We start from the raw sequence: 144,179 nt of genomic DNA, 5'->3' as shown, positions 1-144,179 counted from the left end.
GGGGTAAACCTATGATCTCCCATCCACTCATCAAGATTCCTCTTGAAGAGAGTCAATGAGGGACTCTGCCTAACCTGGACTGGGATTTTATTCCAGAGTGAAGGGAGCCTCTGGGTTATGAATCTGTCCCTCCAGCATGTCCTATTTATTTCAATGCTGAGGTTCAAGTCTCTCGAGTGTGTAGCTCGATGGGATTTGGATTTTGTGAGGCACAGCATGTCCCTTAATTCCGGGTTGGACATGGCTTTATACGTCAGGCACAGGTCGCCTCTGAGCAGGCGGTATGCCACTGAGTAGAGATGGAGTTTCTTTAACCGGGCAGCATATGACATCTGTTTGAGCCCTTTGATCCTCTTGGTGAGGTACTTTTGGGGTCTTTCCAGTTGCTGCAGGTGTTTGGTAAGGTACATCCCAAAAGGGGCATTGTACTCGATTATGGGCCTGATGAGGGATGAGTAAAGAGGCACGATGACCTCCCCTAATCTAGATGTGAATCCCTTCATGATTAGATGGGCTATATAAAATGTTTTTCTAACCACTTTGGCCACGTGGTTGTCAAATGAGAGATTGCTATCAACTTGGGTCCCCAGGTCCCTAATTACTTCTTCTGTACTTAATGGATTACCACCTATGTGGTAATTTGTGGGCACTTTGTTTTTGCCAAAGGGGATGACTATACACTTTTTGGCATTTAGCTTGAGGCCATGGCTCTGGCACCAGTTGTCTGTTTCTATGAGGCCCTTTTAGAGGATGCTTGTGTCAGCTGGAGAGTCGATTATGGCTCCCAGTTTGCAGTCATCTGCGAACTTGGTCAGCCACAGTCATTCCGTGTTGGCCTGTACCTCTGAGAAATATATACCGAACAAGAGAGGTCCCAAGACTGAGCCTTGTGGGACGCCACTTGTAACTGGTTTGGAGTCTGACATGGCTCCAGCAATTCTAACCAAGTGGGTTCTGTCCTTGAGCCGGTTTGCAACCCATCTAGTGACATAGGGGTTTATATTTAAGCTGGTGAGCTTATCTATAATGCCCGAGTGGGGTATTGTATCGAAGGCTTTTGCGAGGTCCAGGTAGGCTGTGTGGACCACCTTCCCTTCGTCAATGACCTTGGTGACTGTTTCAAAGAAGTCAACCAGGTTTAAGAGGCAGGATCTGCCCTTAACAAAGCCGAACTGGGTAGGATCCTTTGTCTGTAGGTCCCCAATATCTTTATTTATGAGGTCCATGATGATCCTTTCCATAGCTTTGCAGACCAAGCTAGTCAGGCTTATGAGGCGATAGTTTCCAGGGTCCGTTGAGGCACCACCTTTGTGGAGAGGGACCACTGTTGCTGTACGCCACTCTTTGGGTACATATCCTGTAGTAAGGCTGAGACTGAACAGTAGTTTTATGTTTGGGTTTAGCTCTTCTTGGAGTTCATGTAGGACGCAGCCCGGGACACCGTCTGGTCCCTTTGATGCTGTGTTTTTTGCTTTGGAGGGGGCGGCTCTTACCTGAGCATCTGAGATGTCAGGGGGGCAGCACTCTGCTGGAATAGATATTTGCCCTTTTGGTGGGGGAGTTTGCACTGAACCTGTCAGCTAGGATGTTGGCAATGTCTGTGGGTTCGGTATATTTTTTGACATTTTGGACTAATTCTGAGCATATCTGGGAATTCCCACCCAGGTTCCTAACATAACTAAAGAAAGCCTTGTGATTATCCTTAATGTCCTGTGCAATTTTTCTCTCGAAGCTGGCCTTAGACGATTTTATGAGTGCCCTTAGTTTTTTGCTAATACTGATCAGAGATGCCTTCCCTTTTTGGGATTTTGCTCTATCATGTAGTAGCTTCCTCCTTCTATTGTATAGTTTGTTAATGGCTGGGGTCCACCAGACAGTACGTCTGCCTTTGGAGGATTGGGTCTTGGTTTTATTTGGGATTGCATGATCCATGCATTCCTGAAGGAGTTCATATAATGCATTTATAAAGGATTCTGTGGTCTGGGCCGTATTTTCCACAGGCCCGGGTGCTTTGAAGGATTTCACTTCGGTTTTGAGGAGAGTGAAATTTGCTTTAGAGAAGTTTTTCATTGTGGTTTTCTGGGCAGGGGTTGGGGTCAGGATGTGAATATCCAGTGAAATCAGTTTATGGTCTGATCTTACCAGTGAGGGATACATTTCTGGTCTGGAGCATAGAGTCCCCATGTTGGTGATGATCAGGTCCAGTATGTTTTCCCCTCTTGTGGGAGTGGTAACAAGTTGTTCCATAGCATTTGAGTTTATGAATTCTAGGAACCTTTGGGCTAGGGTTTTGGAGCTAGAGTAATGCTCCCAGTCTATGTTTGGGTAGTTGAAGTCGCCCAATATAATGGTGTTTGGAGAAACCTTCATATTTTCCAGTGTTCTCAGGAAGGCCGAGTGGGGTTCCTGGGTTTGGGAGGGTGGTCGGTAGCAGGCTATAAACTGGAGGGCAGTTTTACCCACTGTTAGTTGCACATGGATAGTCTCTGATGCTTCGTGCTTTGCCACCAACCTGGAGGTGTAGGTATCTTTGATGAATATCGATACTCCCCCTCCTTTTGTGGTTCGGTCCAAGTTTTGGGGCCGAATAGCATGGTATGAGGTATAACCTGGTAGTGCTGGGGTGCTCTCGGGAGCCCTAAACCAGGTTTCTGTTACTGCACAGATATCGATGTTCTCCATGCTAAGGAGAGTTTCAAGTGCATGCATCTTGAGGTTTAGACTTCTGGCATTGAGTAGCATTACTCTTAGTTTGTTATCCCTTGTGATACCTATGGAGGTGGGTTTGTCTTTTGAGCCTTGCCTAAAAAATGCACTATGGGGGTAGTAAGAGCCTTTGCCAATATCCGAAAGCCCAGGGGTGACAGGTGCAAGCCGTCCCTAGCGAAGCATCGTGGCTTGTCGAGCATATCATCCCAGGCTGACAGGCATTGGATCCCCTTTGAATGACACCAGTACTTAAGCCAATTGCTGAACTTGATCATCTTGTCTTCATATTGTGGCATCATTCTTGGTGAGGGTAAGATGCTACTCAAGGTCAGGGTCATGCCGACCTGGGCTACATGCTCAGAGAGCTCCTCTATGTCTCTTTTCATGTAGTCCAGAGAGGTATGTCTCAGGTCATTCACACCAGCATGGACAATGACTGAGTCATATTTGTACTTGCCTTGGAGTGACCTGAGTGCTTGTGTTATGTGGCGGATCCTAGCGCCCGGCAGGCTGCTCACCGTGACCTTCTCCTTGCTCAGCCTGGTGAGCGGGACGTCAGTGTGCCTGACGATAGAGTCACCTATTACAAGTGTATCAGGTGTGTTGTTTAGCCTTAAGGGCTGTGACTGTTCGGCACACTGGCTTTGTGAGATATGTGTTGCACGTGTTTTGTTTTGGGGTAGCGGTTGCTTGGGTGTCTGCTTTGGAGGTCTCTACTACTTAGGCAGATCTTTATTTAGAGCCTCTGAGTATGTTTTTGTGTGATTATGTGTTTGGTTTGCTGTCGTGGTAGGTCTATGTGAGACTGGAATTGTAGTGAGTGTGGTTTCCTTCTCCTCCTGACTGGTTATGCCAGTACTGAGTTGAGAGAGCTTAGCCTCCAGTTTGGCTATATGGTTGCATCTCTCACATGTGTTGGAATTTGTTGGGAGGAGGAGAGGGTTATCTGTGTACATGAGGCAGTTGTAACATTGCCTCAAGATTCCCAGATTCACCAGCTGGACTGGAGAGGAGATTGACAACTGAACTTTGGACATGCTAGAATAATATTGGGAATTCCTTTATAATTGAAAACAAGGGCCAATGGGGAGTGAGGGTGTAGTGCTTTTAATTTTTAGTGCTGACTTATATAATTGCTTTAGTGAGCAAGTGCCAGGTAACTTAAGTGCAATGTGTTACAGGTAACTTAAATGCAAAAATGACAAACAGTAACTTTCTTTCAAGTGAAACAAGGAAATAAGTACAGTAAGCAATGCAGATATCACTAGGGATCCACAGAAGTGCTGAGAAGCCGCTTTAGGTGGAATTAGCGTTCAGGAAATAACAAGCAAACAAACAACAAGCATACAAACAAAGCTAGATTCAGCAGGCCTGGATCTAGTCTATGCTACAGCAAACAAGGTGTACTAATTTCAGTAAGAAACAGTTCAAATATGCAGGCACTATAAACCTTTAACCAGAAATTCCCAGCTCAGAAGGGCAGAGTCCAGCCTCTCCTCCCACAACAGTGCAGACCACGATCCTTCTTAATGTAAAATAACTGGCCTGAAGCCCAAGTGCATAAACCAGAACTAATACACTTTAGGAATAACAGACACTGAGCTCTCAATCAGCAGGTCCCAACTTAGAAGGATGAAAGCTACCTGTCCTGCCACCACAGTGCATGCCACAAACCTTCCTAATGTAAAACAACTGGTCTGAAGCCCAAGTGCTTAATCCAAAAGACTTAGAATGATAGCTACACTTTAATCAAGTTACTACCAAGCAGTAATAAATACAACTGAATACTTTAAAGAATGCCTGGATTAGTGCTCAAGTTATACAAACAAAGCTAGATTCAGCAGGCCTGGATCTAGTCTATGCTACAGCAAACAAGGTGTACCAATTTCAGTAAGAAGCAGTTCAGATATGCATGCACTATAAGCCTTCAACCAGAAATTCCCAGCTCAGAAGGGCAGAGTCCAGCCTCTCCTCCCACAAGAGTGCAGACCAAGAACCCTCTTAATGTAAAATAACTGGCCTGAAAGCCCAAGTGCTTAAACCAGAATTAATACACTTTTAGAATAACAGACACTGAGCCCTCAATCAGCAGTTCCCAGCTTAGGAGGATGTAAGCTACCTGTTCTGCCACTACAGTGCAGACCACAAACCATCTCAATGTAAAACAACTGGTCTGAAGCCCAAGTGTTGAAACTAAAAGGCTTAGAATGAGTTACACCAAGCAGTAATAAATACAATTGAGTACTTTTAAGATGACGCAAAAGCAAAATAAAGTAGGAAGAAACACAAGTACAGTAAAAGCAGATTAATTTTTTTTTTCAGAAAAGTAGCAAAAGCAGTAGTAAATACAATTCTCATGCAGTGCAAGCTGGCACACTTGAATATGTAGCAATATTAGTCCACACACAGTTTGAAAAAATGTAACTAAATTAAAAAGGACTAAAAGCAAGTGCAGAAATGGTTAATTAGGTAGAATGTGGTAAAGAGATGGGCCTGGGGGAGTGTCTTAGATCAAATCTACAGTGGGGCAGGCACTGCAAAAGCCACCAAATTTAAAATATGACCAAGAACTGGGAGGGGGGGGGTGGGGAAAAACAGTTTCAACACAGATGTGAGGAATGTGCAAATTATAAAGCCAAAAAATATATACTGCTCTCTCTCTCTCTCTCTCTCTCTATATATATATATATATATATATATATATACACAACAGATATCTAAGCAAACAATTTAGCTCTATAATACAGAATAATACAGAAAAATATACTCAGCTCTATATATTTGCAGATAGTTCTGTAAGGCTGTCTCTCAAACTAAGGTTCCAGTTTGAATGCAGATTGTTAATTAACAGGACACACAACACTAGCTCAATTATATAGCTGAAGATAAGGCAGGAAATGAGGGGGGGAACAGTTTCAACACAGATGTGAGGAATGTGCAAATTATAAAGCCAAAAAATATATACTGCTCTCTCTCTCTCTCTCTCTATATATATATATATATATATATATATACAACAGATATCTAAGCAAACAATTTAGCTCTATAATACAGAATAATACAGAAAAATATACTCAGCTCTATACAATTACAGATAGTTCTGTAAGGCTGTCTCTCAAACTAAGGTTCCAGTTTGAATGCAGATTGTTAATTAACAGGACACACAACACTAGCTCAATTATATAGCTGAAGACAAGGCAGGAAATGAGTGTGGGGTGGGGAAAAACAGTTTCAACACAGATGTGAGGAATGTGCAAATTATAAAGCCAAAAAATATATACTGTTCTCTCTCTCTCTCTCTATATATATATATATATATATATACACAACAGATATCTAAGCAAACAATTTAGCTCTATAATACAGAATAATACAGAAAAATATACTCAGCTCTATATATTTGCAAATAGTTCTGTAAGGCTGTCTCTCAAACTAAGGTTCCAGTTTGAATGCAGATTGTTAATTAATAGGACACACAACACTAGCTCAATTATATAGCTGAATACAAGGCAGGAAATGAGGGGGTGGGGAAAAACAGTTTCAACACAGATGTGAGGAATGTGCAAATTATAAAGCCAAAAATATATACTGTTCTCTCTCTCTCTCTATATATATATATATATATATATATATATATATATATATATATATATATATATATATATACAACAGATATCTAAGCAAACACTTTAGCTCTATAATACAGAATAATACAGAAAAATATACTCAGCTCTATATATTTGCAGATAGTTCTGTAAGGCTGTCTCTCAAACTAAGGTTCCAGTTTGAATGCAGATTGTTATTTAACAGGACACACAACACTAGCTCAATTATATAGCTGAAGATAAGGCAGGAAATGAGGGGGGGGGCAGTTTCAACACAGATGTGAGGAATGTGCAAATGATAAAGCCAAAAAATATATACTGCGCTCTCTCTCTCTCTATATATATATATATATACAACAGATATCTAAGCAAACAATTTAGCTCTATAATACAGAATAGTACAGAAAAATATACTCAGCTCTATACATTTACAGATAGTTCTGTAAGGCTGTCTCTCAAACTAAGGTTCCAATTTGAATGCAGATTGTTAATTAACAGGACACACAACACTAGCTCAATTATATAGCTGAAGACAAGGTAGGAAATGAGGGAGGGTGGGGAAAAACAGCTTCAACACAGATGTGAGGAATGTCTCTCTCTCTCTCTCTCTATATATATATATATATATATATATATATACACAACAGATATCTAAGCAAACAATTTAGCTCTATAATATAGAATAATACAGGAAAATATACTCAGCTCTATATATTTGCAGATAGTTCTGTAAGGCTGTCTCTCAACCTAAGGTTCCAGTTTGAATGCAGATTGTTAATTCCTCCATGAGTTCTCCAGACACTGTTGTAAATCTAACTGGTATGAACTTCACTGGAAGATTTGAGCTCCCCTTACAAGGGTGCCACCATTGCTGTTGTCTCCTCTTTTTTGTACTTCTCCATTACTAGTGATCTGTTGAAGATCTCCACCAGAGGCATGCCAATGCACTGGCTAGCTTTATGGGAACTCTAGTAGGCAGCTCATCAGTGATAAGTTACTGCAGCATATTTATATCTGCCCTTTTATATTCGATTGCTGCTGTTGGTACTTCACTAACCCCATAGATCCCCATAAGGACTACCCAGCCATTACAGTAAATATTTTTGGCTGATGTGAACTTTAAAATATCCTTCCATCTTTCTTAACTTCAACTGAAGGATTATAGAACTGTATCCTTGGAAAACATAGTAATGTGGCACACCAACTGAGCCTTAGTCAGAAGATCAAAACTATTTGACAGACTACATATTAGACAGGACACTGCTTTTATGAACAGTAAGATCAAACGTTTACTTTGGTGCTCCTCCTAACCCACTGTTAGGTTGTGTTATCAAAATGTAGCATAACAATGCAAGTAAAATAATTTGGAAGTTAGCACTGTGAGGCAGGCAGAAATTCATGACAGCAACAATTAATATTAACTACTGTGACAAGTACTTTAACAGTGACATTTCATTATCTCAGAGAATTTTCTTTATTCTGTGATACAGTAATCCTGGAATTAGCATATATAAGTAGCTGCATATTACAGTAAGTTTTCTTTTTCCCAGCTTCATTTGCAGTTCATTGTTTTGTAATCATACTTCAGTGTGTCAAATATTTGTGTCTCGCGTTTATGTAACAATGCCCTTTGTATTCCTTAATGCAACTTCCAGGAGCAGTAATTTAAAATTGACATGCAGAGCTGGGCATACCATCTACCTAAATGAAGACACTCAGGACTCAAAAGGCCAGGAATGAAGAATGATCATTTTGAAAATGACTGAAACTTTGATTTGGAAATCTAGGCAGTTAAAAATTAATTATTTTACTGGCCACATATCTTATTTCCATGGTTCAGTTCTTGTACAAGCCAGCATTTGACATTGACATATGCTTATTCCTATTGCTGTTACAGTCTAGGTAATACGATTCACAAAGCATGTAGTGCCTTTACCTAGTTTGTAATAGGAAATGACTACATCATTGGTTCTTAGCAATGATGAAACACAAACACCATAATACCTAATTAATCCCTGGAACTACAGTGCTTATATAATCTGATCATAATGCATCTTTCTATCTAAAAAAGGAAAAAGTATGAATAGCAGGGATAAGGTTTTATGGAGTACTGATCAGTTTTGGCTTTACGTTAGACTAAATAACCTACAAAATAGTTAAATGCAAATTAATTATATATATATATATATATATATATATATATATATATATATGGTTCTAGGTTATAACATCGACAGCTACTTTCACCGACAACAGAAACATCGACACCACATAATCGACAAACCATAACCACGACACCTCACATGCCCGACAAACAAGTAACCGACAGTCCACAAACACGAAACCCCATACACTGCACACACCACAATAACAACAATCAACTAACAAAACACATCCCTATCCAAAACCACACACAGAACACAAGCACACCAAAATCCTCACAAACCCACACTAAACCTCACACACACAACTATGTACAACCCTAACCCAAACCCTTACCCTAAGGTCCGTCACTATCGCACACTCAGCTAACCCACGCTAACCCTAACTCACTTAACCCACCCCTAACCCAAAAATACTACTACCGCACACTTACCTAACCGCCTAACCCTAACTCACTTAACCCACCCCTAACCCAAAAAATACCACTACCGCACACTTACCTAACCCGCGCCCTAACCCTAACTCACTTAACCCACCCCTATCCCCACAGACTGTCACTATCCACACTTACCTTACTCGCACCCTAACGTCCGTCACCACCGCATACTCACACAGCCTTCTTTCCAAGTCACTATCCCTGGCGTCGGCGTTTTCATCCGTAGAGTCGGTCTTCCGAATGTCGATCATCTGGCTCCCGCTAATCCGTTGTCGGTGATGTCGGCTGTCGATCTTCTAACCTAGACCCATATATATATATATATATATATATATATATATATATATATATATATATATATATATATATATATATAAAGGCTGCATTGATTAGAAGTAAAATAAGCTGACTTTTGATAATAATAGTAATAATAATAATAATAATAATAATAATAATCACGAGGTTTCTGTCTCGTAACATTTTGCGTTTAAAATACCTTATTACTAGATTTCAAATGTAACAAATGTCACAATCTAACTTCATTAGTTTAATGAAAGTATGTTTAACATATCTAACGCAGTATTACAAACAATGATATCACTTTTTTAACTGGATTTTATTTATTTTACATAAAAAGACAAACAAAACGATAACTTGTAATATAGTGAAACTATTAGCTCAGTAATCAGCAAAGCTATGGAGTTTTTAGCTGGTAGTTTTCATCTAGCAATAGTAGGTGAATGCCTGGTCTATCTGATTTGGGAAACAAATTGAAGGGCTCCGAGTGTAGTCATTTTATAGGTCAGAGGGCTTATTAGTCAGTTTAGTCAGTTTACTCTGTTTTCAGTGCCAGTATACATTTGGCACATTTCTGTGGAGCTGCTCATCGCTTAGTGTTGGTTAGCAATATCCTCTATAAACACAAACATCTAGAAATCAAATTTTCCGTACAAAACTACCCATAAAACTGTAGGCAGCACATTGACAAGCACAAAGCAGCTACCTTGCAAACTGAGCAGTATGGCTGTTAAAATTAAAAGCAGTCGTAGTAACCCTCTATTAACCCCTCATATGCCACACCCTCGCAGCTCATCGATTAATGGACCTGACAACATTGCTATGCAATTTGCAAATCTCTCCACAGCTATTATGGTGGGTATTGGTATCTTGAGACAATGTAGCATTTGTCTCTTTTTCACTCACAACCAAGTAATCAATAAATCAAGCCAAGGGAACCTCAAGGTGTTACTGCTCAATGTCAGGAGCTTAAACAAGGTCCACTTCCTCCAAGCTCTCCTCACCATGGAGAATGTATATATCTGTGCAGTTACTGAGACATGGTTTAAAGTGACAGAAAGTACCCCAAGACTTCAGTGTTTTCCACTCTTTTAGACCAATAACTACACAGACAGGGACTAAGGTAGAAGTGTCACGATCTCTATCATTAACAAGCGTACTTCCAGAAGATTGGTCAAACAGAATGACATACTGGAGTCTCTCCATGTGAAAATTACAATAGACAAAGCCCCATCCTGTATCCTAGCAAGCTGTAGGCCACCGTTTATGTCCCATGAAACCCATAGGTCATACTTAGACCCACTGGAGATGCTCACCATTATAAAAATTTTTTTTTGATGGGGGGTATTAATTACCCTTCAATAGACTGGAATCCTATACAGTTTTAAATCTGCAGGCACAGAGATTAATGGACTTTATAAATGCAACCACCCAACACCAGATAGTGCTAGAGATTCAAACATATTGGACCTGGTTCTCACAAATATGGGAGAATGCTGCACCCCCCCCCCAGTGTCATGTTCTCCATGGTATGGTCAGATCACACAGATGTTTCATTTAAAATAAAAAATCAATATGGTAACCCCAGTTAACCCTGTAACAGCTAGGAACTATTCCAAAAACAAACAACTTTTTACTAAAAGATAGCTTGTCAGAATTCCATGCCCCTACAAACTCAGAAAACACAGCAACCTATGTGGAATTGTTCACAGAAACTCTGCATATACATGTCAATGGTTGCATATCAGTTGTTGTACCTAACAGAAGTAGCCCAAAACAAACTCTAAATACAAACCACACCAGTGGAATCCTAAACTAAACAGGTTATACAAGAAAAGAAAAAAGTCTTAGGTACATTTAGAAAGTGTAACTCACAAAAGATAAGAACTCTCCAATCAAACTAAACAGACAACTAAAAGGACTAATTAAATCCATGAAAGCCAATTTTGTGGTCAAGATAGCTTCATAGGCTAAAGACAACCATAAGACCTCTTTCAGCTACGTCAGGAACTACAAAGACAGCATACAACAGTGTGCTGAACTGGTGGTTAATGGAGCCACATTCACTAAATTGGATGATATAACAAATCTGCAGACTGACAAATTAATGTCCAACTTCACCCCTTACTCAGTCTCAGCTCTCCCACAGGAAATATCTTCAATCATAATCCCTCCAACTATAAATAGGGAGCAGGTCCTGGCTATGCTCTGTAAGGCCGAAAATACAGCCTCTATGGACCCAGATAATATCCCAGAATACTTCCTAAATAGTCTGAAATATAACCTGTGAGGACCACAGAAGTCACTATTAAACTATAGTTGCAGACCAGGAGGACTGTAACAGTCATCCCTTTGCATAATGGCTCCAAGGAACTACAGGCCCATTAGTCTGACTAGTCTTACATGCAAAACCATGGAATGAATCATCATAGAAATTATCTAAAAAGACACAGGAAACCTTCAGACACTTGACCCAACAGAGTTTCGACAAAGGCAGGTCATGCCTTCTAAACCTGGTGAACTTTTTTGAGAAGGCCACCAAAGCAATGGATGTGGGTAAAATGATGCATACTGCCTACACCTATTCAAATCATAGCTAGCTACAGACCCCAATGATGCCTCAGTTCGCCCACTCCACCTATCTGTGCTTACTTGAATCCATCAAAATTCAATCCTCTACCCTGATCCTGGGTGACTTTAATTAAACAACCACAGAGTGGAAGACCTATTCTAGCCCAAACATGAATGCCCAGAGATTCCTCGACTTTGTCAATGCCAATGCATTGGATCACCTGGTCAATACCCCTACGAGAGGTGAAAATATCCTGGAGCTGGACCTAGCCAACATGAGTAGCCACTGTATCACCCCTACAGTGTCATCCTCCTTTGTAAGATCCGACCATAAAGTGATCACTTTTGAAGTCACCATCTCCCCATGCCACCCCCTCCTTGTCATGGTCAAACAAACTTTTCCAAAGCTGACTACAATCTCCTCAGAGCAGGTATAAGCAGCTTTACAGCCACTGTCCCTTCAGTTGGAACTAGCACTAATGTCCAAGCCTACACCAAAAGAACTATATGAGCACCTACATAACTGTATGGACTCAGCAATGCCTAACATGACCAAACCATCTCCCTCAAGGAAGAGTAAACCTATCTGGTGAACAGCAGAAATAAACAAACTCTATAATAAAAGGAAAAAAAATTGCTGTCCAGGACCAAGAAAGACCAGGCGCCAAATTGGAAGCAATCTCTCCTTTGTCTGAGCAAGCAAATAAGGTCATGGGTGAAATCCTCTAAAGATAACTTTGAGTACAAATTGGGCCCATCTACTAAGGGCAATCACATATGTCTGCAGTTTAAAAGGTAACACTCAAATCTGCTCTGAACTGGTGGTCAATAATACCACATACACAAACGCCATAGATATAGCCAACCTGCTGGCAGACAGGTTCAGTGAAAACTTCACCCCCCCGTCCCCCCCATCAGCAAACCAGGACATCCCCAGCACCTGCCCCCCTCCCCACATCACCAGGGAGCAGGTTTTTAATGCCCTCTCAAAGGCAAAAAAAAACTAGTCTCCATGTGACCCGAAAACATCCCTGGTTGTATCCTACATCAACTTGGGCATGAGCTCTCAGCTCCATTAGGCACCCTATTCAAACAAAGCCTCAGCACTGGCTTCTTACAAGCTGAATGGAAGACAGCCACTGTCACCCTCTACACAAAGGTGCAGTGTCCACTGACCCAGGCAATTATAGGCCCATCAGCCTAACTGCCCTGATCTGCAAGGGCATGGAATGCATTATCATGGACCTTATAAACAAGGACATTGGCAACCTCCAAACTCTTGACCCCACACAGTTTGGTTTAGTAAAGCAAAATCATGCCTATTAAACTTGGATGACTTCTTTAAAACAGTCACCAAAGCCATGGATGAGGGGAAGACAATGCACACCACCTACCTTGACCTAGCCAAAGCCTTCAACACTATTCCCTACCTGACTCGGGCATAATAGATAAACTCTCCCAGCTAGGCAACAACCTGTATGTTACCAGATGGATAGCTAACTGGCTCACTGATAGAACCCACTCAGTCAAAATAGGGGAAGCCACCTCTAGTAGTTGACCGTAATGAGTGGTATATCGCTAGGATCAGTCTTGTACCCTCTACTGTTTGGATTATACTTTTCTGAGGTGCAAGCCAAAACGAGTGGTCTGTGGCTGACCAAGTTTCCAGATGACTGCAAGCTGGGCGCTGTCTTAAATTCCCCTAGTGATGTGAACACCCTCCAAGAGGGCCTTACCCAAACAATTGACTGGTGCCAGAAGCATGGCCTCAAACTGAATGCCAAGAAATACATCAGTATCCCCTTTGGGGAAAATGGCATCCCCACTAATTATCACATTAATAACAATGTACTAAGCACACAATCAGTTGTGAGGGACTTGGGCTTTCTACATGGCTGACCTCATAAATAAGAGCATTTCATCCAGGAACAAGGAGGTCATAACATCTCTGTAATCCTCCCTTATCAGACCCATTATCCAGTACAATGCCCCCCTTTGGCATGTACCTTGCGAAGCACATGCAGCAGCTGGAGAGACCACAGAGATTCCTGACCAGGAAAATCCAGGGTCTCAAACACCTATCCTATGCAGATAGGCTAAAAGCCCTGTCCATCTACTCAGTCTCGTACAGACAACTCAGAGGTGACCTGTGTCTGGCATACAAGGCCATCTCAAACCCAGCCTTGATGGAGTTGCTGCATATCTGCCCACATGCAAGACCTTTACCTGGTCTGTGAAATTAATAGAACTTGTTGGCGAGATAGATTTGTGTCCCAAAGACTCCCCCATCTGTGGAATAGACTCCCTCTCCATGTTGAGCAGAGTAGCACTCTAATCTTCTTTAAGAGGAACCTGGATGACTGGATGGGAAACAGAAAATACACCCCTGGGATCCCACCTGTGCCCCTGTTGGATAGGGGAAACAGGTGCTGGACCAGTGGATAGGAAATTGGAAATTGAACCCTGGTTTTGCACCTGTATCTCTGATGGATAGAGCTGGTCATTAAATCATGGCCAAACTAACAGTGACCCCTGTAACAACATCTAAGATACAATAACTCGTAGGACAAATTTGTGGTTTACAGCTGGGCTTATAAAGGCCCTAGTGGTTGTTAGCCTAGCGTAAACCTATGAACTTGTTTACTTTATATTCATTGCTCAGCTTGTAAATCAGTATCTTCTCAACTTAGTAAGGTGGCTCTGCTCTCTGATATTCTACTTAAAACACACAGTTTAGAATAAATACCCATAATTAGCATGTAATAGTTTCCATTGCTGTGTAAGATAAGTTAATTGCCCAGTGCTTTTAAATACTTGCAAAATATAAACTAGATCCTTTTGAAGAAGATGGTCTAAGCCTCAATTGATGGTGACCCCTTCATTTAACATTGTTTAGTGCACAGAATTTAACAACATTCTCTGGTACCCAGTAGACCTCTATCATAGGAAGAAGGTGGGACTTAACTTTAGGCACAATACCAAAAATCCAAATCTTCCAATGTAATGGAATTGTCTCAGAGAATATATCTGACAACTTTTATCAGGAAGTCCTAGTTGGCTCTTACAATGCGTCATCTGCAGAACATGTGGACATTATTCACTGCGTCATGACCACACTTCTAGTATCGGCTACTCTGCCTCATCCCTAACCTCAGTCACCTGCATGGAGTTAGGTACCATTGAAAGAGGATCCTCATTTGTTGATTTTTGTATCACCTGCATTGCATAATTCTTTCCAGATATGGTATTACTTTTTTTTTTCAAATCAAGAACTTTGTTGCACAACAGAAGAAAAATAAACCATTGTGAATAACAAAAACTTCTGTAATAACAATAGCAACAATGTCAGCTTAGCAATAAAAGCAATGTCAGAGCATTATAAAAAAATCTAATATTATACTAATCTAATTAAGAAAGTAATTATTTAAGAAATAACAGAACCTGTTTCCATGATTTAGAGAGGGAATTAAGAATAGCTAAGACTGATACAGTTTCTTTAAAATATGAGTAGTCATACGGAGGCATTGAGAACAGCCCAGTACAGACAGTTGCCTTGCATTGTACGCCATAAATTTGCTCCACCCACTCTGGTTCAGGTGTGTCCCTGTCAATACAATATACAGTCTAAAGATCGGTGTTACCTGGATTGGCCATAATCTTAGAGCCCATAGCAAATTAGTAAAAGTGCTTGTGTGAAAACAAATCCATTCCTCTTCGGGCCCCACCAATCCTGCTGCACATTTTAGATACCTCTTTCCATATGAATTTAACTGTGAGTCAGTGTGACAGTTTATGTTAAATAAGGCATAATTTTTCTTTCCTCAAACATATTAGACTCCATTAAAAGAGGACCCTCAATTCTGGTTCAATTCTTAAAAAAATGCACATAATGAGACAAAGACTTCTAACCTTAAACTAGTACATATTTATGACAGCCTCCTTAACCCAGATAAAACTAAAACTCAGCTCTGTCTTCCGTCTAATCTAACAAATTTAGGATTTCTAATACACACCAAATCAAGCTGTTGAAACTGGTAAAGCCTTATCCTTCATTGCATGAACATCATTAGAGGACATTATACTGGAGATACTGGATGTATAAACATAGTCAGAACATAGGTTTGGATGGCTAGGCAAAATGTGAGAAATAGGATTACAATTATCTAACCTTGGCAAGAGAGCCTTAATTTATTTCACTAGTTCCTAAAGATTACCCTCCACAGTGGTACAGAGAGTCCCTGATAAACTTAGGCATAAGTATTTGGTGACCTTAACAACTGTAATAGACTGACTTTCAATAATATATTTTGCAATAACACTTCCACCTCCTCACATTTATCAAAAGCACAACAAGATACCAAATGCTGTTCTTATTACTTAAAAGTAAAAAGGAGAAACCATGTACTATAAAACAAGAATAATTTATTCTAGAGCCTTGGTGTTACCAACTTCATGGAATAAAAAAGTTAAAAAAACACGCTTTATATTCTACATTCCTAATTACATCTCATCAACCAATTAAGCAATCAACTTTTAAAGCAAACACTTCCAATTCAATTTATTATTTAAACCTTTAGGAATTAATGTATTATATTTTAAAATATAAATACTTTCTTTATTCAATAACTTTTGTTTTAATAATTCATCTGTGACATCTATGCATTCAATTTGTTCCAAAATAGTACATTGCAATAAATCAGTATTACTTTCATGGAACATTTTAAAGTGTGTAACAATCACTTTATCTTCCCTACAATTTTTTATGCCCCTTAAATGTTCCATGAACCTTATACGGAACTCTCTCTTTGTTTCACCTATATAATATAGGTGACTCGGGCACTTACGACATATATAACCCCCCAAAAGAAAGAGCCCCTAGGTTCAAATTTTATGTGATTCATGCTGTGAAAAGTAGTTACAATGTGGGTGCATATATTGCACCTACCACATTTTAATGTTCCCTTAACAGAAGGAGCTCTAATTAACTCTATGGTTGGCATGGTAAACATGCCATGAACAACAATATCCCTTAAATTTTTTCCCCTAGTATAAGAAAAAAAGGGCTTTCGTGGAAAAATACTGGCCAAAAATTTGTCCTGTATTAAATACTTCCAATAATGTTCTATTAATTCCTTTACTTCCTTACTTTTGATATTGTAACCCATTACAAAATATATAAGATCCACTATTTTTTTCTCTCCTTCACTAGCCCTAGTCACAAAAGTTGATCTTAAACTCCCCCTCCTATTACCTAACCTTTCTATTTCCTTCCAAACCCTACTACGGGCTTCCTGTATATCACAAATGTTGTCACCGCTTGCTATAAACATCTTTATAGTTTCATTCATCTCTTGTGCCAATAAAGCTTTATCACTACATAACGTAGACATACGTAACATTTCACCAGAAGGTAAAGCTTTAGTTTCAAGACATGTGGTGGATGGCAGCTGGTAGCCCAAAGGTACTGGCTACCATCGATAAATTTTCTATGAATATTTGTTACAATCCTTCCATTATTATTGCCTTCTAACACAAGATCTAAATATATGACTCTATTACCCTTCTGTAGGCCATCAAAAGCTAAACCAAGTGGATTTTTATGCAACTCTTTTATGAAATTTTCTACTTCTTCCCAGCCATTCTCACATATAAATATTAAATTGTCTATTTAATGAAAATAAAAATTAACATATGTTTGCATAAAAACTAACTTAAACAAAAAAGAAATCTCAAAAAAAGCATTAAAAGATTTGAGTACATGAGGGCAAAAGCTGCCCTCATTGCTGTACCTTGTTTTTGCCTACATAATTTATTATTAAAATAAAAATAATTATTTTTTAAACAAAAATCTACCAAATCTGAAATAAAATAGGAAAAAGGACTATCCCCTATAAAATATTTGATAGCCTTAATTCCATCTTCATGCTTAATACTTGTGTATAAGCTTTTAGCATCCAGGACCAGCCAATATTTCTCTTTATTCCAAATTATAGGAGAAACTTTGGCCAAAAAGTCAAAACTGTCCTGTATATATGCTGGCGATTTTTGTGCATAGGGCATCAAGATTTTATGTAACGCTAGACTGATGTTATGCAAGAAGTATATTATGGGCCTACCAGAGGGATTCTCTAAACTTTTGTGAACTTTCTGCAAGCAGAAAAAAACAACCTTCTCACTATTGTTCATATTCCTTTCTATCACACTTTATATAAACTCCAGTGTTCTCTAAGTGCTCCATACACATCTTGTAATACTGTAAGACATTCATGATTGCTATTTTATTGCCCTTATCCGAAGGTTTTATTACTAAGTCCTTCCTATTATATAATACTTTTAATGCTTGCCATTCTTTCAAAGTCAGATTATAATCTATATCACTTTTTCCTACTTTTTTACAAATATTGTCACCATCAAAATTTATCATGGAATTAAAATGAGATATATGTATATTGTCAAAAGGGGGAATATACTTGCTTACTGTTGGGATGCTAGATACATCTATTTTACAATATGTATTCAAAATTTGTACATCACTACTGCTATCATCATTTAAAAATTCCTCCTCATCTTCCCAGCATGAAAAAAAAACTTGTATCTGAATCACTATTGGATAATCATACATCTCTATCACATAAAATAGATTTGTTTAAATGCATAGAAAAATGCATAGAAAAATGATATCTCAAATACAGTTTAGGTACAAACCTAAATATTTTCTGTTTCAATACCTGGCTTCTTGGTATTACTGTAGGCACAAACTTCAAACCAAGGTTTAATACAGCTATTTGTTCTTCTGACAAATTACATTGGGAACAATTCAATACTAAATTCAATTCAGCACATACCTTAGCCTCTGAATCTCTTATTATGATATTATGATAGGATTACAATTATCTAACCTTGGCAAGAGAGCCTTAATTTCTTCCATTAGTTCCTAAAGATTATCCTCCACAGTGGTACAGAGAATCCCTGATAAACTTAGGCATAAGTACTTGGTGACCTTATCAACTGTAATAGACTGACTGGCTTTCTAGAATATAGTCTGATATGCCACACTGAATTACCAGACTTAGAAAGGTTGCAAACCAGACTTCTGATCTCCCAAAGAGAGGAAGAACATGCAAAACACTTTCCAATACATTTGGCAAGTTTTTATTCATTAACACACAATTGACTGCAAAATTAGGAAGGAACTGACTTATCCAGAGAAGAGCTGGCCTCAGGTTCTCTATGACTAATAAAATAATTAAATAGTCCTGGGAACTCCCATTTACCAGGACTATAAATGATAGGACAGTATACAGACTTTTCTTTGAATTCAGCAAGGAGGTCTCAAAGCTCTTATATCATAGATCGTTAAAAGTGACCCTATCAAATACTTTTTGGATGTCAAAAAAATGCTCTCACCTTCGACTGAAAGTGGTCCTTCCTTCCCTTTTATAACCCCATTTGACCATTCTGGATTAGCTGTTACAAGAGAGTATCAAGTCTGTTGGCCAATATCTCAGCAAGTATTTTCAAATCATGCTTGATGAGGGAGATGGGTATAAAATCACCAAAAGTGAGTGTTCCATTTTTGGGTTTAGGGATTACTAATAACAGCCTGGTTATGATAGGAAAAGAAGCCCTACATAAAGTTCACCTGGAAAGACATCCATGTCCAGGGATTTATTAGGTTTAAACTGAGACATTGTCTTAGCTACTTCATAGCAAGTGATACATTTGTTTGGATCCCTGCTGCTGTAGTTGCTTACATTGCTGGTCCTTGATGACACTACTGTCCAGGAGGGCTCATTTCTGTCAATAAATAATCTGTAGAGAAAGAGGTATAGAAACTGCAGAAGGCTGTCCTAAGATTGTCATCATCTATGATGTTACTTCCTGAGTGGGTGAAGTTACTTCTGAATGGGTAGTGACCAAAGGGTTTCATATGCTATTGACCCATTTCTTTAACAACCAAACTATGTGCTTCAGGTCACCTTATCTTCTTAATCACCAGGTTTAGCCCTTCCCGAGGAGCTTAGCTTCAGCTTTGGAGAGCTCAAGTATGTTAATTTCTTTGGATAAAGCCACTTCCATGTCCAGGACATGTTTTAGACCACCATAGCTCAATTTTACTTTTGTTGCACTGATCTCAGTTCCCTGTTTTTCAACTCAAGGATTACATCTTCATCCTTCCTTCAGGCACTTTCTGGCCCATTTCTGTTTTAGTAAATCACTTTGGATGGCTGTCTTACAAACCTCCTACTGAAGTCTGTTGAAGGATGTGTCCGGGCACATGTTTCTATTCAATACATCTGTGACAATAGACACTTTTGTTCTTGCCAGAATTCCATTTAAAATCAGCCCATCTCCAATTTCTGAAACCCCAAGGGCAAGGTGAGGGGGGCATGGTCAGAAAATCCTATTTATGTCTGAAGAGTTTTTGAATTAGAATGAAGTTAAATCTTCTTTCTTGCTGAGTTAAATCCATGGGGAATGTTGTGACTTTGTCCTCCAGATAAAATTTCCTGTGCACATCCATCTACTCCCTGCCTGGCATCCAGGATTTCAACACTGCCTGGCACTGCCTGACATCCAGGCCTTCACCGCTGCCTGGCATCCAGGCCTTCAACACTGCCTGGCACTGCCTGTGGTACTTTCTATCTTACAAAACACGTTTCTTGTATTCATTAATCACTTGTTTAAAATCCCCAGCTAACATGTTAAACTGGAACAACTTGGTAGTTTCCTGTCAGATCCTAAGAAATTAAACAAAGAAACGTTTATCGCCCTCTTTAGGAGCATAGATGTTTCCTTTTGTCCATTCCTCCCTGTCAAATTTTCCTTCCCAAATCAACTATCAACCCTTTCCCTTTCGCCTGACACTTGTAAGGAATTATGAAACATGAGGAACTCTGAGCTTATGATCTGGAATAATTGTGAGAAGAACTTTACACTTGAGCAAGGTCCTTTATTGACCAATCATGGGAGAATTTGAACTTTGTCGGCAGTTCTGGACTGCTGAGTCATCTCTCTCCTATGCAGAATATTGAAAGACATCCTGCTGAGTGAAAATAACTTCCCTGGGAGTTGAGCCAGCACCTCTGCTCAGATAGGGACCTTCCTGCTGGCTGTGGGAAAATTTTATAGCACCCTACAGGCTGGTACTAAACCCTGCAACTCAGGCAATAATACATTGTCATAAAATGGAGTGTTCCTTTTGGGCTACACAAATCACTTATCATCAGTCACACTTTTACCTTTCTAAAAAGTGTAAAACTGAAATACAACCTCTTAGTTAACTACCGTAACTAGTATATAAAATGTTCATAGAAAAATATTCAGTACTCAAGTGGTCATGTGCACCCCTATATTAAAAAGAAATTGCTATTAATTAAGTACAATTACAACCTGAACAATCACAATTAGAATCAAAAGTGTAGGTACATTTAATGGTAGTACTGCCAACAGGTAACAGTCACTGGAATGAGTGAGAGTAAGTACCGTCACCTTAGAGGACTCTGCTGTTTGCATTTCATTACATGTTGGAAGCCACAGAACACAAGTGAAAACTGTTGCGCTTACCTCTTAACTGTATCGATTTTCACAGAATGTCCATATTTTTACTGCATATTTTTGGTCTGTTTCTCATAAAATTGTGGTTTTCTGGCAAATCATTGAGGGTCAAATTCAGAAAAAAAGACATAGACATTTGAGTTTCCCAATTCATACTCTTCAGAAAATTCATGTTAATGCAAAAACTGCTATTCCATCAACATTCTGAGTTTGTAAGAGTAATATTTGAAAAGAGTCTCTATTTTTGGGCCTTTGTCCCCCCATTATTTATGGCTTTGTGCATATTTCTTAATCTAAGAGGTTGAGAGGTACGCTGTTAGACCATTAAACACTGACTCTCACCTGGTTTACATGTGGGAAGAATGACAGCACCACTATCAACCATACTCAAGAAACTGTTGTACAAGTATGTGAGAGAGCACACACACACACACACACACACACACACACACACACACACACACACACACACACACACACACACACACACACACACACGTGCACACTGTAGAGTCAAGCCAGTTGCTGGCTGCAAGAAAAGGAAACATTTGCAGGATAAAACATCTACTGCCAGAATACACCCCTCCCCCCAAAAAAGATAAATTGTATTACTATCACTGCATATAAAGATAAAGATATCTAACAGTTAAATAAGAAATATGGTCAGTAACTATCATAGTAGTAAACAAGAAACATTTCATGGCCAGTCAAATCATATATGCAGTTCATACCACTGGCAAGCAACTGGATTAGATAGCAATGACATGGATCTGGCTTAAGTCATTGCCAATTGTGAGTCCTGCTAAATAAACTATCTGCAATGATTATATCTAACCCGCTCAAACCCTCTGAGTTCCAGCAATGCCCATTCGTTGAGCTGGTGGATCATGAGAAGATCTAGGACCAAGGCTTTCCACTCGATGGGCTTGTTTTCTCCAGGGAAGTGTTGAACTCTAGGGATTTGCATGGTCTTCTTGGCCCCCCATTTATTCCAGTCCTGGAAGGCCACCTTCTCTTACTGGTCCAGTTTAGATTTCTTGTGCAATCCCTTAGGCTTAGCATGAGCTTCAGGTGTTCTTTGGTAATATACTTTGCTAATGAAAAATTGTATAATACTGGAATGAGATGAAACGACTGGAAACAGCTGAAAGAAACTGGAATGAATGTCTTATATGTTACTTACCCAGAACTGTTCTGAACAGGTGCCAGTCCCTCCTTTATGGGCCAAGTCTTGTTGCATTTTTTACAATGAATTCTACATACACTGTAGTTCTGTTAAGAATGCTTTATTATGTACAGTGAAGGCAGCAGTCAATAATATCCAAATACTGTTTCCAATAGCAGTGCTGATAAAGTGAAACAGTTATCTGCATTCATATTCATATTCCTTTGATAAACAAAACATCTGTAGAAATTCTGTAATATTCTGGAATGCTGGATAACAGTGCTAATATTCTGGAATGCTGGATATTTGACCTGACTTCTGCACCCACTCTCGAGTGCCTGTACTGCCTTCTGAGGACGGCACTGCAATGACTTTCTGTATATCAGTCCAAATGAACTAACTTAACTAACTGTATCTGAAGTATTTCCTAATAATATCAAAACCCTGTAATGTTCTACACTCCTGTTTCGCCTTGTCTAGCATACAAACCAGATGTGTTTGTATTCAAATATACAGCACATTCTGCTCTTATTAGTACTCTTGACTGATGGTTATTCTCACTGATTTATTGAAACTTTGTGCAAGCTGGGAAGCCTGCTTTAATACATCTGCATTTCTAGACGTATGCAAAGGGAATCCTATATATTTGTACAGTTAAGTGATACCTGATCTAACAGATACACAGGAAGAGGTAGATGAGGGGGAGGAAGCCCATTCCCTCACAGAGGAACAAGACATGGGCTGCATTTCTTTGCCATTTGGGATTATGGATCCATGGGGATGTCTTTATTGTGCAGGCTAGACACTCTGCTGGGAAGTGCTAGCCTTTGCCTCTTGGTATGGACGAGCTCCCATTCCATTTCTTTATCTATCCAGTGACCCTTGTCCTCCTCTTCAGCAATGTAGTTAAGCTGTGTCTTCAACCCTGTCACAAACTTTTCAGCCTCCTGTGCATCATGTACAATCATTCTGCTGCAAACCTCTGCAACTAACATTGCAGGATATATCAATATGGCTTTAAAGCCATAGTCATTTAAGCCTTCATGTAGGGCATCATAGACTGCCTTAGTCTATAAAGCCACTTGGAGAAATCTGCTAAGAAATTTAACAAATAATTCCTCCTTTGAACACCCTTATTTTTGTGACTATAAAGCAACAGCCTGTCCCTTGTCCTAACTGATTTGAAGACAATAAGAATACGTCTTCTGTTACCTTCTCCTTGGTGTGAGGAGCCAACTTGGTGGATTCTGTCAATTGTAGGGTTTAGAAAGGCCAGCAACTGAATATCTTTCTCTAACACCTTCCCAAAAAATTATCACAGGTCCTTTTCTGCAATGGTGTGGGGAACCCATTTCACTCATGAGTTCTGTTCTCCAGGTCATCTAAATTTGGGCAGCTAAATCTCCCACTAACCTTGTTACTCACCAAGTACTGGAAGTAAATGTATCTTGCAGCATTCTAACACTTTTTCTCAGGTTTTTGTTGTTCCACACAGAATTGCTGCCATGATGCTAATGTTTGGTAGGTCTGCACCTTGGAGACTACAACTGAGAGTCTCTCAGAAAATCAGGAGCTGCTGATCCAATGCAGATTTTTAAAGTAATCTATCAGTTTGCTTTGCTCCTTAGTCAATGAACTATTGCTAGTCACCTCAGAACTTTAATTAGGAGAATCAATATGAATGAAAAAAAATGAGATTTATGCCCAGGGCAAGTAGTGGATCAGGAATGAGTCTTTCTTTTTTATGTGAAATTTATTTAGACAGGGACCCTCTTAATTATTACAATGGGCTTACATATTGCAAGGTTATGTGATGGGATCAGAGAGGGAAAGTAAAGTCTGGGAGATGTCAGGATTATCCTGGTGTGTTACAAGGGCATAGCAGTGAGTCCATTGCATTTTGAATGAGGAAAGGTTGTCATTGAATTTACGATTAGAGAAAGATAATTCTATATTCTGGAGATTTGGTTGCCATATTAGATTTTGCCTTCTGAATTGGTAGCTTTGTGTATGACTAGGAAGGATTTATATGTTGATCACAGACTTCTTGTCAGTGTGTATGGTATAATGGCAGTCTTCAGACTGGGGCATTTACTTGGTTTATTGACTAGATCGTATGCCTTAAATAGGTGAGTGTAACAGTTTTTTGGAGGGCAACAGAATGATAAGACTAATAGAGATGGTTGCATGCAAATTTTGTGATATTTATGGTAGGATGACAGTAGTTTAATAAACATGTTGGAGTGAGATTAGTGGGTATGCATGATGCATAAAGTAATGTTGGAAGTAGAAAGGCAGAAGCAGTAATTTTTTTCTGTTGTCATCTGTGAGAAATTCATTTATGAGATAAATGGTCGCATGTTTCTGATATGTCTTTTTAAATACTTTTTGTATGTATAAGTCAAGTTTTAGGTTATCACCAATAGTGACCCCAAGTAGTTTTGTATGAGTAGCTTGATAAATCTGAGTGTTGTTTAGGGACGTAGTGGTTAAATATGCCTTTGTATCATTGTGAGATTTGGGAGAGAAGAGGAATAATTTGTTATTTTTGGAACCTAGCAGGAGATGGAAGTTATTAAGCCATTACCCAATGCAGGAAAATGAGTCTTGTGTTTTGTCTGCAGCGATTTAAGATTTTCTGTTATATGTTAGGCATAGAGGCATCTGCATATTGTCCCAGACTGGCATGATAAGTGGCTGGCAGAAGTAATTTATTAAAATGTTGAAATGTAAAGGTCCTAAAATTGAAACCTGGGGTACCCCTGCTGGAACTGGAGGAAAGGAAAATAATTTGGGAACCCACTTGACAGCTTGTTGTTTGTTTGAAAGATAGCTAGTGAACCTTTGTAAAGCTGAGTTGAGAATCCTATGACTTTTAATTTTTGAAGAGGTATGCTGTGCAACATAATGTAAAATGCTTCTTACAGATATTAGAATAGAAAGGAGACTATTGTATCATTTTTTTCTGTTGAGGTTAACAGAATTTTTGAAGCCCAGACGTGCTGATGCAGTGCTGTGACTGAGTCTGAAGCCATTTTGTAGAGGGGACATAATTTCATTGTTAAAAAGAAACTGCAGCACTTAGCGGGACAAAGGGTGTTCAGCAACAATTGGGTACGGACACATTTTTCAAGGATTTATGAGAGGGATGGAAGGATGACAGTCAGGTGATAGATAGCTCTACAGATTTACCCCACTTATTTAGTGGTAAGATGTACGGACTGTTCCAGATGGGTGGAGTGCACTCTTTCTGGACTAACCTGTAGAGCAGAATGGAAACTGGGTAGGCTATGGCTTCTGTGGACATTTTAAGATAATCTGCTAGAAGATTGTTTGTAGCCAGAGATGTGGGGTTTAATTTTGATGCAGTTTTTTATTGAGTCTGTGGGGACTGGTTTTAAGGTAAAACTGGCATTAAGAGAAATAGGGTACATGTTGATGGGCAGATAGGCATTGCTGTTATTGAAAAGGTTAGTAATGAGTTAGATAAAGTTAATATGAGGTTAGTGATGATAGTATCAGAGGGGAAGCTAGGGATGACATTGACTGTTTGGCCCTACATAGGCAAAGTGATTCATTCACTGATTTCCAGAGCAATTTGGGTTTTTCTGGGAGTTAGCTTTTTATAGCATAAAAACATCTTTTTCTTTTCTTCATTTACTTTTTTAGGGGGATTTCTAAGCTGTTTGAAGGTTTGGTGCATCTGCTGTGTTTATGTTTTAACCATGCTGACAATGATTTACCTAGATGTCTAATCAGTTGTATGGCTGAATGTCTAAGCTATTGGAAAGAATTTAGTTTCATTTTTTTTCTTCTTACAAGAGCCATTTCACTTAGAATGCTAAGAAACGTTTGGTTCATTTGGTTCATAGGTTCACAGGTTCATAGGTAGGTACTAGGCTATCGGCCCTGGGGCCTATACAAGCCCAGCCAAAAAGGTACCCTGGCTTTTCCACCCAAGAAAATAATTTTCCTGTGCCACTGTCGAGCAGAGCCACAGAGGTGATCCCCGGGGTGAATTTCCTATTTCCCATCCAATCATCAAGATTTTTCTTGAAGAGTGCTAATGAGGAGCTTTGTTTGATATAGATAGGTAGTTTATTCCAGAGTATGGGAAGTCTCTGGGACAGGAATCTATCCCTCCGGCATGTTCTGTTTATTGTGGTGGCAAGGTTTAGGTCCCTAGAGCGTGTAGCTTGGAGGGATTGGGATTTCTTTAAGTGGAGCATGTCCAACAGCTCTGGGTTTGACATAGCTTTGTATGTTAGGCAGAGATCACCTCTGAGTAGGCGATATGCACGGAGTAAAGCTGGATTTTTGAGACGGTCTCATGAGGGCATCTGTTTGAGGCCAGTAATCCTCTTTGTGAGGTATTTCTGCGGCCTTTCCAGTTGTTGTAGATGTCTTGTGAGGTACATACCAAAAGGGCCGTTGTACTCTATAATGGGTCTAATGAGTGATGAGTAGAGGGGAACAATGACCTCTTTTTTTCTGGATGAGAAACCTTTTGTGATGAGGTGTGCCATGTAGAAGGATTTCCTGACTACTGTGGCGATGTGATTATCAAAGGAGAGACTACTGTCCACCTGTGTCCCAAGGTCTCTTATCACACTTTCGGTGTTAAGTATACTACCGCCTATGTTGTAGTTCATGGGTACAGAGTTTTTACCAAAGGGGATGACAATGCACTTTTTGGCATTGAGCTTGAGGCCATGGCTTTGACACCAGGGATCTGCCTCAGTGAGGCCCTTTTGTAGGATGTCCACATCATTAGGAGTTTCGATTATGGCTCCTAGTTTGCAGTCATCTGTGAACTTCATTTGCCAAAGACCTTCTGTGTTAGCCTGTACTTCAGAGAAGTAGATACCAAACAGGAGAGGACCTAGGACTGAACCCTGTGGTACTCCACTTGTCACTGGTCTGAAGTCGGATTTGGAGTCTGCTACTTTCACAGTGTGGGTTCTGTCAGTGAGCCAGTTGTCAACCCATCTTGTGACATAGGGATTTATGCCTAGTTTAGTGAGTTTATCTATAATTCCAGAGTGGGGGATGGTGTTGAAAGCCTTGGCAAGATCTAGATAGACTGTGTGAACCACCTTACCCTTGTCTACGGCTTTGGTGACTGCTTCAAAGAAGTCTATCAGGTTTAGGAGACATGATCTGCCTTTTACAAACCTGAACTGAGTGGGAACAAGAGTTTGGAGATTACCAATGTCTTTGTTTATAAGTTCCATGATGATACGTTCCATGGCCTTGCAGACCAGGCTCGTCAGGCTAATGGGGCGGTAGTTCCCGGGGTCTATGGTGACTCCCCCCTTGTGGAGTGGGATAACTGTTGCTGTGCGCCATTCAGCAGGCACAAAGCCTGAGGTGAGGCTATGATTGAACATGGTACTTAGGTGGGGTGCCAGTTCGTTCTGTAGTTCATGTAGAATACAGTCAGGGATGTTGTCTGGTCCCATGGATACTGTGTTCTTGGCTTTGGAGAGTGTGGTTTTTACCTGTGCAGCCGTGATTACAGGAACTTTGTATTCTTCCAGTATAGAAGTGGGCTCTTTAGGGGGTGGGAAGGGGGTAAATTTAGCACAGAACCTATCTGCCAGGATGTTGGCAATATCAGTTGGGTCTGTATATTTAGTGCCATTGTGCTGTAACTCAGAGCAGATCTGAGTGTTGCCATTGAGATTCTTGACATAGCTATAGAATGCTTTGTGGTTGTCTTTAGAATCAGTGGCAATTTTGTTTTCGTAACTAGCTTTGGAGGATTTTATCAGGGAACACAGCTTCTTACTGTGGTTGACCAGGGAGCTCCTCCACTTGTGGGATTTTACTCTCTTTTGCAAGAGTTTCATCCTTCTGTTGTACAGTTTGTTTATGGCAGGGGACCACCAGATTGGCTTCCTTTTTTTGGAGGATAGCGTCTTGGTTCTGTTTGGGATAGCACGATCCATGCACTCATGTAAGTGCTTATAAAGTGAAATTGTGTAGGATTCAGTAGTCGTAACTGTATTGTCCATCTGCATGGGTGTCATGAAGTTCACCAATTCTGTCTTAAGAAGCATGAAGTTGGCTTTGGAGAAATTTTTTTACCATGGTTTCCTTAATGGGGGGTGGAGGCAGGATGTGGATATCTAGGGTAATTAGCTTATGGTCGGATCGGACCAATGAGGCGTTGACTTCAGGTGTGGAACACCAGTCACTCATATTGGTAATGACTAGATCTAGGATATTGTTGCCCCTGGTGGGGGTGTGGATAAGTTGATCCAGGGCATTGGAGTTTATAAATTCCAGAAAGCGTTGAGCAAAGGAGTTGGTACATGAGTAGTTTTCCCAGTTAATTTGCAGTGTTGTTTCATCAAGTGGAAGATTTTTAAAGGGATTCCAGTTACATGATTTTATGGCCAATGCAAATGTATTTTTCTTGAATTATGTTGTGTTGTGTACATTGTCAAAAATATGTTACTTTGGGCTGAGTAAGAGATGCCTGCTGCCATTGGTTAGTAGGTGATTATTCATGGTGTTCAGGGAGTTTTCCAGTGGATGTAATTCTAATGGGATCACATGTTGGTACCAAATCCAAACTAGTGGTTATAATATTATTTTTATGTCTGGTAGGATTGTTGATGCGTTGGTTGAAGAGATATAGGTTTGTGGATTGCTGAGGCATATCTCTGATAGCTGAGGTCCAGTTTATGTTGAAATCTCCCAGGATTATAGTTTTTTATGGGATATTGTTGGGTACCCATGAGAGTATATCTTCAATAGTGGAGATGTTGTTACTTGGGGAATGTATATAATAATAAGGCAGATACTTTTGTGGTATTTATTTTAAGCAAGGTGATAAGCAATTCAGTATTCATAAATTGGGGGACAGATTGTGAGTAAGTTGCAGTAAAGTGGAGAAAAGCAGGGCTACTTCTCCATCCTTTTCATCCTTCCTATCATTTAGTACGCTTTACTCAGGAGGAAGTATATCTTTAACTTTTATTGATCATTTTAACCTGGTCTAAGTTAAGAGAGGAGTTGATGTGTGTGATATGAAACCCATGCATGGAAGTTTGTTACTTTACTATATATGCTTCTCGCATTCATGTTGATAAGCTTTAGTTTGGCTGCTGTAGTATGGGACTGAGCCATTTTTTTCTACATTTGCATTAATATGTAAACAGGTAGTACCTTGGGTAGGACCTGGGTTAGAGTCCATGTTCCCACAGTGGAAGATTAGGCATATTGAGATGTGTTTGGACAGTTGTTTATATTTGGGTTTGTTAAGCAAAAGTGGTTTGGAGTGAGTGTGTGATTCACTGAGGCATTTGTCCAGCTACTTAAGTAAGGGGAAATTATTACTGATTTGTTGTTTGGATGTTAGAGTAATATGTAATAATGAGTGACTTTAGTAGGATTGGGGTCATGGTGCCTGCTGGAGTGATAAGATGTTACAAATTAAACTAATGGTAGGGTTATTATCAGTATTTGGGTTTGGAGCACTGCAATGTGATTTAGTTTAGTAATGCATATATAATTAATGGGGAATGGTTGCTGTGCTGGGGTAGGGGTATATTGCAATGGTTGCTGAGAGGAATGCATTTTGAAAAATAGTTTTAAATGTGTAGTGGTGGTATTTACTTGGAGTAGCTTCTATACAATCCATTTTATACAATTCTGCACAATATATGAAAGTGTCAATATCCTTTTGCCTTTTGTGTGACTGAGCAAGTAACTTAACCAGACAGTGCTCCTTGGATTTTCATACAGTTACCAAGGAAATGAAGGTAATTATGTCACGGAGAAAGTTTGTTCCATATATCTAACCTACCTGTTAGTTATGGTGAGATATTCTCATTAATGATATGCACCACCATTGCAAGACCCAGCTGCCCTACTTTACCAATGAGCCATTTTCCCACTCCTAAACATTCAGGCCACTTTAAGGTCTTGTGGTTTTCTTCTGATAGTTAAGCTTCGTGAACAAGTACTTACAGATACATCTGCAGTGCTGCCAGTACTGTGATTATCCTCAACAGCATTTTACAGCAGTCTCTTAACCTGCTAGATGTTTCTGTAGTACAAGTGGTGCCAGAGCCACGGCCTAAAGTTAAATGCCAAAAAATGCATAGTCATACCCTTCGGGAAAAACAAGGTTACCCCTAGCTACCAAATAGGTGGCAATCCACTGAGCACAGAAGAAGTTATCAGGGACCTGGGGACCCAGGTTGATAGTAGTCTGTCATTCGACACCCATGTAGCTAAAGTAGCTAGGAAGACCTTCTACATTGCCCACCTTATCATGAAGGGATTCTCATCTAGATCAAGGGAGGTCATAGTCTCCCTTTACTCATCACTCATCAGACCAATGATTGAGTACAATGCCCCATTCGGAATGTATCTGACCCGACACTTGCAGCAGCTGGAGAGGCCACAAAAGTTCCTCACCAAAAGGATAAAGGGTCTCAAAATCTGTCCTATGCTGCCCGACTGAAAGAACTCCAGCTCTATTCAGTCGCCACCGCTTGCTCAGAGGTGACCTTTGCCTAACATACAAGGCCATGTCAAACCCAGATTTGATGAATATGCTTCACCTCAAAAATCTAGATCCATCAGAGCCACAAGGGCGGAGACTTAAACCTTGACACGGCTATTAATAGGACGTGCTGGAGGGATAGATTCATCACCCAAAGACTCCCTATGCTGTGGAACAAAATCCCGGTACATGTGAGGCAGAGCACCTCGCTGGCCTTGTTCAAGAGAAATCTTGACCAATGGATGGGAGATCGCAGATATACCCCAGGGATTACCTCAGTGTCACTGCTCGACAGAGGCACAGCAAAATAATGGGTATAGTTCCCCATACTAAAGGGGTGGCGTAAGCCACAAAACGATGGGCTAGGCTTGTAAATGCCATCGGGCAGATAGCCTAGTATGAACCTATGAACCTATGAACCTAAGTATTATTGCCTCTTTGGTTAGGTTGTTTCTGAATGGCTGCAATATCACAGGATAGTAACACTTTAGCTGTGAAAAAATAAATGATATACTATGAACACTTGTGGCATCTGGTGCATGGTTCTTGCCCTTAGCTCTATAGCATACAGTGGCATTGGAGGGTTTGCTATCTCAGTGTAGAAAGGCATATATGAACTAAATTCCATATATCTGCCACCTTACATCTACTGTTTCACAGAAAAATTTCATTTAGCATTCAGAATCATATGTTTTGTGTTCTGCATGGAAAGGCTGTTATAATTCACTTGCTTATTAAACCTTTGAATGACTCATTTTCTTATTACAGATTATTTATCCTTGGTTTTGTAAGTCTAAATTTCTCAAATGGTAAAGCCTAGTAGACCTCGGCCTGTATCTCACTGAAGGCTCAAGCAAGTCTGCAAATGTTCTATACTTAAAACATAAATTATTCAGTGTTGTTACTTGTCTGGTTTAGCCAAAATGAGTAATGCAATGGTATGTCAATGTATGAATTTGACTGTAAATTAATACTAAAGGAATAATGCACTAAGTTAATCTCAGGTGAGTGTGTGCATTTATATGGGAGTGACTTTGTGTGTGTGTGTGTGTGTGTGTGCGTGTGCATGCGTGCGTGCGTGCGTGCGTGCATGTGTGTGTGTGTGTGTGTGTGTGTGTGTGTGCGTGTGCTCAGATGTCTGTGAATGTGTAGTGTCAGGAATCAGTCTGTTTCTGTAGAGTGCAATGCAACGTATGCTTTTTAGAAGGAAAGGCTGGAAGGCCCAAACTAACCTTCTGATATCTAGCAGAAATGCAAGGTCTGTTACAAGGTTTGAGTGATGCTCACTCCGTCAGAGTAGGTAAGAGATAACCTAAGTGCTAAGTCTATGACAAAATTCTCAAAAGTATAGTTATCATTGGAAAGTAATCAATTGCTCAAATATATAACTCCTGGAGGTTCATTGTTCCCAGTAGTCTATGTTGCAGATGGTGCTATTTTGACTAAACTGTCAATAGGAAGTCTTGTTGACTTGGTTCTACACCATCTAAACCTAACTGTGCCTAGTACTGGCTTGCATTTTGTAAGCAAGCCCAGGCAACAGAGTAGCTGGACAGAAAGGAAGGATGGTATATTGTGTGTGGTTAGTGGCAGTGTTCTACTGCAGTAAACGAATGCAAATAAATAAACAACAAATAAATAAATATTTGTCAATCTGCTCTCCATTCATGAAGTGATTGTATGCAAATTAAATATAATGTGCAACCTCCTGGCCTGGAGGCAGTTCATGATGGCAAAATCCTGCTTTTAAGGTTGTGTGGAGATACTTTGCAATCATCCAGGTGGGAACATATGCTTGTGCTTGCTTCACAACTTACATCCATATTAAAAAGAGAAAAACCCTCTGGATTCCTACAGGTGTGATGAAAAAATCTACACCTCTATCTTAGTTCTCATCATCATCATCATTATCAGCCCCCTTTTTTTCCCATTTTTCTACAGGGGGTCGGGGTATCATGTTAACTGTCACCAACTCTCTCGATTCAGTGCCACACTCCTGCCTTCATCAACACTCATGCCTGATTGTTGCAGATCTTCTTTCGCACAATCCATCCACCACTTTGCTGGACATCCTCATTTCCTCTTACCTTCTTCCTGTCTGTCCCAAATGTTCCTCACCAGATTGTTTTCTGCTTTTCTACACATGTGCCCAAACCATCATAATCCATTCTCTTTGATCTTTTCTGCAATTTGAGCTACTTTGGCTTCTGCTCTTATGTCCTCATTTCTTCATCTGTCCCACAATGTGCATCCTACCATCTTTCTCAGGCACTTCATTTCCATCACCTCTAGCATCTTCAACTGTTCTGCCTTTACTGCCCAGGTTTCTGTACCATATAGTAGTACTGGTCGCACCACTGTCTTGTACATCTTACTTTTCAGCTTCTTTGGCATTCATCTGTCATAGACTACACCTGATACTCTATGCGAGTTGGCTGCAGCCCCTCTGATTCTAGCTTTGACCTCTTCATTCAGACTACCCTTCTCCTCAACTACCCCTCCCAGATACTTGAAGCTGTTTACCTGTTCCACTATCTTCCCTTTTATCTCTATTCTCGGCTTCTTCTGATTTCCACAGTTTGCTACCATTACCACCATCTTATATATGCTTAGTTTCATCCCATGTGCCTTCAGATTGCATTCCATTCTCCTATCCTTTGCTGAAGTTCTAGCTCAGAGTCTGCCTGCACTGCCACATCATCTGCATACAGCAGATTTGTTGATCCCTCCCCTCCAACCTGTTTGCTAATTTAATCCATCACTAGTATGAACAGCAGTGGGCTCAGAGCTAAAGCCTAATGTACACCCACTCCCACTGGGAGCCTCTCTGTGAGGTCGAACACTGTTCGTACTTGAGTCATTGAGTCCTTGTACATAGCCTGCACTAATTCTACCAGTGATTCTGGGACTTCAAACCACCGCAGTACTGCCCAGATCAGCTTTCTTGGGAACTTGTCATATGCTTTCTCCATGTCTAGGAATGCCCAGTTGGACTCTCTCTTCATCTCTAGCTTCTTCTCAAGTATCTGTCTCAATGCAAACATCAGTCAGTTGTGTTGCATTCTGATCTGAATCCAAACTGCTCATCTCCCATCTTACATTCTACTACTCTGCATATCCATTTATCAATCACACTCTCCAGAACTTTCATGCAGTGTGATAGGAGTTTGATGCCTCTGTACTGCCCACTGTTGTGGATGTCCCCTTTGTTCTTGTATACTGGGATGAGTATGCTTGTTCTCCAGTCATTTGGGGTATGCCTTTCTCTCCACACTGCTATTAGTACCCTCAGGAGCCATTTCTCCCCGATCTCACCCAGCATTTTTATCATATCTGCTGTAACCTCATCTGAGCTTGCTGCTTTCCCTGAATTCATCTTCCTTAGTGCTGTTCTTACTTCTTCTAGGGTGGGCTCCTCTTCTTCTCTCGTTGTAGGCTGTTTCTGGGGCAATACAGCTTCTGTGGGATTTTCTTCATTCAGAAGCTGCTGGAAATACTCTTTCCATCTGACATTGATGGCCTCTAGCCTGGTGAGCAGGTTGTTGCTGGCATCCCTTATGAAGGGTGTCTTTATATTCCTGTCTTTGCCTTGCAACCTGATATAGTTTTTTTGTGCCCCTTACTGAATCACTTTCCAGAAGTTGGTACAGTGCCTCTGATGCCTTGCTCTTTGCTATTCCAACTTCTTTCTTAAGATTCTTTGTTAGCCAGCCAGTAGTCCTTCCTAGCCTGGTCAGTCTTTTCTGTCTCCCACTTCTTCCTACACTCATCCTTTCTTTTGATGACTTCCTGGACTTCTGCAATTCCACCACGAGCTTTGCTTATGTACCTTATTTCCATACCTGGCTTGGCCACATATTTTTTTCTGTAGTCCTAACACATACTGTTTTTAGGCACTGTCATTCTTCTTCAACTCCAACTATTTCCTCCTCTTCTTGGGGTGCTAGAGCCCTGAGTAATTCCTTGAAATGTTGTACTTTCTCTCCAGTCAACTTCCAGGTCTTCAGCCTGGTCTCTGTTGACATTAGAGCCTTCTCTCACAACTGTTTGCAGCTGATTGTGGCAACTAGTGGTTTATGCTGTGGGCCAACTCTTTCACTGGGGATGACTTTGTAATCATGGATTCTACCCCACTGCCTTTTCCTTACTAGGAGGAAGGCTACCTGAGTTACATGTTGACTAGTCTTGTATGTGATATTGTGACTCTCTCTCTTTCTGAACCATGTGTTGGCTACTATCAAGCCATTTGCCAGACAGAAGTCTAGAATGGCTTCTCTTTCTTTATTCCTGTTGCCCCACCCATGTGGATCCAGGCAGTTCTCATATCCTGTTCTGTCTGTCCCGATATGTGCATTCACAGAAGGAATTTAGAGCATGAGTATGCGATAAAAACAAAAAATTCCAACAATGCTCTGTTTAAACATTCTATTGTTGTGGCAATTGGAAAAAGTTTATTTTTTTCTGTCTTAGAGGTGGTTGAGCAGGACTTAAGGAGAGGTAATTTTAAAAATTGTGCTGCTCAGAGGGAGGTTGAGTGGCAATTTAGGTTGGCCTACTACATTTATCCAGGCCTCAATGATGTTGTAAATATAAAATGTTTTTTTTAAATAATAGAAAAGTGACTATAAATAAGTCTTAGTTTTAGTTTCTTATTAAGTGTGTATTGTGCTTAATAATTTTTCACAAATGTTTTTATTGAGTATGGGTACATATATTTATGTGAAATGTATTTTAAGTACTCTATTGAGTATTTAATTAGCTGGGCCATGTGATTGGTTAGTACTAATAGTAAGACTTTTTAAACATGTATTGATATGCTTTAGTGTTTTGTTTCTGAATAAGTCTGTTTGACGAATAGTGAATATTAAACTCTGACTTCACTAACAAACTCTCTTTTTGGAGTCCTCCTCGTGCATTTTTTGGGTGCTTTTTGTTTTATTTTGTATTGTGATTGTTATTTAATATTTGTATATTGTCACTTTATCTTTATTTATGTTTGCTGGGGCTTTTCCCATCAGGTCTCCACTGAAAATCGGTTTGTTTGCAAACTCAGTTGGACTAACCCGGTTAACAAATGTGAAATAAATAACTAAATAAATAAATAAATAAATAAATAAATAAATAAATTTATATTTCCCTTATTTTTCTTAAAATAAGCCAGCTGGTTAGCCATTGCTGTGACAGCGTTCTCTATTAAAATATATACATTTAATTCAGATACCATAATCCATGTACATTTCTCTTCATTCAGTAGGGTGCGCTGTTGATACATTTTAACACAATTAATACAAGCAAAGCTTACACATACATTTTCAGCATAAGCATCTGTACAGAACAGGTTGATATACAAATGACATATACTAATTTACAAAATTCCAGCTAGCTGTGCTATTACAAGTCATACATCCACTGCCCTACTTCTCCCTGGCATGGCTGGCAGTACCTCCTATTGTCATATCTCTTCCCACTGTTGAAGACTCAAGCTAGTTTTTCAAGTAACCCTTAAGAAATATGGCTTGAAAAAAATAAGCCTATTTGGGAATATGTTACCCCATTGCCTGTCTTGAGAGCCCATCTGTGTTGGGCATTGCTGATCCCACTACAGTGCTGTACTGCCATGTCATATGCTTGCAATCCTAACCTCCACCTTAACAACTTGGCATTTTGCTGGCTGTCTCTATGTAGCCATGTTAAGGGACTGAGGTCTCTAACTACAGTGAATTTTTTTCCAAAGATAAGGCTGAAGTTTCTGCAGTCCCCAGACATTGCTTTTCTATAGCTGCATAGCATTTCTCCCTTGTTTGGAGTCTATAGCTGAGATATACCACTGGGTGCTCTTCTCTCTCTCTCAGGAAACCTGGCTAAGTACAGCCCCCACCCCATGGTTTGAAGCATCCATCTGCACAACACAATTTTTGTTGTAATCTGGACTGGCTAACACAGGGGCTCCTCACAAAGCTTCTTTAAGCTTTTGGAATGCCTGCTCACATGCTGGGGTCCACACTACCTTAACTGGCCTGTTTTTCCTTGCCAGGTCTATGAGGTGAGCAGCTATGGTACTATAATTGGGGACAAACTTTCTATAATGCACTGCTGCCCCTAAGAATGTCCTCACTTGCTTTTTAGTAACAGGGGCAGGCCAAGCCTGAATGTCTTCCACTTTGGCAGGTTCTGGACTGATCTTTCCACTCCCTACTCTACATAACAGGTAGGAGACCTCTGCCATACCCACCTGACACTTACTGGGCTTAATGGTCAACCCTGCACTCCACAGTCTGCCCAGCACCTCCCTGACATGCTGAAGGTGCTCTTGTCAGGAATGGCTGTAGATGGCAATATTATCCAGGTAAGCAAGGGTATAATCTCCTGCTCCTTCTAAGATATGATCTACCAGCCTCTGGAAAGTCGCTGGGGCATTTTTCATCTCAAAGAGCATCTTTGCGAATTCATACAAGCAGAAAAGAGTCACAAAGGCTGACCTCTCTCCAGGATTGGGAGTCAAGGGCATCTACCAGTAGCCCTTGGTAAGATCAGTAGTGTTCAAATACTTAGCCCCACCCAGCTGCTCTAGGGCTTCATCTGTCCTAGGCATGGGATGAGTATCTCACTCTGAGTGAATAGTTAGTTTACTGTAGTCTACACAAAACCTGGTGCTGCCATCCTTCTTTGGTACCAGCACCACTGAGGAGGCCCAGGGACTGCTGGACTTCTGGATTACTCCCAGTTCCAACATCTCCTGTATCTCTTCCCTCAGAGTCTATCTGACTCACTCAGGCACCCTGTAACAGGCCTGATTTATACGTCTTTGGGGCCCTGTATCCACATGGTGCTACATCAGGTGGGTGCACCCTGGTTTCTCAGTGAACATGTCCCCAGACTCCTGTAACACTGCTCAGATTTCATGGACCTGGGTAGGGGATAGCCACTAGGACATTGCTAGCCCTTCCACTGAGGTGTCAGTCCAAGTCTCACTGAGGAGATCAGGCACCAGAACCCTATCAGACTCTTCCTGCCATCCACTGCAAATACTCAGCATGATGGCCTCTCTATCATGGTAAGTTTTCATCATGTTAACATGGTATAATTTGTGCCCCTGCCTCCTGCCTAGCAGTTCTACCATGTAGTTAACATCACTGACCTTCCTTAACACCTTGAAGGGTTTCTTCCAAGATACCTGCAGTTTATTGTGTCTGACAGGAATGAAAACCAACACCTACTACCCCACAGCATACTCTCTGGCTTAAGCATTCCTCTCATACCAGACCTTTTTCTGCTGCTGAGCTCCTGTCAAATTCTCCTGGGCCAAGCCTATGAGCTCCCTAAGCCTGGTCCTGAGGTGTAGGACATATTCCATAACAGACTCCTTGTGGGATTCACACTCACTTTACCACTCATCACAAATCAAATATAGAGTTCCCCTCACCCTATGCTCATATAGCAACTCAAAGGGTGAAAGACCTATGGACTCCAGGGGTACCTCTCTGTATGCAAACAACAGATGGGCAAATATTTGTCCCACTCTTTCTTAAACTGGTCTGTAAATGCCCATAGCATGGTCTTTAGTGTATAGTTTAACCTCTCCACAAGGCCATTAGTCTGAGGGTGACAGATGGTGGTCTTTAAGTGCTTCACCCCTCAGCGCTCCCACAGACAAGCACCTCTGTCAGTCAGTACTTCTCTTGGGAAACCAACCCTGCTGAAAATCTCTAGCAAAGCACTTGCCACCTTCTCTGCCTCGATGAAGGACAGAGACACTGCCACAGGGTATCTATTAGCATAATCTAATACCACTAGGATATACTTCTTCCCTGTGGAACGTAAGGTACTCAGAAGCCCCACAATATCCATAGAAACCCTGTGAAATGGCTCCTCAATCACTAGCAAAGGCATCAAAGGAGCTTTGACCTTGTCTCATGCCTTGCCTACTTTTAGGCACTGCTCACAGGTCTTGCAGTACCCTGTTACATCCCCGGAAATCCCAGGCCTATACAAGTTCTGCATAATACATTTCTTGGTATGGTTTATGCTCATATGACCTGCAAAGGGAATGTCATGGGCTATGGCTAGAAGAGCCAGATAGTATGCTTTGGGCACTAACAACTGCTACATTACCTCAACTTCTAGCCCTCCATCAGGGGTCCACTCTCTATACAGTAACCCTTTGTTCCAGTATACAGAAACCTCTTTTCCTTGAGAATCAGGCACCTCTCTAGCTATCTCCCTCAAGCCTTGTAATGTATGGTGTGAGAGCTGAGCCTTTCTCAACTCTGTCTTTGTAACCCTTCCCAGCTCTCCTTCCACAGGAAGTCTGGTCTCTTCTGACGGTGGTACCTCACTGACAGCCTGGGTATTACTACTCCCCTCTGCCCTTGTAGTCACTCTGTCCAAGGGAACATCAGTACTCACAAGCAGCTGTGGCTTCCCTTCAGTCTCACTGCTACAGGGTATCTCCCTCACTGAAGTAGCCACATCACCAGTCCTGTCTCCAGGTGTGCAGTCTGTCTGTGTCCCCCAGGCTACCTGTCCCACATGCCTGACTCCAAGCCTGACTGCGTGCCACTGCATGAACACAAGGTACTGCATTATCAAAATCATTCCCTAGCAGGACATCTGCAGGGATATCCTCAAGCACACCTACTTGCTTGCTTCCTTTTTCACCATCCCAGTCAAGGTGAACCCTGGAGAAAGGCAGTTGGAATAGGATGCTGCCTAAAGCTCTGACTGGAATAGACTGTCCAGATAAGTACTGCTCCTTTTTAACCACTGTAGGCTTCACAAATGTTATATCAGAGGCTGTGTCTTTCTTGGCAGTGGCCTGTTTTCCATCTACAAAGATTGGATATAAACTCTTCTGGTAGTTTGGTACCCCTGTTGTCTCCAAACAACTCACCACTGGCATTCTGTTATTCCCACTTGATGGCTGCCCCAACGTTTGTTCCCCACCTTACCTTCATGGACATTTATATGCTACATGGCCCCACAGGTTACATTTAAAAAATTTAACCCTTGATCCTGGCTGTGTACCTGAACTAGTGGCTTCCTCTGATACTGGCAGACTCTGTTGGGGTGGTTTACACTGCCCACCATGGGTTCCCTTATATCCATGTGCAGCATTGGGTATCCCTTTCCTGTGCATTGATGCCCTGCTTGCTAGGCATAGGTTTCCTTTTTCCCCCCAACTCATCTGCAGAGTGGCATTCCCTGTCTGCCAATCAGATTGTCATGTTCTCAGGCAAAGTGCTAATGGCCTGTTTCCTCATCAAAAGGTCTGTCAGCTTTTCAAAAGTGGTGGCCTGACACCCACTCACCCACCTATGAAAATAAGTTCTTAGTTCAACAATATAATCACATACACTTTCATTTACCTTACGTCTATGCTCACAAAACTTTGTTTCTGTAGGCTTCAGGTGTTAAAATATTGTTACGAACAGTGCTTAACTTGATCATAAACTAAAAAATCAGTATCAGGCATACTCTTTCAAATAGATAAATAAATTATCACCTTCTTGGTACTGAGGGAGAAGTTTATTGACCTTTTCGCTTCTGGGGTATGATTAGTCCCTTCCCCATTACCTCCATGACCCTGGCTGAGAATCAGCATTTTTTCAAGTTGCCTGTGCCTCTCATTTTCTTCAGTTTCCAAGTACTGCAGTCTCTCTGCTGATACATCTTTGATCTCCAAATGGCACAGTCTCTCTGCTGAATCTAATTCCAAATGTTTGGCCTCCAGTTCAAGCCTCTTGAACTACAGACAAATTTTTAAGTCCTCTGAAGAAAAGTTGAACTGTGCCTTTTCTGAGAGCTTTACATCCCCAGTGCCAGTCTGGTTGTCTTCCTGGTTTCTGATCTGCGCTGCAGCTGTGGTTAAGGCTGGAATCATTTCCCCTTTAGTCAGGTTGGTATGCCACAGTCTTTTGGCTTGGCACATCTTAGCCAACTGGTTCCTTGTCAGCTTGCCATAATCCTCTGCTGGCATCCTTGCCTGCTGTCCCTGATTAACTAAGCTAACAAAAAGTAAATAAATAAAACTATTGGGATATGAATCTCTGAATATCTATGATGTGGTTGCTGAGAGTACACCTTTCTTTAGTGACATTACTTACAGGCTACAGGAATTCAATATCCCCATCACTGATCAACAATATGTGAGCATGTGATGATCCCACCACTGCCAGCAATTAAAATGTGACAGCCACCACTGCTACCAATATGTGATGGACACCAATATGTGTCATTCCCACACTGGTCCAGGAATCAATGAGTCTGAATCCTCATCACTGACACTGGAGGGGAACATGCACTTGGAATACAAATGGATACACTCAGTATTTGGAGATGCAGACCTCAAAGCATCAAGTACATTTGCCCTGAAGAGCACACAGGGAACACACTCAGCCTGGGGTCTGGATGTCTGTATATCTGTCTCCCTCCAGTTCCCCACTGGTACAGCTGTAGGGTGATGTCCTCAGCTGATTGTCCAAGCCAAGTCCTCAAGAACCCTCTCTGTAAACCCAGTGCTTTGTGTCCCTGCCCCAAGTAGCTGACACACACACACACACACACACACACACACACACACACACACACACACACACACACACACACACACACACACACACACACACACACACTAAGAGATTTCATTTTCACACACACATACTTGGGAAAGGCTGGAACAGGTTTACCTGCTGTGCCTCCTTCTGGCCAGAGTATAAGGTAGTTATCACTGCCATCAGATACTTCACAATTAGCTACTCCAAGGCCCTTAACAAACGATGTCCAATTATACTGTGCAATATTAATACTAATACAAATGGTGATAGTTCACCAAGATGGCTAAGCCTTCTGGATTAGCCCACACAGTGTCACCAAATAAATATAAATACTCTCAAAGATTAAATACTAATGACCAGCCACAATAAAAGTTTTAAATATATTTAATAATAAATAATAAAAGAATATGAAAATATTGAATATATATTCACAGTAAATCACAGAGTTCAACTCACAGAAAATATTGAAAATGACACTGATGGACAGATTCATACAGATAAAGAAAAACAGTCTCTAAACTAATTTTCACTATATTCCTGACTGAATCTAAGATAACTTACTGTTCCCTAATAATTTACTTGGCCAAGGCAAGATGAAATATGTGATCAGTCTTTCTGGTCAAGCTCCCAAACAGAATACTCTAACATTCTGAGATTACTCGCTGTAAAATATAATATCTAAGATGACTTGCAGAATGACCTCATCTGGTCACCTGACTCTAGGTTGCCACAATATCTCCTTCTGAAGTTTGAGACAGGACTTTAGCAGACTGCTACAATATAGATTTAGAGCTTTTATGGCAATGCCTAGGAGACATAAACATTTACAACACTTCCACCCTTCTTTATGAAAGCAAACAGATAATGGCTGCTCCCAGACCTACCATCTCCAGCCCTACTCAGCACTGTGGGGTGACAGTCTATGATTTAACAGCTCTTTTACATTTTCCTTATTTTTCTTGAAATAAACCATCTGATTGACCATTGCTGTGGCAGTGCATTTATTAAATCATATACATTTAATTCACATACCACAATACATGTACATTTCTCTTCATTTCAGCAGGGTGCACTTCAGATACATTTTAACACAATTAACACAAGCAAAGCTCACAAATACATTTTCATCACAATTATCTGTACAGACCAGTTTGATATTCAAATGTATAATTACTTACAAAATTCTAGCTAGCTGTGCTGGCACAAGTTTTACATCCACTGCCCTACTTCTCCTTGGCATGTTTGGCATTACCTCCTATTGTCACAGAGAGTATTTTCTGTTTATACTTGTGGTGCCTATCATTTCTGCATGTGCAGAAAAGATTGGTAATGCAATTTAATTCATTAATTAATTTATTTCTAAGTAAAGAAACATTTCTTTACTTAAATAAATAAATAAACAAATACCCCACCCCAACCCAGCTATTTTTGCACAGTGCTACAACTTTCTGTTTTTTTTTCCTTTCCACGATTCCCTGGGAATATTAGGTTGTATATTACAGATCTGTGTATTGCTGTTGATGGTCACAATAATATAAGGTATTTTTTATCCTGTCTGGCAATTAGATATACCATTGACAACTGCAGTCAGTAAATGTGTGTGTGTGTGTGTGTGGGGGGGGGGGTGGCTACACAGGATGGTTGCGGATAAAGCAGCTTATTATTTTCTCAGTTTAAAGAAAGCTGCAGGGAGTGGGTCATGCATTTAAAAGTAATTGTATATCTGGAGCAGGTAACAATTCTTTCAGTCATTTTGAGCTACCTTCTTAAAATGGTTGGTCAAAATTCTGGTCTTTGCATGTGCAATAAGTCTCACTGCATTCCTTTCTGTCCACTTTTGATATGTAAAACAAAGTTGAAAATGCCCCTAATTTTGCAGACTGTCCCTAACTTGCCACATGGTTTGGTCTTTGCCTCAAAAAGTTTTTATTTTTTTTAGCAAATCACTAAAGATTGCAGTCATTAAAGGGTCAGGGAGCTGATTGTGAATGAAAATAATTTATTCTCTTGCTGTTTGATCATTTTAAAAACTGAATGAAAAAAAATGTATTAGCTTAGTTTAAATTCTGATCTCATTACTTTCCATTTGCATTTGAAACTCTCCAGACTGTTCTTGACTTTGCCTTACATTTTGGTCTGTGCTTCTTAAAATCTTAGGATTTCTGTCAAATCATTGACAATTGCAGTCACTAAATGATGACAGACATTTGACTTCATATCCTTCAGAAAATACATGCTGATGCAAAAGAGTTATTCTTGCAACTTTCTAAGCATATAACAGCTGTATTTAAAATCTTATTTAGAATCTGACCCTGATTTGGATCCTTGTTTGTCATTACCTTTTAGATTTTTGCCTGATTCTTGAACTAGGAGATTGAGAGACATTACTTTTTATCACAGTCAGATGAAGTTTACATGACTATATTACTGCAACTGTGGGGTAGGGGTGGGGAGCTTTTAGTGAATGAAAGTAACTTATCCTGTAGTTGTTTGCTCAGTTAACTATCTGTCGTCACAGGACTAATGTGCATTTGTTTGAAATAAGTTGGAAACTTTTTTTTATTGTTTATGTAAAACAAAGGCAAAACTGCATAGCTCTCTGGACTGTCTCTGATTTTGTACGTATTTGGTCTGTTCCTCATACAATTTGTAGTTTCTTGCAAATCATTGAGGAATATAGTCACTAAATAATGGCAGGCATTTAAATTTCAGACTTCATATCCATCCCAAAATGTATGCTTATGTAAAAACTGTTATTGATGCAACATTCTAAATAAATCTGTCTTTTGGCCATTGTCTTTTTAGATTTGCTCCTGATTCTTTTGCTAGGAGGTTAAAGATATTATCTTTTATCATAATTGGTTGAAGTGTACACAGCAAAGTGTCCAGAACAGCTGGGTGAGGGTTTGGGGTTGTCTGTGGATGAAAGTAACTTACCTACTTGTTTGCATAGTTTAAGAGTCTGGCTTTGCAGGACTAGTGTGAATGTGTGTGAAATAAGTTGGAATACTTGGACTTCTGCTTGCTCATGTGATACAAACTTGAAATACAGTATTGTTTCAATGCTTATTTTTAACCACTGTCAGACATCTAATCTGTGCAGAGTCAACAATGGAGCTATAACTGGTAGGTATGGGTACTGTCTGTGGATAGTAATTGCTAACTCTCTGTGTTAGCCTAATGTGCATTTTTATAAAGCAAGTTGGAATACTGTACTGTGGCCATTTTGTTTTCATCACAATTGGACATTTAAGTTGCATGCAGTCAGCTCATTGTAATTCATGGGTAGACATTGGAAAATTACAATGGCAGTAGTTTCAATGTTTTTTTTTTTTTAATTATGAAGGTTAATCCAAAAGAACACTGAATTTCTCCATAGTTCAAAAAGATGTATGGTCTGAAAACTGACAAGGGCCCAGGGTGCAATTAATCTGTCACTGTGCATATTTCACACAAAAAAAATTCTACAGTATGGTGTAAAGCACGTGATATGTAGCAATGCCATTCAGAAAAAAAAACAACTTTCTTAAGGTGATTTGCTAATATTAAAAAGCTTACACTTGCATTTTCCTTCCCTGAAATGAACCCAAGCAAAAAAGGGAGTAGCCAAATGTTTCAGTTTACGTGATTGCACAAAATGCAAAATGCAAATCAGAAACAAGTTTTGTTGTAATGAGGAAGATATCAGTATTGACTAATTTATTTGAATTGGGTATAATTATCTCCAGTGTTAAACATCATTTTTCGGTGGCAATTATCACTTGCAGCCCATGTGCTACATTGCTGGACACACACACGTGTGTGTGTGTGTGTGTGTGTGTGTGTGTGTGTGTGTGTGTATGTATATATATATATATATATATACATATATATATATATATATATATATATATATATATATATATATCCGGTTTCCTCCCACATCCTAAAGACATGCAGTAGGTGGATTGGACACTCTAAATTGGCCCTAGGTGTGAGTGTGTGCATGTGTGTGCCTTCTGTGGAAGGTTGCACTGGGCTGGCAACTTGACACCGTAAACCTCCACTGCCAATCATGAGCGGACAGATGATCTGCTGTGGCGACCCCTAACCGGGAAAAAGCCGAAAGAAGAAGAAGAGAGAGAGAGATGAAGAGATCTCTCTCTCTCTACATATATATATATATATATATATATATATATATATATATATATATATATATATATATATATATATATATATCTATATATATATATATATATATATATATATATATATATATATATCTATATATATATATATATGTAGGTCCCCTTCAGATGGTCAAACTTTTAAAAGCTTGACTTTCATATGGCCGAAACCATATGATTGAACTTTTAAAAGTTCGAACGGTGTGAGCATGGAATGAGAAGATTTCCCTTTACAGCAATGTAGTAGGATCTCAGAATTGGTATATTTAAATAGCGGGGGGGAGGTGCAGGTGGGCTTGCCCCCCTGCTAGCACTGTTTATTTATTTATTTATTTTTTCACATTTTTGAACATTCAGATGTTCGATCATATGATCTCAGCCATATGAAAGTCGAACATTTGGATGTTCGATTATGTGAAGTAGATCCATATATATATATATATATATATATATATATATATATATATATATATATATATATTCACATATATATATATATATATATATATATATATGTACATTTATACATATATATATAGATATACATAGACACACACACACATACACACACACACACACACACACACACACACACACACACACACACACACACACACACACACACACACACACACACACAAAAATCTACACTAGCAATCCCCTAACCCCCCTACTGCCCCCACTAAAGCAGTCATGCACTCACAAACACACACATTCATCTAAGGCTATTCATGCCACTGCAGGCATAAACGCACACACACTCTGCCACACACATACACACATTCACATCCCCTTTCCACTACATCTCTGCTGCATCTTACTCTACCTTACTTGCAACACAATTTTCTCCATTGAGTATGATGGGGTAATGGAGTATTTTGGCCATGTTAAATAACACAACTGGCCATGCTAATTTACACAGGTATTTAAAATGGATAACACAGGGCTAATTAGCATTTGCTGCTCCTCCATAATCTTTAATTAGAATTCAGCATGGCCATGCAGATGGTCCACTGTGGTGATTCTACTGACCATTTGTAATCACTGCCATGGGTCTGTCTCTGAATCAGAAAGGGCATGATTGAGTGGTTGGCCATTCATGCTAAGTCTTACCACTTGCATTAGCCCTTTGTTACTCCCAGGGCCTGTGCTGATAACAGTAAAATTTAGCCTGAATGACATCACCATAAGGCAAGCATGAGAATGTCCAAGAATTTAAGTGCGTGGATGATAAAGCCTTTTCTCCTGCTGTGGAAGGTGTAGTGGTAGATGGAAATATCATGGAGTTAATGTGAAATATTAGGGAGTTAAATGTAATAGATGACAATTTTCTATAGTATAGGATGGTTCTTGACTAAGCATTTGGTAGACAATGTAGAAAAGCAGAAATATGAGCCATATATGTAGATTGTAAGGCAGACACCCTTTGGTAAAGTGAAGGAGATGTCTTGTTTTATATTAGTATTAACCATAAACTTGCAGACCTTAACTTGAACAGGTCAGACAGCAGAGGGAGGACATATTTAGTGCCTGGGATAGCCATGCTTTCTATGGGTAATATAGACTTCTGTTTTTAGGCAGTCCTATAACAGATTCTGCTCATGGAGTGGAGATTTTGTTTTACCCTGATGATGTGAAATAAAAATGAAAGACAGATCTGCAAGAGACCTTATTTTTTGAAAGTCTAAATGATTTAAAGTGAAACTCATGAAGGGGAAACAGGGGCCATTATGTTAGGCCTTTGCTTCTTCTGATAGCTATCCTTAACAGCTTGGCCTTCAGTCATCCATAAGTATTCTTGCAAACAACTGTGAAAACCTTCAAAATTTAAGTGCTAAACTAAACTAATATTAAAGTCATAGGGAACAGCTGTAAAGACTGTCAAGTAATCTGCATATAGTAAGCACCTGCAGCTAGGCTGAATTGTATTTATAAAAAACAGAGAGCAGAAGAGAGATCAGGGCTGAGCCCTGCAACATACATCTCAGGATATTAAAGGAGTGTGGTACACTTCATTCACCTTGATTTGATAGTCCAAAAAAGAGTGAGTAAGAGAGAGAAACTTTTAAAGCTATGATATTTCGGTTTGTTTCCAGGAAGGTTTGGAAAACAGACTCAAAGGCTTTGCTGAGATAAATAAACTCATAAGTAAGCTGTCCTTCCTCCATACCATTGAAACACCACACATTCAAATTTTGTATTTTGGAACAAATGCCTTCGAACAGTAATGAAAGTCCATGGACCTTATTACTGGAAAAACATGAATTATATTGGCAACTGCATTTGAATGCCAATAAATGGCCTGGAATCAATGACCCTGTTTCAATAGCATGTTTGCTTAAGTTAAAGGCACCGGAAAGATGAGGCCTAAATACAGGATTTATATTTTACATATGTTTACATACATTAGTCTTCATATTCCTGATTTTATAAGGAATGCATTTTATATTTTATATATATATATATATATATATATATATATATATATATATATTTTTTTAATATATATTTTCCTTGTTTGCAAATTTTGTCAAGTGAATTGACTCAGAGCTACACACTGTGAATTTCTTTGTGGTGGCTCCTTTAAGATGATGCTTCATTTCCTGGGGGGCTTGGCGGTCATGTGACTGAGCACAAATGTTAAAATTGTGTGTGTACTTCCAGCAATGTTTATCTGATGAAGTTCATGTATTTTTGTGATCGAAAGCGCTTATCTGTCATAGTTTTAAGCAAGCTTTTATTTCAAAAGTTTCTAGATTAAAGTTCTTCTGGATTTTACCTGCAACAGTTTGTTTTCTTGGGCCTTATTGCTTATAAAAACTTAGAATGTTGCCAGAATTACATGTTTCATGTTAATAGGCATTTCCTGAAGGATATGAAATCTGAAACCGAAATGCCCGTCAAAGGAAATCCCCCTACTGGTTAAGGCCACTCCACTCATGCTTAGAGAGCGGCCGTTACTCATGAGCCCCAGACATCAGCTGAAAGCAGATACATTACACCTGTCAACCTCTCACATAACTCAAATATAAGCCATTTAGTGACATCACTCCTCCAATCCTCCCACTGATTACCCAGAAAAACAAATGTTATGAGGAACAGACCAAAATCTGGACATTCTGCAAGAAGTGAACAATTGACCAACAGAGAAACAACCAACAACCATGCCTCGTCTTGTCTCTGCCAAACTGTAAAAACACACGCAAAAAAAAAAAAAAAACTGTACCTGCTTTAACCTTTTCCCATAGCCATTAAAGCCGAACCCCGCATGTGCCCCTGATCGGTATTCATAGTGGCAACTCACAACCCATGAAACCATACTCTGTCAACCCTTGCTGAAAACCAAACCTCATGAAGATTCAGCACTGCAACACACTGCAAGACTACAAGCTAATGAAGGCGCTGAAGTATGAACCCAACCCACCAACAAAAATAAGAAACAAATCAAAACTGGTCAGCAGGGGTGACAAAATACCAGAAAACTATGAATATAAAATAAATAGCACACTTCAACTTACTTATTTAATTATTTTTGTTTAACTGGGTCAGCCTTATCTGGTAGAACCAATTTATACAGTGATATTGGGAGGGAAACTACCAGAGAAACAAAAACATGAAAAGCTACACCGTTAATATCAATAATTGAATGTATGAATGCAGTGGGTCATTACACTTTGAAAGACAATTCCAAGTATCATCTTCTACTTCAAACTGTTGTTTCACTTAAAAGTATGGCCAAAAACAAAACAAAACAAAACAAACAAAATCATGAAAGAAGTCTGAAAAAAAACCAGCCAGAAACAGTGCTACGTAAGTAGATGATAGGTGGAAATGCAATACAAAATATATCAAATATTTATTTATTTTTTTCACAGTAGTAAATATAATTGTGTATATACAGTTAATACTGAGGACAGCAGTGTGCTATAACACAATCGGTTAATACTTGAACATCTTCATATTCCACTATCCTGGCTAGTAGGCTGTACCAAATGTTCTGCACTCAAGACATAAAGCATAATTTTCACTAACAAATCACTATCTCACTAACAGTTATCTTAACATAAAATTTAGTGACCACCTGCCCTGAACACAATCTAAGCCTCTAAGAACATCAACCTCATGAAACCCTACCTGCTCGACCACCAGGGCTGACGAACCCCTAAAACCACTGTTCCTATTCACAAATAAGCGTAACCTAAGGACTCCTAAAAGGCTACATTCCCTCTCTATGCCACTACACTTACCATAACCTATTGTTCACCTACCTCAATTTAGCCAGCAAAAAAAAAACAAAAACTCATATAAGAATAAACCATCCACCTATTAATACCATCACACTACTATTAACACAAGGTCGACCTGTTCTCCAAAATACCTACAGGTTGTCTCAGACAAAGAATTTGCCTTAGCAAGTTCACGCCAAAATGTGATTCCTTACCCAGTTACACTTGCATAAACCCTTTAAGCCCCTCTCTACACTTACCCCATTTCCTCCCAATCATCCCTCATTCCCATTAATTTATATTTTTATTTTATTTTTTTATTTTTAGACCCTTTCCTCATTCCTACTCTCTTAATTCCCAGCTACTATGCTTATCTAACCTCCACCTGAAGATGTTCCTGGACAAACTGGTTTGGTACCAAACCTCATTTAGTTATTATTGCCTGAATTTTTTCTTTTCTTTTCTTGGTTTATGTTACTAAATTGCAACTTGTTTTCCATCATAGCTTTCTTGTTTATTATTCATAATAATGCATCTGTATTTACTTGTTAATTGTAATTTGGAAATATAAACTCCATCTAATTACCGTTAAGGTTTGTATAGTTAAATGTTTTTCTGCTTTAGAAATTGTAGATAATGCTTTCGTAAAATATGCTTGCAATATGCATCAGCATTGCCATTATCTATGTTTAAAAACATAGCAAATTTCTTGCAATAGTGAAGTGCAACTTTACTTTATGTGGCTGATACGCATTAAGAAAATGGTCCAATTCCATTCACAAAATTTCTGTAAATAATTAAAGCAACTCTAGTATGTTAATGATCAGTCATGGTTTTAGATCAAGCATCTTATTGCTCTGATATGGGACAATGTTTTAAGTCATTTTCCTTCTAAAAGTCTACTATTTAAGCAAACTAATTACTTTAGATGGTGATTGCTATGATTGTGAAGCAGTTTGCTTATAATGAATTATGGACATCTCATTTACTTTAAGTTATGCAGTTTTAAGGTTATTAACTTTCATTGCATCTTTTAATGTTAGGTATACGGCTGCATTTTATGATACTAAGTGCTTAAACAATATGCTAGACTGGGAGTTTTATTGTGCAATATGTTCTGAACTGGAGTCCTTCCAAATCTAGCATTAGATTAATATTGTGAATCAGTTTTACATTCACTAGATTAGGTAGCTCTCCGTGTTTTAAGTATTCAGTTTTTTTCACCACTATTGTTAATGCTGACCTGTCATATATAGTGATTATTTCAAAGTCTTTCTCAGGTGAGGACAATATCACATGTTGTCTTATATCTTGTGGAACTGACTGTAATTTGAGTAAAGTTGTTTTTTTTTTATTATATAATAGTGTAATTCACACAAGTAACCTTTCTTTCTTATGCTTTTACATTTCAGTCTGTGGCAGGAAAATTAATATCTGCTAGTAAAATCAAATTACCTATTTTATCATAACCAGCACTTCCATCATGCTCTATAATATCTTTTGATTTACTCTTGGTAATTATACAATACTAGTATAGTAAATACAAACATGTATCTCTTTAATTTCTATACAACTACCTGTATTAATTAATTTATAATCTCTAACTACATAGTTTTGTTGTTCACCTCTTTATTGCTTATTGTCAGATTATTTAAGTAAATTGTTGCATCCTTTTATTCTGTATTTTTATTTTATTAACACTTTGTTGACCGGGTTAGTTCCACTAGTCCACTGATTTCTTTTCAGGGGGGATCTGAGATAGTATTCATACTGACAAGGGGAAATTTGACCAGGACACCAGGAACCATTCCTTAATCTTTTCAATGAGTGTCATGATATCATTGCTATCCATCTGAGGTACCATCAAGTCAGGTAGATGGAGCCTTGGTTTAATATCTCATCCAAAGGACTGCACATTCAAGAATACAATACCTCTTGTACTACACTAAAATGTCAGTATTGGAAAATTAATTCAACTACCTGGTGTGGGAATGGAACTCACAGCCTTCTACATCAAAGGTGAGTGTTCTACCTGTTCAGGTTGCTTGATTTTGCCACCAATAGCAATTATTTTGAGAGCAAGGAAAATTTGAAATTTACGGTACTTTTTTTCCAGACTAAGTAATTTATGATAAATCACTAAATCACATCTGAAGATAATAAACCATTAAATATGCACAATTATCTCTAGATACACATACAATACAGCTGTGTAAAGTTTTATATAGCAGTCACCCACTAGTAGTAATTTATATTCATTGACAGTAGGACTGATGACAGTGATATACCGTATCAGTCTGAAATAATTCAAACAAGCCTTCATAATACATAGACTCTTGAACACTGAGCCTAGATAACTGAAAATGCACTCATCACAGTGACAGATGATAACAGATAATATGTGTGTCATCCTAAAATAAAAATGGCATATCCTGAGGAGCTTTATGTAACGGACTTACTGTCAATAGTAATATACTATAAAAGAATGGAAAAGGGAAATGCTCCATTATCAGTATGTTATAGCACTAACAAAAACTCCAAATATATGAGGTAAATAAATCATGAACCTTGTAGAATAAATAGAATTGTACTATGGAAAAAGTGAATGACAAGCTGATTTTCCTAGTACTACTACATGAAGCAGTGTGTGAAATGTAGAAAAATGCATTTAAGGAAATGTCTTGCTACCTGACTGTGCATGAAGCCTGCAGTCATACTGTTAACAGAAATTTCCCAGCACTTGCTCACAGCAGTATTACAGCACATCTAAAAGTGAATTGCCAACAGCTGTTCTTGTTTGATAAAGATTACCAGCCTTCTGCCATTTAAGGACTCTTGTAACCCTACTTAACATAATCTTTTCTTACATGAGAGCTTGGCATTAGAATATGTGTTAGACTAGTGGCAGCAAAAATAAAAATGTATGCAAAACTGAAACACTTCCACAGTCAGTTTACAAATAAAGCAAATGTGTTAGGAAAAAAAAAAACATAATGCACACCTGCAGCATTTTAAATTAGTGTCAAGTATTCTTTTTTTCCATGATCTAAGCTCTTCTTTAAGTATTTGAGAATTATAAAACATGCATGCTGGAGGGTAGCGTGGACATTCAGTCACATTTAATAAAAGCACTTTGATATATTTATTTCTTTTAAGACATTTGTGTCAGATGTAAACTAGCAGTAGGTACACCAATGGTGTAATCTGTAGGTCCAGTAATGGTGTAGTCTGTCGGTACACTAATGATGTAGTCTGTGGGTACACTAATGGTGTAGTCTGTAGGTCCACTAATGGTTCAGTCTGTGGGTAGTGGCTACCAGTCTTGTTGCATGTTCCTGAGGCATGACTTGTGCTACCTTCTGTCCTAATCTCATTACAAAATGCAAGACAGCAAATGAGTCTGCCAGGCATTTTATTACTGAAACATTTATAATGAGTCTTTGATCACAGTTTGCTTTCTGAGCTCTTTTGCACTCTTTTATCATTTTCTATATGTTTTATGAGTTACATATATGATAGCACACTAGGCAAATGTGGTGTGCACAAGTCAGTGTTCCACAGACAACATTATGTACGCATACTAATTAAACTGTTAGTTATACAACCTGGCAAAAGCACATTCTGGTTAATATTACAGTTTGTTTTTTGTACACTGTGCTGCAGTACTAAATTTCAGAAAGTGTGAACCTGGAATTGAGACCGCAGAATGAGAATAGTTACTATGCAGTCTATTTTCTTAGTAAGATGGCCATTCCAGTGATGGTCACATTTCTTAATGCACGAATGCAAATGTAGCATTTGTATAACCACATGAAGCTAATGCATTATCTGAGGACTGTGTGCTTTTCTAACTGTTTCAAAGCTTAACTCACATGTCTGCATATCTCTTTTATTTGTGTTTGTGCATGTGTCCCAGTTCCTTCACTGGTCCATCTGGCTCCTGCTGGTGTAATCCATAAGGGAGTGATATTGCCCGAGAGGGCAGCAATTACATGGAAATACCAAACCACTCAGGGGTGTTCTGAATTCTAATGCCAGAGGTGAAAGGCCTCCCAACTCCTGGAAGTTCCTTTACTACTCTGTACTGTCCACCCTGTCAAATATTATTATGATAAGAAAATGGCCAACTGTATTGATGCTTTATACGGCTTTTATCATTTTTTTTAATATTTTTATTTTGTTAAGAAATAGTTCTTCCAATTAATAGTTTAAGTATATTTCAAGATAGTTGTATACTTGACCAAGGAACATCAAAGTTACAAACAATTACAACTGTTTCATTAAATGTTGAATTACGTTACATCTTTATCAACTTCTGACTACCTGTGGTGTTATTAGAATGCATCCTCAGACACTCTAGTAATCATTTCAGTATAAAATAAAAAATAATTTGTATTTAGAAAAAAAAAAACATTTTGCCATCTGCCTTTACAAAACAAAACAACAAAAAACTACATTTTATATAAATAGGAATACCAATGTATGACACAATAATTCTGAAGTGTGTCCTGTTTTTTATTTGTCTGTTTCAATGCAGATGCTTTGTTAGTTAGGCTATTGCTTTCCCAAGGCACGCAAGTTGTGCAGACATTTTTTTTAACTATAATCTTTGTGTTGATATTTTGTCATGTTTTTTTTGGTTACCAGTTGAGTTTCTAGTTTGTCACACTGCCCTTGGCTTTCTATACATATCTCCTGGTGAGGAATGGTGCATTTCAGATATTCTGTAATGTGCCTGTTTGTGCACATTATAACTGCACAACAGCTTCTTCTTGCATTGCCTTTTACTGTAGGTGATATGAGGTTATAGCATGTGTAAGTCTAAGATGAAGATTTAAAACTGAGTTTTTAGGAAAGCATATAGAATTTGTAACTGATGGCTTAGCTGAACAAAAAATATCTACATGTTTATTCTTTAGAATTGGGTATTCAAGCCATTACTAGGACTGTGGAAAGTTCTATATATAGTTTCTAACATTTTTAGTTGCAGTGGAAACAATTTAATACAGAGTTCTACTTTATCACGACGTTACGAGAAATGTCTGATTGATGTTGTTTTGCATGGCATGCTAGTTTTTGACTAAATAAGTAGACTTGTTTTTGATGGGTGTATTCCTATGCATTAATTCCCCTCTTTGGAATGCCTAGTTACCAACCAGTGGTTCTTATTTTCCCAGATCATTTTCTAAACTGTTAAAACTGCATTTTCTGTGTTTTCCCCTGGACATAACAGTGAGTCATATTTCTATGCAAGTAACTTCTTGAGCTTATGCTATTTCATCTTAAATAATTATGTGTTGCAAGCCATCTAAAACTTTATTCAACTTTTATATTACTGTGCCTTGTGTGATTACTAAGCCCTAAAAGAGATATCTGCAAAACATGTCTACACTGTCAATATAACTATTTCCTAAACAGTAAATACTGTGGAAAGAAATAGCTAGGGGATTGTTATGGCTAGGCTTGTATAGGCCTAGGGCCGATAGCTTAGTACCAACCTATGAACACTTTTTGTATTAATTTATGTAATCATTTGAACACTTTTTATATTCATTTATTTAATCATTTGAATATTTTTTATTACTTTATTTGATCTTTCCATATTTTTGCCATGCACCCTGTTTCCTGGTATTCTGTTACTAGAAACTACATTTCCATTCACGTGTAATTAAGATTTTTACTTTTTTGCATCAGCTGATTTAGTTAAATGATGATAAATGAAAACTGCCTTTTCATCAGTGGCAGCATAACGACTGGATTCCAAACTAATTGAGATAAGAATGTGCCCCATTCAACTTCAATAGAATGTTACGAGGTATATATATATATATATATATATATATATATATATATATATATATATATATATATATATATATATATATATATCTATGGGTCTACCTTAGAAGATCGACAGACCATTTGATCGACATTCATTTGGTCGACAGCTCATTTGGTCGACAACCATTATTCAAGGCACTTAACAGGGAATTGCCCCCCTCCCCGATGACTTGCACCGTGGACTTGATATATATAGTTAGGGGGGTGTGGGGGGCGAAGCCCCCCACCTATTTCCATTTAAAATGTGTAGCTTTTGTTGAATTTGTCAAGTTTTAAATGAAAATAGGTGGAAGCTTCACCCCCACACCCCCTATTGTAGGGGGCTGTGCCCCCACACCCCCCTAACTATATATATCAACTCCAGGGTCGCACAACATTAGGGAGGGGGGCAATTCTCTGTTAAGTGCCTTGAATACTGGTTGTCGACCAAATGAGCTGTCGACCAAATGGATGTCGATCAAATGGTCTATCGATCTTCTAAGGTAGACCCATATATATATATATATATATATATATATATATATATATATATATATATATATATGTTTGTGTGTGTATTTTCTTAGAGAGAAAACTCTGCACCTCACCAGACAGCTGCAGCAGCTGGAGAGACCTGATAGGTTTCTCACCAAACCATGAACTATGTGGACAGGCTGAAAGCCCTGTCACTTTACTCTGTATCTTATAGGCTGCTAAGGGGTGACTTGTGCCTGGCCTATAAGGCAATCTCCAACCCTGCCCTAATAAAAACGCTGCACATCCACAAATCAAATGTCTCAAGAGTCACTCACTCTATGGATCTCAGCCTAGCTTGTGTCATTAACAGATCATGCTGGAGAGACTGATATGTCTTCCAAAAATTGCCACTTCTCTGGAATGGACTCCCTATTCACATAAAACAGAGCTCTTACTGACCATATTCAAATACAGAACATATAACTGGATGGGAGACTGCAAATTCGCCCCTGGGGTGGTACCCATGTCCCTGATGGACAGGGGTAACCGTTGTTGATCACAGACCCGCACTGTTCTGCAAACTACCCAAAAAAGAAAAATGGGGATACTTGGGAATAACATGGCTAGGCTTGTAAAGGCTCTAGGGCCACTAGCCTAGTAACCTCCTATAGTGATCCTGGGGTTAGTATGTTTTAGTTAAGGGGTGAATATGCAGCTTTTAGCTTGGGAATAGCAGTAAAATGTCCATTTATTTAACTTCCTTGAAATATAGGTCACTTATTTCATGTCAAAGCCATCATATTTGTCAAGAAAATTAAGAAAACTAGATCAAACATTAAAGATCAACTTATAAATATAACAGGTTTAATCAAATAATTTCAATAAGATTATAGCAGTCAAGGATACCTCATCTTTTTATTTACTATTCTGAAGGTATGCAAGGAAGACAAATGCTACATTTATCCAGAGAAAATCAGTAATAATGTTGATGGTGATGATAATGATGATACTAATAACAATAATAATAATCTAGATTTGCAATGCAGAAAACCCATCAAACGGACAGAACATAAGGATGTTTTATCTACCAGACATAATGACTGAGGAAATTATGTTAAGCATATGGTCACACAAAAACAACACTTAAGAATGGATTAACATATACCGGGAATCAAAGCTGTATTGCTAGTTTTATTCAACTAGGAGGCTTTTCAAATTGGCCCTGCCTTTGTTAATAATAGCAATTTATCTTTTGATCTATTTTTTTTTGAAGGGAAGGTTTTTCTACCAGAGTCAAGCAGGTGAGTTAACCTGGCTACAAAATGAGCTTAAATAATTTATTTAGCTTTTTATAAGATTTCAGTAAATTGCAATTATTTTCAAATGACAGGGTAAGCTAAATGGTTTCTCTTTAAGAACTGTCATTTTGGCCTTGGAATGATTAGAAACTTGACCCTTTTCCAACTCTTGTGATATCGGAGGTCATATATATATATATATATATATATATATATATATATATATATATATATATATATATATATATTGATAGGAGGGATATGGCCACTAAGAACTCAGACACGATGGTGCACTAAAGAATCAAGATTCTAAAGTTACTATCCAGTTGTAAGTAAGCAGGCTTCCTGTTGGTTTGTTTAATGCAGCTGGGACAGTTCTAAGTTGTGATAGAGCTAACAGTATGGCTTTAGGTGAAAAATAGGGATCAGTGTTAACTGTGGAGTCAATATTCAGATTATTTACAATAAGAACTTTATTTTGCTAGTAATTGTTAAAAATTTCAAGGTTTCTTCCACAAAAGTAATTGCAAATGTTGGGAACCGTAGATGCACATTTTAGTGGTATTTTGACTAACCTCACTTTAAGTGAATCTGCAATGATTGTTTTTTGTTCTGGGGTTGACAGACATTTTGTGTGGCAGTGGTTTACATAAGAGATTAGTTTTATGCATTAATGTAATATTACTCCCTCATAATATGTCCTGTCTTACTGAGCCTGATGGTGATATTTCACTATCCTAAATATAGTGTTTTAACCAGATGTTAATCAGTTTCAAGACTGTAGATAAGTAATACCGGAACAGAGGCTGGATTGGTGGAACTTTGTCAAGGACTTAGCAGTAAAAAATAAGGTTGTAAAGATATTTGTTAGCAGTCAGTTAGTGGTTTGTGAGAGATTAAATTAATTTTTGTGGTGGTATATTGTGAGAGATCAGATTATTTTTGTGGTGGTATATTGTGAGAGATGAGATTATTTTTGTGGTGGGGTATCTCACACATTAGTGGTAGATGATACATTGTTTTAATGAAATATGCATGGTAGATATTGCAAGTCTATGAATGGAGTCGCTTAGCATGGTTGGACAATTTTCTGTTCATAATATAATCAGTGTTTAGACAGCTGATATGTGGAGGGGTAGATTAATACATGACTTTGTGTATTTGAAGGACATGTGTAGAGGGAACACTGAGGAAGGTTAATTGGTTTGTTTGGTAACAAATTTAGTTTAGTAGTGTGTGTAATAGAATGGAAATCTTTTTCAGGAATTTTACGTGTTCAGGGAATGTAGTGATATATTATCTAAAAGATTTTTGAAAGTAGTGTTTGTCTCATAGGAAAGGTGGTAGTAATATACTGATGCCTATGTTATATGATGCATGATTCTGGAAATCAAAAGGATTATTAACGAGTGGGCTAAGTTTATTCTTTTATTGAACTTGATGAGGAAGTGTACAATGCAGGTATGTTTTTTGTAGTAAGATAATGTCCCAGCAGTACTAGATGTTTTGAATGTTTATGTTTTGTTATCACCAAGTGTTCCATCTGGTAGGTGTATGCCTAAATACAGTGAAGCCAATGTAACTTTGGTATGAAATTTTGTATTCTGCATTGGTCATTCTGTCATGTTTTAGACAGAGTATGTGTGCCGAAGGCAAAATCATAAATATATGCTTTTAATTCAGGTTTTCAGATTGTGGCGCACTTAATGTGATGTCAGTGAACTTTATTGATGTTGCACATGTCCCACTTTGCTTCTTATGGGACAGTGATATTAAGTAGTACCTAACAGGGGGCAAAGTGAATGTAACCCCATTTAACAACAGTTGTATGTCAACATGCATCAGCTGCAGTTTAGTTCTTTTAAGTAGCTGATTGTTTGAAGGTATGCTTGGAAGTAATTCATAGTTACCAGTGATGCTCCTGATCCCAGGAAAAGACTCTGAGGTGATGTTAAGCCTGGACAAGCAGGGTAATTACTTATGTCAATTAGATGTTAATATATATGATAGAGCCTAACTGTGTAAAGTGCCAGAATATATTTGGTATGCTGCCATGTTGCACATATCGGGTACCACCCTTTTCAGGATTAGATGCTCTGCCTCGCCTCACTGAATACCAGGATAAACTCTTGATTCCCTGCCACCCTGAACTGGATTAAGCAAGTATTCAGATAACTAATGAAGGAATGGGAATGCAGACTGATACATCTGATGAAAACAAATCAGGTAAAATGACATTGCGGATGAAGTCTATTTAATAATAAATCTGTTAAAAACATGGCTGGTTATTTCTCTTAGGTGAGGTTAATGTGAGAAATTGTAACGTAAATGAGAGGGTTCAAAGGGTGGATGCCAAAAGGCAAAGGGACAATGTGACAGAAATGAGAACGTTACCACTAGTGAGAATCCCATCCCAGGTGCTCAGTTCTGTACTCTAGATCTCTGCAAAGATACAGGCAGGACTGGTACATTTCAGAAGGGAAACCAAATGGTGCAGACTCCCCTCAGAAAACAACTGTATCAATGAAAATTAGTGTTCTGTAATGATAATCAAAGAAAATCTATCTCATGAAGTCCAGTTTTTCGTATGTTGGCAGGAATTAATGTCCACAGCATGCAGATGTTTTCAGGTAACTTGTCTTCTCTCTGGATATCTATGTAGAAAATGTCCTGGTTTCCTCAGGTATAATTCCAAACCAATTCTTACTGCAGTAAACAATCCAGAAACATTGCTCCAGATGCAAAATCACCCCCCCCCCAACAAAGACAGCAACTTTTCTGATTTGGTAGGGCTCATGCATTTCAACCTTTCAGATTTTTACAGAATGTCCACATTTTTGCCTCATATTTTTGGCCTTATAAAAACCGTGGTTTCTGGCAAATCATTGAGGACTGAAGTCACTAAATAATGATACATATTTCAGTTTTAGATTTTATCTTCCTCAGAACATGCATGCTAACACAAAAACTCATATTCCAGTAATTTTGTGGGTGTATAAAAGCAACATTTAAAATATGTTCCTATTTTGGGGTCTTTGCCCCCCTCCCATTATTTCAGGCTGTGTCCAGATTTCTTGCATTAAGAGGTTGAGAGGTATGGTAGTGTTACAGCCTCTCTATTATGCATCATCTAATTACTTAATTGATTTACTGAAGTCTTATTAACTGAACCTTTCAAGAATCATCTAACTCCCTAACTATCTGTTTAGACAACTGTTCTATTTGCAGTATGTATTCACAATATTTACATACATTTTTAAAAGCAAAATTTTTGCCCCCCCCCCCCTGCAAAAAACACAGATATTATTTTTTAGCTGAATTTGTATGTGAAATAAAAATGGCAGGAAATATCATGCAACATAATTTCAAAGTATTTTTCCAATTAGTTGTGATGCGATGAGATGTTGACAAACGTTACAAACTCATATATGTAACTATACATACATGCACCTATACAAATATATATATATATATATATATATATAGAGAGAGAGAGAGTATGAGAGTGATTATATACCACACGTACTCAAGAAAGGAGAGTATACTCATATACTCATGACAGAAACTTTCAAGTATATTAAAAATCAGTAAAGCCAATAAGAGAAGAAACCTTTTTTTTCTTACAAAAGGTTGTACATACATGGAATGGTCTTTCTTAGCTGGCGAGCACAAGATATGTGAATCAATCTTAAGCAGTTTTAGAGATGGCTAGAAAGTTTAGCAGAAATTATCTCACTAGGGAAACTTAATTACTGGTGAATTAAAGTTCATGCTGGATGGACAACGCATTCCTTATTTGCTAGCATATTCTATGTTTCTGTGTATGTGTTTCACACTTTTGCATGGTAAGTGATTAAATGCAATGATATTTATAACAACTTAGCTCAGAAGATGTCTTTTTGTAGTTTATTAATATTTCATATGGTTTTATGTTCTGTTTCATATTTTTAAGCCATGCAGCAGATGCTATCCACTCACATATCCTCTGCAGTAATGTAGTCTACTGTAAATCACATTTTAATTTAATTTAGAGAATGGGCAAACTGTACATCTGTACCCTGGTTGGAGAAAGAACATTTTCCAGCAGGGTGTTAATGTATAGATAATGCTTGTTGAAATACAAGTCTGCTACTATACAGCAGCATATTAAGGTGCTGTGATGCTCAGACAGTAAGGATGCAAATGGTCACCATTATTTTACACATGCTAAGCAGTGCTTATGCTGTTTAGTAAACATAACATTTAAATAAACAGAGAATGTTTAAAACATATTAAAAATGTGTGTTTATGTATGTGTGTGTGAGAATATGCTTGTATGAAGGAGAGAATGAGATTGATTAATTATTTTAAACTTGTTAAGCAGTGTTTTTGCTGTTTAGTGAGTGTAAAATAAAAGTGATTATTAAAGCATAGAAAATTGTGTGTGTGTTTATATTTATGTGTGAGTGTATGCATGCTTGGCATGTATGAAAGTGGAACCCCCAGATTTACTATTCAGCCGTTTAGGAGGAGGATGGCAGCGAGCCATGCACATTAATGAAGGCGTGCTGCCTGAGCTCCTAAACTTACACGGAGCATATAAGAGTGAAGGGGGTGTGTTTGAGAGCAGAGCTGTCAGAATATACATGCCCCACAATGAAGAATAGCAGAAAGGCCAAAGGAATGAGCAAGACCACTCATAGGTGTCAGCATATCCCCAGCAACATTCCGCCACGTATACAACAGCAATAGTAAATACAAAACAAATAAACAAACCTTTACTTTTTTAATTAAGAATCTGATTAAAGCTAACCATAGGTGCACAGGTGTGCCCATCGCTTAGCTACAGTTAATGCTGCTTAAATGGCTGAAGAGGATAACAAGGAAGATATATGCAAATGAAGCAGTATAGCAACAATGTAGTGAGCAGGCATTCCCGGTTCGAGTCCCACTGCAGCACATTCCATTTTCCATGGCAAATCATGTTATGACCAATATTTTAGCTGCATAACAAATTAAGTAACATATATTTGTGAACTGGAGCACTGCATTAAAAGCACATGTGAGGTGCCTGTGTCATAATGTTGCAAAGTCCCCAGATAAGTACATGTGCCCCATACAATATATGTACACAGGAATCTTGGATACAAATGGAAGGTAAAATGTATAATGAATGACAACTCCATACAGCTTCAGAATCCCCCACCTTCCCAAAAACTATTAGATATTACTGTCTAAATCAGTGCAATTGTAAGTGGGAGTAAGCACTAGTAAGAAAGTGTAAGCACCAATAAGCAGTAGTAAGCATATTTAAGCACTAGGAAGTGAGTTTAATCCTGTTTGTGCAGGGGTAAGCAATGCACACACAAGTTAAGCAATTTTGAAGCTAACTCTCTCTAAGCATATTTAACCGGAGGTTAGCATTGCTTACCCACGCACAAACCCACACAAACCTGCCTACAACTGTGCAAAAGTGCCTTAATCACTCTCTATCCAATGGCCCTTGTTCTGCTCAGCAACAAAATAAACAGCCTTGCAGGTCTTGAACCCAGAACCCTATGCACTATAGTCACAGTAGTTAACCACCAAGCCATCACAGCAGTAGAGAAGAATGAGGTATCACCAAACAAGTCCTCACTATTGTAAAATCAAACAGAACCTGTGAAAGGAATCAGTATACAGTCATATGTTCCATAACCCACTACATAACATAAATATGTGAACTGGAGTACAGCAGTAAGCCCAGAAGTGAGGTGTAATTGTAATAGAGTGTTGAAGTCCCCAGTAAAACACAAGGACCCCATACAGTGTATGTACACATGACTCATTGATACCAGGCAGATATATAAGATGTAATGAATAATAAATTAATGCTAAAAAGAAAATATAATGCAAAGTCTAATGTAAGCAACACTAAGCGTTGTACAGGCCAGCTTAGTAGGTATAAGCAATGTGTAGGCCAGCTAACTCAATGTGCCCAGTGTTATACCCCTTTAAACAATGCCAACCTTAGGTAAGCAGGTTTGCCCATAGCCTAGCCTTTTCAAAACTGGCCAATCACAGTAAAGTGCGGGAAATTGGCCCTACTTATTTATTTATTTACATTTGTTTACCAGGAACGTCTGACTGGGCTAGTAGATTGTTTTCAGCAGAGGCCTGGGGAGAAAAACTCCAAAAATTACAAATATATTCTTTGATTAACAAGCATAAGTACATTAAACACAACAATTCAAGGTGTTAGAAACATTCAGATTACTTAGACTACAAATTAGACAGTCTTGAGGACCACAAAAGTTGTTAAACAAATAATATTATACTTGAAATAATATTCAACCTAATAACTGATTTTCATTTTAATAAATTGATAACATTGCAACATGTTAGTTGCCAGCATTATCTTAAACCCAACAGGTGGGAATACATCTCATAACTGGTTGTAACTTCCCCTTGCAGGCACTATGGCAGAAAGGAGAGAAGGTGTGCACTTCCGGGCACAGCTCTGGTGCATCCAGGAGTCCAGAGTCATGGCAGGACTCATTATCAAAGACCATGAGCACAGAATGCTGCAGGGCCAGTACCAGGGTTCCCAATATAAGGCAGAAGCCTGGGACCATCGTGCCCATGACCTCACCACTGACATGGCATACCCCGAACTGGTGAGCAGGTCAGGCATCGCTATGCTGACCTGAAGCAGCGTAAGGGGGACCTCTTGGAGCAGTGGATCCAAGAGGCTGGAATGGGAGGAGCTGTCCCAACTGTGTGTATCACTCCACTATGTGTGTAATAATTGCCAGCTCATGTATATCATGGATAGGTATGGCTAAATATTCCCCTTATGTCCTTCACAGCTGCAAATGAGTGGGCTGCGAACCAGGAGGCCCACAGAAGTTGCCTGGAGAGGTTGTGATGTGAGGCAGGTCAGTAATACTCTTGCATGTACTGCCATAGGAAATAATAAATCTAAAAGTATTAGTAAATTAATTGCCTGTATAAAACCTGTATTGTTTAAGTCAAGTACTGGATACACCAGAGAATATGGCAGGAAGAGTCTCATATAGATTGTATGTAAATAAAAGCGTAGTAGCTTGACAGTAAAGGTCTAACTGCTGGACTGCATGTGTATACTCTGGTATCATATGGTAATGTAGATTTGCAATCACGTAATAGTACTGTTGTATTAAGCACTGTTACGCACACTGTGCACTATAAACAGAATGTGCAGGAATGCCTGCATACGACTAGTGTAATCCCCAGAGGCCATTTAGTACAACTGAGAGACACATAGACAGAAAACAGGGAAAAGGCAGACAACAAACAACAAATACACATGCAACTGAGACATGAACTGTTGTATTTTTAGCACACACAGCCATGGTTCGAATCCTGGCAGTGGTAGTAGTCTGCATACAGAATCATACCCCACAACTGTACAGAATGTCCAATAAAGTGGGCCATATCTGTTGCCTGCCAACCTGTCCCCCAGACATTCAGGCAGCAGCTGAGTGACACACATCTAAGAGAACAAAGCTGGCACACTAGCACCTCCCCCAAAACTTATGAGAGTAAGAAGCCACGTATGTCCTATTTACACCCCCATGTTGTCAAGCTGTGGCCAGAGTGTGTACAGTGACAGAGTGAGATATATGTGCATAATAGTAATGTGGAATCTGGTACTGTGTGTGGCAACATTCAGGTAGTACTAACAAACATTTCTCCCACAGGTCTGTCAGATACCAACACTGTGCCCAGAAATACAAGAATGATACCCTGTACTGGTACTGTTTACTTTGGTATTGTATGGCATTGTTACTGATGCAGTTGCTCTGAATAATAAGATATTAATCATCACTGTTACCCACACTGTCCTGCAAAATATAACTGTCTAGGAAATCCTGTATAAGAGTGTTGTAATACAAGGTCAGAATGCAAAACGACATGAGAATTATAAGACAGAAAGCAGATAGGAGATATACAGCAATATCTATATAGCACACACAACTCTGATGGACAGTGTTTAGGTTGTAGCAGACACAGCCATGGTCTGAATCCTGGGAGTGGAAGTAGGCTGCATACAGAATCATACCCCACAACTGTACAGATAAGACCAGAATGTCCAGTATATGGGCCCATATCTGCTGGCTGTCACCCTGTCCCCCTGGGAAGTCTGTGGGATGTTCCCAGATATTTAGGCAGCAAACAGGTAATGCAACTGATTGTCACACATCTATGAGAACAAACCTGTCATTAGCAACTCACAAAACTGTTATGAGAGTAATAAGCCAAGTATGTCATATCTACACCCCCATGTTGTCAAGCTGTGACCAGAGTGTGTACAGTAACAGAGTGAGATGTATGTGCAAAATACTAATGTGTAATCTGGAACTTTGTGTGGCAACATTCGGGTAGTTATAACAAACTTTGCTCCCACAGGTACGTCGGATACGAACACTGTGCCAAGAAATAAAAACCTTTATACCCTGTACTGGTACTTCTTAGACTGGTATTGCATGGATTTGTGAGTGTTGCAGTTGCTCTGAATAATAAAGTATCACTGATCACTGTCACCCACACTGTGCTACATAATATAACTGTGTAGGAAAGCATGTATATGTGTGTGGTAAGTCACTAAAGGTTGAAGAGGGCAATAGTCTAGATATGTCCCGGTACACGTGCATGTGGTCAAGACATGGCCAGAGTCTGTGCAGAAAGAGATGGAAAGCTATGTGCACAACATCAACCCAGAATCTGGGAACATGTATAGAAACAGTTAGTTAGTGTTAACAAACATTTCCTCCACAGGTATACCAGGTAAGAGGTGTATAACGCAGGTAAAACCAGTTCATGTATAACGATGATGACAGCCATATCACTGTCCAAACTAAGGCTATAGGGTAGTGTAGTAATACTTGCAAGGTACAGATAGCACTGACTAGTATATACTAGTTGATAATGGACATCTTTCTCTCCCCTCACCATATCTCCAACAATAAACTGCATACCCACGTCAACTGGTATGTAATGACTTTACTGTTCGGATAATGTCCTATTGGTTGATAAATATTTAAATCTGTTTCCATGTATGTGCTATATTGAAATATTCCAACATTGGTGGCATAGTGCCATCAATGTACCTGCATGCTGTTGTTATTACCACTGTGGTCCCATATATGCATGTGTTCCATTTGCTATGCAGCTGTTCTGTATCTGGTGTCTGGATTAATGGGAATATCTATGCATGGTGTTATACCTAACCCTGGAATGTGTTGGCTATTACTAACCCACATATGCTGATAAAATTTAAATACTGTAGCACGTTTGGGAAGGCTGGTCCCAGCGGACCCACCTGTCCCACCTCAGCTGGCCGTGGCATCGGGCACCAGCATGTCTGGGACCTAACCTGGGACCTCCGTGTCTATTGGTCCTGCACCATCTTTGGGTGAAACTGCCTCAGGGGATGGGGCTCGCCCCCTGTTGCAAGTCCGAGTCATGGTGCTTAGTGAGCTCAACTAGCAGTTTGGTGATCTGCTACACCAGCTCAAGGGCCATGTGTTGCAACTAGAGGATCGGCCTGGATATGCGACTCAGCCTCCAGCACAGCCACCTTTGGTGCTGTGAAGGTGCAGTGGTGACTGCCCATGGGTGGGGACCTCAGTCCCACTGTTTTCACTAGGGTGCTCATGGGCTTCCGATTTCCAAACACCCCCTCCTCATCAAGGTGTTTACCTCCACATGTGTCATATACTGCCCCTGTATGCATCTTGTTTGTCTTGTCTGCTAACCTACCCAACCTACCTCCCCAAATATACCTAATATCCCTCCCCAACATCCCACTCTCGCCCCATACATAGCTGTTCATTTCACACACGTATCTACTGGACACATGTAATCTGGTCTAATTGGCATCACAACTTATTATTGTTGTCCTCACCCCTCTCCCAGGGGTTTGAGTGTCCAATCTACCTCCAAATTCAGTGTATACATACAGCTGTTGCTGTAGAAGAAATGGGCAGATATGGACCTTCCCTACACCCTTCCTGTACATCCCCTAGCTATTTTCCCTATTGTCTTTGCCTCTTTGTGCCCCTTTTTCACCACTTTCCTATCAACCCTTTTTTATTTTCTTTTAAAGAAATCAGCGAGGGGGTAAGTGGGAGTAAGCACTTTTAAGCAGCATTTAAGCAATTTAGAAGTTAAGTGAGTATAAGAAACTGTAACCAGAAGTTAGCAGTGCTTACCTCTGCGCAAACCCACTTACAACTGTTTAAAATTGCCTTAATCACTCTGTATCCAATGGCCCTTGTTCTGCCCAGCAACAAAATAAACATCCTCTGCAAGTCTTGAACCCAGGTCCCTGCACACCATAGCCAAAGGGATTTACCATTAAGCCATGTCAGATATTCATAACCCTGATGTTTTCACAAACATATCATCCAGCCCAGTCATTCATCAGTACAGGGACTGAATTTCAACATGTAGATGTATCTGTGTGTGCATATATATATTAATATCTAAATAAATATAACATATCTATATATGTAGGTATATATGTATATATATATATATATATATATATATATATATATAAAAACTATACACATATACAAACGCACACACACACACACACACACACACACACACACACACACACACATACACATATATATATATATAAATATAAACATATATACATACATATGCATACATCTATAGATATGTGTCTACATATATATATATATATATATATATATATATATATATATATATATATATACAGCAATTTACATATATGTAAGTATATATATATATATATATATATACATATATATATATATATATATATATATATATGTATATATATATATATATATATATATATATATATATATATATATATATATATATATATCTATATATATATAGGTATATACAACCATACATCTGTAGATATAACTGGGAACATAACAAAGCATATTTGTCCACATGCACCGTTAATGGGGTTGAGAGGCCCCAAACAACATATGTCTTGTACAAATAGTTATTCCCCCCACAGCCAAACACATCTGCCCTGCAATACACTACCAACTGTTGCAGATCCCATAACCAGGACCTGACACGACATGGGCACAAAATGTTAACAGTACTCCATCCCACCTATATGATGTCAAGCTGGTATCAGTAACATATCATGCAGTACAGTCTGGCTCCCATAGGGAATGTACAACGTGGAAGCAATCAATATCCCTAGGATGCATATACACAGACACATATATGCAGATACAGATATACATATATATATATATATATATATATATATATATATATATATATATATATATAATGTCCTCCCTGTGGTCCCGTGGGTTTCCACCGGGTGCTCCGGTTTCCTCCCACATCCCAAAGACATGCTGTAGGTGGATTGGACACTCTAAATTGGCCCTAGGTGTGAGTGTGCCTTCTGTGGAAGGTTGGGCAACTTGACACTGTAAAAAACTCCACTGCCAATCATAAGCGGACAAGTGATCCACTGTGGCGACCCCTAACCGGGAAAAGCCAAAAGAAGAAGAATATATATATATATATATATATATATATATATATATATATATATATATATATATATGTAACTACACATACATACGCAGAGATATGTATAGGAAGTTACATATGTAGAAGGTGCACACAATATGGAACAGCCACTATGCCTACAGTTACCACCTTACCACCTTACCAACTGGACATGTATGAGCCACCCATGCAAATGACACTCGTTGCCTGCAACATATACCCACAGAGAGGTCACAGGATATAACACCACACACAGGTTTGCATACATGGGAAAGCTTTATTTATGTACTATTACAGTTGTATATGCCATGTCATATAGCTGTTTAGACACTGACATCCATATAAACAGAGTAATGCAACTGTGAAACAGTTATACTCATACAGTAGTCTGGAAAGGTTGACATATGTTGCTGTCCAGGCTGAGGCCTTCAAGTAGTGCAATAGTAAAGACAGACTGGGCCACAGGATACCAAACAATCAACAGTAAGTAATGCAGATATATAGCTCAGCAGCCTCTACCTACACTCTGTACACAATCCCTAGGGGGTAAAGACCTCACCTGACACAATGGGATGTAACTGTTACATAACAAGGCATAACTGACACCATCACAATCACACTGACAAACAGAACAGTGTGTATGGCAGGAGTCAGTAGGCCTGCATTTACACAAGGTGGATTGTATGATAATGTACATCCAGATACCTTAAGGCAGCTTACCCCTGATACCCCCACATGTTGTAACAGCCTAGGTTAGTTATGGTGCATCCTCCCTAGACTCAATAATACAGGGCCATATACCACTGTCACATACACTGGCCTCTGGAGTGCATAAGGGCACACATATTGTGTAAGTGAAGCCCACACATATACGGCCCCACCCCTACAGTATGTGTGGGGACACAACAGCAGTGGACTGATGGCAGGAATGGCAGCATGACATACTCACAGCCCACTACAGAACAACTCCTGACAGCATGTCATATGTGCATAGCCTGGTATGTAGGTCGATGACAGAGGCTGGAACACAGGCCCATATGTGTAAATCTGTTGTCATACACTAAGCAAGTCACTGGTGTTACAGGATAGTCTGCAACATACCCTTAGTCAGGAATATGAAGTTAGAAACAGTAATGGATGTAGCCATGTACTGATAGCACTCAACACACACACTGCCAGTGATATATCTAACACAAGACCAGTGTGGTGGACAGACAAAACATAATAGGCACACCTCGGGCCATAAAGAGGACAGGTTTACAATTGAGAGCTTTGCAGACAGACTGCATTCCAAGTTAAACTAGTATGTACACACAAATCCTGTAACACCAATGCTATACAGTGCATACAACTGTACTCACACTCTGTAGTTCTGGAGTCTCCTACAAATATGTAGCTGGCCTGAGTGTGCAGGTTCTCCTGTAAGAGTTATTGCTACCTGCTGTCTGTAACACTGATGCCCACACACAGGAAGGATGTCCATCATACAGGAAAGGTAAAGAAACCATGCCCACATGATATAGGGATTTGTAGCAGTTGGTTGCCATTACAGTGGTAATTGGAAGTACTACATAACATGCTGCATGCAGGTAGCAAGTGGAGGACACTGATTGGTGCAAAGGCCATCACCTACAAATTCCATGCTGCAATCTATGCAAAGCAGCTCATTCCATTTACTGGAGAGAGACTGAGAGAGAGAGAGAGAGAGAGAGAGAGAGAGAGAGAGAGAGAGAGAGTGCATATAAGTAAATAAAACAAAAAAAAATACCAAACACTCTAGAAGAGTCTGCAGTCCCAGAACAGGTATGTGAAGTATATATGTATGTAATTGATCGTAGTACTTGGTCCATAATAATGAGATAGATGATGCAGAACACTTTATATGTGCCATCAGGCGTTGTAATGATGTTCAGCTGAACAACTGCTAAGGACATTAGAGTCCATCCCTGTGGGTAGTGTGCCATACCCCTCAATCGTGCAGAGCAGCACTGACTGATAAAATGTAAGCCACCATAGTGTGTGTTGTGTAATGGGAAGTATGTATATTATGTGGCCAATAGTTTGTAGTGGAAGTAGTGCCATTATGATGGACATGTGGGATCCACAGCCCACCCCTTGCAGGATACTCAGGTTAATCTGTATGGTAGCATGCAGGAATGCCATAGGTGTGTAATAGGGTTACCTGCAATCTGGCCCTACATATACCCCCCTAATGTCAGGCTGTGTCCATATGTGGCACATGTCTGTGTTGTAGCAAGGCAGAACAGTGAAGGTGTTGTGAGATTGAGGACCTGATGTCTGAATGTACCCCACATATAGGTATGCATATGTGTACAAATCTACATACATATATATATATATATATATATATATATATATATATATATATATATATAATATATACACACACACACATATATATATATATATATATATATATATATATATATATATATATATATATATATCGACATGTATGTCCACAAATATACTGATACCCATGTGTAGGCATATGTATGGCCACATATATATATCACATATATCTACACATATATAGATATATACCTATATGCACATGTCTACATATATACAAACACAGACACAAACATATATACATGTAAATACATGTCCCTATATTTCTACTACAGTGCTGCATGCTATGTGTGAGGAAACAGCACACATAGCAATACACACAGATATCTACAGCTGTCAGTGTGTGCAACATGGACGGGTATGTCACATGTGAACCCCTTATTGGAACTTCATTGCCCTTGTCTGTGAATTATGGAATGGCACTATGGGGAAGTGTGGCAGGTATAGTTGTGGAGATGGTCAGGGTTGGTAGATATAGAGGACAGTCTACTGGGGTGCTGTGTGACATATATGGTGGGTAAACACCCTGAATGGTGTGTGTGGTCTGTGATGTGGATGCCCCATGGGCCCCAATATGGACATAATGGGAATAAGCCTCCCACCCACTGCTACCCACAACATCACTCCACATCCTGAAGGTGCCTGGCCTGGAGGCTGAGCAGGAGGAGCATGTCGGCCCTGTGAATGTGTACTGGGTGCCTCAGAGTGATGTAGCACATCCCACATGTGTCTGTGGAGCCTGTAATGGAACAGACCCTGGACCTGACCTCAGAGGACAGGAACATATCTGTGTGTGCCCCCAGGGGAAACAACATCCCCTGGGTTAGTTCCACCTGATGGTATTGCTGGACCAGTACATGAGGAGGCCTCAGGGTGAGACACACATGTGATGTGGCTGGGTAACTTGGGCAGATGGGTTTGGAGAGGTGATTCTGCTGGACAATAGTACACATACATGCTACTGTGTCACTGTTATAGAACATATGTTAGTAGTAATAGTCTACACAATCCCGGAACATGTCCAACAGCATGCATAGATATCCCCAATAACACAGAATGTCAGATGTGTAGTAATCACAAAGCAGCTATACCACAGGCATTTATGGAACGGTAGTGGCCCTGACAATGGCATGCAGGTGAATAGTCTATAACAGGCCAGCAATGATAGTGTCCACACAGGGAACATGGCTACAAACACATAGCACAAAGTGTGGTACAATACAATATCTATCCTACTGGTAGGTAAGCTGTAGCCGTACCTAATGACTTGTGTGTACAGTTTGTTGTCACTGATATGGTGGGGGGGGGTGACAGAGATGTGTATTAAGAATTGTGGTGACCTTGCTGTATGAGTTGCTCAGACCTGTTTCCATCTTTATGTCTTCCAGGCAAGATGTCACATGCACAGCTCACATCATATTCAGCTGCTGAAAATGAGGTAGTGCTAACCTATTTAGTCCAGCACTACCCTGTCCTGTTTGGCCAGGCCACCCATGAGCAGCAGGAGTGGACCACCCTGTGTAACGACCTAGTCCACAGGGTCAATGATGTCGGACCACAACCGCAGATATGAGCAGGTCCAGCATCATTGTTCTGACCTGCTTCGCAATGCCCGTCGGCGTGCTGCTGCAGTCCGGGGGGATCACCTCACCACAGGGGGGGCCATGCCATCCATCCCTCCCGACACGTGTGGAGGAGCTCATGGCCGGCTTTGTGGCACAGGCCCATCTGGACACACACCAACCGCCAGACACCTTTGTGGAGGTGGGTGCCACCCACACACCGGCCAAGGAGTATACAGGTAAAGCCACAGGGCACATCCGTAGACCACTGTTGTGTATACATCCACATTGGTGCAGGTAGATCTTGCAAATCTGACATGTCATAGATATATTGTGTTGCTGCATAGTAGTGATAAACAGATGTCCATCTTCTTCTTCTTCTTTCGGCTGCTCCCATTAGGGGTCGCCACAGCAAATCAACTGTTTCCATTTCTTCCTGTCATCTGCATCTTGCTCTCTCACACCAACCACCTGCATGTCCTCTTTCACCACATCCATAAACCTTATCTTAGGCCTCCCTCTTTTCCTGTTACCTGGCAGCTTCATCTTTAGCAACTTTTTTCCCCAATATACTCTACATCCCTCCTCAGCACATGCCCAAACCAGTGTAATCTTGCCTCTCTGGCTTTGTCTCTAAACCTTCCAACCTGGGCTGACCCTCTAATATAATTATTCCTAATCCTGTTCATCCTTGGCACACCCAGTTCAAATCTTAACATCTTCAACTCTGCCACGTCAAGCTCTGACTCCTGCCTTTTTGTCAATGCCACTGTCTCCAACCCATATAACATAGCTGGTCTCACTACCCTCTTGTAGACCTTCCCTTTCACTCTTACTGGTACTCGTCTGTCACAAATCACTCCTGACACTCTTCTCCACCCACTCCATCCTGCCTGTACTCTCTTCTTCACCTCTCTTCCACACTCACCATTACTCTGAACTGTTGATCCCAAGTACTTAAACTCATCCACCTTTGCCACCTCTACTCAGTGCATCCTCACCATTCCTCTATCCTCCCTCTCATTCAGACACTTATATTCTGTCTTAGTCCTGCTGACCTTCATTCATCTTCTCTCTAGAGCATATCTCCACCTCTCCAGGGTCTCCTCCACCTGTTCCCTACTCTCACTACAGATCACAATGTCATCTGCAAACATCATAGTCCACGGGGACTCCTGTCTGATCTCGTCTGTCAACCTGTCCATCACCATTGCAAATAAGAAAGGGCTCAGAGCTGATCCTTGATATAATCCCACCTCCACATTAAACGCATCTGTCACTCCCACCGCAGACCTCACCGTTGTCACACTACCCTCGTACATATCCTGTACCACTCTTACATACTTCTCTGACACTCCCAACTTTCTCATACAATACCACAACTCCTCTCTAGGTACCCTGTCATATGCTTTCTCTAAGTCCACAAAGACACAATACACCTCCTTCTGACCTTCTCTGTACTTCTCCATCAACACTCTCAGAGCAAACATCGCATCTATAGTGCTCTTTCCTGGCATGAAACCATACTGCTGTTCACTAATCATCACCTCTCTTCTTAACCTAGCTTCCACTACTCTTTCCCATAACTTCAAGCTGTGACTGATCAGTTTAATCCCTCTGTAGTTACTACAGCTCTGCACATCACCCTTATTCTTAAAAATCGGTACCAAAACACTTTTTCTCCATTCCTCAGGCATCCTCTCACTTTCCAAGATTTCATTAAATAATCTAGTTAAAAACTCCACTGCCATTTCACCTAAACACCTCCATGCTTCCACAGGTATGTCATCTGGACCAACAGCCTTTCCATTCTTCATCCTCTTCATAGCTATCCTTACTTCCTCCTTGCTAATCCACTCCACTTCATGATTCACTATTCGCACATCATCCAACCTTCTCTCCCTCTCATTCTCTTCATTCATCAACCCCTCAAAATACTCTTTCCATCTGCTCAACACACTCTCCTCGCTTGTGAGTACGTTTCCCTCATTATCCTTTATCACCCTTACCTGCTGCACATCTTTACTAGCTCGGTCCCTCTGTCTAGCCAATCAGTACAGGTCCTTTTCTACCTCTTTAGTGTCCAACCTTTTATACAACTCTTCATACGCCTTATCCTTAGCCTTCACCACCTCTCTCTTTGCCATGCATCTCACCTCCTTATACTCTTGTCTACTTTCTTCATCTCTTTGATAATACCACTTCTTCTTCACCGACCTCTTTCTCTGTATACTCTCCTGTACTTCTTCATTCCACCACCGGGTCTCCTTGTCCTCCTTCCTCTTTCCAGATGTCACACCAAGCACCTTTCTAGCTATCGCTCTTACTAGCTCTGCTGTAGTTACCCAGCCATTCGGTAACTCTTCACTGCCACACAGTGTCTGTCTTAACTCTTCCCCAAACATCACCCCATAATTACCCTTTTCAGTTTCCACCATTTGATCCTTGGTGCTGCCCTCACACTCATCCTCCTCTTCTTGATCACCAATGTCATCCTACAAACCACCATCCTATGCTGCCTAACTACACTTTCCCCTGCCACCACTTCACAGTCTCCAATCTCCTTCAGACTGGCCCTTCTACATAAGATATAATCCACCTGCGTGCATCTTCCTCCACTCTTGTATGTCACCCTATGCTCCTCCCTCTTGTTAAAATACATATTCATCACAGCCATGTCCATCCTTTTCGCAAAATCCACTACGATCTGACTTTCTGCATTCCTTTGCTTAACACCATACCTACCCATCACTTCCTCTTCCCCTCTGTTCCTTTCACCAACATGCCCATTGAAATCTGCTCCAATCACCAGTCTCTCACCCTTGGGTACAGTCACCACTTCATCCAACTCTCTTCAAAATGTTTCTTTCTCATCCATCGCACACCCAACTTGTGGAGCATATGCACTAACAACATTCATCATTACACCATCAATTTCTAGTTTCATAAACATCACTCTATCCAACACTTTTTTCACCTCCAAAACACTCTTAGCATACTGTTCCTTCAGGATAATGCCTACGCCATTTCTCCTCCCATCCACACCATGATAAAACAATTTGAAACCACCTCCGATACACCTAGCCTTGCACCCTTTCATTTTGGTCTCTTGCACACACAATATACCAACCCTCCTTTGGTCCATCATATCAGCTAGCTCTTTCCCTATACCAGTTATACTGCCAACATTCAAATTTCTGACCCTCACTTTCACAGTCCTAGCCTTTACCTTCCTTAGGGCATGCCTTCCCTCTCTTCTCCTCCTTCAGACGTCCATATGTGGTAGTATTGTGGAAATGTACTGTTGATCTATTGTAATACTGCACCCACCCTGTAGCACTGCCACAGTTGTGGCCACTGACTATGCATCTCTCACCCTCTTATGTAGGTCCCTCCTGGATACCACCAAGGCAGCAGCCTGTAGCTGGTGAGTATGGTTTATGTCGATGCTTGCCAATACACCAGGCATGTAATGGCTATGGTATATGCCACGCACACATCTAACACACCTACCCAGAATGCATGCTGTACATGTGCACATATTGTTGCTGTGAAATGCATGGCATCACAGGGGTGACCATGATGGGGCATTGGAAGGGTATGTCAGACACCTGCATGATAACTAACATCCTGTCATTGTGGAATGTGTCCACAGGGAGTAAGATAATGGTGGGAGATATGGCCTACAGTAGGGACATGCTTGGAGCAACACCCATATATAGTGCAACACCAGTATATATAACTGTAGGACAATGACAACTGCTGCAGAGATACACTATGGCATAAGGCATTACAGTGGTCCACATTATCAGCTGGGACTATGCTGTAACATGTGGTGTTCAGTGTATAGGACACTGCACAGTGACACACATGTGTAGGGCCTACTCATCATGCATCTGCAAAAAGGCTTAAGGAGGGGGGAGGGGTGTCAGCATGACAAACCAGTGCACTGCAGCAGGGATCCTAAGGATGCTAAGAATGGCTGTGTCTGCACATAGTCAGATTCAGTACCTGTGGCAACTGTGAACCTTCCCCCACAGCAATAGTGACGGCAATGTGTGAACACCAAGGGATGTGTATATGAGTAGACCCTGCAATCATGCAGAATAGGGGGACATGTGTAGGGCAGACTGAACATACACTGGCAAATGCTGATGGCCCACACTGGTATACCCCTGCCAGGAGTAGTGACTGCTGTAGTACACACAAGAGGTGCAACAAACCATCATGTTAAGGGTGTGCACACATATGCCCACATGGTGTGTATGCATCGCGGTCAGCATCTGCACACCTAACACATTCCGTAGACACTGTGTGTGAAAGAACAGGACATATGTCACATATCAGGCTCATGTACTGCTAAGATATGCGGTGATGTGGTCCCATGGCAGATCAAGAATGGGTGCATCATAGCAATAAATGTGTGTACATCCCTATAGCCATGGTATACTCTGATGGTTGTCAGTGTAAGAGTATTGGATTGGTCATACATGGTCCGCTGACACACACACAGTTGCCATGTCTGGGATTAGAACTCCTACCTAACTAATTTATCACACAACAGCAGTATGCAGTTATAAGACACATCACAGAGATTACTGGGCTACTGGGTTCCGAAAGGTGTATTTCACAGTGAATGACATCAGCAGCCTTGACAAAGTAGGGCATTTGAATTGTACTGAGTATGACTAGCCTAAAAAGCATTGCTCTCTACACAGACGGACACACACGCATCCCCCCCCACACACACACACAGTTGCCATGTCTGGGATTAGAACTCCTACCTAACTAGTTTATCACACTATAGCAGTACACATCTAGTGGATGCACCATGGAGACTAGTGGGCTAAAGTTTTCCGAAAGGTGTATTTCATAGTGAATGACATCAGCAGCGTTGCCAAAGTAGGGCATTTGAATTGTACTTAGTTTGACTAGCCTAAAAAGCATTGCTCTCTACACAGGAAGAGGCACACACAGTTGCCATGTCTGGGATTAAAACTCCTACCTAACTATTTTGTTGAGAGCTGTGCATCGGACATCAGGCATTCACAAATGACATCTGCCCACATATCATACCAGGTATGTGTTTCTGGAAAACATAGGGGCTTTGAGCATTAAAGCTGACCTAACTGACACAGTAGTACACATTCAGCAATGGGCTGTACACCTGTGAGGTGTGGTGCACAGTACATGGCAGGGTGCAGAACAGGTGAACAGAAATACCGTGTTCATGGGTGCAGTGGTATCCAGGGGAAGGGGCTTCACCTAGTGACACAGCACATGCATCACACACATGTATACTGTTGCCAGCATGGATTGACTATAGCTGCACTGCATGCTGTTGGGTACCATATGTTATGCATGTTGACAGAGGGGTAATAGGAAGACTGTGTGTACTATCATTGTGCAACCTCACCTGTGTATGTGTGTGTGTGTGTGTGTGTGTGTGTGTGTGTGTGTGTGTGTGTGTGTGTGTGTGTGTGTGTGTATGTGCATCCTGGTAGGTAGTTTGTTTCTCTGTAGGGTCACTCTGGTGAAGTGGAGGGAGGTTGATACATGTAGGATGCTTGTGTGTGTGTGTGTGTGTGTGTGTGTGTGTGTGTGTGTGTGTGTGTGTGTGTGTGTGTGTGTGTGTGTGTGTATGTGACTGGTCATGTATGCACATGTGTGATTGTGGGGTGTTCATACAGTACTACCTCCCTCTGGGATCATGCAGTACATGTACATGGAGTGCCACATGACACACTAGGAATACTTGTCATGTGTGTAATCACAGGACAGCTGATAGTATAATATGGACTGTAGCATGGAACAGGCATAGAGAGGGAAGGCAGACACCAGGTACACCCTTAATATTGCATTCAGCAGATAGGTCATCTACAACCCAAGTATGCAGCACTACAGATGCATTGGGGAAGTACTAGTCAACACCAGGGAGTGTATCCATATATTACAGTTATCACATGATAGGCTGAATAAGCAGCATATCTGGCATGTACTGAGCATTACATACACATGACACATCAGTGCATGATAATATGGATCGAACATAGTAGCCCACACATAAAGGGGCCATGCTGATGATGTCCAGACATACACAGGGTGTATAGTGAATGACAACAGTGAGGCCATGTAAAACCACTAAACACAAGTTAGGCAGGTAATATAGTAACATTTCTTGTATTGTGACCACTTGTGTAGGCATTTAAAGGACTGATATGTTAATGAGTGGTATCAATGTGTGCATTAACAAGTGTGATGCAGGATGGGGTACCACATGGACATATATGTGGGACTGTCTGTAAAGCCATGGACAGGTCGGGATTACAGAGGTGTGTGTGTGTGTGTGTGTGTGTGTGTGTGTGTGTGTGTGTGTGTGTGTGTACTGTTAGGCAATGCTGTACAGGTTTTAAAGTGTGTTTATTGTTTCCTCCACAGGTGGTGAGGTGGGTCAGGGTCCCTCCTACATGCAATCTGATGTTGATGTCCATACAGACACCAAAGATGATGATAGTACTGTTGAGGCACAGGTGGGGTTGTCAGGGGCCTACACTGCGCCAACATTTGACATCCCCCTTTTAGCCACCCCAACCCTGCACACAGTTCCAGTGCATATACATACCCCATCACCAGTGGCCATAGCGGAGGGAGAGCTGGCATTTGGTGGCAGTGCACAGGAAAGTGTGGCACCCACTGGTTACCAGGGCTAGGCTATGCCTAGCAAGTATCAACATTGCTGCAATATAACAGCTAAGTACATTTGCGCACTGGTACATGAAGCCTACACTGTGTAAGTGCCCGTACATTTACCCATAGCTTAGCACCGCTTAGCTTCACCCAAACCTGAGCAAACCCACTTAAAGCTGCTCAAAACTGCCTTAACCACTCTGTATCTGACAGCCCTTATTCTGTCCAGCAACAAAATGAACAGCCCTTGCAGATCTTGAACCCAGGACCCTGTACAATAAAGTCACAACACTTAACCACTACGCCATGACCACTGTGAAGACAGCGGCTGTTTTACCAATATAGCTGTCAATAGACATATTGAGTAGTACTGAACAATTGCCTTTACTTCCTAGATTGTGTAGTCCTTGTTATTAATATGACTGTTGCATCACATATGTTGTTTTATCATAATGTACACATAGCAGATACATACGGTGAGATACATCTGGGAGGGTATACACAACCATGGGGTTTACACATGACAGGAATATGGTTATATACATATAATAGGTCTATATATGTCTACATGCACATACACATACTCATACATATGTCTGTATACCCATCTGTATAGTGCAACATATATACTACCATGTGTACATCTCTTCGTACGTATATATATATATATATATATATAGAGAGAGAGAGAGAGAGAGATGTATATATAGATATATGTATATATATATATTTATATATATATATATATACATATATATATATATATATATATACACATATATATATATATATATATATAATATATATATATATATATATACATATATGTCTATATACATATATGTATATATAGCTATATATGTATGCACATCCTATGTGTACAGTTTTACCTAGTTATGTTAGTATATATGTAGATATCTATAACTATATGTGTATATATATCTATTCTGATATACCTACTACTGTCAATATATATGTAGATATCCATACGTATATGTGCATATGTATCTCTATCTGTATATGTGTAGACATATATTGTTCGGTATATGTATATATCTGAGTGTTTATATGTATATATATGTACATATACATATCCATCTATGTATGTCGATATGTATATGTGTATATATCTGTATAGATATATGGATAATTAGATATACATATATGTTCCCCATATGTCGTGAACATGGAGTGGACCCCTACCTCAACCCCAGTAGTCCCAACTTTGTAGTGCAAGGGGATGTCAGGTATGTATTGCAGGTATATTTGTAGACTATTGCTACTATAATAAGGATTGTCTTCACAGACATGGTGTGTGTGGGAGGTCACTTCTGCTTTTAACATGTCCGCCATTGGATACTGACAGACATCCTAAGGACATCATAGTACAGTACCACTGCTAGCACAGTAATGCTCCTGTGGACTACAGCAGAGATATGGCCAGTATATGTGGACAGTCTGACATACTCTGGACAGTCCAGAGGTATACACAGAACCCCTTAGTGCCAGACTTGTGGACCAAGCCTGACAATATGGATGTTAACAGCCATGTAGATGGATATAACATGTAACTACTGGTATACATTTCCTCCCATAGGCTATGCATTCACACAACCCTGTCTGTCCTGACACATAATAACAGCTGGTACAGAGATGCCATGGCCACATACTACCCACTAGTTATTGACATACATCTGTACAGCATCCCACTGCTTTGTCTGACATACATGACTGTTATGGTGGCCCAGAAGCAGTACATCTGTAAAGTATCTGGATATGACATCTCACTGGGTAAGTACACTAAGCTGCTAGGCATGTAACAAAGCACTGTGCAGGTTACAGGTAGACTGGCTCAACACTGGTCTACATTTCCTATGGGGGAATACACATGTACCTGCATATATCAGGCTCTACAGGCATGTCGCAGCAAAGAGTAAGATACACCTGTGTGAAAGTGCATAACCACAACCAATGTGAACACAGCCACAGCCACATATGGTAAGCTAGCATAATATTACAGTATATGGACTATCTTTTCAACACCATCCTCATATGTGCCGGTCACCCACTAACCCTACATACACTGGGCCGCTACACAGTGTAGTCCGATGCTTGTCTATGGTATGGGACATGTGTGTGTTTGGCCCTACAAACATGTAAGCTAATAGGGTAACATACAGTGAAGCAGCATGTAACATCAGACAGAACAGGACCAAGAACAATGACATCTATAACAGTCTGTACACAGGCCATGGTACATATTAACAATGAACACACTGTCAACAATCATCATAAGTACACAGACCTCAGTACTTTACACACACCCACAGAATGTCCAGGTTATGTCATCAAATATAACCCCTACTATACATAACATGTGTAGCAGTCTGATATCTCACTGGCTTTTTATCAGATATGTTGTCATTAAATATGGTGTACAGCACATATGCACCTCTTACTACTTGACATATGTACAAAGGTTGACAGAGTTGTGGCTGGAGGCACATAGGGCTAATAATTACATGTTGCTGTGATAACCTCATACATTTACTGTTGTAACAGGGTTTGTTGCAACATATGTCCTATGAGGGATATGAAGTCAGTAACTCTCATGGCTATCACCATCTACAGACTGCAATCCTCACACTACCTTCTGCAGTTCACAGATAGGTGCTCTGTGGGTAACACAAGAAACAAAAGACACCACACACTGCCCAGTCTGCAGATGACCCTACAGATGGGGGTTTTCTCATAAACATAGCACTGACATGACAGGTACTAACACATGTAGGACAGCCATATCCACCCACACCCTGTTAGACCAGCATTACTCCAATTGCGGTATAGCAGCACTTACAGTCTGTAGTCAGGTTAGGCACATCCCCCTCCTCTGTGTTGGCCTGTTTCTACAGTGTATGTTGTTAGAGGTAAATCCCTAATCCATCTGTGATGCTGTTTTCCAAACAACAGAATTAGTTCCTACTCACAGTGAATGAAAAGGCCCAACACCAACATGATGTTCCTAGATATTGGAGTGTGTTTCCATGCAATTGCCTATGGGAATGTTATTACAGCTGTTCCACATGCAATCAGCTAGAGGAGGGCTGCAGTATATGCAGAGGCCATCAGCTGATCATGAGCATCACTTACAATACACATGCTGATGCCTAAGCAAAGCAGGTGTAAGTCTCCACATCCACCATTGAGGGAGTGAGAGAGGCAGACAGAGGCAAAGATAAGTCAGGGAGAGGTGGGAGAGTAAAACTTAAGCATGTTTGTGTCACACACCTACCGGTACAGGGTATCAAACCCCTGACATCTATGTAGTGCTATCACATGTCTATGCAGTTATTGGATGCGCCACATAGGTTACATGTCGAGGAGCCCCCAAACGTATATGTGATGATGAGTGACATCTGCAACAGTGATATGGTAGCTATACGGTAGGTGTAGTACACATGCCTGTCCTCATGAACAGGTGTCAGTGTCAACACAGCTACACTCTAACAGGGATGCATACACATTGACACACTTGGCAGGGCCAGGAATACAACTCATCACGAGTTAGGTTGCCACAACTCAGTACTGTGCAGGTATCACATGCACCACAGGGGTCATACGGAGGTTATATGGAAGGGGTATGTGGAAGTGTCTGCCATCAGACAGCATGCTTCAGTATGCCAATGAGGGTTGTAGTGAGTATGAATGTGGTCATAGGCATCATACAACACACACACACAGACACAGGGTTCCAGTACTGACCTGCATGGTTGCATTGCTTCATGGGGCTGTAGTAGTTGACTGTGCAAGATGGCTGTACAAGGCTAGGTGATGGGTATACCTTGGCATCAGGCCACATGACAATGGTCTGCAGTGAGGCTTAGGGGTGTAGTGTCTGGATTTGCCCACACAGGTGGGTATTGTATTCACCATCCAGTCACCTGGGCAACTATTGCGTGTGGCCAATGATGTGCATTGCTTGCCATGTACGTGTTCCTTAGTCCATGACATGGATGGTGTCTGGGATGTGCACACCTCCCACATGCATGTACAGTGACATGTGGAACTGTACCTGGGGTGTCTGGCCCATGTTGGTACACAGATTGTTATCATCAGATGTGCCAGTCCTGGCCTCATGTGGTGGGAACTGTTAATGGATAGCAGGTTGACCCTGCACCTACATTGATAGCATGAATGGTGTCAGTGGCATCTGTCCATACAGGACATGTTTTGCAGGCATGGTATGACCTTTGTGGGTCACATTTGATGACACCATAGGTGTTGAATGTGTCCAGTGGGGAACATAGGAAAGTGCACTGTCTGCATGTACATGCCTATTGAACTGATGGACAGGGTGCCATGCCCTCTGTAGCCCACTGCAATCACACCATGTTTACTATCAGTGGGCAATATGCAGAGTACTACCAACATAGTGGCTGTTGCCTAGGCAAGTGTGTGTGTGTGGATGAGATGGATTGAGGGTGTTCTCTGGGTAAAACAAGGGTTGCTAACTTTGTTCACCTGGCCTTGATGGTACATGTAGGTGTACGGATTTGCATTCCAGCCTTTTGCCTATTTCACATCTTTTATCCCTGTACAGTGGACATTGTGATATATACTAGGGCCACCATATAAGTAATTTGCACAACCCGCTTCACATTGAGTCCAGTTGTTACACATTCACAACCACCTCCACACAGGATAAGAATGACAAATACAGACAGACACACACACACACACACACACACACACACACACACACACACACACACACACACACACACACACACACACACACACACACACACACACACACACACACACACACACACACCTGTCATGTCTGGGATTAGAACTCCTACCTAACTAGTTTAACACACTACAGCACTATGCAGTTATAGGGCATGCCATGGAGATTACTGGAATACTCCTTCCCCAAAGGTGTATTTCACAGTGAATGACATCAGCAGGATTGCCAAAGTAGGACATTTGAATTGTAGTGAGTATGACTAGCCTAAAATGCATTGCTCCCTACAGAGACATAGAAACACACACAAAAACATCCGCAACTGCCATGTGTGGGAATAGAACCCCTACCAGAGTTCTATATCACACTACAGCATTACACTGTTATAGGACACACCACAGGCATTACTGGAGTATTCCTTCCTCAAAGGTGTATTTCACAGTGAAAGACATCAGCAAAATTGCCAAAGTAGGACATTTGGATTGCAGTGAGTGTGAGAAGCCTAAAATGCATTGCTCTGTACACAGATAGAGACACACACAAACACAGTTGCCATGTCCAGGATTGGAACTCTTACCTAAGTAGTTTATCACACTGCAGCAGTACACAGTTATGGGATGTGTCACAGAGATTACTGGGCTACAGCTTTCCAAAAGGTGTATGTCACAATGAATGACATCAGTAGCCTTGCCAAAATAGGGCATTTGAATTGTAGTGAGTGTGACTAGTCTAAAAAGCATTGCTGTCTAAACAGACAGAGACACAGACACAGTTGCCATGTCTGGGATTAGAACTCCTACCTAACTAATTTATCACACAACAGCAGTATGCAGTTATAGGACACATCACAGAGATTACTGGGCTACTGGGTTTGAAAGGTGTATTTCACAGTGAATGACATCAGCAGCCTTGCCAAAGTAGGGCATTTGAATGCACTGAGTGTGACTAACCTAAAAAGCATTGATCTCTACACAGACAGACACACATGCACCCCCCCCACACACACAGAGTTGCCATGTCTGGGATTAGAACTCCTACCTAACTAGTTCATCACACTATAGCAGTACACATTTAGAGGATACACCATGGAGACTAGTGGGCTAAAGTTTTCCGAAAGGTGTATTTCATAGTGAATGACATCAGCAGCATTGGCAAAGTAGGGCATTTGAATTGTACTGAGTGTGACTAGCCCAAAAAGCATTGCTCTCTACACAGATAGAGGCACACACAGTTGCCATGTCTGGGATTAAAACTCCTACCTAACTCTTTATCACACTGCAGCAGTACACAGTTATAGGATGCACCACAGAAATTACTGGGCTATAGATTTCCGAAAGGTGTATTTCACAGTGAATGACATCAGCAATCTTGCCAAAGTAGGGCATTTGAATTGTACTGAGTGTGACTAGCCTAAAAAGCATTGCTCTCTACACAGATAGACACACACACACACACACACACACACACACACACACACACACACACACACACACACACACACACACACACACACACACACACTCTTGCCATGTCTGGGATTAGAACTCCTACCTAACTGTTTTATCACACTACAGCAGTACACAGTTATAGGACACGCCACAGAGATTACTGGGCTACTGCTTTCTGAAAGGTGTATTTCACAGTGAATGACATCAACAGCCTTGTCAAGGTAGGGCATTTAAATTGTACTGAGTGTGACTAGCCTAAAAAGCATTGTTCTTTACACAGACAGAGACACACACATATGCGCACACACACACACACACACACACACACACACACACACACACACACACACACACACACACACACAGACTTGCCATTTCTGGGATTAGAACTCCTGCCTAACTAGTTTATCACACTATAGCAGTACACAGTTATAGGATGCACCATGGAGATTAGTGGGTTACAGTTTTCCGAAAGGTGTATTTCACAGTGAATGACATCAGCAGCCTTGCCAAAGTAGGGCATTTGAATTGTACTGAGTGTGACTAGCCTAAAAAGCATTGCTCTCTACACAGATAGACAGACACACACACACACACACACACACACACACACACACACACACACACACACACACACACACATATATTTACCATGTCTGGGATTAGAACTCCTACCTAACTATTTTATCACACTACAACAGTATGTAGTTATAGGATGCACCACAGAGATCACAGGGCTATAGCTTTCCAAAAGGTGTTTTTCACAGTGAATCACATCAGTTGCCTTGCCAAAGTAGGGCATTTGAATTTTAGTGGGTGTGACTAGCCTAAAAAGCATTGCTCTCTACACAGACACACACACAGTTGCCATGTCTGGGATTAGAAATCCTACCTAACTAGTTTATCACACTACAGTAGTACACAGTTAAAGGACGCGCCATGGAGATTACTGAGCTACAGCTTTCTGAAAGGTATATCTCACAGTGTATGACATCAGTAGCCTTGCCAAAGTAGGGCATTTGATTTTTAGTGAGTGTGACTAGCCTAAAAAGCGTTGCTCTCTACAGAGACAGAGAGACACACAAACACACACAGTTGCCATGTCTGGGATTAGAATTTCTACCTAACTAGTTTGTCACACTACAGCAGTACGCAGTTATAGGATGCACCATGGAGATTATTGGTCTGCAACTTTCCCAAAGGTGTATTTCAAAGTGGATGACCTTAGCCGGCTTGTCATAGCAGGGCTATGGGGAGGGCAGTGTGTGTGCATGGGCCATAACCCATTCATCTAGAGGTTGACACACCACATGCGGGCACATGCAGGGTTATATTCCACAGGTACATGTATAGAGCTGGTAGATGACTCCTTCCTAGTACAGTCATGTTGCAAGGCTAGCACTTGCAACACATAGTCTGTAATGCTGGCAGATACTGGTGGCTGTCTACAGAGAGTGACATTTGAACCTCATGTGGTTGTAGCTATTTGCCTGTGTGCTGGGTGGGACATGCCTCATAATGGATGGCTCCTTGTCACAGTCACTCTGTTCCACACATCTATGTATGTCTACTTTTGGCTTATTATATTGTGTTGTCCTTGGATATATGTCTGTATTCCTATCCACTGTGCGTGCAAAGCATGACTGGTGCATACTGAGGAGTGTCTGCACTAACATCTGAAACTGGCAGATATGTATGGTCCACTGTTGTTTGCAGACATGGGCTTCATTTGTTTAAGTGTGTGAACATGCCCAGTATGACCTTTCAGTATGTTGTGGTCTGACATTGCCTTCATTTCTCTAAGTGTGTGAGCATGCCCAGTATGCCCTTCTGTATTGAATGTGTGGATCGATTCCAGGTAGTTTTTATTCCAGTGCAGAACTTTGTGTTGTACACCTACATGTAGCAAACTGTTTTTGCAGGATATCCATCGATAATTTTGCAATATGGGGACAAAGTGTGCAGGGGATAGTGTGTACTGTAGGTGATTGTGTCTGTGCTGCTTCAGCTACATGGTACTGCTGTTAGTAGAGATATTCAGACATGTGTACTGTTATACACTGTGATGTTTTCTGTCCTCATGTACTGTCAGGTGGACATTCCTGCTCACAGTGATGTCTTGGGGGACAAGGGTGACTGCAGTTGGTTGTGGTATTGTGGGCAGATGCCTACATATTCATGGTAAATTATGCCATTCTGGAGGGGGAGCTGCAGACACTTGCTGCTGGGTCTGTATACCCGGTTTAGCACCTTGGTACAGTTCTGGCAGAGGATCCCATACTTGTACATCCATCGACATGACAGTATGGCCTTATATTGCTATGGCAATACCTCACAGCTGTACAGATTTGCACAGGTAACCCAGAGGCAGGGGCCATGAGTCAGGACATTACCCCTATTGTGGTGTACGGGCAGGTATGTAGCCACCCATTTATGTATTTACAGCCAGGGATAATGTGTGCACACAGCTTTGTGTCAGACCTTGCACATTCCATGCTGCCGACGCTCCCACCCCCCCGTTATCCTATCCTCTTCCATACATTATGCATACATTCTCTGATACTTTCCCTAAGGTTATCACCCCATCACAGCTGTGTGTTGGTGTTGGTCCTCAGTTCATGCAGTGAGACATGGTGGAAATGTTACTGTGGTTTGTCCACATGGTCTTGTATATGGCTTATATGGAGTGTGTTGTGTTGTTATTTGGGTGTCCATGGCATAACATGCATTGACAGTATGTGTGAGACACAGGCCCTTGGCAGAGGCCTGTGGGCCATTAGGTGTTGATGCGGGCCAGATGTGGCAGGCCGTTGCATTCTGTCAGTTCTACATTCTCAGACCGCCATACAGTATATTCCCCTGGGGTGTGCTAGGTGTTCATGCCAATACCTTCTATCAGTCTTGATCAGGTGGCGTGGATGCTGGCAAGGTGCTACCTATGGCTAGCGACACACCTGCATGGGACACCTGCACTGCATGCTGCATTCTTTCACTGTTGCCATATACAGTTAGGGTCATATTGTACCCATTCCCCACAGCAGGGATATGACCAGAGAGGTAACTGTGCATTGTGTTTGCGTGAGCTGGGTGTATGTGTGCTATGGACACTACTTGCATCTGACACACAGATATGCATTGGGCATTCCAGTTATGCTGGCATGTGCAGGTACATCAAATGTTTCCCAGTATATCAGTCCTACCTCCTTTGTGATCTGCAAGTGTTCGGGCAGTCAACACCGGTATCCCCTACTACAGGACCAGATAATGTGATGCATACCTGTATGTACAATTCCAAGAGTGTGTCCATTTCACAGTGACACAATATATACTGCATGTCTGGGGTACTTTGCCCTGTGTACTGTTTGTATATCTAGCCCAGCAGCCATGCCATGTCAGTCTTTCAGATGGTGACACATATTACCACCACACATTTACAATGGCTTACTGCTAGCATGTGTTATACTGGTGGGTATTGTTTTTGGCACTGCAGTTGTGAGGACTTGTCCCTGTCATTAGCAGTAGTGGGCAATGGCCGCCAGGTCTTACCTCAACATGCATACATACTGACCACTCTCACACAATATGAAACACACAACCACCTAACACACACACCTGCATATTGTGCATATGCTACAACCTATCCTGCTACCTTGGCCACCTCTGTGCATCTGTGCTCCACTGGTATTATACCTACACATACATGTTACTGCATTTCTACACAGGGTTGTGGGGGGGCACACCTGACTGTTACAACGTGTGTACATCGGATTGGGGGGGCACACCAGACCATTACTACATTTCTAAATAGGTTTGGGTGGGGCACACCTGACTGTTACTACATTTTTAAGTAGGTTTGGGGGGAGCACACCTGATGGTTTCTACATTCCTACACAGGATTGTGGAAAGGGGGCACACCTGACTGTTTCTACATTTCTACACAGGATTGGGGAGACACACCTGACTATTTCTACATTTCTTCACAGGATGGGGGAGGGGGCACACCTGACTGCTATTACATTTCTACACAGGATTGTGGGGGGCACACCTGACTGTTACTACATTTCTACGCAGGATTGGGGGGTACACCTGACACTTCTACACATTTGCTATAACTGTACTGGTATGTCAGGTACTCCATTTCATTCTGTATTCTAACCTATCATGCTGACTAGAGGCATATCAGTGTACTTCAGTTCTTAGCTTTGATTGACCTACATATTAGTTTCTGAATTCCTGTCCTTCAGAACTAACATCCCACTGCCTGACCTGCAAGTAGTCTGTCTGTATAGGCCTGGGGGGGGGGGTTACCCATAGGCATCATTCATGGGCCATAGCACAGCCTTTGTTTGTGTTTGCCTACACCTGTCCTGCTGGCTGAGACTGTTGTTGGGTATGTGAACCTCCCTGACTGGCATGTGTGAGTCATATGGACACACATGTGGCCCAGCACATTTCCTGCAGTGGGTTTTGTCGCCCTGTGTAGTACTGGCTACTATAGTGACACCAGTATTTATTACAGATCTCATGGTGCCACTATAGGTGTCTGCTATTTGCTGGCATACCATTCAGCCACCCGATTCCCTTGCATGCTCACATCCATACCATAGATACAGGTAACAACACATTCTACTCCATTCGGCAATTGGTAGGTTGAGTGACTTACCTTGTGGGTGTGCCAGTATTGAGGGTGGTGCTGCAGGGCTGCCTATGTCGGATGCACATAGTACACTCCCTACACATGGTTGAGCACAGGTAGTGTCATGTTTGGCATCCCTTTTACTGTATGTGAGAGTCAGAAAGAGGTGTTATTCCCTGGGTCCCTCCTGTGTCAGTGTATGTGCTATGCATTCCCTCTTTGCCAATGTCAGGGCATACTGGGCACACCTCCTTCTGCTTACTGGGGCAGGCTCAGGTTGTTCCTCCTCTGAGTCACTCTGTGTCTGTGCAGGCCTTGGCAATGGTAGGGGGCTGTGTGGCCCTGCCCCGTGCTGTTCCTGCTGCAGCTGTTTCCGCAGGATCATATTGTGTAGCATGGCACATGCAATGACAATTTGGGTACATGTAGCTGGTGAGTACTGCAAGGCTCCACCAGATGTGTCCAGGCATTGGAACCATGACTTGAGCATCCCAGACACATGCTCTATTATAATTCTGGGCTGTGCATGTGCCTCATTATGGAGTTCTTGTTCGGGTATGTGTGCATTTCTGATGGCTGTCATCAGCCATGGCTCTAGTGTGTATCCAGCATCCCCCACTAGGTGACCGTGAGGGATGTCTCTATTGGCAAATCTGTGGTCCAGCTGTGTCAGATGCCAGATGTGAGAATTGTGATAGCTTCCAGGGCAGCCAGCACACACATTCATTATTATGCCCTGAGCATCACACATGACCTGGCAGTTGATGGAGGGGAAGCCCTTGTGTTTGATGTAGACCCTACCCCACTCACTGGGTGGTGTTTTGATGCATATGTACATGTAGTCTATAGCACCCACTACCTTAGGGTATTCTGCTATTTGGTTGAACAGTTGCATATTGCTGGCCAACGCTTCATGGGTGTTGGGGAAATATACGTGCTCACTGGCATGTGCTGACATGGCATCTAGGAACTGGTGGAGTACCCTGGATGCTGATGCCTGTGAGATCCCTATCATATCCCCAGTTGGCCTTTGGAAGGTACATGTAGCTAGTAATCTTAGGCCTACACATATCTTGGTATCGACTGGGATGGGTTCCCCTCTGTTAGTACTGTGTGTTAGGTGTGGCTGGCACAGCTCAACAATTTGCTGTAGGAGGTCCCTGTCCACCCTATAGCACTCCACTATCTCCAGCTTTTGTAGCCCCTGGTAAGTTACCCTGGGTCTGTACACTCTTCTCCATCTCCTCACTGTGGGTTGTTCGACAGCATTCACATCCTCACCACCCTCAGCCTCTTCCACATGTTGTATGATAGCTATTGCAGCCCCTATCATTTTGTTGTTTTGTTTGTTAAAACTTCCACGCTTGTATACACCTGTGGTGTAGAGTATGGGAAAAACCAGAGGGAAAGGTGTTTGCATAGTTTATAGTAGTGCTCTGGGCTGGGCTGGTCTGCTGCCTGTGTAATTGGCTGATTCTGATACATTTCACCTGCCAGCTTTTCTAGTTCTCCCTGATTACCTTCATACTGCTGTTTTCCCTTCCCATTGCCTTCCTGTTTAAGCCCAGGGGTGTGTCGTGCAAACACAGTGCTCAAATGTGCACAGAGCTGCTGTTTCCTGGTTTACTTTTTTTTTTCCTTTAAAACCCAGTGCACGGCATGCACACCCACTTAGGCAATGTGTAGAGTGATAGGCAGCCTCAGACACACACCCTTGCTTAGCTGTGCTAAGCTAGGAGCAAACCCGAGCCACAGGACTCCAATCCACCTACAGTATGCCTGACACACCCCCTATGATGTCAGCTAACTCCTAGGCTTGCACCAAGCTATTCCTGCTCTTACACTGTTGGGAGCTGACTAGCATACAGGGGAAATCTGGAATTCATTATCATTCACCTCATTTGCATAGGATTGCCTGTTAATGCATAGTTACATGTTCACACTGAGCCTCCCACCTTAGCAACCACTATTCACTGGCCATGTTGTCTTCTGCCTGCCATTGACTATAATGGCAGAATAGTGATTTTAGTTAGAATGCTTATTTTAGGTTTATTTTCTTATTTCCCCCCCTGATCTCGTTTGTGCGCCGCTGCCCTATGCTTAAACAGCTAAGATCGGCTAAAAAAAAATAAAAGTGATTTTTTTTTTTTGCAAGTGTTTTCCATGTCAATGGCTTTATAGTTGGCCATTGGCATGTTTTCTACATGATATCCACCTTTTATTTGGAGCTGTCATGGCTCAGTTTTGGAATTTGCAGAAATGTACTCCGTTACTGGCGGAGTACATTTTTGCAGATTACACTGGTCCTGCACGGCCAGTTTCCAGCTTCCTGGATCGCAAAGTCACCTCATTTGTACACGCCCCTACAGGTTATTCCTGGATCACATGGCAGACATATTACCTGCTGGAGCTCCTGCAATAATCCTGCACGCAGTGCAAGGCTTGCAGAATCCGGGGGGAACTGTGTGTGTGTGTGTGTGTGTGTGTGTGTGTGTGTGTGTGTGTATGTGCGTGCTTGCGTGTCCACGCACATGCGCATGTGTATTTGTAAGAGACAGATTGAGCAGTGACTGAAGCAGTTATGAGATACACATGCCTCTCAACCTCTTAGCACAACATATCTGGATAAAACCTAAAATAATGAGAGGAACGGCACTAAAATAGGAACAGATTTTAAATATTGCTCTTATAACTCAGAAAGTTGCTAGAATAACAAGATTTATTTTGAAATGTAATTATTGAAGGAAATGAAGTCTGAAACTAAAATGTATGTCATTATTTAGTGACCTCAACCTCCAGTGGTTTGCCAGCAAATCACAAATTTTATGAGGAACAGATCCAAAATAAAAAATAGGTAAACATTTGGACAGCTTTTGAAAATCTGGACAGTTGAGAAGTATGGAGGTAAGAAACTTTTAATGCCTGGCATTATTAATTAAGTTTAATCATGTCTTTTTAAAGATACATTGCTTCTAAACATTTGTGTGCATGTGTTTGTGTATGTGTCTGCTAGAGAGAATGTGTAAAGACATTAAATAATTACCAAACTTATATTTTTTTGATGTAACAGACTTCCTCCAACATTTACATATACTACATTACATTTAATGCATTAGGTGGAGGAACTATTTTTACATTAAAAATATTAAATCTATCTGCCTCTCTCTATATATAAGTATATATTAATTAAACAAAACAAATACAAAACAATTTTACATAATAGCTTGTTCTCTAAGCACTATAATGCCTACCAGGGTGTGTGTTACTGTGTAAAATAACACCTTTCCAGGGGTGTAGAGGCCCTCCACCTGCAGCATTTAGCCTCATAACAGTCCTGGGCATGTGCGTTATTTACACAGTAATACACACCCTGTTGGACATTATTGCTTATGTAAGAGATGACTAATGCAAAATAAGAGCTATAATGAATATAATAACATTACTAAACCAACATGATTTACTAGGCATAATTTGCATAATTTGTTTTGGCTAAACTAATATATTACCTTTTAAAAGTCACTAGCTAAAATGCAATAAGGATCACAGTGAAAGGTTATCAAACTAAATGCAACTGCTTGTTAGTCTTGCATTCTTTCTTGGTGAAGACAGATGATTTTTTTTATTTCACATTTGTTTACCAGGAAAGTCCGACTTGGACTGAAGCCAATTTTCAGCAGAGGCCTGGGGTGAAATGCTCCAAATGCATGTCTTTGTAACTTGGGAGGAAACCGGAGCAGCCAGAGGGAACCCGCATGGATGAAGGTAGGACACACTGAAGGCACACCAGCCGTGAATCGAACTGGAGAATCGCTTGCTGTGAAGTAACAACACAACTGCTGCACCACTGTGCTGTCCTGCATAAGTTTTAGGTTAGATCTTTATTTGCACAGGCCAAGACCTTTTAAAGCAAATGCTGTTTTTCTTTATGACCATACACTGGAGAAGTTGAGTCTGGGAGACCCTGTGGAATATTAAACAGCTTTCGAAATGCCAGAATACTGAGAAAGTACAAGCATTTGCATTTCAGCTGGGGATAGATAAATAGCATCTTATAAGATCCCAGAATTTTCCTGTAATGAAAGCTCTTGTACATGTATTTTCAGACCTGTTTGTACCAAAATTCTGAGAAAAATTGCATGTAGCTTTAAAAGGAAAGTTTGATTACAGCAGTATCTTATTTGTGGTCAAAGTGGCCAGTAATGTATATTACATATATGGACATTGGCTCTGTCGCCCATCCTTTACCAGAGACTATCGGTCTCATTGGTGGCAAGTTCAAATGTTTGTGGATCTTTGGCCTGTCCTTCAATACAGGTATCAATGGTAATGGCACCCTGAAATAATTCAACAAATCTAAAGTAATAATAGCTGCTGCTAAGTACCTTTAATAAATCTATCTTATTAATAACTTGCTGTACTTCAAACAAAGTTATGTTCTTATACATCTTTGTCATTCAACATACCTTTCAGGTAAAAATCTTTATCTAAGATAACTAAAGACCCACCCTTATCAGCAGGTCTAAAACCAGGATATCATCCATTTGAAAACTTATCAAGGCATGCCATTCATCATTGTTCAAATTGCAAAACTTCTGACTCATTTTCCTACTTAAAAAATATTCTCTAACATCTTTCTCACACATTTTTGTAAAAATGCCCATATTAGAATTCAATATAGGCATGTATGTGCTCGGTTTCCTGTAGACTGTAAACTTATTTTCAGAACGAATCATAGTTTTTAACATAACATTCCTAGCAAAAAGTTTTATATCAATAATTATGTCCATTAACAACATTTCTGTAGCTGGTATGAAAGACAGTCCCTTCTCCAATAATAACAATTCTACAGAACTAAAAGTTCTCGAAGAGATATTACAAGCTAAATGTCCTGGTATAATTGCCACATCTTCTTTGAAGTTCAATTGACTTCCCCTTCTGCTTGTTGTAGTGAATGTTTCCTCCCTCTGCTGTATGTTCATTTCTGCCCTGGGGAGTTCATATTCCTTATCGGCAGAGGGAGAGACGGAAAAAAATAATTTAGAGACTTATTACCATTGTCTTTCCTCTTCACTGATTGCTGTGACGTATCTTTTCTTTCTAATTGCAGCACTGGATTCTCCTTCAACGTTGTAAGAACTTTCAGTCTCATTTCTGATACAACGGAAGGGTTCTCAATGGATAACAATTGATTGACAGCTGGTTGAGCCAATTGCTGATGTCCCTCATCTTCTACGACTACAGGCTCAGTGTTTAAATCAGTAGAAACAGTAGCAGTAGGAGATGAGCATGGCCATGAAAAAACATTGCCTTCTTTAGATAAGTTAACAGTTATACAATACAATCCTCTGTTAACTCACATGCTAAGTACTGCTACAATAGAAGCAGAATTACAAGATTTTGACAATGCATTATTTTGGAGTGAGCTTAAAGCTCTAGAGAATGATTTATACAAGCGTAAATGCTTACAATATCAGTGCCTACACTTTGAGGCTTGTATACACCATAAAGTAGTACCTAGAGGGCTCCTGAGGATGCCAACTTATGGTGAAACATTTCCTGATTTGTTAAAAGAATGGCAGCAACTGAAACTAGATTTAAGCTTCAGTCAAAAGAAACTGTTAATAATGTATTTTCTACCTATGGAACAATCTTTGGTCAATGATGTTAATAAAAGACAGCAGAATATAATGAGAATGGTTCCGAATGAGATATATGTCAGGACTATGAATGAACTGATAGAATTACCTCTTTTTAAGATCGCTTATTTGCGATAAAAAGATGCAAACTTGATAAAGATTTACATGACTTTTTAAATGGCATTTTTTTTTTTATGGCAACGCACATCTCCTACTGTTACTGTTTCTACTGATTCAAACACCAAGCCTGTAGTCATAGAAGATGAGGGACATCAGCGATTGGCTCAACCAGCTGTCAATCAAATGTTATCCATTGAGAAGACTTCCGTTGTATCAGAAATGAGACCGGAAGTTCTTAACAATGTTGAAGAGAATCCAGTACTGCAATTAGAAAGGAAAAATACATTGCAGCAATCAGTGAGGAGGAAAGACGATGGTAATAAGTCTCTGAATTTGTTTTTTTCCATCCTCTGCCAATAAGGAATATGAACTCCCCAGGGCAGAAATGAACATACAGCAGAGGGAGGAAACGTTCACTACAACAAGCAGAAGGGGAAATCAATCGGACTTCAAAGAAGATGTGGGAAGTATACCAGGACATTTAGTTTGTGATATCTCTTCGAGAACTTTTAGTTTTGTAGAATTGTCATTATTGGAGAAGGGACTGTCTTTCATACCAGCTACAGAAATGTTGTTAACGGACATAATTATTGATATAAAACTTTTTGCTAGGAATGCAATGTTAAAAACTACATTTCCTTCTAAAAATATGTTTATAGTCTACAGGAAACCGAGCACATACATGCCTATATTGAATTCTAATATGGACATTTTTACAAAAATGTGTGAGAAAGATGTTACAGAATATTTTTTAAGTAGGAAAATGAGTCAGAAGTTTTGCAATTTGAACAATGATGAATGGCATGCCTTGATAAGTTTGCAAATGGATGATACCCTTGTTTATAGACCTGCTGATAAGGGTGGGTCTTTAGTTATCTTAGATAAAGATTTTTACCTGACACAAATGAAAGGTATGTTGAATGACAAAGATGTGTATAAGAACATAACTTTGTTTGAAGTACAGCAAGTTATTAATAAGATAGATAGAGTTCTTAAAGGGTACTCAGCAGCATCTATGATTACTTTAGATTTGTTTAATTATTTCAGGGTGCCATTACTATTGATACCTGTATTGAATGGCAGGCCAAAGATCCACAAACATTTGAACTTGTCACCAATGAGACCGATAGTCTCTGGTAAAGGATGGGCGACAGAGCCAATGTCCATATATGTTGAAAAAGAATTAAGACAGTTATTGAATAGATCTAAAACCATTTTATTGGATACTAAGCAATTTTTGCAAGATTTAATTCTATGTGTTGACAATGGTTTAGATGTGAATAATTTGATTTTCTTGACACTGGATGTGCAATCTTTGTTAACCTGTATACTCAATATAGAAGGCTTAAAGCCGCTGAGTAGTTTTTTGATAGAAAATGGTGATTTGGATGAAGTTAGGATTACAGTAATATGTTCTTTGATTAGTCTGATCTTGGAATACAATGTGTTCTTATTTGATGGAGAGTATTACTGGCAGCAGCAGGGTGTAACCATGGGCACACCCTGTGCTAACAGTTATGCAAATCTAGTCATGTCTAAGTGGGAGAATAATAATATACTGACACAATAATGCATTTAGGAAGTATATAGTATTTTTTAAAAGATTTGTAGATGATCTCTTCTTTCTATAGCAAGGGCCAGAAGAACTCATTCCAAGATTTATAGAATATCTACATACAACAACATCATTCTTGAAGTTCACATATAGGTATTCAAAATCTGACATAGATTTTTTTAGACGTAGAAATCTTTAAGACAACATAAAGAGAAATAGCTACAAAATTATATAGGAAATCTTGTAAGGTGAATGCAACACTGACCAGGGACAGTATGCATCCCTCGAGAGTTTTTAAAAATGTGCTCAAAGGTCAAAGAATGAGAATATCAAGACTTGATAGTCAGGTTAATACCTTTGAACAGAACTTGAATAAACTGACTAAAGAGTTTGATGAAAGAAGGTATAAACATCAAGAATTTGGAAAGATGGTCAGTGAGGTAAAAACACTGAGGTGTAGTTCAGCTAAGCCTTATTTTTCTAAGAAGCAAGGCATAGCAAGAAGGGATCAGCTGGGCTGTGTACTAAATGAACTACAAAATGAACTGGCACCTCACCTAAGTGTCATGTTTAATCATACCCTCACTTCAGGCTTCGTGCTCACTGAGTGGCGCACAGCTACAGTTATCCCACTCCACAAGGGGGGGGGGATCCACCTTGGATCCTGGGAACTCCCGCCCCATCAGTCTGATGAGCCTGATCTGCAAGGCCAAGGAATGTATTATCATGGAACTCATAAACAAAGACATTGGCAAACTTAAAACACTGGACCCCACCCAGTTTGACTTCGTGAAGGGCCGATCTTGTCTCCTGAACCTGATTGACTTCTTCAAATCAGTCTCCAGAGCCATGGACGAGGGTAAGGTAGTCCACACAGCCTATATGGACCTCGCCAAGGCCTTTGACACCATCCCCCACTCTGGAATCATAGATAAACTTACTAAGCTGGGCATTAATCCCTACATCACTCGATGGGTTGCCACTGGCTTACTGACAGAACCCATACTGTAAAAGTAGCTGACTCCAAGTCCAGCTCCAGACAAGTGACAAGTGGAGTACCTCAGGGTTCAGTCCTGGGACCTCTCTTGTTTGGCATCTACTTCTCTGAAGTATAGGCCAACACTAAGGGACTCTGGCTAACAAAGTTCGCAGATGACTGCCATCTGGGAGCCATTACTGAATCTCCAAATGATGTGGATACTCTACAAAAGGGCCTTACAGAAACAGATGCTTGATGCCAGAGCCATGGTCTCAAGCTCAATGCCAAGAAATGTATAGTTATCCCCTTTGGGGAAAAAAACATGTACCCGTGAATTACCACATAGGTGGAAGTACACTAAACACTGAAAGTGTGATAAGGGACTTAGGGACACAGGGGGACAGTGGTCTCACCTTCAATAACCACATCGCCATAACATTCTGGCAATCCTACTATGTGGCACACCTCATCACTAAGGGCTTTTCATCCAGAAAAAAGGAGGTCATTGTCCCACTGTACTCATCCCTCATTAGACCCATTATAGAATACAATGCCCCATTTGGTATGTACCTCTCAAGACATCTGCAACAACTGGAAAGGCCGCAGAAATACCTCACTAAAAGAATTACAGGCCTAAAGCAGATGCCCTATGCTGACCGCCTTAAAAAACTCCAGCTGTACTCTGTCGTATATCATCTACTCTGAGATGATCTCTGCTTAACATACAAGGCCATGTTAAACCCAAAGCTGTTGGACATGCTACACATAAAGAAATTCCAATCCCTCAGAGCCACACACTACAGGGATCTAAACCTTGTCATCACAATAAACAAAACGTGTAGGAGGGATAGGTTCCTGACCCAGAGACTCCCGAGACTCTGGAATAGACTGCCCATACATGTCAAGCAGAGTGCCTCTTTGGCCCTCTTCAAAAGGAACCTTGATGATTGGATGGGAGAAAGGAAATTCACCCCGATGATCACGTCAGTCACCCTGCTAGACAGGGGTCCAGGGAAGTAAATAGCATGGGAAGAAATAGCCAGGGAATTGTTAAGGCTAGGCTTGTATAGGCCCTAGGGCCGATAGCCTAGTACCAGCCTATGAACCTATGAACCTATGAATGCAACTGCATTCAATAAAGTGGACTTTTTGATGTATTATACAAGTGATACACAAGTATTTTCTGATATTATTAAGAAAGAAATGGCCAGCTCTGCTTGTAGATGAGAAAATTGCAGAAATTGTAGGTCTGTGCCCTCATTTTGTTTTCAAAAATAAAAATTCAATTGAACGTATTTTATGTCATGGACAAAAAGTGTGCATGAAGAATCACATATTGGGAGGTACCTCACCATGTGGTTCATGTAGAGATTGTGAATATATAGACAGTGAGAATATATTCGTACATCCTATCTCTAATCAGCAGTTTAAACTTAAAATGAAAGCAGATTGCTCTACAGCAAGTATAGTTTATTTAGCATGCTGTAGAGCATGCTCTTGTTTTTATATAGGAAAGACAATAAGAAAGTTAAAGGAAAGGATAAGAGGGCATCTTTTAGTCATTAGGAATAGAGATTATAGAAATGCCCTTGCAAAGCATGTAGGTGAAACAGGGGAGGCACATAATTTTAAGTTCAGGGTTTTAGAAAGGAAGGAATGTAGGCAGCGTTTAGGAGACATTAATGATATAGTAGAGCAGAGTGAAGTTAAATGGATAGTAAGAATGCAGACAGATACACATCCAGGGATGAATGGATGTGTACCTTTAAAACCTATATTGAAGACCCATAATCTATTCAAATGATTATGACTTCACTTGTTAAGTAATTAGTGTTTTAATATATAAGAAGTGTGTTTTTAAGCTGTTGTATGATGGTCTGAAAAAGTGCTCTTGTAAGGACATGAAAGCGCTAATCTTTTACATCTTTTACTGAATTAAACTTTTACTTGGAGCTGTCGTGGTTGGTCTGTGGATTTTATTCTTTGGATTATTGCCTTTTGTTATTTCCACAACCTTTATTGCTTTGTAGTACCTGTTTCTTCTGTTTTTGTTACCCTCTCAGATACTTGAAGTTGTTAGCCTGTTTCACTATTTTCTCATCTATGTCAGTTCTCAGCTTCTTTTGAACTCCCCTATTTGCTGCCATTACAACTGTACTCGGTTTCATCACATGTATCTTCAGTTTTGCATTCCATTCTCATATCCTTTGTTGAAGATCTTTCTTTGAGTCTGCCTATAATGTAACATCATATGCATACAGTAACTGTGCTGATCTGTCCCCTCCGATCTGTTTGCTAATATAGTTTATTACCAGTATGAACAGCAGTGGGCTCAGAGCTGTACTCTGATGCACATGCACTCCCACTGGGAACCCATCTGTGAGAACAAGCACTGTTTGCACTTGAGTCATTGGATTCTTTACATAGCTTGCTCTAATTTTGCCATTGTTTCTGTAACTTTGAATCGTGAAGGGACTGCCAAAATCAGCTTTCTAGGGACCTTGCAATATACTTTCTCCAAGTCAAGCAATACTCAGTTGGACTCTTTCCTCATTTCTAGCATCTTCTCAACTATCTGTCCCATTGCAAACACTGAGTCAGCTGTGCATCCTGATCTGAAACTGAACTGCTCATCTCCCATCTTACTTTCTATTACTCTGTGTATTCATTTATCAGTCACCTTCTCCAGAGCTTTCATGCAGCATGTCAGAAGTTTGATACCTGTATACAGGCCTCAGCTGTGTATGTCACTTGGTTCTTGTACACTGATACTAATATGATTACTCTCTAGTCAAATGGGAAACACTTTTCTCTCCACACTACTATGATTACCCTCAGGAGCCATTTCTCCCCATCTCACCCAGCATCTTGATCAAATCTGCTGCGACATCATCTGAGCCTGCTGCTTTCCCTGACTTAATTTCCTTAGTGCTGTTCTTCTTCTATGGTGGGCTCCTTATCTTCTGTCATCATAGGCTGTGACTGGGGCAGTATCTTTTGTGGGGTTTTCTCCATTCAGAAACTGCTGGAAATACTCCTTCCATCTGCCTTTCATGTCTTGTGGACTGGAGAGCAGGTTGTTGCTAACATCCCTTATGAAGGGTGTCTATTTTCTTTATGTTTCTGTCTTTGTCTTGCAACCTAATAGAGTTTCTTTGTGCCATCTACAAAGTCACTTCCCAGAAGTTTGTAGAGTGCCTCTGATGCCTTTTTCTTTAGTATCGCAACTTGAGTCCAAACTGGCCACATCTACTAAAACAATCATAAGGCCTTCTTCACATTTGTCTGCAATCTCAAAAGAAGCACACAGATCTGCTCTGAACTGGTGGTCAAGGACACCACATACACAAATGCAATAGATATAGGCAACCTGCTGGCAGACAGGTTCAGTGAAAACTTTACCCCTCTGTCCTCCCATCAGTAAATCAGGACATCCCCAGCACTAGCCCCTCTCCCCTTATCTGTAGGGAGCAAGTCATCACTGCCCGCTCAAAGGTAAAAAATACAGCCTCCATGGGACCTGATAACATCACAGGCTGCATCCTACATGAACTCAGGCAAGAACTTGCAGCATCATTAGGCACCCTATTAAACTAATACCTGAGTGCCAGCTTAATCCCAGCCAAGTGGAGGACAGCCACTATCATCCCTTTGCACAAAGGTGGATCATCCACCATACCAGGAAATTATAGGCCCATCAGCCTAACTAGCCTGATCTGCAAGGCCATGGAATGGATTATCATGGACCTCATTAACCTCCAAACACTCGATCACACACAGTTTAGTTTTTCAAAGGGAGATCATGCATGTTAAATTTGCTTGACTTCTTTGACACAGTGACCAAAGTCATGGACAAGGGGAAAATGGTGCACACCTTCTACCTTGACCTGGCCCAAGCCTTCAATACTATTCCCTACTCAGGTATAATAGATAAACTCTCTCAACTAGGAGTCAAACCACATGTTACCAGAGGGGTAACAAACTGGCTCATTGTTAGAACCTGACCTAGTTAAAATAGGGGAATCCACCTAAAGCAGTAGACCCATAATGAGTGGTGTACCCTAGGGATTGGTCTTGGGGCCTCTGTTCTTTGGGATACACTTTTCTGAGGTGCAGGCCAAAACAAGTGGTCTATGGCTAACCAAGTTTGTAGATGACTGCAAGCTGGACATTATCATAAATTCCCCAAGTGATGTGGACATCCTCCAGAGAGTCTCACCCAAACAAATGACTGATGCCAGAAACATGGCCTCAAACTGAATGCCAAAAAATGCATCATCATCCCCTTTGAGGAGAGTGATGTTTCCACAAATTATCACAATAATAACAAGGTTCTTGGGACTTGGGCACCCAGGTTGATAGCAAACTGACTTTTGACCACCATATTGCCTCAGTTGTATGGAAAGCTTTCTACATGGCCCACCTCATTATTAAGAGTATCTCATCCATCGTACAAGGAGGTCATAACAAGCCTGTATTGTTCCATTATAAGACCCATTATTGAGTACAATGCCCCTTTTGGCATGTATCGAACAAAGCACATGCAGCAGCTGGAGAGACTACAGAGGTTCCTCACCAGGAGAAGCCAGAGCCTCAAACATCTGCCCTACACAGATAGGCTAAATGCCCTGTCCATCTACTCAGTCTCATACAGACTCCTCAGAGGTTGAAATTCACACACACCAACCACAAACTGTAAAATCCACAATAAAAAGTGGCAGGACCCAAAAATGGCAACTAATCCAACTTTATTCACTAAATCAACCACTATTAGCACTTTTGGCAGGAATAAACAAACTTCATCAGCTGAGATTCGTTTGAATAGTCCACCATATTTAAAACACAACCCATCATCATGTGACTTCCAATCACATTTAAAGAGCCCACACACAATTATAAGCATTGTAAAATACATTGTAAAATACACCACATAATACTAACAGAACCACTTAAAAACATACTTAAAAAAGTGACTAAACAGCCATTAAAATAATTATTAACAAAAAAAAAAAAAATATATATATATATATATATATATATATATATATATATATATATATGTAAAAACACTCATCTCTGAAAGCTTTAAGCTTTAAAACTGGTTGAACAGATATCAACACATTTAAGCATGGACTCAAACTTGCATTACATTTCAGTTGCCACACCAGTTCCTTTTTGTTTAAATGGAACCCCAAAGGACTACCCCTTGGATTTTCAATCTGTAAAAGATTTGTTTTCGGTGATCCCACATGATGTGGGACTGGAATGGTTTGCAGAATTTTTACATTTTCATTCAGATTTGGATCAAGATATATATATATATATATATATATATATATATATATATATATATATATATATATATGATAACTGTTCTACAAGTTTATTATGAATGATTATCATGTTAACTGTGTTTTTAATGATTATATATATTTTCTGTAACTATGTTTTGGAGCTTTTCTCCCCGGGCCTCTGCTGAAAAAGGGCTTTTGCTCAGTCAGACAATCCCGGTTAACAAATGTAAAATAAAATAAAATAAATAAATAAATAAAATAAAGATACAATTAATTTTCTTTGTAATCTTATAGAACTGGCTTTGCACAACAAATACATATTTTTTGGAAACCATTTTTTTCTGCAAACAAAAGGTATGGTCATGGGTGCTGTTTGTGGGGTCATCTTTGCCAACGTGGTTATGACTACCTGGGAAATGAAGTTTTTGTTTAACAGTATCTTCAAAGAATCTTGGACCGTGTACACTAGGAACCAGGATGAGACTTTTCTCATATGGAGAGGGCACCAGGAGACAATTTAGTGTATCAAAGAATACATCAACAACTGTACTGGTTTTCTCAAATTTTCATTTGAGGTGAATGACCAAGCCATTGCATATCTGTATGTTGAACTTAGAAAGGACCCTAATGGGTGTTTGGTGTCTAAAATATATAGGAAACTCACGTATTCAAATGTTCTTTTACATTTTGAAAGTTATCACCCTGTTCAGGCAGTCTTAAAAGGACAGTTGGTTCAGGCAGCACGAATGACATCATGATATGAAGACTTTGTGGAAGAATGTTTTTGTTAAAATCCATGTTTTTGGGATATAGATATCCTGAAGCCTTTTGCTGATTCATCCATAGATTAAGTCATGATTAAAAGACAGAACAATGTATATGTGCCCATTTTAAAGCCACAGTTGACACCCCCAAGTAGGCTGGGGGGGGGGTCATCATTTAATGGGGTGCCTGAAGTAATGACTCAAATAAGTGGAACTGTTTAGGCTCTAATTGATAAGTACAAGAGTTCCTTTACCACCACTTTTTCATTAGACCAAGCAGAGGTTAGTAGAATAATCATGAAAAATTGGGTAATTATTTAGGGAAGATCATGAATTGGCTAGCAAGTTAGGAGACAAGCCAACAATAATTTTCAGGAGAGGTAAAAACTTTAAAAGATTTCCTGGAAATGCCTGTTAATTCTTCCTCAGACAATCAAGATTTTACCATGAAAAGATGTTTTGTAGAGCCTGCCCCTATATAAAATGTCCCCAGACATTTGTTACCAATGGAAAGATGTATCAAATGCAAGGTAATTATAACTGTAATGCAAAAAGAGTGTTGTATGCTACCCTATGTGAGTCTTGTACTGCTTTTTTATGTGGGCAGGACAGAAAGGGCATTAAAAGATAGGATAAGGGAACATCCGTATGCCATTTCTAAAGCACAAAAAACAAATGCTTTGGCTAGGCACACTAAATTGCATCCTACACATTGTTTTAAATTTGTTGTTTTGGAGAAGTTGATTGAAAATTCAAAGGGTTGTCCTTTGTGGTTGCATTTGGACAAAAAAGGAACTCCTGTGGCAATTGAAATGTAATGCAAGTGTGAGTCCAGGCTTAAATGAGTTCATATCTGTTCAGCCAGTTTTAAAGCTCAAATCTTTACAGAGATGAGTGTTTTTATACATACCACACACACACACACACACACACACACATATATATATATATATATATATATATATATATATATATATATATATATATATGTATATATATATATATATTTTTTTTTTGTTAATTAGTTTAATGGCTGTTTAATCATTTTTCCGTCTTTTTTTAAGTATATTTTTTAAGTAGTTCTGTTAGTATTATGTGATGTACTTTATAATATATTTTACAATACTTATAAACTTATAATTGTGTGTGGGCTCTTTAAATGTGAAACATCGGAAGTCACGTGATGATGGGGTGTGTTTTAAATATGGTGGACTTTTCAAGCGAATCTCATCTGATGAAGTTTGTTTATTACAGAGAAAAGCACTAATCATGGTTGTTTTAGTGAATAAAGTTGGATTAGTTGTTTCTGGGTCCTGCCACTTTTTATTGTCACTCCTCAGAGGTGACCTCTGTCTGGCATACAAAGCAATCTCAGACCCTGCCTTGAAAGGACTTCTGTATATCCACAAATCTAGCTCCACTTGAGTAACCTGCACCTGCAACCTCATCCTGGTCTGTGACATCAAGTGGACTTGTTAGTGGGACAGATTTGTGGTCCAGAGACTTCCCTTCTGTGGAATAGACTTCCTCTCCACATCAACAGAGTACCTCATTAACCCTTTTAAGTGCAATCTGGATAACTGGATGGGGAACAGAAAATACATCCTTGGGATTCTACTTCAGAGACACAAGGAGAACATGTAAACTCCAGAAGGGCATTGGTTGGATGACGTGATTGAAGCTTGCATCTTGTGCATGGGAGGTGAAACTCTTAACCATTATGTCAGCTGGTGTCCAGTTGACACTGACCTTGAAATCTGGGTCTATCAGAAGCTATGCTTATTTGCTATGCTGGACAGGGGCATTGGGTGCTGAGTTGTCAGAACATGGGCTAAATTCTTGGCTAGGATTGTAAGGGCCTCAGGGCCAATAACCTAGCAACTTCCTATGATCCTATTATCCTATTTTAGCATCTTTGTTAGCCAACCAGTATTCTGTCTTAGCCTGCTTTGTTTTTTTCAGTCTCCTACTTTTTCCTGCAATCCTTCTTTCTTTTGATGACTTCCTGGATTTCTGCATTCCACCACTAACTTTCCTTATGCACTTTATTTCCATACTTGTCTCAGCTGAATACATATTCTATGGTCCTCACACATGTGGTTTTGAGGTGTTACCATTCTTCTTCACCTCCACCTATTTCCTTTTCTTCCTGAGGTGGTAGAGCCCTGAGTAATACCTTGAACATGTGTACTTTCCCTCCAGTCATCTTCTAGGTCCTTAGCCAAATCATAGTTGACCTTAGAGCCTTCTCTATCCACTGCTTGCAGCTCATTGTGGTAACCAGTGATTTAGACTGTGGGCTGTTTCCCTGGGGATGACTTTACAATCACCAATTCCACTCCAGTGATCTTTTCTTACTCAGGAAAAGTCTACCTGAGTTGCATGTTGGCCACTCTTGTATGTGATCTTGTGACTGTCTCTCTTGCTGAACCATGTGTTGTCCACCATCAAGCAACTTGCCAGACAGAAGTCTGTAATGTCCTCTCCTTCTTTATTTCTTGTTGCTCACCCTTGTTAACCCAGGCATTTCTCATAGCCTCTTCTTTCTGTCCTGATGTGTGCATTCAGGTCCTCTATTAAAAAGACCAATTCAAGTTGTCCTGCTTTGTCTAGCAGGTCCCGCAACTGCTGTCCAAATGCACACTTTTCCTCACTATCACAACACTGCCATGGAGCATAGGCTGAGGTTATGAACAGTACCCTATCCTTATAAGGGAGTTTGATTGGCATGAGTCTGTCACTAATTCTGATATCAGCCCTCACTGTCTTTTGAAACCTGTTCTTCACCACAGTTTCTAATCGGTCCTCCTCCTAAGTAGTAGACTCTGGATACCAAGTTAAGTGGCTTTGCTGCTCTGCCCTGTCATTCTGTCTCCAGGATACAAAATATTCCAGCCTCCTTCTAAGCGGCATCCATTCAGTGAACCTGCATCAAATGTAACAATTCTCAGTTCATGTTTGGCAGGTTGTCTGGTTTTACATTCAGCTTTATCTCAACAGAGCTATCCAAGATAACTCAAGCTGGACAACTGGACACTTGCTGGCCAGTAGCTTATTGCTGTGCTTTATGGTGGGCACACACTGGCCAATAGGAACACAGCCACCCTTCCCATGGACTTGTGGCATAGGTTGTGGTAGGCTGGGTCCTCAACCCACTTATCACCAGAAAACACCCATGTGTATTTGGCAATATTAATCAACATGACCAAATCACCTAGAGCCATAGTTTACACTGTTGAGTGGCTAGTCCTGCCATAGCTTGCAGTCTATGATCTGTGCTCTCCTTTCTTGAGGATACTGCACACCACAGTTGATGACTGAAGCGGTTGGTTTATATAACTGTTCCACTTATAGACACCATCTAGAGTCTGTGCTGCTGCCCACAACTCAATTCTTGGGTAAGTTTAAGGTGGAAACCCTCAGAGACACAAGGGGAACATATAAACTCCAGAAGGGCATTGGTTGGATGACAGGATTGAAGCTTGCATCTTGTGCATTGGAGGTGAAACCCTTAACCATTATGTCAGCTGGTGTCCAGTTGACACTGACATTGAAATCTGGGTCTATCAGAAGCTATGCTTATTTTTCACATAAGCACGCACATATATTGGTCATGACAAGTCAGGTCTATCACAACATGCCAAAACACATACACATGCTGTGTGTTTAACTGCAGGCAAATTCAAGGAATACCAGTTTACCTATGCTATGCCTTTGATGTGCTGGAGGAAACCAGAGCACATGGATAAACCCACACAGATACAAGGAGGGTGTGTAGATTCCACACAAAAGATGCCACAACCAAGAACTCCGCTAGAGCTATGCACTATGAGATTAAAATACTACTAACTGTGCAAATGTGCCAGTTACTGGTTATTTCCACAAATATCCTGCTCCTGCCAGACAACCAAAAATTGGCACTCGAGTGAAATGCTGTTTGTGATAGAAAATGGAGAAATTATGGCAAGATTGCTATTCTTCAATATACCCCCAACACACACACACACACACACACACACACACACACACACACACACACACACACACACACACACACACACACACACACACAGGCTTCAGCAGTTCTACAGTACTACCGTTACACTGATTTTAGTAACTATTGTGTCTGAACTACTCCTATCATGCTAGATCAGTGACTACTGTTTAATCATGGTCAAAAACAACAGGGATGAGTCACCTGAATGCACAAATGGTGTCCTTTCCCATAAATTGCATTCATTTTACTATTTACACTTCAGATGTCAGATTGTAGTAAGTCAGTAAATAAAGAAAAGCTAAATAAAGTATTCCATCTTACTTCACACAGATATACACTAGTCTACAAAGCCAGATCAGTTACTATTTATTTATTTAATATTTGTTTACTGAGAAAGTCTGACTTGGAACAAACTCAATTTTCAGAGGAGGCCAGGAGAGAAACGCTCCAGATGCATGTCTTTGTAACATGGAAGAAAACCTCAGCACTGGGAGGAAACCCACACGAACACAGGGAGGACATACAGACTCTGCATAGAAGGCAACTCAGCTGAGAAATGAACCAGGGAACCTCTTACTGTGAGGCAGCAACATAACCGCTGCACCACTGTGCCATCTGCTGTTATTTTAAACTGAACATATGAAAAAAATGTCAGTTACCTTTCATCCAAAGTACCAGCAATTTCTTATGTTAATTGAAGGATGTCAAAAGGAACACTCACAGAGAAGTTGTAACTTTATCTGTTTATTAAAACGCAACATAATAGTAGTAAGCACTTTCTTCTTATTCACTTCCTTAGACTAAAGTTTACCACAAAATTCCTTCATTTAAAACCAGTCTTTCAGATGCATGACTAAAAAGGAACGTGTGACTCGCGATGATGTCAAAGGCTTTTGACACTGTTTCTCACAAGCTTCTACTTCAAAAACTTTCTCAGCTGAACATTTCTATCCCCACTCTAAATTGGTTCTCTAGTTACCTGTCCAGTCACTGACAAGCAGTTAAATGGCAAAATTCCTTCTCACCCTTTCTGCCCGTTCAGACCGGTGTTCCTCAAGGTTCATTTCATGGCCCCCTCTTTTTCAACCTCTTCACCAATGGTCTACACAGTGCCAGCAATCTCTCCCCTATCATACAGTATGTAGATGATTCAACTCTGATTTCCATTTCTGACTCTATCAATAACCTCTACCATATCACCCAGTCTTCATTTCACTCTGTTGAGAAGTGGCTCTCCAACAATCAACTTATCCTGAACCCCTCTAAAACTAAGCTCTTACTATTTCTACCTAAAGCTCTTGCCCATCACAAATCCACCTTTCTTGTATCCTCACTAAATGGCACCATCATATCACCAGATTTACACACTAAACTCCTAGGTGTCATCATTGACGACCAGCTCAAACTAGACCTCCACATACTTCACTCTATAAAGAAAACACACCAAAAAATGGGCATGTTATATATAAACAGCAAATTCCTGACCTCCAACTCTAAACTACTGCTAGCCCAATCCTATCTCCTCCCCGCCCTTCTCTATGGCTCCCCTCTATTTTCCAATTTACAATATAACCTGCTGGCAAAACTTGACCAAACTTATAACAAAATTGCTAGATTTGTCACCAGCAGCCCCTATAAATCCCATCACTGTTCTGCTCTCAAAAAACTACATTGGCTCAAATTCCCACACCTTCTGACCAAATGTCAGTTGATACAAGCTTTCCGAATTCTTAATTCTAACTCTGACTGTCCATCTCTGTCCAACCTGATCTCCTGGTACATCCTTCCCCGATCCCTGTGCAGCTCTGATAAACTCTTTCTACAAGTATATAAACCCATTATTAACATAGGTAAAATACTTTATAAACACTCCATCTCCCTTATTTGGAATAATCTTCTACTCCATATTAGAAGTCATACCTCTCTTCCTAACTTCAAACATGACCTTATTCTGTACCTCCATAAAAACCCTCTATGTACCTGTAACCATCCTACTTAACTCCTCCCTTTCCATATTCCCATTTCTTCACTAGACTTATCATTAAGACCTTTTTCCTCTTTCTTATCTTACTTTATCCAATCTGCTCCTCTTTCTATACCCTCCCTCTTTATATAATTTACTTTATCCTACTACTCTTCTTTTTTTTCTCCTCCCCCCAGATCACTTCATTTCTCCTCTACTCCTATCTTCTTTTGCACTTTCCTTCTTCTGACCTTGTATATAGCTATGTACTATTCCTTGGATTACATTTATTTTCTTATCCATAAGTTTGTTTTGCTCTTTATAGTGTTAACTTGTCTCTATTTGTATGTATCTGTATGTTTTGTTCGGGGCTTTTCCCCTCGGGTCTCCACTGAAAACGGGTAATTTCTTACCCAGTTGGACTAACCCGGTTAACAAATGTGAAATAAATAAATAAATAAATAAATAAAATAAATAAATGCACATCACCAAAAAAAAAAAAAATATATATATATATATATATATATATATATATATATATATATATATATAAATATACAAATATATACACTAAACATGTAAAAGCAACCTAAAATCAGCACATCTCTAACAAAATGCAATTTGTATATAGATGTTTTAAAATAAACATATAACATACTAATAACCATCTTACTGATTATTCCTTTTCCTTTCTAACACGCTGGTTTAAGATTAATAGCTTCACTTAAATCTGGGTCCCTATTTGTTTCCAGTTTAATTTACCTAACAACCTCCTTGAAGTGTAGCTCATTATCACATTTACCTTCTTTATAATCTTTACTCACATGATCTAATAAACTAAATTAAAATAATTTAAAAGCCCAACACTTAGAGGAGTATTTTAGAAAGCATTTGCTATATTTATTTTTCATTTCACTGAATGCTTGAGTTCATAAATCCTTGATTTAAGCTTTTTGTTGGTCTTCCCTGTATAGAAACTGTCACAAGATATGCATTCCATAACATACACTATATATTCAGTAATACAGGAAAAAAATCCCGGTAGCTTACATCAGTGCTGAGTCTTCATGCAAAATAGTGTTGCCTGTTGTACATATACCTATATGGACAACAAGCTTCATACCTGAGTGTATCTTTCCTACTTCATTGCCCTTATTTATCTTAAACTTGCCTTCAAAAATCTGTTTTAGGTGTTTAACCCTTTTATTTGTAAATCTTGGGGCATCACCCAGCTTGTGAGTAATGTCTTGGTGTGCATTTAATTTGTGCCAATTATTTTTATTATTTTTCTGTACTTCATAACTATCCTATTGGATGCATAACCACTGTCCAGCCCCTCTCTTCCTTTTCTGCTTTATACTACATACTTCCACACAGCCTATCTCCCCCTCACCCAACAGTTGTAGCCACTTCTGTGATCACTTCTTACATTGTTTTTTGATAAAAAAATAATGACCATGTAAAGCGTTTCAATTTTTTGCCACACAAACAGTAGCCACAGATTAAAGTATTTCAAGCTGTTTCACAAAAATGAACAAATGGAAGTTAGTCATATATGATCCATAGACAGCCCCGGCAGTTATAGCTAATTTATCTGAGTGCATCTCAGTTGTCTTACACTTATTAATAAACTCCCCTCCCTCAATGTTTGAGTGAAAGAATCATGGACCAGACCAAAATATTGGGGAAACAAAGGCCAGAAATGTATGACAGATTTTAAATATTGCACTTATATACTTGGAGAGTTGCTAGAATAAAAGATGTGTATATCATTCATTTTTGAAGGATATGAAGTCAGAAACTCAAATATCTGTCATTATTTAGTTACTGCAACCTACTAGAACTGATCAGAAAAACTACAAATTATGCAATTAACAAATGAAAAGCAGCGACATTCATAACTTTCAATTTGCTTGCTTAAGAATCAGAGATAAAGACAAAAATAAGGGCAAGGAGATGAAAGGCCCAAATGACAATTTTTACATATTAAAAAGTGAAAAAGAGTTACTACACATTGAATCAAATAGTCAAACGGTTTTATTGCTTTTGTCTTAAACAATGTCAGGCTTCATCATCTGATGATTCACAGAGCATTTTACTCTTTGCCCTCAAGGCATGAAGTAAACATTCAGCACCTGCCACAAAATATAGTCCACAAAATAATTTGTCACACTCCACTTTAATAAAGAGACCAAGACACCAAAGACTTTTAATTACCTTTATTGCTTAAAACATAAGTAAATGCTTCACACTTTATTAAACAAAACTTTCTTTCATTGCACATTGACAAACATTCAATGACCAAACATAATGGCAGCGTAACACCACTTACCATTGATAAATAAGCAGCGGACTCCATCAGCTCACTTATTCACATCCTTCAGGCAGAGTTCAACCGCTCGCGTTCATTTCCATCCAAACCACCAGGTGCAATCAGCGTCCACACACTCACTTCCACAACTCCAATTATACACCAGAGGGGGAACAGAAGAGGGGCAAGCCAGTCCCTCTTCTCCAACTTTAAACCACACCACAGTGAAACACTCATAGCTTCTAACACCACCAACTTCCAAATAAAAGAAAGGGAGGGACAGGCAGGACACAAAATCATGCCAAAATGTGGATCCTAGCAAGCAACTCCCCACCTCAAAAGCCCTAAAGACCCTCCCCTTTACATACCTCACTTCGTCCCTTTACCTTCCACTAGTTAACTCTTTCTTACCCACTCCCTGTAAAGCCTACCTTTCCTACCCATCTTCTTAACCCCAACCTTCCTTTACTTACTCCACTGAACCCCACCTTCCCCTTAAAGATGTCCTGTGACAAACTAGTCTGTTCCAAATGTCATTTGTCATGTTCCACTTTAATAAAGAGACCAAGACACCAAAGAGCTTTGTCAACCTTTATTGCTTAAAACAAAAGTAAATGCTTCACACTTTATTAAACAAAACTTTCTTTCATTGCACATTGAGAAACATTAAATGACCAATCATAATGGTAGTGTAACACCACTCACTAATGATAAATAAGCAGTGGATTCCATCAGCTCACTTATTCACATCCTTCAGGCAGCGTTCAACTGCTAGCCTTCATTTCCATCCAAACCACCAGGTGCAAGCAGCGTCCACACACTCGCTTTGACCACTCCAATTATACACAAGAGGTGGAACAGAAGAGGGGCAAGCTTGTCCCTTTTCTCTGCCCACCAGCCTAACTCAGGCTGTTCCCTTTCACTCCCTCCAATCACCGACCAACCCTTCCAAAAACAATCCCAGATTTAAATTAAATAAATCCAAACCAAAATCAATAAGATGGACCCCATCTTCCCTTCCCTGAACAACATAGGATCCCTTTCAACAAACTCATCATTCTGTATGATGCCCACTCCCATCACTCCCAACTGCTTTGACAACCTAAAGTTTACAAAATTCCTTGCCCTCTCAACTGCAGAATACTTCCTAGCATCCCTCCAAGTCAAACAAGGAATGATCTCTGACCATACCAAACGTAAGGTTGGATACAGCTTCCATAATGCTAAAAAAAATCCTCCCTTATCTGACACACCAACTGATGCTTTGGCATCACACCCAAGTCATTACCTACAAGGTGCACCAATAAAATTCAAGGAAACCCCACTTGAGTCTGAATCCTTTTAAATATCTGCAACAGCAGACTCCACTTAAGCCCACTAATACATGCCACGTGCCCTTACAACAAAAACAGTGTAACTCCAAATCTGAACTATTAATCCTGACTGCAGCCCTCCTTGCTGCCCAATACACATAGGAATGGCCTATGATGCAAACCCTTTTACTAATAGAATAACAAAACACCCTCACTTATCCTTATCTAATATAAGTCAAAAAGGCATTGGTTGACCATCGCCCAGCCTTTTAATAAACTCGAAGGAGCTACCCCCTGCCAGATCTGACACCCTGCCCATCCTAAAAGAATGAGTGGAAAATTTCTCTCCCTCTATGTCCATACTGCACAAAGCCCTTCTCATGACAAAATTCAACTGTCCCCTCATTAACGCCCTACCACCTAATGACCGAAAAACTAATTCCTGTGGTCTACCTTTATGACCTGCAAACAATCTCATTGCCCAAGCTACCATCATGTCTGCTCCAGTTGTTCTTCGATTAACACTACTGGCGCATCCTTTCCCACTGGATCAGTCTTTGATGACCATAATCTAACATAAACTGCTTGAGGCAACAACATAACATCACTGCACACCAATGACCCCAACAACTCTGACACCCTAAAAGCTCCAACATACATCCATACACTTAATGTTCCCCACAATACATAATCCTGCAAGTTCCCAAATATCTTGTCCAGTCCTTGTAACAACAACTTTAAAATCACCTTTGTCACTGGCCAATGCCTATCCTTGTTCAAACCTTCCTCTTTGCCCCATCCTTTCAACACTTGCCCAACAGTCCAGGATTTAGTAAAATCCTTCAGTCTTGCCATCCGAGCAAGCATGCTAATTGCCACCAAATGCACTCTCACAGATTTCACTGCCTTACCCTGCACTTTAACCCCAACTAAATATTGCAACAGTAACTCTTCTGACCATACACATATCTCCTGTGGTAGCTGCCTTACAAACCTGTCAAAATCATGCAGCACCCTACTGTAAACCTTCCTGGTGGACACTGTCCAGGACTGCTGAACCAACCTGTCAATCACTGCTGCCCAATCTGCCAGAACCTCATCTGGCACCACCATGGGGTCCTCTGCTGCCACTGGGGCCACCTGCCAAAACCTGGAAAACTGAAAACGAGACAAGCTGTCAGCAATCTCATTCTTAACCCACGGCACATGTACCCCTGTGAAAAAAAAATTAATTAACAGACTTTGAAGAAAACAATTTATGTAATACCAGCAATAAATGCTCAGACTTAGCCATCTTAGCCTGTAAAACGCGCACTAATGCAATATTGTCACAATTAAAAACAACCCTCCTGCCCCTCAAACGCTCCTGCCATATCACAGACACCACCCAAATTGCCATCAATTCCAAAATGGCAACATCCCACTTCCAGTCCTCCACCAGTCAGGTGGCCATGGCACCACAAACCACTGTTATGCAAAAAATGTCCCCATGCCCAGACAGCCCGACACATCAGTGAACAGTTGTAACTCCCCTTGACCCACCCAATCTGACTGCCAAAAGGTGACACCATTAAATTACTTTAAAAACTGCAACCACAAAGTCAAATCCTCACACACTAGTTTGACAACTCTCATCCAATGATGCTTACTCTTGCTCCCTTTCAACAGAAATGCCACTGACCTACAAAATGTCCACCCCAGGTGAAATGCCCGGCAAGCAAAATTCAGTAACCCCAAAAGTTCCATGACATCTCTCAACTGCACCCTATCCCTAGCCCGCATTCAAACTATTTTCTTCTTTAACTTAACTACCTTCTCTCTCGGTAGGTGAAACAGTCCTAGCCCTGCATCCATGGTCAACACCCAAAATTCCAATGCCTTCGCCAGGCCCTCCAACATGTGAGCAGCCAATGGGACCCCCAACTCCTCACACATCCCCAAATATTCCTGTATAGCCAAAGCTGCCCCCTCTTTCCCTTCACCCACTAGTAAAGAATCATCCAAATAATGCACCACTCTCTGTGTCTTCACCCGCTGTTGCCATATCCAGTGTAAAGCTGTGCTAATCTTTTCAAAATTGGAGCAAGTCACTGCACATCCCATCGGCATGACTGTGTCAAAATACAACTTATCCCCCACTACCATACCCAGCAATGGCCAATCCTCCTCACTTATCGGCAATAGATGAAAGACAGACTCAATGTCCACTTTCACCAACCATGGATCCTCAAAACTTGTGATGACATAAACCACGTCATCCAATGATGCATAACTCACCCTAGCCTCTTCTGCTAAGCTGAAGTCATTGACAGACTTCCCTTCAGGATAAGATAGATGGTGAATCAAATGAAATTCACCTGTTTTCTTTTTGGGAACAAACTCCAAGGGTGACACCTTAAAATGAATAAAAGGGGGGCTATCAAATGGGCCCAACAACCTGCCCATCTGATGCTTTGTTTCAACCAAAGCCTCTAAAATATCCTCCCTCCCCACCACTGACCTCAAATTTTTGCCCACCTTGCCATCCCCAACCAAGCTAGACTTATTCGGAAACTCCTTTGAAAAACCCTCATTCACGCCCAATGTCACTGCTGGCTGCAGATACCACTGGAGCATGTCCCACAGGACATGCACCTTAATAGGTGAACATGCCCCCAAGCCACCCCCCGTCCCATTAAAGGGCGCCTCTCTCTGGCCATGAAAAATACCCCTGCCACGTCCCCCTTGAAACCCCATATCTGGGCTGCCCAATCCCTTCTGAGTTAGCCCAAATGATGGTTGCCCTGCAAAGGAAGGTGCTGACCCCAGTGACTGACTCTCACATCTACTACACTGTACCACAGGGTGCCCTCCCGCTCACTTTGAACAAGCATCGGAGAATCTACATGCTGTCCAGGAACATCTCCCGGCATTGAAAGCCCAAAATACTCCCACTCCCCCTTCTCCAACCTTACTCCCTCTACCACCAACTCCGAACATAGTAGACAACCATATATTGGGGTGTCATACCTCCCAATGTATAGACCTATCAACCACCTTCCACTTGCAAAATTTCTGATCATGCCACAACCACGCTTTGCCAAGACATATCCTCTGTGCCTCCTGTACCATCAAGAAATATGCCAATAGCGGAAGAGCCATAACACTATCCCTCTCCAGCCATACCGCCATGTAATAAACAAAGACCAGCATCCAGTTCTCCCATGTCCTCTGCCACCACTTCCCTATTCACTTCCTACCAAAGGCAGCCAAGGCTGGCAACAAGTCCTTCCCATTTGCCGTCTCGGCTTCCAGCAAACACTGGACACCATCTGCATCAATTAGCTCAAATATGTCCACGTAATCTCCTTTCCAAATTTTTCCTTCACCGAAAGTGGTATGTGAGGGGTTAAAATCACTGCTGTACCCTCCGTTACTAGAGCCTGCATAGCTAACTAATCACCTGGTCAAGTCCCAAAATCAGACCTGACCTCGTCCAGACTGATGGCAGCGTCCTCCTCCAAAGTCTCAAAACTATCACTCCTGGCTGGTCTACCACCACCAAAAACTGTTCCCTAAGGCCATAATTCAGTTCCACTAACACCTGCACCCCCCCCAATGCCTCCATTCAGCTCCTCACAAGATGCAGCTACACTACTGACCCTGTCACCCAGCATATCACCCCCAATTGCTGCTACCTCTGCTCCTGCTATGCCCACCAACAATGACTGTAGGAACATTACCTAAAGAAGCAGCAAGTGTTGACTCCAAAGGTGATATCTCCGCTGTCACCTCAGCTTGCGTTGTCCAACGTGCTCTCTTGCCTGTAGCCGCCTGGTTGCCCTTCGACGACTGCTGCCTCTTACTATTGTTGGGGCTCTGTGCCCTTGCCATGTGTCATCACTACCTGACATCTCCCAGAAGATGCTTGCCCACCTCTGCTGAAGCACCTGGACATCCACCACATTGCCCCTGGATACCTGTAATGAGATAAATCAGTGTAAGTAAAGTGAGTTAGGAAAAAAAATTACAAATTTGTTGGCATATGGTCCATGAGTCCTCTGTTACACACCCCTGTGCCAATTGGGAACATCTCATTCGATGATGACCACCAAAAGGAAACTTATTTACCCATACAATTGCCAAATATTTCCCTCACAGGCTAGTATTGAACTCATGACCTTGTCAACTACCGCATAAAACACTAACCCCCTCAGCTCTTGAAAGACAAAATCTTGCTGCAGTTTCTATTCTTAGCAAACATCATGCTACAAGACATACCACTGACTTTCCCTTTTTTTTTTATATACTTGCAGCAACCTAAACCCATATCTTTCTCAAGGGCCAGGTCCTAAGAAGGGACTGGATAACTCTCCAGTGTGTCCAAGCCATACCTCTTCACTGCCATAACTTAATGGCTGTAAAATACCATCCACTAAGGCTTACCCTAGCCATCCTTGCTTAAGGTACATCTGCCAGCTGTCTCCCACAGTGCTGGCAAACGAGACTCCCAAAATCTCCTGTGTTTTTTTATTTATTTTTTTTTATTTCCCTGGTTTCTCGCTCTAAGGGTCTTTCATGGCCAGTAACAGCTGAGAAGGAAAAGCATATAGAATAAACCTATGCTGTCTTCCAGCTCACATATTCCTACATGGGCCAAATTGAAGTGCCACAGATGTTTGTGTATGGCAAAGCAGAAATTTAACTTATCCCCATGAGATCTGCATTTAGAGAACCAGAGTGGTGCTGCACCAAGCTTGCTTCCTGCCTCCCTTTCTGGATAGCAGCTGTGACTAGCTCTGTATGCAGTTACATTACCTTCAATTGCCTAAACGAGGTATTGCTCCTAATGGCCTATGATCGGCCCCTGGAGCAACTATTATTTAGTCAAAATAATTTTCTTTTCCTTTTTCTTTTTTTCTTTTCTTTCTTTCTTTCTTTTTTTAAATTGCCTGCAAGCAAACTGGCTCACCGCGCATGCTCGGAAGCTGCCATTGCTTGCGGGTTCCCAAGCCCGCAGAACTACCACCATTACTCTAACCCTCACTACCCCAGGCAGCCTGGTGACAGCACTGGAGAGGGACCCGCACACCCCCTGCCCCACTGAACAGTCCATTGCCCCCTCACGACTTTCCCCATTTTTTTTTGGATGTGTACTGTGTGCACCTAAACAGCTGACACACCACCTAGCTGACAACTGGGACCCGACTACCAGGCTGACCGGGACAAAAAAATGAAATCAAGCACCATAGCCCCATGAATACCATGGAAAACTGGAGGATGCCAGCTAACTCTGCCCTATCAAGTAGGACTGCGGATGCCCATGCATCTGAAAGCAATGATCATTACCTACCATATCAGTAAGTGCCTACTAAAGTACTTGTGACCAGCAAAGTTGGAAATTAGACCTCATGCAGCCACTTCCACACCATGAGGTAATATACTAACATATGCACCTGGCTGCCAGCCCTACTCTGCAAGTTAAGCTATCCACCATTTGCCTCTTGTTCACCCTGCCATATTTTCATCCACAAGAAGGCTGCCATCTCCTAAGATAGCTAATCACCTCTAGCCCCTATTGACCCCTATTGAAAGACTTTCATTGCCAAGAAGAAAGAGGAAGAGGAAAAAAAAAAACAACTTTCCCCTCTAATGTGAGAAATTCGTACATACCTTTCTAATCTTGATAAGCACCAAAGGCCTACCTTACTACCAGCCAACCTCAGGTCATCTTGGACGTGATCCTGCCTACACAAAATCATACCAAAATGTGGATCCCAGCAAGCAACTCCCACCTCAAAAGCCCTAAAGACCCTCCCGTTTATATACCTCACTTCCTCCCTTCACCTTCCACTAGTTAACCCTTTCTTACCCACTCCCTGTAAATAGGGTTGCCAGCTTTCTTTGTGGCTAAAACCAGACTAAGGTCATGCCCCTCACATCACCCATAACTCCACTCATCCCCACCCCTCTCCCACTCATGCTCCACCCATTTTGTGACATCATTGTGACCAGCTGAGGGGAATGCCCTCTTTTTCTGTTCTGGATGCCTGCTTTCAGCTGATTTACTTTGCTTTTCTGTAAAAAAAAAGCATAGTAAATCAGCCAGTGATGCATCACTAATGGAATGTTATTTAGTCCAAACTATGCATACACCCTAAATCCAAACTCCCAATAACATTCTAAAATCTGTTTCCCTTCTCTAAACCTAAACCTAAATTCCACCAGTCTTGGGCTGGGTTTGGCTAATGTGCATCCTTTTATGTCCTGTTTTCTGCACACATCTGTATATTCAATGACTGGTGGTTGACTGACATTTGATTCACTGACCTGGCCTTGACTGACACTTCATCCAGTTGATTTGCCTGGCAAAGTAAATGCATGGCTGTGGCCACTTTCCTCCACAAAAGTGCATTGTGTGATCATTAAGTAAACAGCAGCATGATTAGTTTCATGTTAGGGTGACACCTCCATACAACCAAAACAGAAACAACTGAGAAGGTCTGGCTAATAATTGTTAAGTGGACACATGAAACCAGCAGTACAAGTGGAAATAACTGCAGCCCAGTCACTTCCTCAAAGTATCACTTGTCTGACTTTCATTTGATGTTAACATGCAGGGGCATGGCTCTCAACAAATATTTTGGTCCGTTCCTCAGAGAAAATTAAGAAATAATCAGGGCAATCAGGAACACTTTTAAAATTATTAGTAATATTAACATGAGACATTGACAGAATAAGAGAATATGAATTAATATCCATTTTCTAAAATAAAAGAAAGTCTAACTATAATTATTGTCATTATTTCTTAAGTGCAATTATCCACCTTTTCTCCAATCATCTCCAGTTTTAGGGGGATTAAAAGAGAAATAAAATTTGACTCAGGGACAGTTTTTGAGCAGGGGAGAAAGGAACATTATCATCAAAACAAGTCTCATGACATTGTGGCAAACTATGAAGAAACAGTAATCAGACTGCACAGGTGTTCAGGCTACCGGCAAGTGGCACACACAAAATACTAAGCCCACAGTACCAATCGCAGCTGAGCTTCTTCTATTTACTGTTATGAAAATTACAAAAAGAACTCCACTCATCAAATGTTCTGCTTCTATCAGTTCAACAAAAGTCAACCTCCCACCCCTAACAACTTCTATTTAAATAATTCCTGTACATCATGTAATCCAGAAGTAAACACTATATTGTGTTACCGGTAGTAAATATCTCATAAACGACCTGAAGAAACAATCATAATACATGCAGCTAAATAAAGTTGTTTACAACCAAGGGAAACCCAAGAACCAATCCACCACGCTACTACAATAGTTTCAGTTTCAGAACAGCTAAGTGCACAAAACCTTCGCTGCAATCTTTTATCAGATACCCATACCGAATAAACTGCAGGTCCAGACACTATTTCTCAAGACCACTGAAGTATTGGCATATGGGCTAATATGCAAGCCTACAAAAAAGACAGAAGACTAACAATCATCAGGTTTACTACCTTTCAATCCAATCCTGTTGACTCAGTGTTCCATCACAGCAGACAATACATAGTGGAACTTGAGCGTACCCATAGCTACTTCTTGGCCCACAACTTTCCAGCCTTTATGCATCAACTTTCAACTTTACTTCTTTTCTGTCAGACAGCAATACATAACATTTCCAGTACTGAGACAGGCTCCCTGGCTGGAAAAGATTTCATACAGGCAGCTGCCACAGCATCCATCCAATCAGTGAAGGGCAGCTCGGGGGTATTCTATAAGGAACTGGCCAATCAGCCATAGAGGGAGAGAAATTCTATTTGGAAGCTGGTGCTACTGAATTGAGTCAAACTACTGACACTTTTAAATGGATGCTCAGTTTTTTTTTTTTTATCAGCATTCCAATTTTTAAGTGTACTGTGTACTGCGTGTTGATTGAACTTTTTACTCCAACTTTACTTAGTGGCACAAAACCCGGACTTCACATGTTCGGTTTTGAATGAAATTTGTAACCAGACAATTTGTCAGAAAACAGGACAGTCCAGTCAAAAAACGGACAGCTGGCAACCCTACCTATTAAGCCTACCTTTCCTACCCATCTTCCTAACCCCAATCTTCCTTTACTTACTCCACTGCAACCCATCTTCCCCTAAAAGATGTCCTTTGACAAATTAGTCTGTTCCAAATGTCATTTTTCAGTGGAATTACTGTTCTGTGAATTTGTATTACTGAGGTCTCTTGTTAAAAAATGACATCCAGTGAAGCTGATAGCACCTGGTTAAATATATTCAATTATATTCATGTAGATTTCACATTAAAGATCAGACCATTTTATTTAATATAGTTTTTTGACTCTATTCATCCTGCTGAGGACCTCTTGGATCAGGGATCTCCAAGTGACATGCAATATTCCTGTGCCTTTATTTAAACGAAGTAATCCAACAGACACAAATTTGTCTGTTCAAGAGTGATGTGGGAACACTTTCTGGTTAAGTGACTTGCTCATAGCCAGTAAGGAAGATATTATTTCCAGAACTGCAGTATTGAGATCTCTAGCAACTCATAGCCTTAACCTTCTGAAGTAAACTTGCAGTATACACCAGTCAGCAGTTTTCTGTTTTCTAATGGTGATATTTGTTTCCTTGTGTCAAAGGAAAAAACTTCAAAGACCAATACACATAAGGTTCAATTAAGGCACTTTAATTTACTTGCAGCAAGGAGACAAAAGCATGAAAATACAAGGATTTGTCTAACTACTAACAGGAAGTATGTTCATTCTAATACTATTTTACAAGACATGGCCTTCTAAGCTGACGTAATCAAACATAACTTTCAGTATTGTTCTACAGCAGATGTTACTTCAGATTTTCTGCTGACATGACTAGATTTGTGAGAAACTTTTCAGAAAAACAACCTGGCCTTGGTGACTATTAATCCGTTTACAAGCGTCTATTGTGCAGTGTTACTTTTCAAGGTACTTTTCTAATACAGATACAAGCAAATGCTGATTGCAGTTCATATTTTCAAGCAGGCTTTGTACTAATTATCTGTAACTTCTACAGCTGTGTATTTTCTCATGGCACAGCGGAACTTCTTATCTAAGTTTCATACAAGTAGTATTGTTCTCTTCATTATTTTCCTAACGCAAGCAGAAATCACCTGATTCTCAGTAAATTTCCAAGGCACAAGCAAGATTTTAGCTAACAGTACAAGGTCAGAAAGCAACTGCAGTTTGTACAGATTTATGCAGTATGAAATAGAATAAATGTGTTAACTCTTTCTCAAGCTTCTAAATGCACTAAGCAGATTGCTAATACACACATTAATACATATTTTTCTAACATTTCCCCCCTATTAATACTTTTATTCTACTTTCAAAATAAGCATAAACAGTTTGTTTTCTTCTTCTGACCTCTTCCACTCTGGATTTGCAGTTAAGAGAGTCATTCAGTTTAGACTTATGAAAGCATTTTTAGTCTTTTAACAGTTCTTCAAACTCAGTACTTTGATATAAGGTTTCAGAAACTGACATGTCTATAAAGTCTTTAACCAGTCTTTTCATGCAGGGGATACCACAACAAACACATACTCCCAGTAGGAGCATACCTACACAAATGGAAATCAGGATGTTCATTAGGATGGTACCCCACCCCCAAACCATTTCTGGAAAATGTCCGTCAGTGGGTTTGGGCCTGGTTTAGTCATGGCCGACACTTGCTGAATTACCTCAAGATGATTGTCTATCTCGTGTTTATGGTCAGGAATATATGAACAGAATTCTTCTTGGATTAAAGCACACGTACCACCTCTCGCCGCTACGGTGAAGTCAAGAGCCATGCGGTTTTGGAGCACTACAGTTCTCATAGCATTCAGTTCATCAGTCACCAATTCGAGAGAAGAAAAGGTTGCGTTGCTCATTACTTCGAGAAGTTTTGACAGTTTTCTCAGCCCCCAGATCGATTTTACTGCTCCATATGCTGGTAATATGCCTGCCCATGATATAATGCTATCACTCAAGTCCATGTGTGTGTCAGTCCTTTGCCTAGAGAGTGATGGTCTTTCCAATGTGCATCGATTTGTCCCACTGGATTTACAGGTTTCTTGACGACTTCTCGGACATTTCGAATTTTCCCATGAGGCAAAACTGCAGTGTGTTGTATAGCCAGAACCAGGTAACCCAAAAAACAACTGCCAGACCAATTCTCAGGTAACCATTTGTATGCCTTTCTACCACACACAAAATAACAATTCTCTATTTTAGTAGTAACCTTGCTATGAATATACACTCGCCCTGCATGAAACATTTTTCTATCAATTATAGACAGCTGTTTATAAAGAACAGAATTATGTTTTACTTCATCAAGTGTTTTGTGCATCAATCCAAGAAATGAATCATAGTTTGTATTACAATAAAGATCTACTTTGTTACCTTTAGTGTAACATCTATAAGGAACAGTCATATTGCAATTGCTCCAACCCACCTGAACAGTATCATTTTTATAAAAACGCACAGTTCCCTTTTGTGGAACAGACAGGTGCAATGCTATTTTATCTTGTGCTGTAATGGTTGAGGTATCATAAATCAAGTTCTCCCAGGTCTCATTGACCCCTAGGGGGACTATAGTCATTAACAACCCCCTGTATGCTGTCGGCAAAGCTGTGCAAATCCAGCAATTCAAAACATTGAAAGTCTCAGCATACACATATTTAATTGCCTGGTAAGTGTTAAAGTTTGGATGCCAGTTTATGAGTAACGCTTCACGTTTATTCAGTTCAGTCTGTGTGGCTGGGAAAAGGAAAGGCCACTACAAAAAGATTATTGTCACAAATGCAGTTAACAGGATGATTATGCAATACTTCTGAGGAAAGGGTTGTTTTGCATTCCTGTTTCTTCTGGACTCTATCATTTTTACTCTTGGCATATAACAAGATTTTTGTCCAGTTCAAAGTTTTTAACTAATTTACAGTGCGTCAGGTGGATCCAAGAGGCATGCTCCGCGATTTTGACTGCAGTGGGTGTTGACAAAAGCACTTGATATGGACCTTCCCACTTCGGAGATGCCCAATTCTTCTTTTTGACCACCTTCAGCCAGATCCACGCTCCAGGGGGCACTGCCACTTTTAACGGTCTGGTTCGTTCTTTATCTGAAACAGAATTTAACTGCAACAAATGTTTAAAATTTAACAAATTACACATATACTCTGCTAATGTACTGTCAGCTTCCTGGTCTGCGGGCATGAGAGATTTCCACTGAGGTATATAATAAGTCCTTCCAAAGAGCTTTTCGAAAGGAGTCAATCCTTTTGCATTCGGAACAGTTCTCATGCTCAACAGTGCCAGGGGCAGACAGTACACCCAGTTTATCTGTGTTTCTGCTACTAATTTTCTTAGCTTGCTATTTAAAATCCCATTATGTCTCTCTACTAGCCCTGCTGATTGAGGGTGATATGCACAATGATTTTTTTAGGGAAATGCAAAAATATTTACTTAACTGCTGTTTGGTCTGATTCATGAAGTGTGTATGCCATTGTCACTGTAGATCCTTTCCAGAATGCCGAATCTAGGGATGATTTCTTTAACAAGAACTTTGGCCACGGTCGTAGCGTCTGGATTTTTAGTCGGAAAGGCTTCCACCCATCTGGAAAACATATCTTCAATGACAAGACAATACTTCTTATTTTCACATTTATTCAACTCTATGAAATCCATACAGATAGTTTGAAATTGATACGGTGGTATAGAGAAACTCCCTTGCTTGGGCTTTAACGCCCCTTGTGCATGATGTTTATTACAAACATGGCATACCACGCAGAATTTTTTCGAGTAATTTGAGAAGCCATATGTGGTGAACACTCGGTTCACCTGCTGTACCATCCCCCCTGTTGAGACATGGCTCTGCCCATGGCTCAACAAAGCTGCATATCTAAACAAATTAGATGGCAATATCGGTTTCCTTTCTTTAGAGGTGTACAGCCCCTTTTCAAGAATTGCTCCTCGTTTTACCCATCTTTGTTTTTCAACTTTCATAGTAAGTGTCTGCATTGTCTTTAACATTTCTAAGTCTAAAATCTCAGAGGGTTGTAATTCTTCATTCAAAAGAAATGCTTCTGAAGCTGCTTGCTTTGCAGCTGTATCAGCTCTCACATTACCTTTTGAAATCCTGTCCTGTTGCTTGGTATGATCTGTGCATTTACAAATAGCTACTTTCTGAGGTAACTGAATAGATTCTAAAAGATCTAAAATAAACTGTGCATGATTGATTGGTTTGCCAGTAGATGTTATCATTCCTCGATTTTTCCACTGTTGTGCAAAAACATGTACAGTAGAAAAAGCATACTGGCTGTCAGTAAAAATGTTCACACATTTACCCTTTGCTAAGGTACATGCCCGTGTCAAGGCAATCAATTCTGCTGCCTGTGCAGATAAACTGTGTGGTAAAGATTTCGCTTCTATAATGTCTGTGTCAGAAACTACTGCATATCCTACTAGGTTCTGTCCTGCAGGACCCCTTTTGCATGAACCGTCCACATAGTATGTCACCTCGGCATCATCCAAGGGAACATCCATAAGATCTTTTCTAGGCAGTGTCTTTTGCTCAATCACCTGCAGGCAGCTGTGTGGTGTGCCATCTGCATGGGTTGGGAGCAAGGTAGAAGGGTTCAAAGTTGTACATCGTTCGATTGTCATATGAGGTTGGCTCAACAATATAGTCATACAGGAAAGATGCCTAGCAGGGGAAAGATATGCTACCTTTTCTTGCAGTAAAATAATCGTGACTGCATGAGGCACTCTCAATGTGAGAGGGTGGAACAACACTAGTGAGGCCGAAGCCTGTATTGCCATTGCAGCTGCAACTACTGCTTGTACACAGTGAGGTAAAGACCGTGTCACTGGGTCCAGTTGTGATGAATAATAAGCAATAGGGTGTTGTTTGTCCCCATGCTGCTGTGTTAATACTGATGTCATATAACCTTGCTTACAGTCTACAATTTGGAAAAAACATTTATGATAGTTTGGTAATCCCAAAATTAATGAGAACGCTATTAACTGTTTCATTTTGCAGAAAGCAGATTCTGCTTCTGGTGTCCATAGTAACAAGTCCTGTGCTGCCATAGGCTTTTTATAAATCAGGTTAGTCAACCGTGCAGATTCCAAAGCATAGTTTGGAATCCAACTCCGACAAAAATTAGTCGTACCCAGGAAGGACATAATTTCCTTCTTGGTGGTGGGTTTTGGTGCTAGCAAAATCGCTATTTTTCTGTCCTCATCTAATATCCTACCTTCCTTGGATATTACATATCCTAGGTATTTAACTTGTTTTTTCCAAAGCTGCAGTTTATTTTTGTTTACTTTATGTCCTTCAGTGGCTAAAAATTATAATAATGCTATGGTATCTTCTTTACAATCTTGCTGGGTGGGGGACGCCAGCAGGATATCATCAACATAAAGCAAAATCTGACTACCTCTCGGTGGGGTAAACCCCGCCAAGTTACTTGCCATTTCTTGTGAGAATATTGTTGGACTTTCACAATACCCCTGTGGTAGTCACGTATATGTATACCTTTTCCCCTGAAATGTGAATGCAAACCAATGCTGACTGTCAGGGTGTATCGGTATCGAAAAGAATGCATTGCTGATATCTACCACAGAAAAATATTTCTGTTGAGGTTTTAAATCATTCAGCAGGGTGTGTGGGTCTTGCACCGTAGTGCCCTTGGTATTACTGTGTCATTTACAGCTTGTAAATCTTGGACCATACGCCATTCTCCATTCGCTTTCTTAACAGGAAATAAGGGTGTGTTACATGGTGAATCAGGAGATTCCACCAGCACCCCTTCCTTAAGTAAAGCTGCTATAATAGGTTTGATTCCTACCTCTGCATCTTTTCTTAAGGAATACTGTCTCTTTTGTGGCCTAAATGCTGACTTTGGTGTAATAGTAACTGGTCCCACTGTACGAATAAGTCCTACATCTGATTTTCCTGTTGACCAGAGATTTTCTGGTATATTCTGTAAGGCATTCTCTTCCTCCTTCAATAGGAGTGCTAATCAGCTGTCCTTGCTAGACTGCAAGTGTACAGCTGGGTGGGTCTGAGTTATCCAATTCAGCTTCTGCACTTGTATTCCTTGCTCTGACAGTACTAACTCTGTCTGTTTTTCCCATCTCATGACTTTTTCTCTTAAGTCTACCCATTTTACATTCTTGTCCTTAGTTAAGCTAGCATGTGGTAATCGATTAGATTTATAGAGTGCAAAGAGCTCCTGGGGCAATGAACAGCTGGCTACACTGTTCCCTTCTATGTCCCAGTACAGATTACGTAATATTAATCTGTTTGCACAATTTCTAAACTATTCTTGCTCATATTCCTTATCAGGTCCTGGTGTATTACAATAATAGAGTACAGTGCAACAAATGCTGTTTATCAATGTCAAGGGAGGGGAACTTGCTGATGGCTACATTCATCAACTCTTCGGTCACCGCCCCTGGACCAGTCATAACCAAGTCCTGGCTGTACCAATAAAACATTTCACCCTCCGGTTGCACTGCAAAGGTATCAATTTGTCGCTGCGCTTCCATACCCTGCATAGTTGGAACTACGGGTATACCAAATAGCTACATAAGGTCTCTGTCCAAGAGGTTTACTGGGCATTTTGCAGATACAACAATTTTACTTTTCTGGGTCAATCCTGAAACAGGATCAGTTATCACAATATTATGGGAGAGGGGCTCCCGGTACAGCTGTCCATTAGCTGCTTTCACTAATATGTAATCAGGTGACTCTGAATTCTCTGGCAGTTTGGAGGGATGTACCAGGGTCCGTGATGCCCCTGAGTCACACAAGAATCTGACTTCCCTCCCTTCTACCAGGAGTATAACTTCTGGTTTTGTGTCTGCTAAATAGAGCTCTAAGCTCAATAAAGCCAAATCCAATATTTCATTTTCTTCACTACCCGTGACTTCTTGCACTTCCTCTATTTCTTCTGTCACATTCTCTACTCCCTCTATCACATACTCATTTGTCCTTTCTCTGCTATCCCCTTCTAGTGATTCCTAACTACCATATAGTCAGTCCTCACCCTCCTTATCTTCCGTGATTGTCTTCTTGTTTTTCTTGCAATCCCTTGCCAAGTGTCCTTTCTTACCGCATTTAAAACATTCACCCCTTTTCTTTCGCCCTTCAAAGTCCTCTGATCGTTGATCAGATTATTTGTTTCCCTGGGCATTTTTCTTGCCCTTTTTCCCTGACTGTACTACATATAATTCTGCTCCATCTTCTACAGAAAATACTTGGGCTTTCTTTTTCTTTTTGCTATTAAAATGCCTTTTGGCATGTCTTGCATATTCAAGCAATGACTGTAACCTGCTTGTACGATGATCTACCATGTGTTTTGTAATAAAGCTGCTTATAGGTGCAATACTGCCTTTCAAAAATGCATTCTTTAGCTGCTGCTCGTATGGGGAATCGTGTGTCTGATCTTCAGGAACCTGCATTCCACAATGATTATTAAAACATTCTAATAGTCTGGCAGAATATCGGTCAATAGCTTCACCTTCCTGTTGGATGCATTGATTAATGCAAGTCCAGTCTGCCCTAGGCTTCCATTTTTCAGAGATTTGGTCTGTAAGACCTTTCACTCTGTTGTCTAATTCTGCGCTGCTATGTGGGAGGGGCCTGAGCGCAATATCACGGGGATTCCAGGCGCCACTAATCATGTGCCAATCTGGTCCCACAATTTGTCTGACTACTTTTTCTACCTCTTCTCCGTTTAAATTATAACTCAGCCTCATTCCTTACAAATCTTCTGAGAACTTTCTAAAATTAACTTTTGGATGGGGAATTCCCTCAGTGGCTTTCCGGATGTCTTCCGGAGTCCAGGGTCTATACACTAGAATAGTTGGGTCCTGACCTTCTTGCCCTGCCTGAGGATTAGGTACTTCTATAAGTGGGTATATTTCTTCTTCACTCATAAATCGTGAATTTCTACCCATTTGATATAACTCAATGTCCCCTTTTGAGTTTCCTGCCCGTGTTCGAGACCTGGTCTCGATGGGATCTCTAATAAACGTTTTTGCTTTTGTAGTGTCTCGACTTACAGTGACAGCAGGATATCGCAGGGGTGGACTAACTTGTTCACTTGCCTCATATTCTGGTAATGGAGTTGGAGGGGCCAATGCTATTACTAAGTTATTGTCCTCATTATATAAAAACATTGCTTCTGAATTATTACTGTTTTGTTCCCTTCGGTTTACTTCCTCAATCCACCTATGTGCCTGAGGAATTCCTAATTGACGTTGCATTTTTACCCGACCTCTAGAATTGGTTTTAAGCTGTTTGACAATTTTGATAAGTGAGGATTTTTCTAGTTTACCATCAAATTCATACTTATTAACCCATTTTGAATAGTATTTAATATTATCAGCATGCTGTGACTGCATGTATTTTATGTCTTTGGTTAATGGTGGATTTTGGGACCTTTTTGTACAATTATTACCCATTTTTTGTTCTACCCTTTTAATCGTTACATAACTCCTTATTTTTAACGTGGTACCATGGATGTTTTTATAGTCTCTTCAGAATGACTGCCTACCTGCTCTGTTTCCCTGATCTATGACAAGACAGTAATCTTTCTGTCCCTGACTTATAAAGTCTCTAACAGAACAAATACAAATCTAGTCCCTGATCTAAACAGTAAAAGAAGGTAGATTCACCTTACCTGAGCCTTCGTGATTGATCACCTGGTTCGAGTAAACCCATCCTTCAGTCGCAGATCAGAAAGTGGCTGGCCTCTTTTGTACAACAATTCAGTCGGAGGACTTTTCAAATAAGAAGAACCGATGTGGTTTCTTCCCTGTATGGTTTCAAGCCACCTGGCCTGTCTGATCTGAGGAAAAAGTGAAGGTTTCCGGTCCGAAGGACCAATCTGTCAAAGGAAAAAACTTCAAAGACCAATACACGTAAGGTTCAATTAAGGCACTTTAATTTACTTGCAGCAAGGAGACAAAAGCATGCAAATACAAGGATTTGTCTAACTACTAACAGGAAGTATGTTCATTCTTATACTGTTTTACAAGACATGGCCTTCTAAGCTGACATAATCAAACACAACTTTCAGTATTGTTCTACAGCAGATGTTACTTCAGATTTTCTGCTGACATGACTAGATTTGTGAGAAACTTTTCAGAAAAACAACCTGGCCTTGGTGACTATTAATCCGTTTACAAGCGTCTATTGCGCAGTGTTACTTTTCAAGGTACTTTTCTAATACAGATGCAAGCAAATGCTGATTGCAGTTCATATTTTCAAGCAGGCTTTGTACTAATTATCTGTAACTTCTACAGCTGTGTATTTTCTTGTGGTACAGCAGAACTTCTTATCTAAGTTTCATACAAGTAGTATTGTTCTATTCATTATTTTCCTAACGCAAGCAGAAATCACCTGCTTCTCAGTAAATTTCCAAGGCACAAGCAATATTTTAGCTAACAGTATAAGGTCAGAAAGCAACTGCAGTTTGTACAGATTTATGCAGTATGAAATAGAATAAATGTGTTAACTCTTTCTCAAGCTTCTAAATGCACTACGCATATTGCTACACACATTAATGCATATTTTTCTAACACCTTGTATCTCAGCAAACCTGTTGAATTAGCTTGTTGTTTTTTCTCATACTGCTTACACACAACACCCGGCCCATTGATATTGGGACGTCAAAATGCAAATCTTTTTGTATTTACCTATGTTATTCAAAGAAAGCATTGTACCACCCTGAGAAAGAGTTATGCGTGAGCATTATTTAAACCTTTTCATCGTCGCACATTTTATTTTTTTTACTGAGAAAAGTCCAACTGGGCACAGCTGCCTGTTTTCAGTGGAGGCCAGGGGAGAAATACTCCACACAGCAATACAAAAGTAAGAGAAAAGAAGATTCATGTAAAGATGTAACATTTGCACCACACAATAATAATTGTACAAAGTTCTACGGCAATACAACAGGTTCAAGTGACAGTAACATTTGAAACACACAGTAGTGGCTGTTGGAAGTTATACATACAGTAAGAAATAAAAAAAAAACTCAAGACTCTGCATACAGTAATCCTTGATATATATTAACTATATCAATAGTCACACACACCAAATATAGGAGTATCCAGAAGAAATTATGTTAATATGCATTCTATGTGATATCAGAGGGGCTATCAGAGCTCTATGAGGTGGCTTTGAGATGGATGAGAGGAGGCATGAGTAAGGATTTTACCCAGGCAAAAGCAGGAACATCTCCATGAGCTGGATAAGTAGGATTTGAGAAGGTTCTTAAAGTTATGTTTGCTATCCAGTGTTTGAATTTTTAGAGGAAACATATTCCATGTTTTTGAAACATCACTAGCAGAGGGGCCCCCCAGAGTTATATTTACCTTTAGAAATTTCAACCAGTGCTTTGTTGGTACTTCTTAGGGGATGATTGCTGGTATAGTGTTGTAGTAGTTCTTGTAGGGCTGTTTTTTTTTTTTTTTTGGAGTGATAGAGTATTTGGTGGACTATTGTAAGTTTGTTAAATGTTAATAGGTTTGGTAATTCTAGCCAGGATAGTTGTTTGAGGTATTGGCAGTGCTTGGATCTGTAGGATGAGTCGGTGGGGAATATTGCTATTTTATTGTAGCAGATGGCTAATTTGTTCAGGCCACCTTTGGTTAGAGTGATTAGAACTGGGGAGGCATAGAGTAGTGTCGAGGGAAGGTGGGTTCTTGCAATGATGACTTTATTATTGGATGTTAGATAATTTTTGCATCTATAGAGGGTACCTAGTTTTTTGTGAATGTTTGTTATGGTTTAAGCTACATGTTTGCCAAATTTCATATTGTGATCTATGATTACTCCTAGTAGTTTAGTTTCTATGACTGGGGTATTGTTGGATGAGGTTATTTTAATTAATGGGATTAGGTTAGCGGCTTTGGAGGGATGGAATAGCATTAAATGGGTTTTATGGGGTTGAGTATTAGCTGTGAGCAGTTTTCTATTGCTGTAAAGGATTCTTGGGTGATTTGTTGTAGTAGTTGGAGTGAAGGGGCAGAGCAGATTAGGGTACAATCATTGGCATATTGGACCAAGTTGGCATGGAGGGTGGCTATATAGAGGTTGTTGGTGAACATGTTGATGAGAAGGGGTACAAGGATGGATCCCTGTGGAACACGTAAGTCTATAGGGAGAAGGTGAGGTAGGGAGTTTTGCCATATTATGGCTTGACGACGGTTTGAGAGATAATCTTTGAACCATGATAGTGTGGAGTTGTGTAGTTTGAGTTCAGAGAGTATGGTTAGTAGTTTGGAATGACAGGCCGTAACGAATGCTTTGGAGAGATCTTCAGAAATGGTAGAGACCAGATTACCTTTGTTCCACTGCTGATTTACAGTATTGGTGAAGCTGATAAGGGTGGTGGTGGTACTGTGGTTTGGGCGGAATCTGTGTTGGGTTTCAGCCAGGAGATTATTAGTTAGTAAATAGTTTAGTATTTGTGAATGTATGCATCCTTCAAGGATTTTTGACAGGGGGGATAGTATGTCAACTGGACTGTAGTTTGATAGTTAAGCTGAATTGCTGCCTTTGTGTATTGGTAGTATATGAAAGATTTTCCAGAGGGTTAGAATATGTTGTTCAGAGACCGACCTGTTTATTAATATGGAGATGGAGTATGAGATGGCTTTGGCTGCAATTTTAAGGTATCCCCCCTGGGAATGGTAGTGGGTTTTAGCTTTGTCAGATATTTATATATTATGTTGGTTGGAACTGGTTGAAGGGAGAAGCAGTTTTGGTCAATTGTTGAGGTTTGGGGGTTTGGATAAGTTGCAGGAGAGCAGTTATTGGTCAGGTTTAGAATAGAGTTGGTAAAGTTAAATTGAGTTGCGATGTTGCCAGTGGAGGTGTCAATGTTTGGGGGTGAGGTACTAGTTTTCCCAGTTTGCAGTATTTTATTGATGGCTGCTCAAAATTATTGTGGGTTTGTTTTGTGTTTTGCCTGGATATCAGAGTAATTAATGACTTTTCTTGTCTATTCTTATTTGTTTTTGGGAGTTGTTTCTTAGTTTGAGGTACTTTTCCCTATTTTGGTTGTTTTTGTTTTGATGCCATGCTTTCCACACCTTATCTCTCTGTTTTAGGAGTAGCCGGGTATTTTTAGTCAGCCAGGGGGCATAGTTGGACTTTGCTCTTATTGTTCTAGTTGGGGGAAGCTGGTTGGATGTTTAGGAAAGTAGAGTTGAAATAATTGACTGCTTTGTCTCGGGGAGGTCAGAAATGGGTTCCCAATTACAATGATGTAGTGCAGTTATGAGGTCCTGGGATTTGAAGTTCTTTGTATAGCATATTTGTTGTAGGGAGGAGGTTTTTATGGGTTTAATTTGGTGCCTTAGGATGAATGTAGGTAGGTGGTCGCTATGACTGTCAGGCAGTGTCCCAGACTTGTAAGATAGGAATGCTGGTTGGTAAGTATCCAGTCTAAAATGAACTATTTCTTGGAGTATTTGTCAATTTTGGTAGAGGTTTGGATTAGTTGAGTGAAGCCATGGAGGTTTATGTGAGCAGTGGAGAGGAGGGAGATGCATGTGGACCAGTTGATATTAAAGTCATCTAGTATGAGTGTTTCATGGGGGAGGGCTTGGCATGACCAGTGGAGAATATATTCTAGTGTGTTAATGTTGTTACTGGGGGAATATATGCACCAATTATGTTTAGTTGTTTTTGAGTATTGAGATTTACTTTGGTAATTAGGGTCTCTGCATTATTAAATGTATGGTGATCTATGTTCATGTTGTCAATAATAAGGTTACTTTTGTATAGTAAGGTAATATCACCACCCCTTTTGGATGTTCTATCTTTACTGAGTAGATTATAAACCAGGGGAAGTAACTCATTGTTGTTAATATGTGGCTTGAGCCAGGTCTCTGTGAGAGACAGGGTGGCATGTAATTCCTCTGTTTTGTTGAGTATGCCTCTGATGTTGATGTTAAGAATTAGCAGGTCTGCCATATTTTTCTGGGAGTTTACAGTAAATGTTGTTTGGTATGGGGGGGTATTGGTATTAATTGCAGTGTCAGGATTTGGGTAGACATCACCACTGATTAACAATTGTGATACAGTATGGACAATGGCTTTAGTATTTTGTCACTCATATGTGGTATTGTAGGGAGATACTTTTTTTGTATTGTACTAGCTGAGTTTGAATGGGGCCAATTCTATGTCAGGAAGTTTGAAGATTACTCGTGAGGCAACTACAAGTGTTGTACTATGCTTTAGAGGCTTTGGGTTACTGGGTGATTGTATTATTAGGTTGGGGCTAATATGATGGCATGAGGTGATGTGGGGAGCAATAATGAGTGAAAAGATTAATAATCCTTGCAATGACATTGTTCCATGCATTAGTAGTTAAAGAGCTTTTGCAGGCAGGCTGGGATATTTTTAGATTAAATGGAGTTTTAGTATAAAGAGATATTAGGATAGGTTGGAGTGGAGATGGTTATACTTGGTTTCAATTTATTGCAAATAATTAGAGTTGGTTAGGATGAAGGCAGTGGGACAGGTAGCGGGAGTGATACAGGTATATATTGAGGTAGTAATAGACAGTGGTGCTGACTAATAATTTAGTGGACCTGACACAGAAGTAGGAGGATAGGGAGGTAGGTTATGACTGGATAGACATAGAAGGGGTGTAGTCTACTTGACAATAGAAGTAATGAAAGTGGGAATAGGCAGGAATGGGAGTATGGTAGGGGAGCGGAGTGAGCCCAAGTGAGGTAAGGGTGACCAGAGCAGGATTGCCCTGGTCTTGGCAGTTAACTGAGGGGACAAAAACAATCAGTAAAGTTCTTCCTTAGTTCTAATCTTTTTGAAGTTTGATTCTACTTATTGAATTACTATTCCAAATTAATGTACACGTCTGATTATGTACGCCTTCCCGAGGTAGCTAAGTGTAGCATTTACTATTCCAAATTAATGTATACTTCTGATTATGTACGTCTTCCCGAGGTAGCTATGTGTAGCATTTACTATTCCAAATTAATGTACACGTCTGATTATGTACGTCTTCCCGAGGTAGCTAAGTGTAGCATGATGTTTGTAAAAAATGTAAGACTAAACGTTTTACAGGTAGAGCTAGAGTAGGCTGCAGTCAGGGGTCAATGGAGAGAAAATAGAACATGTAGAGGTGGGAGGACTGAGCAGAGTTACACTAGTTTGACCTGGTGATGTGGGGAAATCTATTATGGAAAAATGTACAAGTACTATAGTTCAAATGGGGAACTTAACATACATTAAATAGTGTCTGTTGCTTGGTTAAAGGTGGTTTTCTGAGACTTTGAGGGGAAAAAATCCAGCAGGTGAATTCCAAAATTTATCTCAAGAATTGGACTTCAGATATTAAACAGTGTCCGTTTCTTTGTTTATTTTAGGAGGGTAGAGAAGAATATTCTGTTGCAAAGAAATTAACTTCTGCAAATAAATTATTAGTGAATGGATCTTCCTATCCTCTACAAAGTAAAACTGACATCAAACTAAAATGGACTCATTCACATTAGCAGTTGATTTGAGATCTTTTTTTAAAACTAGTCCCGGTACCATGCATAAATGGCCACAGTACAAGACTTCCCTCTCTTTAAAAAACAAACAAACAAAAAAACAATGAAGTCACTAATCAACTAACCAACTAACTATTTAACTAAAGGAACACTTGATTCAACAGTATAAATGCTCCTGCTTTAAATATGCTGGCTAGCCCTGTTTTCCCAGGTTATTGTAACTTATCTTCCTTTATGTTCTAAGTTTAACTAAATATTGAAATTTTGTTATATTGCAAAATTGCACTTGTTGTTATATCGCTTTCTTTCTTTCTGTTTGTTACAACATTTAGAATTACTTAATGTTGCTTATATTATTGCCAGTGAATCCTTTTTGTTAATGTTGGTTACATTTTGTGCGGCTCTTTTCAATTGTGCACTTTCTTTATGTTCCGTCTAGCATTTTGGCCTGGGTAGTTTCTGAAAAGGGTACAGAACCACCTCAGGTAAGTAATGTCTTTTGGCTTTTCCTAGTTAGGGATTGCCACAGCAGAATGCCAGTCCACTTATGACTGGCAGTAGATTTTTACAGTGCTGAGGTGTCAGCCTGACACCCAACCTTCAACGAAGGCACACCCATTCATGAACACACCTACCTGCATGTCTTTAAACATCACTTGACTACAGGGAGGACATGCAGACTCCACACAGAAGGCACTCCAGCCGAGAATTGAACCGAAAAACCTCTTGCTGTGAGGAGATAACGCTAACCGCTGCACCACCGCGGCCTTTTAGACCATCCCAGGTAACAACCACTAAATAAATAAGTATTCATTAACATTAATAGTGATAATAAGCATTAGAATGTCATTGTATTATTTCAAAAGGGAAGTTATCTTGTTAAACAGGCAAGCACTACAAAAAAAAAACACAGGTTGAGATTCAGAAATTTTACCTCTAGTAGTAAGCCTTTTTACTATTGTTGGTAGTCATTTTTTAATCAGAGACAGACTTACTGCTGTGCCTTACCTCAGAGAGGTACAGCACCACTGGTGTCTCTCGCTGTCTCTCTCTCTCTGTCATTCTAGCCTACATCAAAAGATAATTAGGCATTCTTGGGGAGCAACATATATTACTGAGACACATGATCTCCCTCAGAAATGCCTAAGATATGTGCTTTGCATAGCTGAGAAATTCATAGAACTGCTCAGCTTCATAAATCCTCACCGCCAGCTTTGTTAGTTAACTTGGCCAGAAGTTTGCAGATACCCATTCATCTCAATGGGAGAGATCAAGTCAGAGGTAAGTGCCGAGGTGTTTAGCTGATAGGTAGTGCTGGAGTGTGTGTGTGTGTGTGTGTGTGTGTGTGTGTGTGTGTGTGTAGCGGTATGAGTGGTGGAGTGTTCTTCAGAATGTTGATGTTCCATAACATCAAGATGTTGAATATCGAAGTAAAAATCATATGTCTTTCTCTCTATATATCTGTCTATCTATATATATATATATATATATATATATATATATATATATATATATATATATATATATATATATATATATATATTGATATATAGATGTATAGCTAGCTAGCAAGCTATAATTAGGTATAGACAGATGCTCACTCTCTCACACACACACACACACACACACACACACACACACACATGTAAATATATATATATATATATATATATATATATATATATATACATACATATATATATATATATATATATATATATATATATATATATATATATATATATATATATATATATATTATTATTAGGCAATGTCAGTCTTCAAAAGTTTTCAGCTTATGCAAACAGAATCTGGATAACAAAAAGGTATTTCTGCTCAATGCTAAGAGCCTCAACAAAAAAACTTTACTCCATACAGGTACTACTTACCCTGGATTGCACTGATACATGCATTGTCACAAAGATGTGGATTAAGACCACTGAGAGCACCCATCAATGCAGGGTTTCAATGCCTATCACAAGTCAGACGCACCCTACTACATGAAGGCACTAATGGTGGTGCCATTTCTATATGTGAAACAAAACTTCACCTCCAGGCTCGTTAGACAGGATAATGAGCTAGAACCATGTCCAACTTACCATTAAAACAACATATTATATCACAGCTAACAATATGACCTCTTTGGCCCATAACTCCTACCTGACTAGTTTGGCATTCCTATGAATTAGGCCAAACACTATTCTCCTAGGGGACTTCCACTGCCCCTGTAACAACAGGGAGATGTATACATCAACTAACATATATGCCCAGAGATTTCTGGACATCATAAATACAAACTCTGTGGACAAGTTAGGCTGCTCCCCAACTAGGGGAGACAAAATATTAGACTTTGTCCCAGCCAATATGGGCAGCTCTGTTCCCCACCAGTTGTAGCTATGTTCCTAGTTAAATTGGATTATATATCTGTCTCATTCTCAATAAGACGGAAGCTGGAAGCATCTTCAAATACATCTGTATACAGAGATTATGTGAAATCTGATCTGCTAAAACTGAGTGATGACACCAAAATCCTCCAAGAGGGCCATTCCCAAACAAATCGCTGGTGTCATAAGCATGGGCTAAAACTAAATGTGAAAAAATGAGTAATAGTCTTTTACAACAAGTATGACATCCTTGTGACTATCACATTGACAATATCCTTCTGAAAACTGATCCTGTAGTTATGGATCTGGGAAGCTGTGTGGACAACAAACTGTTCTTTGATCACCATGTATCCACTCATGCATCTCAACTGTCCAGATTTCTGCAGAATGTCCAGACTTTTGTCACATATTTTTTGTGTGTTTCTGTTAAAAAATGTAGTTTTCTGACAAATCATTGAGGACTGAAGTCACTAAATAATGACAAAATACTTGGGTTTCAGACTTCATAACCCTCAAAAAATGCATACTAATGCAAAGCCTGTTATTCCATCAACTTTCCAAGTTTATAAGAGCAATATTTAAAATAATATTTTTATTACTGGGCCTTTGTCCAGCATTATTTTTGTCTTTGTCCAGAATTCTTGCATCAAGAAGTTGAGGGGTATATATCCACTACTGAATAAATGTGTTTTCATTGCACAGCTTATTAGTAAGGGTATAGTGTCTATATCCAGAAGTGTGATCATTCTGCTGTAGTCAGGATTTATTAGGCTGATCACTTGAGTATAATGTCCCTTTAGTGTTTACCTTTCCAAACACTTAACACAACGTGAATGATCACACTGCATTCTAATCAAGAATATCAAAGGCCTAAAGCATAAAAACTGCAGTGATCATCTCAAAACCTTGTCCCTCTTCTTAGCATCATACGGTCCAACAGTGCATCTTCATTGCTTCTACAACAAAAACAAAAGATATTGGAGTGATACATACGTATCATGCAGAATACCACTTCTTTGGAATAGTCTTCTTCTCCACATTAAGCAAAGTACTTTATTCATATGTAATCTGGATGAATCTGAAACCACACATTCACCTGTGGTTTAGCACCATTGTCCCTTATGAATAGGGGTAGCATGTAAATGTTCTGCTGGGTTATTCATACTTAAATTATAAGGGCTAAAAATGTCATGGGAATATAGGGTTAGACTTCTAAAGATCCTCCCAGGTCAATAGCCTGGTAAGTATCTTTGAAACATCTAGGCTGTTGAGCCAGGGGAACATCTTTAGCCTAGCCACAATACCCCAATTTGTAGGTACGCATAGACATGACTAATTTATACCTAGTTTTAAACACTTTTAATGAGGGCTTGAGTGCTCAGACTGAGGATGTATTCATGATTGTCCATCCATCCATCCATTAATCCAGGTTACACTTAAAGCGGGTCATGGAAACACTTTGCTTTAAATCCAGAGGAAGTCTATTCCATAAAAGAAGGACTCTCTGGGGTATAATGTCCTATTTATGTTTTGGTGGGTTAAGATATCTTGAGTGGATGCTGAGGATGTTGTTAGTTTTAAGGATGTACAGGAGGTCACATAGGACCAGATACTTACAGTGGCTGTAAGCTAGACAGGGCTCACCTCTCAAGATTCTGTAAGAAATAGAAGAGAGAGAGAGAGAGAGAGAGCACTGTAAGGTAATATGGATAGCTCAATGAAGACATGCCTTTGATTATCTTAGTGAGGAAATGCTGCAGTCTTTCAAGCTGGGTTATATGCTTAGACAGGTACATACCAAAGCAACTATTATACTCTGCTATGGTCATGTGACCCAATGTGCCCAGAACCATGTCTGTAACATGCTTGTGATGATGCACCTTCACATGCACATCAACACCCTGCTATTAGCAAAGTTGAGAGCCATGATAAGGGTGACACTGAAAATTCCCTACTATTGTTATTATTATAAATGGGAAGACAATGGTATATAGGACAATCAGAAAGGAGGAAGGGTAAGCAGAGGAACTCACAGAATGACTAGAGGAAGGAAAATAGGAATGACTGTGTAAGCAAGAGTATCTTTCCTTTTTTTGTGATAGATACCCATTTTCTGTTTCTTGCAAGAAGAGTACAGGCAATTAACAAGTTTGGGAAAAACACAGGCTATGGGGATGGCAGCATGGACAGACAAACAAAGACAAAAGCCAGACAATGGCCAACAGGAGAGGTGCTGATACAAATGGAGGAACTCATGAGAGATACAGATAGATACAGGGAGGATATTTGTTGATGGGGCTGATTGGACTTCAAACTTGGGAGGGAAAAGGCACATAATGAAAGAGGACACCATGTTGGAAGATAGGGTGGTTTGACAGCTAAGTGTTTAGATCCATATACATGCAGAGGTCTGTCAACTCCATGACCTCTCAATTGGCTGGCCCAGCCTAGTTGTGTGACTCTGCCAGTCATACAAGAACTTGATCCAGGCTACTTGTGCAAGTGTCCAGCCACTGTTTGACCAAGGCTGTCCTCAGTTCCTCCACCTTCTTCTGCATAACATATTGTGACCCACTAGTGGTACCTTCTGACTGGAAGCCAGCACCCCCTCACAAGAAACATATCACTGGGGGCAATAGGGAACCGTCAGGATCTCCTCCTGCTGGAAGGCAGAGATGCTAGTCTGGAGGCAGCTGGGGACACAGTAGGTATTGGCAAGGCAGGTTGGTGGTGTGGTAACACTGCCACACTACATCAACTGAATTGGCAGACACTGCAGAATTTGTGAAAATAAATGTAAAAAAACAAGACCACAAACAAAAAAATAAAATATAAAAATGGGCAGTACTAAAAGGAGAAAAAGAGAAAGGTAAAATAAATTATAAATAATGTTTACTAAGCTCTGTGTCAGAACAGTCTTCAGAAGTAAACTATTAATTATGCACTAGCAAACAAATTGCAACATACATGTCAGCTCTAAGGGCACTTTAGCAGTAAATGTGTCACAGAAGTCCAGATTAAATTTCTTTAAACAGTCCAGCTGTTTTTTTCATGACATATAATAAGTGCATGATTTGCAAAGAGACACTGCAGGGGCTATGGAAGCCAACTTGAACAAGCACAGGGTCCAAACTGTTCTGTCCAGAGGAGCTGCATCCAGTGACTGACATAGCCTACCAGATTGTGTCCTACAAGAAACCTGCATGACACCATGATGACCATGTTATGAGAACACAGCCACAGAAATAAATATGTCAAAAGCATAGACCATATACATCTGTAGCAGTTATGTACCATGAAACATGACACCTCTTAGTAAACATCAACTGGCAGCCTATCTAATACATGCCCATAGTATGCTATGTGCAACTGGCACTGGAATAGGGGTTTGAATGGACAGTGGATGAATAATCCTGGCTAAGATGACCAGGGCACCATGTATCAGTACTGGGGTAAGGCTATGGACATGCCAGTGCAGGAAAACACTCAGGCCTAATGTAGATTATGACACCTGAGATGGGGGTATCAAGCTAATCATCATCATGTTACTGGTGGCAATAACTGGATGTGGGATGGATGGTAGAATAGGTCAGCCTGCAATGGCAAGATACATGGTATAGTGGACATATAAAAGTGGTAAGCATGATTAAACTATGTAGTCACAATGCCAAAAAGTACAGGGAAGCAGTTATTTGCAAAACATACAGCTATAACATAAATGGAATACATGTACTCCTACACTAGGAGTGTCTTTCCAGACACATTAGACAGATCAATTAGTTGCTCTTAATCTCATCAGCAAGTGGAAAACAGCACAAAAAAAATGCCCATGTCTCACAAATCCAGCAAATGTATGAAAATGTATGTGTAAATAATCATCAGTAATCACCTGTCAATACCACTTACGGTAAAACTCAGGGATACTCTTTCTAACATCCTCTTCTCTTAGGCTAAGCAGGTCATGGTGATTTGTCTTCAGGTCATGTGATCTATGCCTGCACTGCTCATCAGAGCAGGTGACGCTTGTGGCATTACTCAGTGCTGAGACAAGACAGTGCCAGGCATCCACCTTGTAAATGGGACACAAAAAGAGTCCCCTTGAAGGTGATGCCAGTGGTTACTATACAGAAGGTGCAGAAAGATTTTCATCTTCTCTGTGCACAATGTAGAGCCCTTCCATGGTCAGCACCCTCAGAAGCCATGGCCGATACACAGTTTGCAGTCTTAAGGAAAATGGTAGCAGCTTCATGTTAATGCATGATGCAGGTATCATGTGATGAACACTGATGAACTTCAGGTCAGTGAGATGGATCCCAATCCCAGCACATAACCACACATCAATGAACGGCATGCTTAAATGGTGGTTGGAAGATGAGCAATACTTTTGATAAAATGCATGTACCCCATACAACCCACATCCCTGTACATAATTCCATTATTGCTCCTTTAGGGGACAAAAAACTGATTATGATCTTTGAGGCCCCATATGGGTCATGGACCTACTTTCCAGCCAGTTATTTGTGCACACAGAAAGGCTCAAGCCTCCTCGGGCAGCCTAGCTTTGGTATGCATTGCATTAAAGTGCAACTCAGAGACATTTACCCTGGATTACATTATTAGCATAATTACCATACTACGAACCTGTATACAGTGCACAACGCATTATTTTTCTTGAAAGCAACCAAACTGTGCTGGATTTTACAGGAATCACTCAATATATAGAAAACCAGTCTACTGCTGCTGTAATAAGGTTACATTTAACAAGGACATGTAG

Source organism: Protopterus annectens, chromosome 10.part0, assembly GCF_019279795.1.
Source record: "Protopterus annectens isolate FY-2018-M chromosome 10.part0, PAN1.0, whole genome shotgun sequence".
NCBI lineage: Eukaryota > Metazoa > Chordata > Ceratodontiformes > Protopteridae > Protopterus > Protopterus annectens.
The sequence above is the reverse complement of the archived record's forward strand: the minus strand, read 5'-3'. Positions refer to the sequence as shown.